The 144,179-nt window shown below is 30.8% G+C and overlaps 3 protein-coding genes across 3 annotated transcripts; all 3 read left to right on the top strand.

Moving 5' to 3' along the window:
- Positions 1 to 36,513: 36,513 nt before the first annotated feature.
- On the top strand, positions 36,514 to 68,310 carry LOC129976057 (retinaldehyde-binding protein 1-like). The gene is made up of 6 exons (XM_056089411.1): positions 36,514 to 36,680; positions 58,501 to 58,705; positions 59,357 to 59,596; positions 61,342 to 61,529; positions 64,444 to 64,554; positions 67,132 to 68,310. The coding sequence occupies exons 2-6, from the start codon at positions 58,558 to 58,560 to the stop codon at positions 67,336 to 67,338; spliced, it is 894 nt and encodes a 297-aa protein (XP_055945386.1). The 5' UTR covers positions 36,514 to 36,680; positions 58,501 to 58,557; the 3' UTR covers positions 67,339 to 68,310.
- A 5,739-nt stretch (positions 68,311 to 74,049) lies between these two features.
- On the top strand, positions 74,050 to 94,187 carry LOC129975793 (proteasomal ATPase-associated factor 1-like). Its single transcript, XM_056089013.1, has 11 exons — positions 74,050 to 74,172; positions 79,303 to 79,343; positions 80,329 to 80,432; positions 81,493 to 81,582; positions 84,716 to 84,808; positions 87,452 to 87,602; positions 87,686 to 87,874; positions 89,373 to 89,464; positions 91,515 to 91,627; positions 93,744 to 93,826; positions 93,942 to 94,187. Exons 1-11 carry the CDS (start codon positions 74,093 to 74,095, stop codon positions 94,097 to 94,099), a joined length of 1,194 nt encoding a protein of 397 aa, XP_055944988.1. The 5' UTR covers positions 74,050 to 74,092; the 3' UTR covers positions 94,100 to 94,187.
- A 5,692-nt stretch (positions 94,188 to 99,879) lies between these two features.
- Positions 99,880 to 128,520, top strand: LOC129976172 (retinaldehyde-binding protein 1-like). Its single transcript, XM_056089605.1, has 6 exons — positions 99,880 to 100,024; positions 105,821 to 105,994; positions 111,347 to 111,586; positions 117,743 to 117,930; positions 125,303 to 125,413; positions 128,192 to 128,520. The coding sequence occupies exons 2-6, from the start codon at positions 105,841 to 105,843 to the stop codon at positions 128,366 to 128,368; spliced, it is 870 nt and encodes a 289-aa protein (XP_055945580.1). The 5' UTR covers positions 99,880 to 100,024; positions 105,821 to 105,840; the 3' UTR covers positions 128,369 to 128,520.
- The last annotated feature ends 15,659 nt before the right edge of the window (positions 128,521 to 144,179 follow it).

Here is a 144,179-nt window from a genome sequence, read left to right as displayed (position 1 = left end):
ATTAGGAAATCAAATTGTAATTTTAGTTGGCGATAAATCGATAAATGTGAAACTTTCTGCATTATTTTCTAATAACCCTAAAAGCGAAAAATTGATGCCTCAAAAGTGATAAATCGTCAATTTGTTGCCTATGCATTTTGAGGCTTCAAAAATTTGTTGCCTATGCATTTTGAGGCTTCAACAATTTGTTGCCTACGCATTTTAAGGCTTCAAAAACCTCTAACCAAAACAACATCATGTTCTCACATGATAAAAAGAACACAAATGTAATAAACACCCGAAGATAGATTTCTTTCGATAGACCGAAAGATGGCGTAACCTCTGCTAAGCAGCTCGCCAATGTCCATTATGTTTGAAATATTTATCTCTCATGATTTTCTTCAAAACATTTGTATATGTATTTATTAAACTGAATTGTTTACTACTTCGGATAGGACAGCTACGGATATAAAAGAATAGTATTTCGTGAAATTGGGATCAAAAAGGTTTCTAGTTTGCGAGAATCAAATACTTTCTCGTTTACCTAGTAAGGAAAAAGAATAATAACCGTCAAAAATCTGAAACTCGTGATTTGGACCTTTTAGGACATTTACCTTTTTGGACATTTTAGACCATTATGACTTCGAAGAACACACTTTACATCACATGTCTGTGAAAAAATAAAAACGCCCTGAGCAAGACGGTTTAAATAAGGTCTTATATAAGTAATAATAAATAAGGTTAAAATAAGGTTAATAATAATAATAATAAGGTTAAATAACGTTAAGGTCTTCATACCAAATTGCATGTATTAACACATTTTCCATTCAGGGGAAGTCTGTCAGTTTGTATTTCGAATGTATGTTATACGATAACTACCAAACAAGGAGAGCTTGATGCATAAAATTCAGTACACTGATTTAACATCTATAGTATGGGCACCTTTCAAATATTGAACCAAATCCAACAAAGGGTTGACCATCTGTCGGTATGCACTTTCAGAAAAATGTAAATGCTATACTCAAAAACGCAGAGGCAAATATATTAAATTTGGTATTTGATTTCGTGATTTCAAGTGTCGTTTTGTGTCAAATTTTGTTCCAATCAGTTTGGAAAACTTATCTAAAGCACAAATTCATTTTTCGGATACTTTTAACCGCATGCCAGGGATTAATCGCCAAAAGACTAGCCTAAGATTACACGATGGATTTAATTAAAACAATAAATTCACGTCTAAGATTCGTATTTTGTAAGTATTGTACACAAATGCCATGCAAGGCGTTCTCTGGGATAAAACCTTTATTAGAGTGTATGCGAGAAGGGTTTTGGGAGACCACTTCCGCTGTTTTTGTTTGTTATAGGCATATCAAACGCATGACTGTTGAGAGTTGGAAAAGTGTTATTTCTGGGAAAAGGTGTACCATTATAAATAATGGACAGTAAACAAGTTTTATGAAAACTTCAGAACTGCTCAAATGCTTAGAGAAGAATTTTAGCAATACGATCTGAAAAAGCTTTCAGATGTGTACAGCAAAGTTTCCGCATATATTCGAGTGAGAAAAAGATACGATAATCTATAAGATGAATTTAGACTAAAAACAGTGCTTTTCTCATTACAGATTCGATTTTGGTTATGGTTTAGAAATTGAAAAAAAAAAAGAAAGAAACGATAGCGAAAAGACAATATAACACATCTCTCTTCATTTCCTTTGGAGAACAGTATAATTAAAGTAAAGACCAAAGACATGAGATATTTCGTTACAACCCATTTCGGCAGAAATTGACCAAAACTTTTGAAAGATTGGCTCATTAAGAATGAGATGCATATTAGATGGTTTTTCAGAAGGTGAATATTCACAATCAAGAGTTTGAGGTACGCAGTGGCGTAGATGTGAATTGTGGTTTGATGTAACCACGATTAAGTTTACAAGAGAAATTTTTCCTAACTTTTTTTTTAACGGAAGTTTGAAAATAAACTGAAAAAATAATTTCCTTAGTGCTAGTGTTTTATAGTGTTAGTGATAGTGTTTTTTCAGAACATAGTATATATTCCCCAATTTCATATAAAACTTAAATATATCTGGTAAGGTGGGATTTTTTTTTCTCTATAATTGATCATAAAAATTTTCCGTCAATTTCTTTTAGTATAATAGAGTTAAATCTTTAGATTGAAAGAAAACAAGACCAAGAAGCAAATTATTTGGGAAATTATAAGTTTTTTTTTTCTGTGTCTTTTGAAAATTTTTGTGAATGGATGTATTCGATTTCGATTAACAGATCTTCATTTAATAATTCATACTACAGTAGAAATGCTGTACCTCTTCTGTACAGTGAATTATATTTGAAGCAATATTTCTTTAAACCAGCGAGAGTGGTCTCCCGAAACATTTCTCGCTTATTTTCTAATAACGGAATGCTTTACATGGCATTGGCGTACAATAATTACAAAATAATAACTTTTGGCGTGAATATAGCATTTTTGTTGAACCTGTCGTGTCATGCTTGGCGAGTTATTTGGCGATTAATCCCTGGGATACCGTTAATAAAATCTGAAAATCGAATTTGTGTTTCAGACGCGTCTTTACCAACTAATTGAAATAAAATTGTAACACAAAATTATCCTAACTTAACATTAAATTAATGCAAAATACACTTGCAGTTATAACCAAACTAAATTTAATATATTTAAATCATTGCGTTATTAATTAATTAATGAATTAAGTTATTGCGTTATTAATAAATTAATGCAAAATACACTTGCAGTTATAACGAAACTAAATTTAATATATTTAAATCATTGCGTTTTTAAGTTATTGCGTTATTAATTAATTAATGAATTAAGTTATTGAGTTATTAATTAATTAATGAATTAAGTTATTGAGTTATTAATTAATTAATGAATTAAGTTATTGAGTTATTAATAAATTAATGCAAAATTCACTTGCAGTTATAACCAAACTAAATTTAATATATTTAAATCATTGCGTTTTTAAGTTATTGCGTTCACATGTTTCTGAATGTATGAATCGAAAGCTGGTCACCTTTGTTGGATTTAACATAAAATATGTTAAGTGTCTACGCTACAGATGTTAAACCTGTGTATGGAATTTTATCAATTCAGCTCTCTTCGTTTTATAATTATGGTGTTGACTTATATTCTAACAGACGGACTTCCTCAGCATAGATATTTCTCAAAATGTGAAGGAAATCTATAAATTTGGTGTAAAAACAGTGTACCAAATTTCATCCGTCTAGCTCAAAGCGTTTTTTTTTTTTTAGTTATCCTTGTTACAGACATACGTTTTCTAAAAATGTATTTTTCGAACTCATGAGGTTTAAAACATTAAGATTCCATAAAATCTCGAGTTTGAAATTTTTCACTGTTACAATACTTTCTCTGGACTACGTATACGAAAAAGTAAAAACAGCAAATGAACAAGAAGTAACAATTTCTTAGTATTCAACCTTCAGTTCTATTTTCATCATCTAAACATCTAAAATTAAAAAGTAAATACAAACACAAATATAAAATCACATAAAAATTATTCTGAAAATTTAGGTACAATAATGTAAGAGTAAACAGAAATAATTCATCAAGGTATAAAAGAAATAGAAAAGGATATCAAGGTTAATGGAGTATCAATTTGATATTCGAATACTACTTACTGAATTATATAAAGACAAATCAGGTTTTTAAAAATAAAAGCCATTATTAATTTGATATCTAAATGCTACTTACTGAATTATATAAAAAAAGATCAAATAAAAACCAAAAAGTGGTTTTGAAAAAAAAAAAAAAAAGAAAGAAAGAAAAAAAAAAGAAAAGGAAAGGAAAGATATTGCTAATACGAAGAATTACAATCTTTTTCATGAACCTATTTAACATTTAAATCGTGTCAGAGCTAGGTTATAGCTGCAAAAAATATAACTGTTTGTAAAGTAATATATTGAAAATGTAGAAGTATCTTAATTTAGGATCATATAATGAAAAAATAAACCTCATATGTTAGAAAAAAACATTTCATTTTTGGAATCAGTTCTGGAAATCATTAAAAAACACACAATTAACGTTGAAATAATTATTTAAGTTAATTTTTTTAGACTGTACGTAGATGAATATAGATGCTAATTTTTCTTCATGCAGAAAGCGGGACAGGAAATTAAATCATCTTCGATTATTTTGAATGGCATAATTTCCAACGATATCAAAAGATAGTGGCGCCATCTAGTAAGTTGACGATAAATCTTCTCCTAAAATCTATTTTTTGTGAATCATATTAATATTCTCATTAAATGAAAATATTACATACATTTTTAATGTTTGCATATATCAGAGTGTTGCCACTCTCATTCAAGGAAATTATTATTACTTTCTAGAATTTTTCTTAAAAATAATTTATTCTTTATTTTAGCTTAATTTCTTTTAAATAATTTCATTTAAAAATAGTTTGAAGCGAGCTCATAAATACTTTATTACAATACATTTAGATAAATTTGGTTACTTTAGCATTCAAAACGGGTGTTTCAAAATTTTCTCTCATTTAATGTTGGCTATATTAATAATTCCGAGCACATTTTATTCGAATCTGAAACTATTGTCATCATATAAAAAGTTATATTCTGATATTATATTTTTATATATTTAATTTTAAAAACAGTTTACGATAATTCTTTAATAGCTCCCTCTGTGAATATTCTTGTTTTATTGGTTAAATTAAAAAGATCTTAAGCAATTTTCGTTAGTTCCAAAAAGTGTAATGATTTGTGTGTAATGGCTGTTACAAATCCTTTTCCTGACAGAGGTCTAGATCTATCAAAAACAACAACAACAAAAAGTCTTGGCCAGATTACCCCTTTACCCAAGAAACATCTGTAAACACATGCATGTAAACACATTATAACGGATATAAGTGTCTATTAGATTCTTTCAATAATTAATGTTATACTTTCTCAAATGCGTAATTAAAAAAAATCATAATCAGCAAAAAATACAAACTCGAATTTTGATGAATTTCCCTTTTTCATACATCTCTGAGTTCGGGATACGTAACTTATGGCTTTATTTCTAACCGGCTGTGGACATGCTGGTTCAAAAACGCTTTGGGCTAGACGAATGAAATTTGGCATATAGTCTTTAAGGGAAATTTATGGATTCCTATCAAATTTTATCTAAATCCCAATAGAGGAAGACTTTCCGGCTGTTCGAGTACGAGTGAACTCAATAACTACAAAATGTAAAAAAAACAAGATAAATTTAAAAAAAAAGCTTTAAATAATAAACTCCACAGGTTTAGCATCTAAAGTGCAGATACGGATCAAATTTGAAACCAAATTAGCAAAGGGATTGAAAACTCCATGAAAATTATTTACTTGCAGGTTTCCAAATTTTTAATTGGTGCAACTCTGTTTTAAATAGTATTGTTACGGATTTTCTTCACCAGACCTCAGTAGAACACAACGACATTTATTTACACATAGAGACCAACACAAAGAAGACGAATACTCAGACGTCAAATATTTACAACCGGGACGAACACAGGACAGTACACAGTAGCACACAACAGCAGACGGTAGCCCACAAGTAGTAATCGGCCACAGCACACGAAGAGGCCAGACAGAATCCAGCAGGGGAGGGGATCCTCGGAGCTTCGATCTACCATCTCTCCAAACCGGCTGAACTTCTCACTGTCTCCTTGCTTTAGCTGCCTACTCACTACTTCTCACAACTGGCTACTACACAAAAGATACGACGCTGCTTTCCCAGTAGACAACAGATTTCGGCACACAGCAGTTCAGCACTCTCTACACCCAACGTTGGCACTCCGCTGTTTCTTCGCTATCCTCTCGAAGACTCGTTACTTGTCGGGGACTCCGACTATGATGACGACTATGATTCACGACGACTCACAGCTTGAGAGTGCCGGCCTTTTATAATACCCGGGAGGCGGGGCTCGAAGCTTCTAGACCAATCAGGGTATCTCGGTTCCTAATGGACGGATCGACAAAATTCTCGAAGTTTCGAGCATTTATCGATCCATTTTGTAGCCAAATTCATCGCCAAGTTTGCCAAATGATTGCCAAGTTTGTTGCCAAGCTCTGGGATCACTGGCTCAGCATCCAATACAGATGACTGTAAATGGTTTTTCAAGCCTTAGAAATATTATTCTAATGACTGATTATAGAACAATTTTGAAAAATCCTAACTAGAGTAAAACTAAACCAAAAAAATGTCGTATTACTTTGAAGTAAGTATTTCTTGGAATGAAACAGCGAATTCTGTCACAAAAACGATCCAAAAGTGGAATTCGTATTTTGAAATTATTGCAGGTGTAGATATTATTACATATTACAGGAAGGTCTCATTACAAAATATATGCCAAAATAATCAAAATAGCGAGTACTATGAAATTCTAACGGAATATTCCTTCCATTTAACAATTCATGTTTAACAATTACGCTCCAATCGCAGAACCATATTTTACACATCTGACCGTAGTATATCTGCCAAAATATCAAGAACATGTCGCTGCATGTTGTCCTTCACATATGGCTTTTCACAGTAGATTTTGTCCTTCAGGAAATATCACAACCAAAAGTTACGGGGGTTATATCAGCTGAAGAAGGAAGAAGTCGCTTCTTTTTACTATCTCGCATATGCAGTATAGTCATATCACTGACTCTCCGACCCGTCCGAAGGCACACGGATAAATAATACTGAATGACCGGACCGCCGAAACAGCAACACTGGAGGGAGCTGTGGCTGAGTCCTAAGGGTCATCACCGGCCACGATACAACCCTTCCCGAAGGAAGTACGTCCCGTCATGGATGGGAGGGGCCAAATCACCCACCTTTTTGTGTACCCTCCAGGGTGGCGAGATCCAATCACCATACCGAAAGCCTCTCATCCTCATTTCGAGGCGCCCCGGGGGTCGTATACGTAGTATGGAGGAAGTGTAATAATTTTCAAAAAAATTTGGACTCGAGATCTTGACGAATCTTTACGTTTTAGATCTTCTTGATTTCGAAAACCACAATTTTGGAAAATGTCCAACTGCCTGTGACAATGAAAATTCAAAAAAGATTTGAGCTGGATGGTTGAAATATAGTATACTGTCTTTACACTAAACTTGCAGATATGTATCAAATTTTGAGTAAAATCTGTTGAGAGGAAGTGTTCGTCTGTCCATTTGCTCGAATATGAGCTAATGCTATAATTACAAAATGAAGTTAGCCAGCTAGACAAAATTCTGTATACAGATTTAACATATAGAGAGTGGACACCTGTCAAATTTTGAGCCAAATCCAATGAGTGGTTGATCATCTGTCGGTCTGTACTTTCAGAAACATGTAAAAGCGATAATTCAAAAACACAAGGTCTTAACTTTATCAAATTTGGTACATAATTTTGTCACTACAACAGTAGCTCTGCATGGAAGTTTTGTTTCAATCGGTTGAGAAAAACACGTCTAAAACACAAATTCGATTTTAGGGATACTATTAACACATGCCAGGGATTAATCGTTAAATAACCAGGCTAAGATAACAGGATAGATTCAGTAAAAATACTAAATGTAAGTCAAATACGTAACTATTGTACACGAATGACATGTAAGGCTAGTATGCGAGAACGTTTTTTGGAGACCACTCACGCTGGTTTCAAATTCCTTTTTGCGAAATAAAGTTCCGGGGCCTTCATAATAAAACTTGACCTTGTTTAATGAGAGAGAGCTAGTTTATTTAAAACTTTGAAATCGGCATATTTTTCATAGATTAAAATGACTTAAAAATTAATTCATTGTGTTTCAAAAATAAATATAAATAAGATTTATTCTTTAATTAGTTTTAATCAAAATCTCTTTAGAACAACAAGCATCTGCATTTCCCAATCAGAAACTCTACAAGTTATCACACAATAATGAATTTATTTTATAAAATTCATTTCGACCTTTCAATTTGTGGTTGCGTGACCATGAACTTTTGTTAGACATTTAAAGGACGAAGCTGGAACTCACGATTCAGTTCTCCCTTTCTTACAACCTCTGTCAGGATTGATTGGCAGACACAGAAAGACATTTAATTATATTTGTAGAAACTAGCATTTAATTTTTTTTTTTGAGTATTTTTACTTTTTATATTCAGGAAATTTTATTACATCTGAACTGACAAGAATTAAAAGCCCCAGGACAATATCGGTTAATTCTTCACAAATTTATCTTTCTTGTATATAGAGAAAATATTATAACCATCAAAAAATTCGTACTCAAGGTTTTGATGTATCTCCACGTTCCAGACCTTCCTGGGTCCGAAAAACACATCTTTTGGCATTATGTCTGTCTGTCTGCGAACGCGATGACCCAGAAACGCTTTTAGCTAAAGTGTTAAAATTTGGTACATTGTCTTGATACCAAATTTGTAAATTATTTTTAATCAAATTTTGTGCGAAATCAATTTAGAGGAAGTCTGCTGTGCTGAAAACTTATAAGCCAGTTAACGAGCAATTGCTTTTGTTTCGTGGTCATGTTACTAGACAGCGAACCACAAGGCCCCAGGTTCTATCCTCGCCCATGACATATCGCTACATTGGTGACCTTGGACGGTGATCCTTCAACCTTCGTACAGCTGTCGTGGCGCCATCTACCCACAGAAAACCAAAGTCGTCAGATTCCCTTGACGCAGCAAACCAAAGTCGTCAGACTCACTTGATGCAGCAACAGTATCAGCAACCACTCACCCACACACGCTGGCCATAACACTTGGCGTTATTCAAATGGGTACAGGCGCATTAGAATCAACAGCTAATACATCACCACTCAACAGCCATATCGTTCGTCTCATCTCCGACTCACTGGAGAGAGAGTCTGTGGTGAAAGCTCATTCACAGCTACGCTGCACGAGTATTTGCTTTTGTATCGTGGCCATGTTACCGGACAGCGAGCCACAAGGTCCCAGGTTCTATCCTCACGCATCGCAATCTGCCACACTGTCTATCCAGCTATTCAGTTACAACCGAATTCGATAACTGCAAAATGTATAAATCTGGATAAATAATATTTGGCACACCACTTTAATTTCTAAAATCTAGAAATTCATGATTCCAATTCCAAATCAATTTTTTCGAAACCGAATTATCAAATTTTGAACCAAATCTGTCAAAAGGTTGGCTACCTGTCGGTCTGTTCTTTCCTTTGCATGTAAATGATATAACTCAGGAACTCAAGGGCTCAAGTCATTAAAATTTGATATGTAAACATACGACTACAGCTGTAATTCAGGGTCAAATTTTGGTTTTAATCGGTCTGTAAAAACTTGTACAAAATGCACATTCGGTACCATCAATTCAATAAAACTACTAGAATCACGTTAAAGATCAATATTCCGTAACAATGCCGCCAATGTCACGCAATGCATTCGCTGCCTTACCCAAAGTCTATATTTTTATATGGGGAAAGAGCGATAAATCCTTTATTGCTGAGTTAGCGAGAAAGCTTTGCTCAGTCAACCGACTGACTCTCCGACCTGCCACGAAGGCACACGGATTTAACCATAAGGCTGAATGACCGGACCGCAACACTGGCGAGAACTATGGTTGAGTCCTAAGGGCCATCACCATCCACGGTACAACCCTCCCCAAAAGAAATACTTCCCGTCATCGATGAGAGGATTTAGATCCCCCACCTATTTGTGTACCCTCCAGGGTGGCGAGATCCAACAACTATGCCGGATGCACCTCATCCTCATTTCGAGGTGAATCCTCATTTCAAAGCAAATCCCCGGGGGATTTGCTTTGTTAAGGGCACTCCCGCTGATTATAATAAAACCTCTTTTTTTTATATAAAAACGCCACATCTTTTTAATGTTTTAAAATAAATGCACAGCCCACACTATTTCTCTTACATTAGACAAAAATGTAACGAATTTTTCAAATGAATTTTATAAGTTTGGTTTTCCAAGAATGATTTAAAATCCTTTTTCTTCTTTGAACAATGCGCTAATTCGCGATTTACAGTTCAATGAAGGAAATAAAAAAAAATCTACAAAATTCCTGAAATTCTAAAATTATTTTAAAGGAACTGTTGCTACTTTCTTGTAAATTTTAGCATATTATGTAAATTTTCTTATGAAAGTGAAAAGTATTTATTGATTTTATTTCCGAACCAAACAAATTCATTATTTTAAACTCAAATTCGAAAAAAACCAGTGGGAGTAGTAGCACCATGACTTTTTCCTATACTCTCTAATAAAGAAATTACGTCCCCAACCCCCGCATAAGATTATGGACTTAGGATAAAACCACGAAAGCATTGCGTGACATTGGCGAAAAATTACTGCGAAATACAGATATTTGGCGTGAATCTAGACTTTTTATTGAACTTCTCCTGCGAATTTGTATTTGTTACGTTTTTTCCCGACACGATCGAAATCGAAATTTGACACGTAACTACAAGATCACATACAGTATTTCATTAATGTAACCCTATTTGCATGCATGCAATAGTACCAATCGACAGGTGTTTAATATTTAATAGGAATTTTAACACCTTAAACCACTACTCTCCCTGGTTTTTTCCGAATTTGCATTTAACACCTTTTAATTTTTAAATTTTTAAATATTCAACCTGTATATTACATTTTATTTCTTTATATTTTGTTATCGTGTTCTTCGACAGAACAATCTTCCTGTGAATGGATTCCATCTCTAAACTTGGAATAAATCTGCAAATTTTTGTATAAAGACTGTGGTGTTTGGCTGCCATTGGCGACGTCTGAGGAGAAGATTGGCGAGGTTCGCAGCCGCCATTGGGGTTATTTTTTTTTTTAAAAGATATGATTGAGAAGAGTTTGTGTGGCGGAGGGGAAGTGGATGGTTGTGTTTTGATATGATTTTAACGTCATTGGCGATGTCCGCAGCCGCCATTGGGGTTATTGTTTTTTTGAAAGATATGATTGAGAACAGTTTGCGTGGCGAAGGGGAAGTGTATCGTTGTATTTTGATTAGATTTTAAATAGATATTTCTTGAAAGAAGTCTTGATTGGTACGTTTTTTTTTTTTTTTTTTGAGTAATGAGTTTTTATATACGCTCTTGTCATTACAATCGTATATCAAATTTCATTCGTTTAGCTCACATCATTTTTGAATTATCTTATTCACAGAGAGGCAGACATTGTGCCAAAAATTTCGTATGCGAGAAATTAAAAAAAAAAGTACTAAAAAAACTAAAAGGGATTCGAAACTATCCCTAAGCGCTTCAGTATGATAAGGTTTTCAGTTTGATCCGTTTATCTTTATTTTATTTTCCAATTCTATTATTTATTTAACTGCAGCGACATCTTTCACATAAAAATGTGTATTTTATCGCCGAAATATACGAATATATAATCCAATTACTGAAAATTAAAAACATTTTTGTAAACTATATTTAAGGATATTCTTTAAAATCTATTAAAATTGTTACTAGAAATGTCCAGAAAAAACTGGTATCATTGAATTTCTTTAAAAAAAATTAAATGTTGTTGTGCAAAGTTGATTTTTAAGCAAGAACACTCACCGACGTTATTGAATAAAAAGATTAAAGTTTTGACTAGTGTTAAATTAAAAAATTAAAACAAAATTTAAAAATTTTTAGTGAACACCTATTATAGAAGAAGTTAATCTATACTTATATAAAGCTCAATGTATGTATGTGTGTGTGTTGGCGCTCTACAGACCAGACCGTTTGACCTACAGCTACCAAATTTGGTACATGTATACCTTGGAGGTCGGGAATGTTCATCTGGGGTCTCTTTTTTTTGAAATTTTAATTATTAATTAAAAACTAACTTTCCCGCCAAAAAAATCTTCATTTCTCCACTTCCAAATGTGATAGGCTTCAGCATTTTTTCCCAGACTAATAAGGCTAGGCTTAACATTTTTCGACCGATTATTTCAAACGATTCTGTTTATTTTCTTAATGCATTTAAAACTGAACATTGTTATTGGATGCATTTAAAATTAAACATTGTTATTTGACGCATTTTAAATTAAACATTGTTAATTAATCAATCTTTCAGATTCATTCTGAAGTACTTTTGAATTAAAATAAAACAGAATAAAGGAAATTAAAAATTTCTAATCTGCATAGCATTATCCCAACTGACGTTGAAAAATTCACGCATTTGCGTTACCATAACTGGCGTTGAAAATTTACGCATGCGCATTCTGTTCTGATTGTTGACAACTATTTTCAACATATGCGGACTGGATTTAAATTATTTTTAGGTTAGTTGAATGCTTTTGTAATTAAATTGTATTTATGTTAGTTTAAGTACATCGTTTTTTAAGTAATTTGTTTAACCTGTTTTTGACCGATTATTTTAAACGATTCTGTTTATTTTCTTAGTGTTTGATTAATTTAAAATTAAACATTGTTAATGAATCGATCTGCTCAAGATGAATCTGAAAAAATTTTGTTGACGAATTCTTGAGGTATTACATATGTTAAGAAATATATTCTTTAGTGCCCATAAGGTTTAAATGCTCAGTGACTCTGTTTACAGTAATCATATTATAAAAAAAATGCTTTGTTTAGTAAAAAATATTATTATATTAATTACAGATTAATCATTTACACTTTAATTTAAAGAATAAATTCTACGGGTGCTAACAGAAACTTAGAGAGATACATATTACGTTATGACTGAAGGCCTTTATAATATTATGTGAATTATATGACTATCAAAATTTGAAGTTCTAAAATATTTTGATGCAGAAGCTATTAAAGTAGGAATTACATAAAATATTTAATTATTAAATTTTAACTAGGATTAAGATTAGCGAACCGGCTGGTCCTCAAAGGCGGCTAGTACACAATAAATATCGTAACATTAAATCTGGTTTGTAATCATTTCGAACATTTTTTCATGACACATATCTCATGACGATACTGATCTATACGTAGTATAAAATGAAGTCTCTTGAAAGCGTCTGTATGTTTGAAAGAGAAAAACTCGAGAAATGCTTAACTGATATTGGTGATATTAGGGCATCACCAATATCAGGCATTTATTGGGGAAAGTTTTAGCATATTGAAGTCATATCAAAACAAAGAAAAAGGAGTTTTATAATTGCGATTTTAATTGTCGCATGCATGAAGCAGCACTATCTATGTTTTGAACTTATCCGTGCATGTGTGAAAAATCTCAAAATGTATATTCGCAAATAACAAGAGCTGTGGTATACACTTCTTTGTTTATGTTTGATTTTAAACGGCGATTCAAAACTCAAAACAGCCAATAAAGTTTACAAAGAAATATTATGAAATAAGATGAATTTTATTTTTTCATTGTTGTTTGTTGTTGTTTCTTATGGCATTTGCCATGGACAAGCCCGCTGTTACGAAGACAGCGATTTAAGCCGGTGGGGGAGCGCCTCTTGTTTTTAAAGTAGCGCCAACTAGGGCCAAGAGTACGACTTTGTTATTCACGCATCACTCATTCGCTTTCACAACCCCTTTTTACAGGGAGGGTACAGTCACACATCTCACAGATGGAACAACCATGCCCAAACCGGGACTCGAACCCAGGACGCTTAGATCACGGGGAAGACGCCCTACCCCTGCCAAGAGGCCGGCTTATTTTTTCGTACCAGATTGTACAGAGTTGATAAAAAGTGGGAAACAATTTAAATTTTTAAACGGCTTTTCTATTGTATATTTTTAGTGAATTATTTTGTCTAAGAACATATCTTATTTTTACCTTTTTAACAGTCTAAATATTTCTGAGTGTTTTGTAGCAATTGTTTTGTATTTTTTTTTAATGATTTCTAAGTATCTTTTTTTATGTTTGTTTGATGTTGCGTGACATGCCCACGTCATATCGGATGGAGGCTAGACTTAAATTTAAAGCTAATTTTTCCTCTTGGGTGTTATGCCACGGGCCAAGCTGTGCGGGTATTAATAGTAGATAATATACCAGTTTATAATTATCATCACGTTAAAAACAGGTTTTTTACTGAAAGTCAGTGCAGGAAAAATTCTACCTAACCAAAATAAGGAAGTCACGTTTCATCATTTGTCTGTGGTTTTCACCATTTACAATGCCCTATCAAATTTATATAAACACCGCTTTATAAGAGATTCCTCTGATAAACGGGATAATTGTAACTATCATTCGGAAAGAAGTAGAAAAATCACATATTCCTTTCAACAAGTTTAATTTATGCTTAACAAAATTAATTTATTTATCGTTACTTCAAATCAACATATAGATCATATCAGCATTCTGAGACTACCTATTTTCGACGATTCCATCTCCTCAAGGGATGAAACGCGGAAGGCTGAACGAATTTCCAGAATTAATCTTTGACCTTGAATTTTCCCCATTAGATATTTAATCCGAAGTTTACTTTATTGTTAAATGTAAACATCTCCTCCTTTCATCTTTCCTCTAACCTCCAATTAAACCCGCGTGTGCAAAAACGCGGAGGATTTTAGAATCCGTTGTCAAAAATTAAATAGTGTTTTGAAGATATTTTGAATTTAAATAAGATTTCCAACATTGGCAGTCTATGCTAACTACAGTGTAAAATGCGTGTGTATTTGATGGCATTCCAAAGACCAGGCCATTTCATGTAAAACTACCGAACATAGTTGAGGGCTTTAAAATATGCACCTCACAGTGGATTTTTTCGAAATTTTAATTAATTAAAATTTAAGTGAGATTTTATAGTTTTTCATGATCAATTCCGAAAACATTGCAGCAAAAAAATTATTTTTGTATCAGTTATAGGTTTAGTTTAGTTTAGTTTAGCTATGTTAAATCTCCATTTAACATTTTTAAAGCAACACTAGGGCTATTTTGGAGCGGACCTCGTCATTTTGAACCGCGGGCAGATGACGAGGACGATACCTGAGCTGGCCTCCCCCTCTCCAAACTTCCACACCACATCAGCTGGAAGACGTTTGGCCTCGACGGATTTAACGTGCACCAAAACCCGCTTACACGCATAGCAGTTATAGGATTCAGAACATTGTCTTTTTAATGATATCAATATATCTATCGTATAGTTTTGTCTTGAATTTTAAGTTTTTTTAAAAAAATTGTACAGTTTTCAGTCTGTGACAGCTTAGTATGCTATAAAATAGAATTTGGTCATTTGGGCATTTTAAATTGCCATTAAAGAATTCATGATGTAATCCCGTCACATACAGCTGTAATGAAGAATCAATTAATCTCTTGTAGAATTTAACTTTTATTTTAGTATCTATTTATTTAAATCTATAATAAGAAAGAAAAAAAACTCAGTTTGCCATCCCTAACCACTGGTTCGATTTAGCCAAATTTTATTTCATATGAAAGCATTTGATACGTCACTGATGGTTTCTTACATCCACCAACTTTCCTTTTCCAGATAAAATGCAAAATAAAATCATTACACACACATCCAGCTTCAATAATTAGACCGATATCTCTAATTTTATTCAACAGCTAATTTCACTACATTGCGAAAAAAGGGGGCTAATCAGAATGTTTTTTTAACTCTGAAGTATAGTTAAAATAAGGCTTTCGTACAAGCTGCATTATGCACTCGTTGGCGAGTTTCCATCAATTTCTTTTTGAAAATCTTAGATCACGCCAATCCAACAATTGCTCAACAAACTTACTACGCACAGTGCAATAGCAAATACAAATTCCTTTATGCTACCACTAAATGAGCACTAGTACTCAAACTACCTTAATGCTCTTGTCTCCTCGAAACAAAGGGGTGGGGGCACCTCGAAACGAAGATGAGAAGCTTCCGGCATGGTGGTTGGTTCTCACCCCCCTGGAGGGTACACGAAAAGGTGGGGGTCTGGCTCCTCCCATTGATGACAGGACGTACTTCCTTGGGAAGAGTTGTACCGTGGCCGAGTATGGCCCTTAGGACTCAACCACAGTTCCCACCAATGTTGCTGTTGCGGCGGTCTGGTCATTCAGTATTATTTATCCGTGTGCCTTCGGGCGGATAGGGGAGTCAGTGATATGACTATACTGCATATACGAGATAGTAAAAAGAAGTGACTTCCGTGACATTTATAATTTCTCTATTACCACCTTTATCAATTAGGAAGAAGTTTTGTTCATTAACCCATTTGTTGTTGTACAAACAACTCCAACAGCGTATAATTGTTCTATGTGTATGTTAGAAAACGCGAAATATATATATATTTCTAAATCATAGTGTTTTATATTGAACTCATAAGCGTTTTTAACCCAAATAATTACTGCTTTAAGGAATCCGGATAAAAAACACTTTTAATATGAGCTTTTGACGTATATTTGTAAGAATTTATTTGAGATCCCCTCCCCCTTTCTGTCTGTATATAATTGTCTATGGAAGATATATGCAGTTGCTAGGTTCATTGCATTTTTTTTAAAGAATTAAATTTTAACTTAAAAGATTAACAATATCAAGATATGACTTAACAGTCTTGTCTTTTCATCAGGTATTTTAGGTATTTTTATTCACTTTCATGCTCAATCATTTCACCCTATCACAACTACTTATATATACGCCCACGTACCATCGTCACCTCACTTAGTCCCATAACTAAATCTAAATCGGATTAAGCTGTTTTCCCCAGGTCTCTCCCATCAGGTTCCACAATTAATAGAAATGCACTTGCACTGGCACTCAATAAAACGATCTACTTTCAGTCAGTCAATTTGCATGATAAGATACGATTCCTCAAAATTGCTATCACCAGTAAATGAATCGTATTAATGCCGTGAGCGAGCGGTTGACCACCGAATATGGCATGACTGATTTTGATATGCTGATCTCTAAATTATCTAATTTAATGAAAAAAGACTTCAGTAGCTAAATATACACAGCACAGTGATTGAATCACGAACTTCGTGTCAGGGGGGTATAGGTCCCAAGATCTTATTCTTCAGAGATTCATTATTCAGAATATTCATAATAAAGGTCTCTGTCAACAAGTGCAAACATTCATTAAATGAGCATGAAACTCTCTACCTGACGTAACGGAAGGTTTGGTTGGTTGATTTGAGTTTTTTGGCACAAGGGCCCTTTTTGGCCATACTGCCCCATCCACATGGAAAAACGAGCATTGTTGATTTTTAAAACATTGTATAAAATCATATATTTATGTATGAGTTAACAAAAAAAAAAAAAACCCAGCTAAAATATGAATGAAACCAGAACTATGATCTTTGCTTTAAAACGACAGGTAAAAAATGGAATTTGTTAGGTTAAATATATGGTAAAATGTGTGTAACAATTAATTTTAAAATGTTCGGATGGTAATTCTTTCCCAGCAATTCTGGGAGTGTTACATTTGATGAATGAAAAAAAATGGTGGCGATGGGTGTCAAAAGCTGGACATTCAATCAAAACGTGATGAACTGTCAATTTAGTGTGGCATGTAGAGCACATAGGTGCCCTATCACCGAAAAGTAGATACTTGTGGGTAACACGAGTATGCCCAATACGCAGACGGAAGGTTTGGATAAACAATTAGTGAATCAAAAATGTATTCAAAATATGACCACAAAATGGTTGGTGGAGACATGTTTTTCTTAATGTTTGATGCTCTGTTCCCTTCGATATGAACCGTAACTTTTTATATTATCTCATCAAAAAAATGGTTTTCTTATTTTTTTTTAGAATAAATGAAGAATGTGCATTTTTTTCAAAGTTCATTATCAATTTCTAAGACTTCTTTAGCAGTAATAGATTCTGTTTAAAATCTGTTTTATGCCCGACATTTCTGTATAATATCTAATTAGAATCAGCTATTTTTAAAAAATTTATTTAATAGAGCATAATATATTATAGTTAGAATCAGCTATTTTTTAAAATTTAACTAATAATACATGATATCGTGAACTCAAAGTCTGTTGCAAGTCACGATTTTGTTAAAATTTTCTCCTCGAATGTTTACAATTTTTTTTGGGAATTTACTGCACGATATACATTGTATTTGAAATACGGTGTGTATCTGCAATATGCTTTTTAATGACCACAGTTTAAACTAATTTTCTAATAAAAATTCTCTGAATGTTTTTTTTCGCCCTTTCATTAAGTCATGCTTTTATATTCTGATGAGTTTATTCGGGTATTGAAAACTGTGAATAGAGCAGCTTTAATAATGGACAACCTGTATACTCGATGTTTTGATGTTCACTAGATGTTTTTATTCAGTATCCTGTCCAACTTTAGAAACTGCGATACTGTCCCCAAATGTTATTCTTGGCAGCTGACCCTCTTTAATTTCAAAAATATGAAGTCCATTCTGAAATGCCCCTCACATGGCTTCAAAAAGAGGAGAGCAAACCAAATCATTCAACTCAAATCAGTGAATACGGTGGGAAAAGAGCTCCAAATAAATCAAATTGATGAATACTGTGTTTTATCAAAACTATTAAAATTATTTTAACATTCAAGTTATTGTTTCATTTTCAACTATGTAGAATTAATTTGGTTTTCAAAATCGATGAAAAAATGTTTTCCTCACTTTCATCTCTGTTATAATTTCTTTTGGATTCATTTCAGCATTTCATCGATAAAAATCGACAGCTCTTGATATAAATATATTTTCGGAACACACTTTTTAACTCCAGAAACGGTTAATCACTTTAGGTAACATCACGGAACATTTTATGTCATATCACAGTCAGAAAACAATCATGACTACGCATACATTCATTATCTAATTACCTGTTTTACACTTTGTTGTGACGTCATGCTCTTTATTTTTTCCGCCAAGATGAACAATGGGTTGCGAAATATGATAATCTCATTTGATATGAATTAGGTGCGAATGGTGTGAGATTGATGGAGAAATAATGAATCTTTGTTTTACATGTAGATTAATCCACATTTTAATTAATTATTATTTTTTATTTAATTATTAGTTATTTAATTAATTAATTATTTAATTAATTATTATTTATTTATTTAATTAATTATAATCTGTTAGTCTGCTATATGCTATGAATTAGGTGCGAATGGTGTGAGATTGATGGAGAAATAATGAATCTTTGTTTTACATGTAGATTAATCCACATTTTAATTAATTATTATTTTTTATTTAATTATTATTTATCTATTTAATTAATTATTTAATTAATTATTATTTATTTATTTAATTAATTATTTAATTAATTATTAATTATTTATTTAATTAATTATTTAATTAATTATTATTTATTTATTTAATTATTATTTATTTATTTAATTATTATTTATTTAATTAATTATAATCTGTTAGTCTGCTATATGCTATGAATTAGGTGCGAATGGTGTGAGATTGATGGAGAAATAATGAATCTTTGTTTTACATGTAGATTAATCCACATTTTAATTAATTATTATTTTTTATTTAATTATTAGTTATTTAATTAATTAATTATTTAATTAATTATTATTTATTTATTTAATTATTATTTATTTATTTAATTATTATTTATTTATTTAATTATTATTTATTTAATTAATTATAATCTGTTAGTCTGCTATATGCTATGAATTAGGTGCGAATGGTGTGAGATTGATGGAGAAATAATGAATCTTTGTTTTACATGTAGATTAATCCACATTTTAATTAATTATTATTTTTTTATTTAATTATTAGTTATTTAATTAATTATTATTTATTTATTTAATTATTAGTTATTTAATTAATTATTATGTAATTATTTAATTATTAATTAATTAATTAATTAATTAAGTATTTATTTATTATTTATTTAATTACTTAATATTTATTTAATTAATTATAATCTGTTAGTCTGCTATATGCTATGAATTAGGTGCGAATGGTGTGAGATTGATGGAGAAATAATGAATCTTAGTTTTACATGTAGATTAATCCACATTTTAATTAATTATTATTTTTTATTTAATTATTATTTATTTATTTAATTAATTATTTAATTAATTATTATTTATTTAATTAATTATTATTTATTTATTTAATTATTATTTATTTAATTAATTATTATTTATTTAATTAATTATAATCTGTTAGTCTGCTATATGCTATGAATTAGGTGCGAATGGTGTGAGATTGATGGAGAAATAATGAATCTTTGTTTTACATGTAGATTAATCCACATTTTAATTAATTATTATTTATTTATTTAATTATTAGTTATTTAATTAATTATTATTTATTTATTTAATTATTAGTTATTTAATTAATTATTATTTATTTATTTAATTATTAGTTATTTAATTAATTATTATGTATTTATTTAATTAATTATTAATTGATTAATTAATTAAGTATTTATTTATTTTTTATTTAATTACTTAATATTTATTTAATTAATTATTAATTGATTAATTAATTAAGTATTTATTTATTATTTATTTAATTACTTAATATTTATTTAATTAATTATAATCTGTTAGTCTGCTATATGCTATGAATTAGGTGCGAATGGTGTGAGATTGATGGAGAAATAATGAATATTTTTTTACATGTAGATTAATCCACATTTTAATTAATTATTATTTATTTAATAAATTATTATTTATTTAATAAATTATTATTTATTTGATTAATTATTATCTGTTAGTCTGCTATATGCTATGAATTAGGTGCGAATGGTGTGAGATTGATGGAGAAATATTGAATATTTCTTTTACATGTACATTAATCCATATTTTAATTAATTATTATTTATTTAATTATTATTTATTTAATTAATTAATATTTATTTAATTAATTATTATTTATTTAATTAATTATTATTTATTTAATTAATTATTATCTGTTAGTCTGCTATATGCTATGAATTAGGTGCGAATGGTGTGAGATTGATGGAGAAATAATGAATCTTTGTTTTACATGTACATTAATCCACATTTTAATTAATTATTTTTTATTTAATTAATTATTAACTGTTAGTCTGCTATATTTATAAAATTAATCTAGTCATATCAACTAGTTTTAATGAACTGTATCTTATCATAACAAGATTATTATTTAAAATTATATTTGCACAACAAACATTGGATTGGTTAATGATGGTTAAAATTATTAAAAAAAATGACGAAATTGTTCCATTGTCGAGACGGAACACTATAAAATTTTATTTTGAAATATATCTTTAAAATGGTTGGCGATAAATGTAGAAACCCATTGATGACGCAACTAGGGATCAGGGTCTTTTATTTATGTTATACAATAATAGATATTCGCTTTGGTTTTTCCCCATAGAGTATGCAGAGATGCCTATAAAATTTTTCACAAAAATACAAGATGGTGGGGCCAGATGACTATTTATGACATATTTCGAAATCATAAGCTTTCATGCGAAATAAAAATTTACGAAACAATATTGCCGCATTGAAAAATGACAGTCAAACCTCCATGGCCGAATGGTCATGGCACTGGTCTCATAATCAAGAGACCGTAAGTTCGAATCCCGCTAGAGACAATGCGATTCACAGTATATGTAAATATTTAATTCCTTGATTTTATGTTTTCCTTTATTTCATGTTCCGGAAGATTCTGGACATTTCTTTAGTTTAAAGCAGAAGATTTGTCAGTCACTGTATTCTCAGTTCTCAGTTCAGTTAATATATTGGTTTAGCTCTACTTCTGTGTGTCATTGAGTTCAGCACTAGAGTGTCTACGTGACAATATTAGTGGTTGGAGATGTGGGAATTTTTATTTGGTTTTCCTAATTATTTAAAATTCTAGATAGTATTTTCTTTGAAAAATATTCAAGGGAATGCAAGATATTTTAATATGCATTGACGAACTACCTACTTGCAGATCAAGCAATATTTAGGAAGATTTCTTGTTTGAGCAATTATTGTTATATGAGAAAAGGGCAATTTCAAACGACAATTCCTTTGAACACTTACAATGTCACTTCTTCTTCAACTTCAAAGCCATTGTGTCAATCATCTGGCATACGATTTGTGATCTTCTATTTATGCAATTCTGTTGCTGTGCGATGCAAATATGTATTTCTTTAAAGCTGCATACTTTATGCTTTAATTCTTAATTCTCTGACAAAAAAATTGGTTGTAGCTGTCGTCCTTTGTATTTGCCCCTATGTCCTGTTGTAAAAAATATAACTAGTTCCTGCAAGTTTTTTTATAGATGCATTCCAACAGAAGATACAGGTTAAGAATGACTTTTCAATCTCTAACTTTGATGGCTTAATGACCTTGATGGAAAACCCCGAGGAGCTTCAATTATATTTATTCTCGAAGTTCCAACCTTTATTAGAGGCGGGAATAACTTTGGGGATTTCCTTATATCTCCAGGCTAAAGGATTCAAATTTCGCTTTCCGTCTTGGCAACAGGAATTTTGTCTCTCTCTTACATACAGTAAGAAGAAAGCAATTTCTTTTTTATTTAAAGGACATGGTTTGAAATTAAAAAACGAGGATAATTAAATTAAAAAATGTTTTAAAAAGAAAAAAGAGTTTTAAGGTTTCGATGCTTTTGAATCCAGAAAATAAGTTTTTAAAATTATTCCTGCATTTGGGAAGGCGATATCTTAAAACTTAATGTATTTTTGATATATTCTACAATATCATATATATTTTATATATTGTATAGTGTGACATATATTTTATCAATAGAATTACAGATATACATCAAAGTCATTCAAAGAATTGACAATCTGTCTATCTGTCATTTCTTGATCAAATTGTAATGCATTTTGACTTAATTTTGGGGTTAAAATTGTAGACCTCCGTATAATTTTGTGCCCTTAACCGGGCAGACTTTCTTATGATCTCTTATTTAATTAAATGACATGGTAAAGGCTCGTTATATTTAAAGGACATGGTTAAAAAAAAAGAATAATGAAGGTTAAAAATGTTTTAGAAAGGAAAGGAGTTTTAAAGTTCCGATGCTCTTGAATCCGGAAAATACATTTTAAAAATTTATTCTTTCATTTGGAAGCCGATGTCTTAAAATCTGATATATTTTTGATATATAAATTACTATAATTTTATATATATTTGACATTTTGTATAATTTGATATATATTTGATATATTTTTATCAATATCATTGCAGATTTGCAATCAAATTTGCATTGATCAAAATTATTCAAAGGATTTTCTGTCTACCTGTCATGTCTATTCGAAACTTAATGCATTTTGACTTAATTTAGACATTAAAATTGCAGATATGCGCATATTTTTTTTAATTTGTAAACGAGGTGACTCTCGAATTATCTCTTTACTTTTTTATAAAATGACTCAAATACTTATTAATATTTTACTTTACTATTAATTATTTTAACTATGATTTTGTTAAATACTTTAAATTTTGTATAAAACGACTAAACACAATGACTGAAAAACACAACAAACCTCTCAAACGAAATTTAGCTTTTATTTTTTTAAGACCTGTATGAAATATGTTGTTGTTTCTTATAGCACTTCCCATAGACAAGCCCACTGACGCAGTCAGCAATTTTAAGCCGAGAGAGTGTCTCTTTTTTTAGCAGCGCCATCTAGGGCCTAGAGCCTCCGCTACTCATGCGTCACGTCTTAGCTACTCATGCGTCAAATTCACTTACACAATCTCTTTTTACAGGGGGACACATTCACACATTTCACAGATAGAATACAGATGAAGAACAATCATGTCCGAAACGGGACTCGAACAGATCCCGAGGAAGAAGCGCTACCCCTATGCCAGGACGCCGGCTGAAATCTGTCGATCTTTGAAAATTTTGGACTCATTCAGTAAACGGAAATAGGTCAGATACATGAAAAACTTGGAAGAAAAGTTTTCAGTCACTGTTGTTTAGGCGACAAATGTCTTCAACAGTAATGACGTGATTAAAGTGATACATGGAAGAGATGCTTTATTCAAACTTTCATCTAAATCGGATGAGCATCGTAACTCTGATTCTATTAAATACCATCTGTCCTTTCTTGTGCGTGCAAATACTATAACTCAAAAACGGAAAAGCATGAAACATTACAGAGTTCGGCACTAAAATTTTAAATCTGAGTATAATTTTGTGTCCTTAACCGGGTAGAGTTTCTGATGATGTCTTTACACGTTGTAATGTGACAATGACTCAGAAACACAACAAACCAAGTAAACTAAATTTATTTTGCAGTCTTGTGATGAATTCTGTAAATACAGGGTGGTTGTAGTTACACTTCCCGTATAAACAATATCATACAACTCAAACGGGTGAACGGATTGCAACGAAATTTGGTATATAGATAATACACGAGATGCTCTCATGTAATTTCGAAAATAATATTTTTAGTTTCAAAATGTCCACCAGAGGGCGCCCTTTTCAGAAAAACATTCATTTTAACACCATAAACGACCAAAACGTAATACAGAAACAATATTAACAATTATTGACTTGTTTCTGATCACCTTGTCATCGAGCCACATTAAGTAAAGTTAAGGAAAAAATAACAGTACGCTGTTTGAGGGGAAAAAACTGCGAAACACGAACATATTAAGACGAAATTACACAAGAGGAGCAGTTGCTAATCGTGTCCAGGATGATGTAGGGAAAGGTGCTCCATTTGATCACCCTCATTCACCTGCAACATTTCAAGTCGATGGACAGTGTGTTCAACAGCAGACCGTAACTGATCCGTTGTGAAGCTTCGCACATGAAGCGTACGGAGTTTTTTAAGTCATTCAACATCGCAACAAGATACCGTCATTATTACAGCAGGAACCATCGACATAAAACATGACAACGATTGCAAACGTTTCTTACCCTAACCTGTTTTGCATAAAGCTTCCTCTTCTTTGCAAGCATATAAATTTCGACATTTTTGTCCTAGAATTGACACCGATTTTTACCGATTTTACATTTTATTACTCATAATTCTTGTTATGGATTGTTAAAATAGTTTCTGTATTCCGTTTTGGTCCTTTATTGCGTTAAAAGTAATATTTTTCTGGAAAAGGCACCCTTTGGTGAATATTTTGTAATGAATATTTGGAGGTGAATATTTTTTTTCCCGAAATTTTGTGAGCGCATCTCGTGTATAGCCTATATACCAAATTTCGATGCAAACTGTTCATTTGTTTGCGTTGTAGGATGTTATTTATAGGGGAAGTTTAATTATAACTACCCTGTATATACGAAATTTCGACCTCATTCGGTTCACGGGGAAAAGGGCAGCATATTTATTGATTCTTTTTCCAGTATTTCAAAGCAAAAAATAAAATGCGCCGTATCCTATAGATACATGAAAAGCTCGGTAGAAGAGTCTTCTTTTACTACTGTATAGAAAACAAATTCATCTAAAGTAATGATGCCAATGAAGTGATATATGGAAGAGATGCTTTATTCTAATTGTTACCTAGAACGGGTCAGCATCCTAACCCTAGTTCTATTAAATAATAGACACATAATCGACCATTAAATACCAACCGACTAAGCAACCGAAATTAGAGGCCATTTAGTTCATCGGGGTTACTGATTGCTAAAAAGTTCTATTAAATATTTTTTATAACTACGTCTTAACGCATTCCTCAGCTTAATATTTTAAAGTGATAATAGACATTTAACTCTAATTCGTTATGAATCCCTGCATTGATCTGTTCATTGTGTTAAGAATTTCCTTAATTCTCTGTCTACCTCATTATTCACCAAATTACATCGCAGAAAAGAGCAGCAATTATTATTAAGGGGTGCAGTTTAAAAAAACCACTGTTCAGTTATATGCAGCCATGCCGGTTTTCGAAAATTACTCGACATGGAAAAGTGAGCCTTCATATCTCTACTAACAATAACCAGCTGGAGTTGTCTTCCCTAACCTTTCACACATGCTCTTTAATAAACTTGTCATGTCAGAGAATGCCTTACATGGCATTGGCGTAAAATTAATAAGAAATATAAACCTTTGGTGTGAATTTAGCATTTTTACTGAAATGTCATCCAGTCAGGCTGTCGTATTATCCTTGGAGAGTTATTTGGCATTTAATCTCTGGCATGCAACAAATAGTATCCAAAAATCGAATTTGTGTTTTAGATATATTTTTCTCAATCGATTGAAATAAAAATTTGACACAAAAACTGCATTTGTAGTCCAAAAAATCCCATACCAAATTTGATATACTTAAAATCATTGTGTTTTTGAATTATCGCGTTTACATATTTCTGAAAGTAAAGACTGACAGACAGTCAACTTTTGTTTTATTTAGCTCAAAATCTGACAGGTGTCGACACTATAAATGTTAGATATGCATATCTAATTTTATCTATCTAGCTCTCTTCGCTTTGTAATCATTGTGTTAAATTATATTCGAACATCCGAACAGAGGACTTGCTGAACAGTTGGATATGCTTTATTATAGTATGAATCTCGCGGCGAGAAAGGAAATTCAATGCTACTCTCCTATACCATTCTTTCTTGAGGATGATTTCTGGCCTTCCCATATTCCATCACAGAGTTATTTTCTATTTTCTTCAGAGGCGTAGTAAACTGGAGATTCCAACGAGCCACAACAACAAAATAGAAAGTTGCTCAGATGAAATCTGTGGAAATATGATGAGGATGGACTGTGCAAAGTGAAGAACAGGACATCAGCTCCATTTCAATTAACTTCGTGGAAAGATTTCGAGCAATATTTTGAATTCTAACCTGTCTGTTTCACCTTCTTCCCATTCTTTTTTTTTTTTTGTTACCATCTCAGCTTTTCAGACGATACTTTGGGAGCTTCAACATATTTTGAACTTGATTCGAACTAGCAGCTGATTTGGCTAGATTGTCCACCGTTTCATTCCCAACATAACCTGCATGGACCTTCGTCTCTAAAAATTTGAATTTGAGGATTTCCAAAAAGAAAGAAGAACGTGTCTCTTACTATTTGACTATTGGATTTTGGTCGAACTAGTATGGACAGTAATCGGTTCTGTCCATCGGTTCTTCGGTATGGACAGTAATCGGTTCTGATGAAAGGAGTGAGGTTGAAAATTGATTTGTTCTACAGAGAGCAAGTAGTTCATTTTGAAAGATATATTTCATTCCAACAGATTGATTTCTACTCTTGGGAAACACATGCACCCACTTTCCTTTCTTGGTAGAGACAGAGATTTGGATCGTAAAATAGGCAACTTAACAATGTAAATGAGTTAATTGTATCATTTTTATGATAAAGTGTTTCTTATACCTGTATTGTTGTTGCGACTTATGGCACTTTACAAGCCCGCTGACATCTGTCAGCTATTTAAACCGAGTGAGCGTCTCTTGTTTGTTCAGTAGTGCCAACTAGGACCAAGAGTACGACTTAGCTACTTCATGGGTCACATTCGCTTGCCCAACCCCATTTTACAAGGGAGCACATTTACACATAGAACACAGAAGAAGAACAACCATGCCCGAACTGGGACGCTAAGATCACGGGGAAGACGCGCTACCCCTACGCCAGGACGCCGGGGTTTCTTATACCTGCAGTTATCGAGCAAGTTCTTTACATTTAGATATTATTAATCAAAACAGAAAGACTAAGAGTTTTTAAGGTGTTTTAAAACATCGATATATGTTACCGTATCCTCAAACAGAAAATTTGCTTGCCAGCAAATAAAGCGAGGCGAAACCCTTGTCCAATCAGATGATTAGTTTCGTGCAGACTCCGTTCCCTTGCGAACATTTAGAACAGAGACATCTCGTTCCGAAAGGGATACAAATATTCATTTTCTTAAGTCGTCGCGTTTTTGAGTTATCGCGTTTAGATGCAAAATTTGTCACAAAACTATAGTTACAGTCACAAGATAACTTACCGAATTTCTTTGATTTAATGATGATTGATGATTTTAATGATAATAATTTAGGGTTAGTAAAAATAGAGCGTTACAAGATAGAACTGCGTGCTTTCTTTGTTGAACAACATTTCAAAAATACTGAAAGTCTGGTTGCCACATTTCAAAAATTTGAGAATTGACCTCCTATTTTCATTAAAATATTTTTTAAAAAATCCTTTACGTTGTGAAATATTTTTCAGAAGTCCTATTCAAATCATTCTGAAGTTTTAAAGGACGAAATACATTAATGAACTTTAGAGTGAATATTAAAAAATTCAAAAATATAATGCAGAATATGTAGAAGGCAGGCACGCAGTGAGATCAAGTTGTAATAAAATATTCATTTCAGAATCACTCAAAATCCCGATTTCTAATTCTTTGCATCATGAATCAGCACTCTCATCTTTACATCTTTGCCATTAATTGCTTTATTCATATTTCAAACCTTTCTTCCTCTGATAAATAACGTTTTCTTTCTATAACAGATCGAATTCAAGGCATTCCGAAAAAATAAATAAAAAAAACGTATCTAAATGCTACTATAAATGCAAAAGAACTGACGATAAAACTCAAACTCAAACAGATCCTGCAAAGTTGTAAAAATAAAATAAAACATAATAATAAATGAAATTCGAAGTGGGACCAGAAATATGAAAATGTTTTCTATCGCGTGGAAAGTTAAAGAATCCAGGTTTGTTTATTTACATTACTGTTAACCCCCCTTAACAGCTGAATAAAATATCTAAGTGAAGCAGAATATGAGCTAAATGAAGGACAGGATACTGAAACTATGTTCATTCCAAAATTGCTTAGGTCACACATAGAGCTAAATGAAGGTCAGGATACTGAAACTATGTTCATTCCAAAATTGCTTAGGGCACACATAGAGCTAAATGAAGGTCAAGATACTGAAACAATGTGCATTCCAAAATTGCTTAGGTCACACAGGGAGCTAAATGAAGGTCAGGATACTGAAACTATGTTCATTCCAAAATTGCTTAGGTCACACAGGGAGCTAAATGAAGGTCAGGATACTGAAACAATGTTCATTCCAAAATTGCTTAGGTCACACAGGGAGCTAAATGAAGGTCAGGATGCTGAAACTATGTTCATTCCTAAATTACTTAGGGCACACATAGAGCTAAATGAAGGTCAGGATACTGAAACAATGTTCATTCCAAAATTACTTAGGGCACACATAGAGCTAAATGAAGGTCAGGATACTGAAACTATGTTCATTCCAAAATTGCTTAGGTCACACATAGAGCTAAATGAAGATCAGGATACTTAAACTATGTTCATTCCAAAATTACTTAGGGCACACATAGAGCTAAATGAAGGTCAGGATACTGAAACTATGTTCATTCCAAAATTACTTAGGGCACACATAGAGCTAAATGAAGATCAGGATACTGAAACTATGTTCATTTCAAAATTACTTAGGGTACACAAGGAGCCAAGTAGTGGCCGGTAAAAATCGTTCCAGCTTAAAATGAACATACCCATCATCCATCCTCTGAGATCAATTTCCAGCGATGCACGGTGGTACGCCCGGCTGTGAGTAACGTTCGTAGGTGATGCACATACAACACGCCCGTCGCGAAAGGGTTAAGCCAGGTTGACTCTAAATGAATCGAACAATTATATTTTTAGTAGCATTATGATGCCATGGAACTAGTCTCTATTAGAAATGTTCATGCATATAATGAACAGAGCATGTGTAAGACAATTTAATGCTTAAAAAATAGTATGATAACGGACTGCACTTGATGTCAAACATAGGAGATGTAACTGAAATTAATGTGACTAATGTCTCCGGGGAAGCAGCTGTCCACAAAAGCGTAAAATTTATTGCAAAATAAAAAGTAAAAAAAATAATAATTAATCATCAAAACTTGGTCGTTAACAATGAGAAAAAGTCAGGAAATACCAGTAGCAACAATGAAAATAATTTGATTGCCACTTCAAAAATTAAGTATATTTTATAAAATACACTTAAAATATTTTTTTATAAATTGATTGAAATTCCATTGGACTCCATTTTTACTAACACTAAATTATTAGCTGTCAAATGGTTTTTTTAAATAGGGTTACCAACGCTTTACTGCACGAATGGTGGCAAATTCAAATATTGCGTTAATTTTGGCACCCTTTACAAATTGGTAAGAAATTGTTTGATAAAATTTGATACGCAGCTGTAGCATCTAAAGCATAAACCCGAACACATTTTTGAGCAAAATCTGTTAGTGTGTTGACCATCTGTAGGTTTGTACATACGCATGCATATGAATGCAGGGGCCGATGTGGCCTGGTGGTAAGGTCTCGGTTTCGGAACCGAAGGGTTTCAGGTTCGTAATCCGATTCCACCGAAGAACCGTCGTGTAAGGGGGTCTGTTGCACATTAAATCTGTCATGACCCAACGCCCTCCCGCTGGTCTGGTGTGGTGTGGAGAGGAGGGTGCCAGCTCAGATGTCGTCCTCGTCATCTGACCGCGGTTCAAAATTACGAGGTTCGTCCCAAAATAGCTCTAGTGTTACTTCAAATGGGACGTTAATATAACCAAACCAAAACCAAAGCATATAAATGCAATAACTCATTAAAATAAAATCTTAAATAAAAATAAAATCGGTAACTTATCTTGTAATTGTAAGTATAGTTTTGTTTCAAAATTTGCATAACTCAAAATTTAACGACTTTTATAAACGAATATTTGTATGTAATCATGTTATAAAAATTATATTCGATTTGAATAATTTTAATTTCAAACAATTGAAAAAACTTGTCCGAAAAGCATAAAAGATTTTCTTCAATGTATGAAGGAGTACAAAACGTAGGTGAGGGATTCTGAAAATAAATCCTATCCATGGCCTTACCCTACATCTACTTATGAGAAAAATCTTCGGGGGAACTATTACTGATAGTTTCAGATGGAGCCCAAAGTATTTCAATACAAAAAATTTCCGATGTTGTATAAGAATGGAAACACAGAAAGGTACGATAAGGAAACGTAATACGAAATTAATGTTCAAAACATAAGTTATCAACCTTCGAATTTATTGCCTTAATTTCGCGCGTATGATCGTTTAGCAGAAGAAGAAAACTGCACCAACATTGTTTTGTCTTGTTGGAAAATTACATATAATTCCCTTTTTTGAGAAAGTTCTTGTTTTTAATTTTATGAATTAGTTTCCAGCTGTTTTTCATGATTCTCTTTTGGTCAATAAAAATGTCTTATTGCTCAAATTAAAGTTAATTCGCGCTCGTCGTCACGATCCATTCACGCCAAATGCATCGTGACATATTAAATCTGGATTCAACTGTGTGATTTTTGAAGGGAAACAGGAAGTGACATCAAAACATTTTGTATGGCATACACTGTTTAATGCCAGATGATATTATAACAATAGATGACGTCGGGTGATATTCAACGCTTTGATGTGACCTATTGATACTGTCATTGTACTGAAAGTGAAATAAAAAAAATTAAGAATAATTTTCTTACATAAGAGAGTAAATGATTATAGTAGCTTTGAAAACAAAGAAATCAATTTGAATGCGGTTTTTAGTACTACGTATTTGGATTCTTACTGATAGCCGCAGCTTAATGGAACACTTTAACAATTAGACCTATGTTGGAGATAAAGCAAGTTTGTCGATTCTTCAGAAGTTGAAGCTGATTTTACTCCAACACGATATTCGTTTCCATTGGATCCCATCTCATGTGGATCTACTTGGTAACGAAATAGCAGACAGGCTTGCAAAGAAAGGAAGCAGCCTAGCGACCTCATCTTCTGCTGAACTCACATACTTAGTACTGTTCTCTCAAGCAAAATTCATAAATAAGAAGAATTGGATGGTACCCCCTACTCATGATTGGTATATGGCCAATAAGCCGGGCCAATCCTTAATTCTTCCTTGTGATAGAAAAACCAACACTTGCCTCTGCGCCTTGCCAGTGGCCACCTTAAATGTCTTTTCTTTTCTCAGGGTGAAAAATCTTACCCTCTTTGCCCGAAATGCTGCCAACATCAAGCCTCTGTTGAACATATTCTAGACTGTTTAGGACTTCTTTGGAGAGAAATTTATTCTTCTCCCTTCCTCGTTTTTGACTTTCTTCTCATCAACGGATTTTTGTATTTGGTCTGACTAAGTCAGGCCATGGAGAGTAGCATATGTATACTATGCTTAGCATATTAGCTATATGTATACTATGCTTAGCATATCTATTAGCATATATATTATATATACTATACTTATATTATGCTTATGTATACTATGCTTATGTATACTATACTTATACTATGCTTATGTATACTATACTTATACTATGCTTATATGTATACTATTAGCATATGTATAATACTATGTATAATATTCCTCAAGGAATCATCAAGGGTTCTATTATCTTAAAAATTCAATTATTTATATACAAATATTTAAAATAAATGGAATAATTTTAACAATTGACCATAAACATCTTTTGAATTGTTCAGCAAACGCACTCTCTATATTAACACGAAAGATCGAGAGTATTTCTTAGACACGCTGTTATAAAATACAAAATTTTAGAGGTTATTTATTAAGATTAGATTGTAATTCAGGAGAACGAAGACTTTTCCAGAGTACGGGAAACTTCTAATTTCTTCAAGGTGTTGCATTCCACCCTATGGAGTAGGTGAAGTGTGCTAAAAAAAATTCATTAAAGTATTTATTACAACTTAATAATAAACATTGAATATGTACTTACCTGCATAGCTATAAACATAATAATAACAGCATGATACAAACTTAATAATAATAGACACAAACACAATAGCATCAAATGATGCATTTAATATCAAACAATTCAAAATACGTTAAAAAAATCATTTTCATCTAAAGTTCTTGCAGTTACAGTTAAGACTGAATTTGCATACTGTTCGCCAATCTTGAATATCTCCATATATATTTGCTAACTGCTTAATCTCGCATTGGATTCTAAGTAGTCATCAGTGAGACGGTTAACAATATGTTGTCTTAATTATATTCATTGTTTAAAATGCAGATTCGCACTGATAGATATGCATTTTTTTTAAAATTTGGCTACTTTATTACGTTTATGAGATTCAAAAAGCTTATCTTAGGTTCTGAACTGCGTGCTTTTAAAATTGTGTCATTTTGAAGGAGAAAATTTTCATTTTTCTCAAGAGATGCAGGCAATATATAATTTGAAATAAATATGTTTCGTTAAGTATGTGAGTCTTAGTAAAGGCGGTCACCCCAAAAAAGGCCTTGCTGGGGGCCACCGGTTCGAGATCGTCTTAATGTTCTCTGTTCTCCTCTGTTATAATTGGATAAAATTGATGTAATTGGGCTTTTGTTATTTGATAACATTTCTTAACTCCACCAAACCTAGCTATATTTTTCCTTTTAAATATTTTAGTTTTAGCTTGCTTTGTGGAAAATTAAGTTTGTATTCGCTCAATGTATTTTTTAATAGTGTTGCCAGCTTTAGTAGATATTTCTTTCTAAATAGATTTCTTTATTGTTTGTCGAATAAATAACGTAATTACAGCTGCATGATTTTCAATTCAATTATTCTTTTTAATTAACTAAGGAAGGAAAGCACGTTAAAACATACTTCAACAGTCCTGCTCCCCCCAGAGTTCTATTAGTGTCTTGAATTCCAATAATTTATAGAAAGAAGCTTGAGGAATAACCAAAAGCATGTTTTCGTAGTGGCCTGCGGTAGAAAGATATTAAACGAATTTATTCTCTAGTGCATCTTTCACATGCGCGCATTACTGGAAGGCTAAAAAATATTATATTTTAAGAAATAACCAATACACACCAAAAAATCAATTATTTGTGACCAAAATATTTAAAATAAATGGAATAATTTTGACTATAAAATCATAATTGTCTTTTGACTGGAAAAAAACAGTCTGTATTAAGGAAAAAGGGATGAAGAATATGTTATTAATTTTAACCCTTTAAACGGCCATTTTTTTCTAGTCATATTATGTTAAAATATTTTTAGGCTTGAAATTAGAAAAAGAAAAGGGATTCATTTAGCTTATTAGATAAATTTAATTTGATTCATTAATTAATTTGGTTAATTAATAATTAAATAACAAATCAAGACACATCATTTTGTCTGAAATAAAGAACTGAAACATCTAAGTTTCTGACTTACTAAAAAAATTTGTCAGAACTTTGGCCAACCTACATAATTTCATACAAAGATTGATAAATTTGGTGGGAAGCATACTTCCCACGGCCCTAGAAAGGGTTAAATATAAAAGCGTTGTATACAATAGAAACGCTTTTTTGAAAAACTAATTTTTGAAAACTATTTTTATTTGCCAGTGTAATTTTTTCTTTCATTATTAGAATTGCAAAGATTCTACCTATAGGCATTTATATTTGTTTGTTACATTCGTTGATTCATAAAAAAAAAATTACTTCTGACCATCTGACGATCCACTCAATTGGCAAGTTTAATTCCGGATTCAGATTATTTCGATGGAGAATTAAGAAAAATTTCAGCCAGCAACGAAATTTAATTTTTTTATGTTTTCCCCCGCTTTATTTTTAGAGTAAAAAAATAATAAAATAAAACCCCCGGCAAGTGATTTCCTCAAAGCTTTCTCGCATGTACTCTAATAAAGATGTTTGTCATCTCAGAGAAGACCTTGCATAATATCAGCTTGCAATAGTTGCGAAATACTAAGCTTTGGCGAGAATTTATCATTTTTCTGAATTTATCGTGACATTTTTGGAGAATTATCTGGAGATTAATCTCTGGTATATGGTTAATAGTATCCGGATATAGAATGTGTGCTTTAGACGAGTTTTCTCAACCGATTTTTTCTGGGAAACTCGACTTAAAACAATTGTGTGTATTTATTTATGGGGTAATAAACAAGTCCATGTATTAACTAAAAATAATGCATCTTATTATTTTTCCAAGTGCAAAGGGTTAACATTTTTTAATTGTAGCTCTGATAGCTTGGATATAAATAAAAATATATAATATTAGCTGTCTTTGGCGACTAACTGGTTCATCATAATTATTGGTTGTTAAAAATTCCAAATAAATATTTTGCGCAGGTATATCTTAACGGATCCTGCAGAAAAGCACTTTAAATCTTTAAATTTTGATCGGCAGATACCTCAGATATGAGAATGCGAAGCTTCCAGAATGGTGGTTGGTTCTCGTCACCTGGGTAGATATAGAATTGTTGTGGAGTAGACTATCCTCTACTGATGACTGGGCGTACCTCCCAAGGAAGTATTTTTCCGTGGCCGATGATTGCCCTGAGGACTTAACATCAATTTCCGCCAATGCATTCGTGACGATCTGGTCATTCAAATTTATCCGTGTGCTTAGGGAGGGTGGGAGTAGTCAGAATGTGTTAGAACTGTTCTTTATATAATATATAAAGACTAATATATATTATGTAAAGAACAATATAAATAATCTTATCACTTTCTAATTTAGAGGCCTTATATCGTTCTGTTCTCTGTACTTTGTAATTATTTGTACATATCTTTATGTGTTCTGTTATTTTGTAGAAAAATAAATAGAAACATTGAAAACAATGAGTCCATTAAAAAATGTTCCATGTTATGATTCTGGAGTTAAAGCTTTATTGTACGCACCGAAAATTTACTAAAAGTTACCTTATACTGAAATCTACTGAACGTGGGAAAAAATAAATCGAATCTACATATTTTGTTTGATTAAAAATAAAAAAGGAAAAGAAAAAAACCAGAATTAAATATTAGCATAATAACAATGAAAACGATTTTAGCTTCACTTCAACGATAAAATATATTGCTATAGAGTACGTTTAAAATGTGTTTTTTTTAAATGCAATGAAATTAAGTAAAAATTATACGGTAAAAAAGGGTATTATTGAAACGAAATTCTTACAATTTTAAGAGGATTTAAAAATTATTTTCGTGCTATAGTATTTTCAGAAGCTGTTGCTGATAAATACTGAAATTCAATTAATTTTAATAAATTAAAAAATTTTAAAAAATCACTCCGAGGTGCGAATTTTTGCTTATTTAAAATATTTCTATTCCAAAGCTTCTGTTGATAGCTTTAGAATACACTGTCAGTCCTTTAGAATGCCAATAGACAAAAACACATACATTTTCATCTTTCTTATCAGTAGAGATAGAAAATTTTCATTGACAAAGTGGAAATTTGCATGTTAATAAATGTTGTAATTAAAAATATATGCAATAATTTTCCTTCTTTTAAATACCAATATAATCGAAAAAAATTTAAATGTAAATAATATTATTTTACAAAGAGAATGCAAAAATGTCCTTAAGCATGTAGCATTTTTTTTCTTATGTATATTGAATTAATAATCGGGAGGGGGAAAAAACTGATTATATCTAATTGGCTACAGAAAGCAATTTTAAATTCAAAAGGATAATAACAAAAAGGTCACAAACATAAACAACAATATCTAGTTATACTTTGACTACATTTGATAACATCTAACTCAGCATCTCTAACTACTTTTTTGCAACAGGACTCTCATCATTTAATAAACAGGTAAAAATTTATGACAGTCATTTTCAATTGAATTACAATAATTTTAAAATATTATAAAAACATATAACTCTCTAATCTCATTGTGTTTTATATCTAAACATATATCAATTGAACTGTTTTTTCCCTACAAGAAATTGGGCATTGCATTTCTCTTCCACAATTAGGAATAACCTGTTTCCTTTCCAGAAACTGCTTCGAGCGTGTTTAAAACCTCTAAAACAACGACGACCTTCAACTGTACAGAACATTAGCGTTTACCCATTTCCCACTGTTTGCTACGCAATGTATTTGAATGTTTTCCTTCTCTTCGATTCCAAACAAGAAGGGGTTCATTTTAGTCCTGGGGCTAATGAATGTTGAGTCCTGAAGAGCTAAAGAAGACGCTAATTGGTAAGATGTCGTTAAAACAAATTTATAACTGTTTTCCTTCCTTATTTAAAAAAAAAAAAACAATTTGTTTCGCGTTACTATATTTTTATACTAAAATAAATCTTTTCATATTGATTATATTATATATATTATATCGATTTTTTTGACCTACACGCTGAAATTATTAATGAAATTTTTGATGGTTCATTTTTTAAAAACTTTTATGTTAGGCCAGAATACTTTCATCTATTTCGAGATAAAATTATTCATTATAGAGTAATTTTCCACTATAATGTTATCGAAAATATAACGTAAGCATCAAACAATTTTAATGATTTATTGCTCAGACGATAATTCTTCGTTGCTTCTATGATGCCATGCCATTCATAAGAAATTAAAATCAAAATGAAAAATATCAGCCTTAAATGCAAACGATAAATAATTTTCTGTCAAATTTTTCTCCCAAAGTACAAAATAATAATAAAATTTTTAATTTAAGAGCAAAGCTAATGTGAAATAAAATAAATTTTATGAGATAATATTAGGTTATAGGCACATTACTGAATATTTATAGAAAATTATTCAAGATATAATGATGATTTAATACATAAACTTATTGAAGAGAAAAATATAATAAAATAAAATGACTTTGTACGGCAAAAAAATCGTCCTTTAATTGTCGTGTAACGGAATGTCAACGGAATTTTAAATTAATTCCGCTCAAGTCAATATACCGTGAAAACACTTCGGTTTAATAGATTCCGAAAATGAATTGATTTGTTTTTTTATGAGTTTATATGCATTGATTCAAATTAATAATAACATTTAAAGCCTTAATTTTATCTTTCATGTCTATTATTAATATTTTCTAAATTCAGAAAGTGATATGGATTCAAACACATCATTTGTTATCAATTTTTATAATCTGTATTGTTTTACAACCATTACTGCAATTTTTCTAACTGAAAAAGAACAATTTTTCGTTTCATTACCCGACACAAAAGTATTGAAAAATTCTCTGATTAACAAAAATTACATTCGAATTATCTTAAGAGCAAAACTGTTCAAATTATACTTGTTTCCTTTTTAAGAATTCAGTAACATATTTTATAAAGATGGTTATTGATTGAGTGTTTTTTTTTTTGTCTGAAGAATTTGCATAAATATTCCTTATTTCATTCTTCATTAATGTGTTATTTTTAGTTAATATCTTTTCAATATTATTCATTGTTTGTTTGTTTAGCATGGTTTTGTTGACAAATGAGTGTCAAGCTCCATTAGGAAATATTGTTTGCATTTATGTAATTTTAAAATAATTTATGTAAGCAAATACATTTTGATGAATTTCTTTGTTGATAGAGATATTGACTGAAAACGATTTATGATACATTTACAACTTAATGCATATAAAATTTTAGAATTTTAATTCAGAAATTTGAACTGTTTAATAAGAAGGTTGTTGATATAATCACTCTTCTTTTTTATTTTAAAAACAATGTAAAAAGCTTTCGATATGATTTTTTTTAAATAAGTTCGTCGGTTATTTGGAATTTTATTTAATGATGAAATTGTTTCCATTTCTAATAATATTCTTAATAAACTTTCTGCACAAGTAGAATTTTAAGACTTTTTTTAGATTTTGTTAAATTCATTTATCTATCGTAAGTTATTATTTCTTTCACGGTGTCGCTCCCCATCATTTTCTTTTCGTTTAATAACTTTAGTTTGTTGTTGTTGGACATGCATGCACATATCACACAGAAATTGCGAAGTTGAATTGCTGATATTTTTTATCGCATTCCTTTTGATTAAGTTAATTTATTAAAAGAAACTTTAAAATTTTTATTAAACCTCTCTTTAAAATTTTTATTAACATCTAACACCATTTAAACACCTCTTTATTTGTTTAATTATAGGTATTTAAAAAAATTTCGATGTTTTTTTCAAGCGATGGTTTGGTAGATATTCCATTATTGCGATACTTTCATAATGTTCCAATTCCTTTCTAATTCTGAGTTTTTATTTTCTTGTTTATGAAATATGCAAAGATAGCTTGTTGGCTGACAGCGTACACAAAAAGTAAATAATTAAAATTTTTATCATAATTTTAATTATTTACTTTTTGAGCATTTTTATGTGCAGAAGAGAATCTACGGGTAATAGATGCAACAAAAATTGAAATAATAATAATTTATATATATAATTTTGTAAAACTGCGTTTGTATTTTTTTGTTAATGTAATTGTATATTTTGTTAATATAATTTTGTATTTTTTGTTAATATAATTTTGTATTTTTTGTTAATATAATTTTGTATTTTTTGTTAATATAATTTTGTATTCTTTGTTAATATAATTTTTTTAAACAGCGGGATTGGTCCCCCTGAAACTTTCTCGCACGATACCTAATAACAGGCTCCCCTCTTCCCTTTGTGAAGTTTTGAAAAAACCCTGAGCGTCATGAGTTCTTTGATTTCTTTTCAGAGTCCCACACATGAGCGTTTAGCCATTCTCAGCATAACGAGAAAAAAAGCAAATATGCAGGCATTTTAGATGTGGGGAGGGGTTGTCGGTCTATTGATATCGACACGGGCATAAAAGCTGGCGTCCTGGCATAGGGGTAGCGCATCTTCCTCCTGATCTGGGCGTCCCGAGTTCCAATCCCAGTTTGGGCATGGTTGTTCTTCATCTGTGTTCTATCTGTGAGGTGTGTGAATGTGCCCCCCTGTTAAAAGGGGTTATGCAAACGAATGTGTGAGTTTCATCTTCATATGAGCTAGAAGTCAGATTTCTACCCTCGGGTGCTTAGGGGTCTTTACCCTCAGAAGCTACTGCACCCCCTTTCAGTGGTAACGCGGACACGACATCATTACAGAAATAACAAGATTATGTATAAATTTTAATGCCATATTATGTTCTTCTAAGTCGCTGTATTTTCTGTATATCGAGTTTATATGCATGCGAGAGTACAGGCACACAGGGGTCAACGCTTTTATGGATTTGATTCTTCCCTTGATGCAAATCTTCATTTTAGATTCTATATCAGAGTACCAAATTTTATTTATCTCCCTTTTACATTTTATTATTATCATGTTCACTTGTGCTCGGATCTCTACAAATTTTACGTAACGATTGCATACTTAATTTTATCTACCTCATTAAAATCGTTTTCATATCATCATGCTCACAGATAAACAAAATTTCAAAAAAAAAAATTCAGTTTAGGCTATTTCCTATATGAGAAATTAAAAAAATATATCGCTTAACTTCAAAAACATTTAGAAAAATCTGTTATTCAAGGTTTTTTTTTTCTGACGTATTAATAAACTTTTGTGTTTACGAATTATAAATATGTGTGTGTGTGCGTACGTGCGTGCGTGCGCGCGCGTGTGTGTGTGTGTGTATGTATGTGTGTATGTATATGTATGCATGTGTGTGTGTGTGTGTGTGTGTGTGTGTGTTATGTAAAAATTTTTTAAATAATTCTCTAAAAACTTAACATTTTTTTAAGAAATTCTCTGAAAACTTTAACGAAAATTTAACATACTTGTTCCCAAGTCTATTTAAGAAAAGTTGATAGAAAGAAGATTTTTAAAATTATTTTTTTAAACCAGTGGCGGTGATTTCTCCGAAGAGTTCCTCGCGTACTCTCGAATAGAGGTCTTATCCCTTGTCTTCCGCATAAAATTGGGGACCCTTGGGTAAAACCAGAAATATTTTGCCTCTCATTGTGAACCGTAATTATGAAATAGAGATCTTTTCCTGAATCTACCATTTTTATTAAACCTATAACGAAAATATGTGTTTTGCATATAAATTTTTTGTCGACCAATCGACACAAAAATTTGAGACGAAATTGCAGTTATAATTGTAACGTATTGCACTTCACTGATTTAAATAATTGAGCTTATTAGTTACTAGCCGACTTTGGCGACCAGCCGGTTCGTCAATCTTAATGCTAGTTAAAATTTTAATTATTAAATATTTTTTGTTACTCCTATTTTTATAGCTTCTTCATCAAAATACTTTAAAGCTTCAAATTTTGATAGTCATATAATTTATTCATAATATTATAAAGGCCTTCAGCCATAACGTAATATGTGTCTCTCTAATTTTCTGTTAGCAACTGTAGAATTTATGCTTTAAATTAAAGTGCAAATGGTTAAATTGCAATTAATACAAGAACATTTTTTACTGACACGAAGCATTTTTTTAAATATGAGTACTGAAAACAGAGTCGCTGAGTATTCAAACTTATGGGCACTCAAAAATATCTTTCTTAATTTATGTAATATCTCAAGAAGTTTCTACAAAATTTTCTCAGATTCATCATAATTGTTGAGATAATCGGCCGAAAATATGTTAAGCCTATCCTCGTTAGCATGAGAAAAATATTGAAGCCTTACTCATTTGGCGGTGGGGAAATGAAAAGATTTTTTTGGCGGGAAAGTTAGTTTTTAATTAATAATTAAAATTCTAATTAAAAATTCCAAAAAAGTGACCCCAGATGCACATTCCCGATCTCCAAGGTATGCATGTGCCAAATTTGGTAGCTGTAGGTAGAACGATCTGGCCTGTAGAGCGCCAACACACACACACACACATTGAGCTTTATATAAGTACTAGCCGCCTTTGGCGACCAGCCGGTTAGCCAATCTTAATGTTCGTTTAAATTTTATTAATTAAATAGATTGAACCGGAGATTAACCCCCTTCTTCGCCAAGTTGCGATAACGCGCCAAAGCTGGCAATCTTTATTATGCACTATAATTGAACATCTGCTCCTTTGCTTTCGAACATTTAGCAAGGCCATTGTTGGCGATTTTTAAAAATTGAGCAAAGCAGGGGGTTAAACTCCGATCTTACCATTAAATATTTTACGCAATTCTAACTTTAATAGATTCTTCAGCAAAATATTTTAAAACTTCAAATTTTGATAGTCATATAATTCACTCATAATATTATAAAGGCCTTCAGTCATAACGTGATATGTATCTCTCTCATTTTCTGTTACCCCTCGTAGAATTTATGCTTTAAATTAAAGTGTAAATGATTAATCTGCAATTAATAAATTAATATTTTTTACTGAAACAAAGCATTTTTTTAATAATATGATTACTGATAATAGAGTCATTGAGCGTTTAAACTTTATGGGCACTAAAGAATATCTTTCTTAATTTATGTAATATCTCAAGAATTTGTCAACAAAATTTTCTCAAATTTATCATGAACAGATCCATTCATTAACAGTGTTTAATTTTAAATGCATCAAACACTAAGAAAATAAAATGAATCGTTTAAAATAATCGGTCGAAAACAGGTTTAAAAAACTACTTAAAAACGATGTACTTAAAACTATAAGCATATACAAAAAATATATATAACTAACATAAATACAATTTAATTACAAACGCATGCAACTAACCTAAAAATAATTTAAATCATTGAAAACAGGTTAAAAAAAACTACTTAAAAAACGATGTACTTAAAACTATAAGCGTATACAAAAAATATATAACATAAATATAATTTACTTAAAAAAGCATACAACTAACCTAAAAGTAATTTAAATCGTCCGTTGATAATGGTTGCCATGCCAACAATCAGAACACAGTGCGCATGCGTGAATTTTCTTCGCCTTTTACAGTAACGCAAATGCGTGAATTTTTCTACGCCAGTTGGGGTAACACTATGCAGATTATACATTTTTAATTTCCTTTATTCTGTGTTATTTTAATTCAAAAGTACTTCAGAATGAATCTGAAACATGGATTCATTAACAATGTTTCATTTTAAATGCATCAAACATTAAGAAATTAAACAAAATCGTTTGAAATAATCCGCCGAAAAATGTTAACCCTAGCCTTATTACTGTTTGGAGAAAAAAATACTGAAGCCTTTCTCGTTTGGCGCTGGGGATAATGGAAGATTTTTTTGGCGGAAAAGTTGGCGGTGGGGAAAATGGAAGATTTTTTTGGCGGGAAAGTTAGTTTTTAATTAATAATTAAAATTCTAATTAAAATTTCAAAAACAGGGACCCCAGGTGCACATGCCCGACCTCCAAGGTATACATGTACCAAATTTGATAGCAGTATGTCAAATGACCTGGCCTGTAGAGCGCCAACACACACACACATTGAGCTTTATTATAAGTATAGATGGATAGATTACGTTTACATGCATAAGAATGTAAAAACCGACAATCTCTTAACCGTTTGATGGATTTGGTTCAAAATTTGATAAGCATATATACACGACTATATTTTAGATGCTAAACCTATGCGACAAATTTTATCTATATAGTTTTTTGCGTTTTGTAATTGCCAAGTTCATTTGTACTCAAATAGCAAGATAGACTTCCTATGATTGCAGCATCTATACTGCCATATTTTATTAGCGTAGCTTTTTGCATTTGTAGTTATTGAATTCAGTTGTACTCATACAGCATGACAGTTAGACTTCCCATGATTCGATTTCGCTCGAAATTTGATTTAAAAAAATTACAAATTTGGTCGCAATTCCATATACCGAATTTTGCTGTATAGCATAAAGTGTTTTTGAGTCGTCGCGCTCATAGATAGAAATCATAATTTCAAAACATGTGTTTTTTGGATTCATGGAGTTCTAAAATTGTTGATATCGACATTTTAGATCTCCATGAATCCAAAAAACACATTTTTTGGAATTATGAATGTCGAAATTCCTTAAAATTTCGAGTTCTAATATTTTTAACAATTACAGTTCTTTCTCTATATTTCGTAAACAAGAAAATAGAAAGATAAAATTTAGTATTTTTTTTATTCGTTTTATTTAAAGAAAATCCAGGGAAGAAATAGAGATGTATCATATAAATATGATTTAGGGAAAGGCTTATAAACTTTTGTGAACCCAGAAGAAGTCGCGTCTCAAAAGATTTCAAAACATTAAAAATAAAAACTTAATGTAATAAACCATTAAAATAATAGACTGTTTATTTTTCCGTCAACGTGTAAAAATAATTAAGAAAATAGCAGCATTAAAAGACATTTCATCTAACCGCTTAAGGTTTTTCATTTTTCTTATTTTCTAATTAAATTATGCTTTTTGTGGGGGGGGGGAGAGAATGCATTTCTTACCAATTAAATGAATTATCGACAGAACTCTTGACGTGTATGTTGATTATGAGCAATTTTTTCAGTTGGTTGCAAAACTTTTTTTTGCCCTTGTTATTTTTGGAAGTTATGATAAAAATGTCAAAGTTCAGCCATTTTTTAATTAATTAAAATTCTAATTTAAACTTCAACAAAAGTTGCTTTGAGGTGCACATTCTTACCCTCTAAAGTCTATATGAGCCAACTTTGGTAATTTTTGGTCAAACGGCTTGGCACAAGGAGCACCCCATACAATCACACACACATTCATCTTTATTATTAATCTATATATTAAAGATTAAAAATTCGATTAGTATGATTCGAATTCAGATTCTTTTTTTCAAACGAAATATAACGGGATTTATCAAAAAAATATCTCTTGAAGAGATCTGAAAAAATATAGCTTGGAGAAGTTATATTTAGTACGAAGTTTTTGAACTAATGTTTGACATAATGGATTCGTAAAATTGTCGGATGGGTGTTAACAATGTAATAAATGTTTTCAAAACCAAAGCATGCGTCTACTCAAATCCATGTCATCATTAGATAGACTACATTTTTTTTAAAAATATAGCCTTAAACGGGGTAACCTGTAATTTATTTCAGGAAATTTATCAGGAAGAAGGCTATTGTATAATATACAGGGTGGTTATAATTAAACTTCCCCTATAAACAGCATCACTAAACGCAAACGGGTGAACGGATTGCAACGAAATGTGGTATATGGACTATACACGATATATACACGAGTATATATCATGGTATATACACGAGATATATACACGGGATGTATATGTATATACAGGTATGTATTTGGTATACACGAGATGTATTTGGTATATACACGAGATGCGCTCACGGAATTTCGAAAGAAATTTTTTAGCTCCAAAATGTCCGCCAGAGAGCATTTTTTCCGAAAAATATTAATTTTAACACAATAAACGAACAAAATGAAATACAGAAACAATATTAAAATTTAGTGATTAATTTCTGATCTCCTTGTTATCGAACCATATTAAGTAAAGGTAAGGAAAAAATAACAATACGCTGTTTGATTAAAAAAAAAAAAATTCGGTTTGCAGAAACAAGAACTGATAAGAACGAAATTGCACAAGAGAAGCAATTGTTAATCGTGTCCAGGATGATGTAAGGAAAGATGCTCCGTGTGACCACCCTCATTCAACTAAAAAATTTTAAGTCGATGGACAGTGTGTGTTCAACAGCAGATCGGAACTGCTCCGCACGTAAATCATTATAGAATTCTTTTTGTCATTCAATGTCGCAACAAGATTCCGTCATCATCAAAGCCGGAAACATCGACAGAAAACATGACAACGGTTGCAAACATTTCTTGCCCTTTCTTGCCCTTTTCTTGCCCTTCTGCTTTGCATAAAGCTTCCTCTTCTTCTCAAGCAAGCAAATCTCGACATTTTTTTCCCGGTGTAGCATTTTATTACTGGATTGTTAATATTGTTTCTGTATTCCGATTTGGGCGTTTAAAGTATAAAGACAATGTTTTTCCGGGAAATACGCCCTCTGGCAGACATTTTTGAAATAAATAATTTACCATATTTAACCATTCCAAAAATATACCAAATTTCGTTGCAATCCGTTCACCCGTTTGCGTTGTAGGATGCTGTTAATAGGCGAAGTTTAATTATAACCACCCTGTACAATGGTTTTTTAAATGATTGCCTTGATGACAAACAGCTATTAACATCCTTGTAAACAATAATAGGGAAACATATTTAAACAAATTGCAGAAGGAAGCTTTAAGCTTTCTCTCTTTATTCACTAATGTCTTCGTGTGACTACATAGCACGTAATTGTGTTACTATAAATTATTCAAACGGTTGTGCATTTCTCTATCATACGAATTATTTTATAGGTAAATGCCTCACTCGGTAAATAAATACACAACTCTGTCATTTCGTCGATTGTTTGTTTCCTGTTGCAGACAAAGAAAGCATAACACAGTGTGTTCGGCATATTCCCATGAAATGAAAATACATCAGAATCTATAGCCATAGCCATATGCGGAAATACACAATTCGAATGCTTTACGCATTTAAATAAATTTTCCTAATAACTTTAAATTCTACATGACCATCTCATAAGTCATAAGCGTTTCTGCTCATATTCTTGATTTACCTTCTGGTGGTGCTTTTTTTTATGCGCTTGATTTGCTTCGTATTTTCACCTTGTATTTGTAACATTCACTTATTTTTCACTTTATATAATGGGGCAGATATATGATTTGAGATATTAGTACATTCTTTGATATTGTTGTGCAATATATTGTCTTCCATCCTTTCGACATTGTAATATTATTTTTATGCTTATGTTTTTTACTGCTTTCTATATGTACTTTCCAACTTAGTCTCTTGAACAGAGAATTCGCTTGCTAACTATTGAATTTAAATATTTTATTTTAGTCAAATGTACTATAATGTATATCCTTATTTACCACCCATATTTTGGCAATGACTGTAAGTCTTTCAATAAATAAATAATGGTCAAGGTCAATCAAGGTCTAACACCTTTTCGGGTAGGCGGGTCATCGTGGGGTAGACCAAAACCAAATGATGGAAGTAGTATCATATTCTGGCGATCACTGTAAGCCTTTCCATAAATAAATAATTGTTCTCTACCCGGCGACCTTCAAGGTCTTACGCCCTTTCAGGTAGACGGGTCATCGTGGGGTAGACCAAGACCAAATGATGGAAGTAGTATCAAATTCTGGCGAAGACTGTAAGCCTTTCCATATATAAATAATAGTTCTGTTTCCGGCAACCTTCAAGGTCTTATACCCTTTCGGGTAGGTGGGTCGTCGTGGGGTAGACCAAGACCAAATGATGGAAGTAGTATCATATTCTGGCGATGACTGTACGCCTATCCATAAATAAATAATGGGTCTGTATCCGACAACCTCCAAGGTCTTATACCCTTTCGGGTAGGTGGGTCGTCCTGGGGTAGACCAAGACCAAATGATGGAAGTAGTATCATATTCTGGCGATGACTGTAAGCCTTTCCATATATAAATAATAGTTCTGTTTCCGGCAACCTTCAAGGTCTTATACCCTTTCGGGTAGGAAGGTCGTCGTGGGGTAGACCAAGACCAAATGATGGAAGTAGTATCATATTCTGGCGAAGACTGTAAGCCTTTCCATAAATAAATAATAGTTCTGTTTCCGGCAACCTTCAAGGTCTTATACCCTTTCGGGTAGGAAGGTCGTCGTGGGGTAGACCAAGACCAAATGATGGAAGTAGTATCATATTCTGGCGAAGACTGTAAGCCTTTCCATAAATAAATAATAGTTCTGTATCCGGCAACCTTCAAGGTCTTATACCCTTTCGGGTAGGAAGGTCGTCGTGGGGTAGACCAAGACCAAATGATGGAAGTAGTATCATATTCTGGCGATGACTGTACGCCTTTTCATATATAAATAATAGTTCTGTTTCCGGCAACCTTCAAGGTCTTATACCCTTTCGGGTAGGAAGGTCGTCGTGGGGTAGACCAAGACCAAATGATGGAAGTAGTATCATATTCTGGCGAAGACTGTAAGCCTTTCCATAAATAAATAATAGTTCTGTTTCCGGCAACCTTCAAGGTCTTATACCCTTTCGGGTAGGAAGGTCGTCGTGGGGTAGACCAAGACCAAATGATGGAAGTAGTGGAAGAAATAATACATATTAGTGCGCGGGCATTAATGGCAGCAAAAATGCTTTATAATGTCTGGTGCATGAAATTGATTACCTCTTCGATGTTATTTATGCGACCAAAATTAGCCATGTGAAACGAACTGTTAGTTACGATTAAGTATGCAAATATTAAACCTTCTTTCTGATTTGTGTTCAGATTCTTCCTTTCTATAATTGTTTACAAAGGCTCAGTAGTCATCCCTAATCTATCATATTGAACTATCTTGTATTTCAAATAGTTTCATTTTCTTCATCCTCATCTCGCCTCTTCAATATTAAATTAGTGATAAAATATTTAATTGGTTTTAGTATGCCCCCCGAGTTTGTCGCCAATATGGCAACCCAACGAAACGATCTTAGCAACCCTAATGTTTTGTTTATTACTTTTTACAGTGGTTGAGTTGTACGTGCATTGTAACTATTTTATGAACATTGTTAAATTAAATTAATAAAAAAGTATTAAAAATATTAATTAAGTTCTGTATTGTAATTAAAAGTTTTGTTAATACTAATGTTACTGCAATGTTATTTTTAATCTGAATACGAATAGGAAATGTTTATTCTTTTGCAATTTTTAACTGTCGGTATGGTTTTTAAAACATCGTCTGAATTCTTACTTTAAAAATCTTCTGCAATGGAATTTCTAGCAATTCTCGTATTTTTTTTTTTTTTTTTTTTTTGTGCTTTGACGGTTACTTTGATAATTTGTTATATTGGCAATTGTGCAAGAATGGATGTCAGGTGAATGGGATGGCAGGAAGTATTTTGAATTTGCAAAATGCATGAAGGAAGAGTGGAATATATATATATATATATTTTACGAGGAATTGATGAAGTTGTAAAGAATTCTTGTTTGTATGTACTGTTCCTGTTATCCATACAGTCCTTATGTTCAATGTGCTAGCGAAGCTACTAGGTTCCCGCTCCCGCTGCTAGCGAAGCCGTAGGGTTTTTTAAAAGTCCGTGCCTTCTTCAGATGCCGAAGGCATCGCATGCTTTAAATTTTGCTCTCTACACAACAGACCGGTGCAGCAGGTTTGAAAAACTTATTTATTTCAAAATTGGTAAGATAAGCAGCGATAGTGATCCCAAAGGTTAAAAAAAGAATTAAAATAAAAATCTCAGATAAAATAATACTGATCAGTAAAGATCATAAATTTAATGCAGAAAGTGGTAACCGTAACTTTTTTGCAGAAGTATTTGTTCATTTTGTCCACCATCTTTATAGGCGACTTGGCATTCTTGACGCAGCAAGGGCACACTACTAGTAAACTACCCTTTTACTCTTTAATTGAAGATAAACATAACCAAAATTCCTGGCGCACCTACAGATCGCCATATTTGGCTTGCTATTATTATTTTGGTCGTGGTATTAGTATTCACATCCAAATAAAATATGAAATATATTTTTAATCAATACTTTTATTTATTTGGAACACTTGTTAATTGATAGGTTCTAGTGTAGATTTGGGTGCCCCTTCAATTGGCGACAAATTTCAGCGATGAAGCACTACTTCTGGTTACCATAATGTTTTGTTTTCATTGACGTTACTATTGAGTTACCAACCGAAAATCAAACTTGGTGCCGATCTTGGTGTCCAAAAAATCGCTAAAAATTCAAGGGACACCCAATTGTAAACTTTCACCAATTGATGTAAATAGAATATGTGTGGTTCTTTATTAGACAGATTATTTCGTTTATAAATGATAATCTTATGTTGAAATTAAAATATTAGAAAATAAATAAAGCAAACTTGATCTTTTTTCATACTTGATATAGAAACGGTTCTATGAACCGTAAACGTCCTTTACAGCAGGGTTATTTATCATTTCCAGAGATAAGATTATCTCCCCTTCATTCAAGAAGTTTATTTTCATAATTTGATAAAGAAATAAAAAAAATAGAACAACAAGATTAGCTAAAAATGAAATAAGAAGAGTTTTCGCAATAATCGACGTGTTTTGATTTGTTACGTAAACAGGATATCAAAAATACGATCAGAAGGCTTGATTTTTGAAAGGGGTAAGTTTTTAATATATTTCATTTGCTTGATAATTTTGGAATTGCTTTTCTTGTTTTAATATAAATAAAAGTCATTGTGACAATGTGTGTATGTATGCTTGTTCCGCGTCTCTTCTTGCTTCAGCTTGGCGAAGTTCAGCCGAATTTGGCACAGTTATTACATAAGACAAGAGCAACAATACTGTCAACTCTTTAAAGTAAAAAAAATATTCTAGTAATTAAAAATTACTTAGCATTTTGCCTCTTTTTCCTGCTACAAACTATTTCACCATTATTTTAATTTTTTTTATTATAATACATGTTTTTTGACAATGCATTTATTGATTTTAAGGTAGCATTTTAACGATGGTTAAAAGCAAATCTATGTTAGTCACTCAAACGAGAACAAAAAAAAAAAAAAAAAAAAAAGCTAACAAATCAAAATGCTCAATGGCTATAAAGTTTGTTTTCATGGGAGGGTTGTTTTTTTTTGTCGTTAATGAAAAATTAACTATTAAACCAAATTGTTTCAAAATGTTGTTTAAAAGCGCGGTACGACCGGAGTTTAACCCCCTGCTTCGAGCAATTTCCAAAAATCTCCAATTCGCCAACAACGGTCTTGCGCCGTGTTTTGCGAAATGATCAAAAGCGAGGGAGCAGATGTCCAATCATAGCGCATAATAAAGGCAAAATATAATAGGTTTGCCAGTCTAGAGAAAATGGAGCTTTGGCGCGTTATCGCAACTTGGCGAGAAGGGGGTTAAACTCCGGTGTACCCAAATTAGACATCGGTAATTTTTAAAAAATTTCTGTTTTATTTGATATCCTAATTTTAATTTTTAAAAACATTTTAGACGATAAAAAGATTTTGTACATTGTAATATTTTATACAGAAATTTGGTTAATATTATGCATGAAAGTATTTTAATCACGACCAACTTCAGACATATAATACGATCTTTGTTTATAAAATATGCGAGGAAAACCGTTCAATTTTTACTTTCTTATTTACGTAATATAGAGAAGCATTGTTATCGTCAAAAAGCTCAAATTTGAATTTTAGACAAATTTCCACGTTTAGATCTTCATGAATTCACAAATCAAATTTTTAATCTTATGTCTGCCTGCATGTACTTATGTCTGTAAACCAAGAATTCGAAATTCGAGATTTTGACGAATCCCCACGTTTTAGAATCTTTCTGAATTCGCTAATAACATTTATAACCTCGTGTCTGTCAGTGTCGTATGTCAGTGAACAGGATATCTAAAAAACGCTTTGAACTAAAAGACTAAATTTTATTATATGGAATTATCACCAAATTTGTAGATATTTATCAAGTATTAAACAAAATCCAATCACAGGAAGTCTTTATCCAGCTGTTCGAGTAAAAGTGAACTCGAAACCTGCAAATCGCTAAAAGGAAGATAGATAAAATTTGGTATGTAGGTTTATCACTTGAAACAAAGATACATACCAAATTTTGAATTCCGTCAAACGGTTGTGGCGGAATGTGATGTGCGAGAACAGAACCTGGGACCTTGTGGTTCGCAGCCCAGTAACATGACCACAATGCAAAAGCGATTGCTCGGTTAGCGTAGCTCTTAACTGGTTTATAAGCTTTCAACACAGACTCTCCCTCCGGTGAGTCGGAGGTGAGACGAACGATAAGGCTGTTGAGTGGTGATGTATTAGCTTTTGATTCTAATGCGCCTGTACCCATTTGAGTAGCGCCAAGCGTTATGGCGAGAGTGTGTGGGTGAGTGGTTATTGATGCTGTTGCTGCGTCAAGTGAGCCCGTCAACTTTGGGTTACTGCTGCCTTTTTGGGTTGCTGTATCAAGTGAGTCTGACGACTTTGGTTGTAGGTAGATGGCGCCACAACAGTTGTACGAAGGTTGAAGGTTCATCGTCTGAGGTCACCAATGTGGCGAATTGTTATGAACGAGGATAGAACCTGGGACCTTGTGGTTCGCAGCCAACTAACATGATCACAATAAAAAAGCAATTGCTCGAGTAGCGTAGCTGTTAACGGGCTTATACACTTTCACCACACGGTTGATAGTCTGTCGATCTGAATTTTCACCTACATGTAATCATTATAATTTAAATCGATGAAATTCCGTATGTTATGTTGTGATTGCAAATGTTTACAATTACATTTAGTTTTGTGATAAATTTTAATGTCAATTAGCTGTCAGAAAATGCGTTTCAAATACATATTCTCGCGTAAATGAAACATGCTAGGTTTATGTCAAAGATCCATATTTCGTAACTATCGTTCACCAGTGCTATGCGAGGCAATCGCAGTCTTACCCAAAGTTCCCAATATAATGCAAGAAAAAAAGGGGGAAAGACCTTTACTGGAGACTATAAGAGAAAATTTCATGGAAACCATCCCATCTTTTTTTTACTGTATAATTTTATCCTGTATTAAAAAAAAAATCAACACTTGAGTTTTTATTTCAAACCATTTTGTAAATTTCGTGACCCACATTTGCTGTATGTAATTTACAAGTTTTATCAAATTGATGATAATGAGAGGTTCAAAGAATATATTCGATTTTCTAAACGATACACCCCCCTGGGGGGCACCTCGAAATGAGGATGAGATGCTTCCAGCATGGTGGTTGGATCTCGCCACCCTGGAGGGTATATTTATAGGTGGGGGATCTGATTCCTCCCATCGATGTCGGGACGTACTTCCTTCGGGGAGGGTTGTACCGTGGCCGGTGACGGCCCTTAGGACTCAACCACTGTTGTTGGGCTCAACCACAGCAACTCATGTTGCTGTTGCGGCGGTCAGGTCATTCAGTTTTTTTGGTTTAAATCCGTGTGCCTTCATGGCGGGTGGGAGAGTTAGATGGCTGACTTTCTAAACGATACAGTTTAGCTTAAGACAAAAAGCCCCGTAATTTGTAAAACACCCGGAAGAAGCTAAATGACCGCACCGCCTCGACTTCAGCAATGACGCGAACTGTGGTTGAGTTCTAAGTGTGCTTGAATCCCAACCCTTCCCGTTTGAAGTACCTTCCGTCATAAAGGGGAAGTAGTCGACTCCAACCTTTTCTGCATCCACCAGGGTAGCGAGAACCAACCACCATACTGGAAAGTTCTTTTCCTCACGTTTGAGGTGCCCCCCCCAGTGGGATGTAATTTGTAAGTCAATTGTAATACGAGAAAATCGAGCATGGAACGTATCTACTGACTAAATTTATTATCTCAATTTTTACACCAATCAAATTTAAATTTACAATATGTATTTTAGCCGCCTTAAGCGACCAGTTTATTATCCTAGGTTATAGACTTTTTATACTGTTATTAGTATAGGATGTATTTCTTTAAAAAAAACATTTCACCTTATAATTACATATGACTGAAACACACGAATTTAATTAAAACAATTCATTGCCATTTTCTAAGTGCAATTTAAATAAAAATCCTGCTACATATTGAATGAGTGGCAAAAGCACATGTTTTGATGATGAAGAGTTTGAAAACCATTATAGCATTAAAAAATATTGTTTCAGGTAGTATAACAAATTGAATTAAAAATATTATTGCAGTTAAATAAAAAAAAATTGTACGAAAATGAAGTTTATATCATTAAAAAGGCCTCTTTTTGAATTTAAAAAAAAAATGCATAAAGCTTTTTTTATAAGATAATTATTTTGGAAGATATGAGTATCAGTTTCAATGGGCAAATTATTATTGCGGCTAAACTTAAGATTAATATACGGTGACAAAATTGAAAAAAATTTAGAACGATTTCTCGCCAAATATAATCGAGCAAAATTTTAATTGCAACTTTGAAAACCCTTTGTAACTTTTGGTACACACGTAGGATTGCAGACTTTTAGAGAGTTTTTGGACGATTGGCATGACTTTGATGTGTTTGGCGAGAAACTGTACATTAATCTTAATTCTTACCACGATTAATTATCTGGCAGCAGCCTTTCAGGGGTGGTGATGCCACAGGGGCATCACATATTTAAAAAAAAAAATGTAAATATCTTCGTTAAAAAAAAAACTAAATATAGAAAATGCAGCTTATATCTTCTAGATTCAGCAATAGATGGCAGCACTCAAAAAAATTAATTTAAGGAGGTAAAAAAAATACTGAGAATGGCGCCATGTTTAAAAACTGTGCATTTTAACCTTTCCAAATAAAATAAAACCATAATTATAAGGAAAAAAAATTACCAGAAATCGAAGTTAACTAATCACTTATTTTGATAATAACTTTATCAAAACTCTTATATCAAGTTGATATATTGTATAGAAAGAGATATAATGTGATGCCCTGAGAGCATCACCGGCCCACTAGGCGACTGAGAGCCGTGGGAAAAAATCTAACAGTATATGTATGGGGTGTAACATGATATGATTACCAGCTGTGTATTCTTACAGTGGGAAAGAATTCACAACTGATAACTATAGGGGATAAAATAGATTAGCTTTATTTATTGGTGTTTCTCAGCAGTTTCTATTCTGCCTTTCTGTACACCAGTAGTTGAATACTTTTGCTCCTCGAATGGCTCGAAAATATTTGAGCACAGACGAAGCTTTAGCTCTTTTTTCTGAATTGCCTTCAGACAGTGAATCAGTTGTTTCTGATGGAAGTACATCTGATGAGGATTATGTTCAACCTCCAGATTTATCTTCCAAGTGATGAAGAGATATTGGAAATTGAAGATACCGATGATACTATTTTATCAAATGAGTGCAGACCTGGTCCTTCTCAGCCCATTGAAGTGACTTGGGTACCAAAGGGCAACTCAAAGACTGTTTTGCCAGATTTCTCTGCGGAAGCAGGTCCATCAGGAGACATTCTAGCAATACTAGAAAAAAAATCCAATTTCTCTTTTCTTGGCATTATTTACAAAAATTCTCATGGAAGAAATAGTTTTCCAAACAGTTCCTCTAACTTTAGAAGAACTGATGAGATTTTTGGATATAAACTTGCTAATGGCTAAGAATGCCGAGCTATCGAGATTATTGGTCGTCTTTTGAAGATCTACATGATGGATATATTTCGAAGCAGATGTCTGTGAAAAGATTTTCCTGGACTCTGAGCCACCTGCATTTGAATGATAACACGGTTCAACCAAAACATGGTGAAGAAAATTTCGACAAATTATATAAGGTGCGACCTTTTCTGTCAACTTTGGGCAAAAACTTTCAAGCTGCTATAAAACCTGGACAAAATCAAGCTATTGATGAGTCCATGATAAAATTTAAAGGTAGGAGCTCGATCAAACAATACATGCCGAAAAAATAAAGAGAGGATGGATGAGGTATGAAGAAAATGGATACGCTTCCCAGTTTGAGATTTATACTGGAAAAATTTATCAGACCGTACAGAAGAACTTAGGCGAAAGTGTTTTGAAGTCACTGAGAAAATCTCTCAAATTTCTGGATACACAAAATGTCTTTGCTTGCGGCCCGGTTAATATCAACCGAAAAAATCTTCCAAAAAATTTGTTTCTCCCGTTTCTCTCATCCATTGACTTTTAACATACTTGAACTACATGATAATCTCACTTGCAAGGGGTTCAAAGTTCTTTTCTGCTGGGTTCCTTCTCACGTTGGTATACGGGGAAATGAATTAGCAGACAATCTAGCGAAATCTGCTACCAGTATATTAAAATCTCCTATTCCATTAAAAGATATAAAAAACCACGTTAAATCCAGTTTACATTTCAAATGGCAAATCCAGTGGGATCTTACAGAGGCAAATAAACTTAAAACGATAAAACATCTAATCGATTGTTGGCCTTGTTTGCCTAGTAGAAAATACCATTCTTACCAGATTAATAATTGGCCATACACGGCTCACACATAAACATTTGCTGTTGGGGGAACCCGCACCCCGATCTACAGCATGTCAGTGTCCTATGACGGTTCTTCACATTTTAATAGAATGTCCACAATTTAACAATGAACGAATTCGCTACTTTCACTCTCCTCAAATTAAATGAAAAGATATTCTTCATAAAGTACCCCATCCCCACCTTTTTACCTTTTTAAAAATGATTGGCTTTTACTTTTCGATTTGATTCTTAAATAACTATTAGATTCTGTTTTACCATGCTCTTACGTTTTGTAGATTTTACAGGTTGACAAGTTCAGGAAAATGATGCAATTTAGAAAGAAATTTTTAAACCTTTAAAATAGGATTAATCTTATCGTGTGTTTGGCGCAGTTTAATCAAAAATGGTTCTTGCGCCAATAAACTCCATCAACCAACCAACCAACCAAAAAATTTGTCCGATGACAAAATTATAAAAAGAGGAGAACTTGATTGGGCAGTAAGTAACGACAATATTGTTTGTCTAAAAGACAAGAGGTGCGTGAATATATTAACCACTCTTGAAAATCCAGTTCAAATAAATGCTGTCGATAGAAACGAAAGAGATGGATCAAAAATCTCTTTGTCTTGCCCTAAAGCCATTTTGGATTACAATAAGCATATGGGATTTGTAGATCATTTTGATCATTTGAAATCCCTATATGAAATTGACAGAAAAAGTAGAAAATGGTGGCACCGTATCTTTTTTCATTTTCTTGATGCAACTGTTGTTAATTCATTCATTTTGTACAAGATGGTTAACAATGGGAGCACTGAATTCAAAACAATGAAAGATTTTCGACGTGAAATCGTCAGAAGCCTTATGGTTATGAGTGCGAAGCCAACTTTAATGAAAAGACCCTCTACTTCAGAAGTCAGAGCTATAAAAAAGCACAAGCCCTACATTCCGGAAGAAGTGAAGTATAAAAATGTAAACCACTTGCCTGTGAAGAGCAAGCGCAGAAGATGTGCATACTGTAGCACCCGTGCAAACCGCACCAAACAAGCACAATGTGTGAAACTTGCAATGTTGGATTGTGCATGCAGACAAAAGATATTATACTCTGTTTCACCCTAACTTGGCAGTAGTGTATATTCTAGGCATACCGAATCGCAGTCGTCGTCAGGGGAACAGGGTTACTTTAAAGTACAATGTTACTAGAAATGCAGATCGCTGGCAAAACTTTATCACGCAAATTTTTCGCCAAATAGTAAATATTTATTTACTTTATCATATTATCACTTTATCGGAGAATTAATTGTTTCCTTATTTTCATTATTTTTTCAATATTATTGACACATTATTTTAATAAATCATTAAAGTTATTTCCTTTCGTTTCACCGTTTCTAAAAAGAAAACAATATATTTTTCAATATTCTGTAAAACGTAGTTCTGCTAATGTTTTTCGAAAAGATATCTGTATCATCGTTCACGTCTTTTAAAACTTTATCTAATGTTGGGATCTCATTTCTGCGAAAAAAATGCATGGATTTTTCGTCAAATACAGAATAATGTAAAATCATCATATTTTACAAGACCTGAATGTTTATCTACTGAGCCTGGTCGCTTCTTTCTAGGGGTACTTAAAGGATGCCTTTATTTCTTTTTTCAAAAGGAAAACTGTTCATTGCGAAACATCTGTAAGATGCGAAACTTTATCAACGATTTGATTGATAGAATCTTAAGGGTTTTCTCGGAGTCGAGAATAAACATTTAATATGTTTTTACATGTTGCACTTTTTGTTGGTTTCACTCGTCTTGAAGGTGTGCACAGCGTAGTCGGTGAAAACACTTTCTCTTTTTCAAACATTTTAGAAGTTAATAGAAATGACGAATCGAATAAATATTCACTGAACAAAACTAATAACTACTAATGCAATTAATAGTATCAAAAATATCAGCTGCTAAAAAAGCGAGAATAAAAAAGTACGAAAGATGATAATGGTTGCGAACTGAATGAAGTTGAGTTGGGGGAGATGTAAAAGAAAAGCGCGCCAAATATTGACCTTGAAGACCGGTTCTAGCCAAAGTGGGATTCATTATGTCAATCTTTTAGTTTTATTCGTTCGCTTTATTTACAAAATACTTAACATATAAGCACTTCTAACTTGAGAATAATTTTAAATACATATTGATAAAAAAGGATTTCTGTAATTTATAATATTATTTGATAAATTTCTGCGCATTTTAACTATTTTAAAGTCAGAATTGATGGGGAACTCTTTCCCAACGCGGAGCGTCACATTTTCTACCTTTTACAATACTGCCAAGTTAGGGTGAAACAGAGTATAGCTGTTTTGTAAAATTTCATAAAAAGTAATTTAAAAGAGTTACTTCTCAAGGACTTTCTTCAATAATTTGATTTATATTTAGTGTTTTATTTCCTATACATATTTCTAGTTATTTATTCTAAAATTAATTAAAAAATTTTCACATTCTTTTTTAAATAAATTTTGTGTAGCTTAACTTATAGTGCTTACTTTTTCATTAAAACTCTCAGTACCTAAATTAATATACATTTCTGAAGAATCTAAAAAATTAAGATATATATAAATTAAAATATATATATTTAGAAAATATATATTTTAAACCTGTTTTTTAAAAAATTCCTTCATAAAAATTAAAGTTTAATAATATGTAACGAAAAATATGCGATTTTGAAAACCGTAATAACGCCTAACTGAATGTTTTTCCTGGAGACATCTTCGCTCGACAAAAATGCCTTGGAAGGGCGGTGATGCCGCCATGGCATCACCTAGAAAACCCCCTAGGAGGTAAGTGAAATTTTTTTCAACATCAAAATATATGCTTAGTGGCCCAATAGATCACAATTATAATGTTATCTAGTTAAAATTTGAATATTTTTATTTAGTGCCCCTATATTTGCGCTTGATTGAACTTTTTGTTTGAAGCCTATTTCTTGACTTCTTTTGCATCTTCTTTCTTCTAACTGAATGTGCTCTGTGGTGGCATGGCGAAGTAATCAAGTGAAGCGTTTAATTGAGTACAGCTGTAAAAATGTTCGATTACTGATGCAATCTGAAATTTGTAGGATATTTTATTTATATTTAACTATTGCCATTCGACAATTAGTAATAAAATCGATTTTTGTGCCACGTACATTAGCGTTATATATATATTTATATATATATTGCTTACAGGAATTCTGTGATGACTCTAAACCTAAGCTGAAAACTCCTATTTATAAACAGTAAAGCATGTCGCTGCAAGGAAGGGAAGCATGCTTCTTGCCTCTCGTTCTCGATGAGTTGCCAGACAGTTTGAAAGAGAAAGCGAAGATAGAGCTCTGTGAAACAGAAGAAGCAGTAAGAGATGGATTACAAAAGATGAAAAAATTAATTAAAGGTAAAAATTAATTTTTACAATATTAACTTGGATTTTTTTTAGCATTTAAAGAATTTTCGATTGCAGTGAAATTCATTATTTCACTGCTTGTTAATACCAGTTCTATTGAGGTAGCGACAAGTCTAAAGGAAGTAATATTTCAAAATTTGTTTAAAATAACAGCTACCTTTTATTCTTTATTTGTTTGGGATGAAATGAGTTTTATATTTTTAGCTAATGAAATGAACTTTTTAATGAGTTTCATAAAGCCTGTATTCATTTTTTTACACAATAGTATTTATAAGCGGAATTCGTAGTACTTAATCCTTTTTTGAGCTGTTGAAATATGTTCTGTTGCCTGGTATATACAAAATATACTTGTTTTGTTTCGGATTGACTGGAGCGAGAATAGAACCTGGGACCTTGTGATTCGCAGCCGAGTATCATGACCACAATACAAAAGCAACTGCCCGTGTAGCGTAGCTGTTAACTGGCTTATAAGCTTTCACCACAGTTTATCATATTTTGTCCATGACAACAGAACATATTTCAATCGATCCTTTTACTGAAGTTGAATATTTTGTCTTGTATTCCATTTTCTCTAAAATTTATGCATATTTTTTCATAAAAACTGTTTCTCACGTTTCCCTAATTATTATTTTTTTTTTTTAGAAAAAAGCGTCCTAACATGTACTGATGATAATTTCCTCATGATGTTCCTCCGCTCCAAGAAATTTAACGTTTCGAAAGCATTCGAGCAGCTAAAAAGCTATTCATACCAGAGACACGTTTGGATGAATTACTATGGATTCATTTTCGCCGATAAAGTTATGCCAGCTATATACAACAATATCTGCGGAATCTTGCCCAAGAGAGATCAGGAAGGAAGGGCAATTATCTTCTTTAGAGCATGTAAGGGACATTTCTTTATTTCTTCGAAAATAAATCATCTCCTTGCTATCCTTCCTCTGATATAACCCTTTAGTGATATGATTCTCTAATTTTTTATCTGGAAAACTTCGACGCACACCGTTGTATCCGTTGGTTTTACATAGCGTGTGCAACCAACAGTTGGTTGTATATAGCATATACAACATTAACAGTATAGCGAAAGATGATGCTTTATTTCAAGAGTATTCCAGAAACTGTGGAGAGAAGGTAACAGAAATACATCCAAGATAAATTCAATTAGAGTATCAATAGCACAATCAGACTATGGCGGATTGATATGAGCGAGGATAGAACCTGGGACCTAGTGTTTCGCAGCCCAGCAACATGACCACGATACAAAAGCAATTGCCCGTGTAGCGTAGCTGTTAACTGGCTTATAAGCTTTCACCACAGAATCTCCCTCCAGTGAATCGGAGGTGAGACGAACGATATAGCTGTTGAATGGTGATGCATTGGCTGTTGAGTCTAATGCGCCTGAGCCCATTTGAGTAGCGCCAAGCGTTATAGCGAGCGTTTGTAGGTGAGTGGTTGCTGTTGCGCCAAGTGAGTCTGACGACTTTGTGTTGCTGCGTCAAGTGAGTCTGACGACTTTGGTTTGCTGTGGGTAGATGGCGCCACAACAGCTGTACGAAGGTTGAAAGTTCATCGTCCGAGGTCACCAATGTAGTGGTTTGCGATGGTTCGCAGCCCTGTAACTTGACCACGATACAAAAGCAATTGCCCGTGTAGAGTAGCTGTTAACTGGCTTATAAGCTTTCACCACAAGACACTCTATCTGATTGTGTTGTGTCAGCGCTTACAATATGGCAGCAAAATCTGTTCAGTGAAAGTCTATAAACGTATATCCGGCTATCCGAATATACATTAACAGACTGTGGCGTGTGCAAAACGAAGAGAGCTAGATACATAAAATCCGATGCACATATTTAACATTCATCGTGTAGACACCTTTCACATTTTCCGTCATTTTGACGAATTTCCACATTTTAGATCTCCCTGGGTTCGACATGTCCGTCTGTCTGTGACAAGAATAACTTAAATACGCATTGAGCTGGACTGTTGAAATTTTGTACACTGTCTTTACACCAAATTTGTAGATTTCCATCAAATTTAGAGTGAAATCTGTTCAGGGGAAATCCATCTGTGCGGGTATTCGAATATATTTTTGCACGATAATTACAGAAAGACGAGAGCTAGGTAACTAAGATTCGGTACGCAGAATTAATATCTATAATGCAGACATTTATCAGATTTGAACTAAATCCAACAAACGGTAGATTGACTGTCGGTTTGTACTTTCAGAAACATCTAAATGCGATAACGCCAAAATGCAATAACTTAAATATATCACATTTGGCATAGAATTTTGCGTTTGTTGGGAAAGTGTAATTATGTGTCAAATTTTTGCTGCAATCAGAAGTGTAAAACGCGTCCGAAACCCAAATTTGATTTTGGGATGCTATTAACCGTATACCAGGGATCAATTACCAAAAAATTTGCCAAGGATGGCAGGATAGATTCAGAAAAAATACTAAATATAAGATAAAGGTTGATACTTTGTAACTATTGTACGCCAAGGTGCAAGGTGTTCTCTAAGATAATACCTTTATTAGAAAGTCTGCGAGAAAGTCTTGGGGAAACCACTTCCGCTGGTTTTACTGCTCCGTCCGTGTGTTTTCTTATCTTTCTTCCATTTATTTTCTCAGGTAAATATTCTCCAGATATCTGTGAACCAGATAATGTCTTACGGGCCTTGCAACTTCTTATTCATTTTGCGCTGAAGTTCCCGGCTACACAAGTGAGCGGTGTTGCTCTAATATCTGATGCCAAAGTTGAATCTCTCCATACATTGCAACTGGCGTTCCGGTACGTGAAGGTTTCTCTGCCAAGTTTGGTAAGTAATTCCATAATTCTATTGAAACGAAATGTGCTCTATGTGTTTTTTCGTGATTTGAAACTAAAAATAAATATTTGTTAATCATTTTATATATTAAATATTTGTAGAGAATCGTTTGTTTTTATGTATTGCCACATTTCAAAACAGATCTTCTGATTCAGTGCCAGCAAAATTGGAGAAAATATAATTTGAATGCAAGGGATATGCAGCTCATAATGATATTTAAAAACTTCTATCAAAAAGTATCTGACTATCTAGTCAAAACTATAAACTATCTAGTTAAAAAAAGTAAGACAAGATTTTGACTCACTTCCAGAATAACTTTCCAAAATGTAATTATTTAAACTAAATTTTAGAAAAATAAAAAAATTAAAATAACTTTAAAATGTAAAGTTTTTTCTTAGTGGTATAATATTTTCTTCAAGCAAGAAAATTTTCGCTGAACTTTGATAAGTTTTTTTTTTTTTTTTTTTTTTTTTTTTTTGCATGACGTAGGGGAAATCTTCACTAAATCACCAAATTCTTTCTAATTATATTTAATTATAATAACTACTCAGATGTTGAACTATTTACAGATAACAGTAGATCGCTCTTTCAATTCTCTTCTGTTCTTTTCGACAGAACTATTTACAGATAACAGTAGATCGCTCTTTCAATTCTCTTCTGTTCTTTTCGAACCGTTTTGTCGAAAAACCTCTTATCATCCCCATTTTTCGAGCATCTTACTTAAAAACCTCTTATAGTCTGGTCCCCAAATTCAAGATCACTCTTTTCGGAATGAATTATAGAGAAAACCTGACTCGGAATTCCTGTATTGATCCCATATATTTCAAAGCCAGATTTCATTGTTGCAATGAATTCAAAGTGTCGTCATTGTTACATCAATGCTCTTGCACACTAAAAAAAACTACAAGCAAATGAAAATTGTTACATCAAATATTTAATCGCGTGTTTTTCTTATTTTGTTGAAAACAAAAGGACAAACATACTGTTTGTTATCCTCACAGGTTACAAGAGAAAGTCATATTAAATTACCATAAAAGGCATGCAGTTTGAAAAATATTACCCGTACATTCAAAATGTAAGGTCCCCGTAATATCATGGTATTCTTCTCTGTTAGGAAGGTTCATGTACCAATAAACGAAACAGGTGTAAGGATTTTAAAATAACAAGATATTAATGCATGCTCTTAATCTGATGCATAGAAATGCTTTATTGAAGGAATCATGAACACCATTCTGTGTGAGTGATTTAATTGAAACGAAGCACACCCAATATTCGGAAAAACCAATTAGTCACCAAGGTAGCCTTTTTTTTTTTTTTTTTTTTTTGTGATCGATCGATTATTTGGCTAGTCGGGGGAAAAAATCATATCTTATTAATTTTTTTCCTGCCGTGTTGTTTAATTAAAAATGATGCCCGGCGCAGTGGAAACCGCTTAATATGATCGCGGTAATGTTATCGTTCGTTATATGCTATCGAAAGTCCCTTTACCGAAAAGATGAATTCAAATATATACAAAAATATTCGTTTAATGTAATCACTACATCGTTCAGTGTTGTAAGTTTTCAAGTAAAGAATGAATCGATTATTCATTTTCAAGCATTTTAACGTTTGATATTCGTGAAATTTCTTTGTCGTTTTCTACTTAGGAAATAAATATATAGATGTCATTTTTCCTATGGCTTGTGATTAAAATTCTTTTATCTGTATTAGAGAGGTCTGGATCGGTTTAAAAGGGGTAGTTGCGCTGCCGAGTTCGGGAGGAAATCTGAACTTCCATGAACCGCTAATACCTGCAATTGAATTATGAAAACAAAATGAATTGAATAAGAATTGATTGAGTATTAAAAACAAAATTGAAATTATTAAAAAGTATGAAAGTTTATAAGTCAATACAACGCTGTGATGCAATTGAAATCATAGTATCTGCTTTGTAATTTTTTTTTAATTATTAGCTTTTTGTGAGTAAAACCCAAATAATAAATTATGAGAATTTGGACGAGAAAGAATATTTTTAAAAAAATTCTTCCAACAAATGCTGAACGGATACAAATTCATAATACTTGCAGCAATATTTATTTTAAAATAAAAAAAAAAACAATATATCGAAAATTTAAGAGATAATATAAGTACAAACAAAGAAGGAGTAATGGACGATTAGAAATAATTAAAGAATTTTATTATCATGTGAGAACACGATGTTGTTTTGGTTAGGGGGTTTTGAAGCTCGAAATCGCGTAAGCAATGAATAAAGCATAAATGGCAATTTTCATCCTCATCTTTTAATCACATATATTTTTTTACCCGCTTTTACCAGCATTGCTTTATTATTACGTATGCTTCTTTGACAGCAGATGCGTTTTTAAAAGGAAGGTTGACGTAGAACTATGACATCATAGCTGTTATTTCATATATATATATATATATATATATATATATATATATATATATATATATATATATATATATATATATATATATATATATATATATATATATATACAGAGAGAGAGAGAGGGATAGAAATCGATAGAGAAGTCTCGTGATTGTTTCAAACCGGTTTAAACTAGTTAATGACTTAGATTAATTAAGACAAAAAAATTACTTAAAAAATAATAATGTTCTCACATGATAACTTGAAATTTTTATATCGTAGATTTCATTTTAATTTTTTTTAATAGTTGTTTTTGAAATAAGTTATAGATAACCCCCAAGTAAGTGTGTTTTTTTTTAATATTTTTCTCGGATGCTATAAAAATGTGATTGATTTTACACAAATCTCTCATTTTTATCAGTCGTTTAATCATATAAAAATTCTTAAATCCCAAAGATATCTCATTCAGCAGTATATCTATTGTATTATATTTCTCCTTCAGCGATTAATTAAAATGTTCTATTACATTTCTAGCATGCACTTCCTGCGAGGTTTCAAAGCGTTAACATCATCAATACGAATGTGTTCGTACGTACATGTTTTGCCATCGTTCGCCATCTAATCCCTTCCAAATTGGTCGGTAGAGTAAGTATTTAGATTTACATAATAATTTTTCGTATATAAATTAGATCTTTTGGCATTGTTTTCTATTTATTTCACCGAAGAATATAACAGAAAATTGAAAATATTGGAATCGCCAGAAAATTTGTACTTTGAGATTTTGGCAAATCATTACATTTCAGGACTGCTTGAATAAGAAATTTTTTTAGGGCCATGTCAAATTGTCAGCGAATATGATAGATCAAAAACGCATTGAGCCGAATCAATGAAATTTGATATGTAATTTTAATACCATATTCGTTGATTTCTATCACAATTTGGACGAGATCCTTTGAAGAGAAATCTGTCTATATATTTGTCCATGTGCATGTGAAGACTGTATCTCAAGAGCTGTATAAATGAAATTTGGAAATTTTAGCCAGAATCTAAATGTGTAAGTCATATCACTGACTCTACGATTCGCCCGAAAGCACACGGATGAAATTAACGAATGACCGGACCGCCGCTACAGAAAAATTGGTGAGAACTGTGGTTGAGTCCTAAAAGCCATCACCGGCCACGGTACAAACCTTCCCCAACGAAGTACGTCCCGTCAACGATGAAAGGAGCCAGATCCCCACCTTTTCGTGTACCCTCCAGGGTGGCGAGAACTAACCACCATGCCGGAAGCTTCTCATCCTCATTTCGAGGTGCCCCCCGATGGTAATCTAAATGTATATTAATTTTTGTAACAAATATATATTAATTTGTGTCAATCAAAGAAGAAGCATTTGTTGCTGCATATATTTTGCGCGTATGTGAGCGCAATTACTCAAAAGCACAACCTAGGGACCTAGCGGCCAAAACTGTAGAACTGTGTAAAATCTTGGATGCTGTCGGTGTAAAAGAGAGAGTTTGACATCCGCACTCAGTTTTTATCATAATATTACGGAGTACAAAGTGCGTCATACTGCCTAGATTGAGGAAAAGTACTCACACTTTCGAATGTTCTGACTTACGAGATTTTACTACCATCGCGGGCTTTGACACGACGGACTGCACTGTATCAGGCCACATAAGTTAATACATTATATCGATTAAAAAATGATTATTTACATATGCACGATTAAGATTAAGATTTAAGATACATTCGAAGCTCCTAAAATACATTCACATCAGTCACTCGCTGTCTCTTGTGCAACTTTTTCTCTTTCTTACTTCTTTTTTGGTCATGAGACCGGAACAGCTGTGTGGAAGTTATTGGCATGATAGCTCTTTCCTTTCTTTACTCACCCACTGCGGGGCACGGTGGTCTGATCGCAAAGTCTTGGTTCCTCTTTCTTACTTTTCCCCTTTTGGCCATGAGACCGGAACAGCTGTGTGGAGGTTATTAGCACGATAGCTATCTTCCTTTCTATAGGCACCCACTGCGGGCCTCGGTAGCCTGGTGGCAAAATCTCGGCTTCTCTTTCTTACTTCTTCTTTTTTTGGCCATGAGGCCGAAACAGCTATGTGTATTATTGCCACCTTCCTTTCTTTACTCATCCACTGTGGGCCACGGTCGCCTGGTGGCAAATTCTCGTCTTCGAGGCCCGAAGATTTCAGGTTCGAGACCCTATTTCACCAAAGAATTGTCTGTAAGCGGATTTGGTACACATTGAATCCGAAGAGACCAATTGTCCTCCTACTGTGGGGGGTGTGGAAGCTGGGAATTGAGGTACCAGTTCAGATGTTCTCATCCTCTGACCAAGGTTCAAAATTATGGGGTCCATCCCGAAAAAGACCTAGTTCTGCTTTAAAACGAGACATTAATACAACTAAATTAAACTAATCTACTGCCTCTATATGATCAAGGAAGGCTGAAGTGAGTAGATCAAAGAAAGAAAACGATAGCTCCTTTAAATATCCGTATAAACAGGGGGATAAATATGCGAAGGTAATAACAAGCGTCGAAAAATACGAAGCCGGGCTAGGATTATTACACTCGTGATAGATCCCTCCGGGGAACACCTCGAAATGAAGATGAGAAGCTTCCGGTATGGTAATTGACTCTCGCAACTCTGGAGGATACACGGGAAAGGGGGGAGGTCTGGTTCCTCCCATCGATGACGGGGCGCACTTTCTTAGGAAAGAGTTATACCGTGGCCAGTGATAGCCCTTAGTATTCCGCCAGTGTTGCTGTAGCGGCGGTTCGGTCTTTCAGTTATTTTATCCGTGTGTCTTCGGGCGGGTCGGAGAGTCAGTGATATGACTTATACTCGGAATAATAGTATCTTGCATCAATCCTTCCAGGAAGTCACCTCAAGAAACGAAAAAGAGACATTGTAGCTTAAAAAGGCAGGGTATCGGATTAATTTTTTTTTGGGGGGGGGGGAGAATGCAGAAGAGCAGTGATTTGGTCGATAAACGCTCCTATCGTCGATGATGGGACTTATTTCTGAAGGCGTTCCGTTATAGTTGCTCTTAATTAAGTCTAAATTGAGTAGGTCTTAGTTCACGTAATTGTTAAAATTTGGATGAAATCTGTACAAAGAAAGTCTATCTGTCTGACATTGTTTGTTTCATTGATGTACACTGTAAAATTAAAAATTGCATTTTTCTCTCCCTCTTATTATATTTTAGGTGACGTTTCATGGCAGTAATGAAAATGCTCTATTGGAGGATTTCGATGCATCCTTATTGCCGACAGAGTTTGGTGGAACTATGGGATCTCTCGAAAATGTCCCCAAGGACTACTATATTAAGAAAGTGGAAGAATTTATACCTATCCTGCATGCATCAAATCATTATTTTAAGAGAAAAGATACTGTTCCTTTTCCGGATAGTTGAAAAATTATAAACTTTATTCATTATTATTATTTTTTCTTTATTTTTTATTGTTGTTGTTTTTGTTTCCATTCATTCCTATTGAAGAAATGGTATTTACTGCATAGAAATCTGTTATTCTTTCAAGCTGTTTTCGAAATTAAACTGAAATGTCCTTGAATCATTGAATTCAAATTTATTCTGCGTTTGACACTGCTATGCTAAGTAATTTATTGTTAATCATTTTTATTCAACTTCTATTCATTTGTATAAATGTCATATTAATAGAAATGGAAGTTTGTAACCGATTTTCTTGTCATTTTCTGATTATATCAAATTCTATACAATTTTATGTTTCCCATTAGTGTAATTCGTTAATCGTTTTAGATATTATTTATGAATTGTAACGGCTTACTTTCAATTGGATTTTAGTGTCTTACAAGTGACGCCATCTAGTAGTACGTTTGAGGAACTACTAGAACTACTGTGATATAACCATTGCAATAATAAAATAATTAGTTTATACGATGCAAATCTTTAATTATTCGTCATTATCTCCTGTTATCATATTCATAAATTTTCTTCCTCAATCATTATTTTTCCATTTCTTTAAAGGAAAAAAAAACTAAAATAGCATAAGAAGTAGCATCTTTACCCACCTAATTAATCCTAATTGAAGTGATGATGAAGAGAAGATTTAAGAATACAGCAAAGTTAATTCATCTTTTTTTAAAGACGCAACATACATCACTAGAAAACATTTTTATAAATTTTACTTTGCTTAAAATACCTGCTAATATTCATTGAAAACTTCTGTCGAAGAAATATCATTTTCCCATACATTTTAGTTCCCCCCCCCTCGCCCCCCACATACAATTTGCAATCTGACATTTTTTGATTTCAATGCAGTTTCATAATGCAATATTTATGTATATTTATTTGTTATATTTATACGAAACTTCATTAAAATCAAATAAAAAAAATTCTTCCAAAAAAGGATAGCGTCTTTATTTACAAATTTTTTTCCACATTAGATACAAAACAACTATGATCCAAAAACATCTCAACACTTGTGAAACATTTTTAATTGTCTACTAGCCGTCTTTGAAGACCAATTTGTTAGATTTTATTGTTAAATTATTAATATAAGATGCATTTCTTTTAAAAAAACATTTCGTCTTATAATTTGATGCGACTAAAACACATGAATTCAATTAAAAGAATTTACAAAGTGCATATATTATGAAATAAAAGCAGAAATAAAAATTCTACTACGGATTTAATGATTGGTAAAAGCATGTGCGTAATCTTTTGATGGAGAGTTTGACTTCCATCACAGCGTTTAAAAACATTGTTTCAGATAATATATCAAATTGAATTTAAAATATTATTAAAGTTAAAGGAAAAATTGTACAAAAATGGAATTTGTATCATTAAAACGGTCTTTTTTTTGTCTCTTAAGACAATGCAAAAAGCTTTTATTTATAAGATAATTGTTTTGGAAGATATGAGAATCAATTTCCAAAGGCAAGTCGTAACGATTACGGCTAGAATTAAAATTAATATACTCTGCCAAAATTGAAAAAAAATTTTGAAGCGATTTCTAGCCAAATATAATCGTGACAATTTTTTATTGCAACTTTAATAACAGTTTGTTAGCATTTCTGGTATACAACCAGGATTGCAGACTTTTAGAGAGTTTTTGTACGATTGAAACGATTTTGACTTGCTTGGCGAGAAACCGTATATTAATCTTAAGTCTTATCACAATGTGGCACTTAATATAACTTTTTGTTTGAAGCCTATTTGACTGAATGTACTTTTTTGAAGAATATTTCTAATAGTATTTTGCAGCTTCATTAATTAACTGAGTGAAGCATTTGATTCAGTACAGAAGTAAAATATTTATTGGAAGAAGTAGTCTGAAATATGTATGATGTTTTGTTTATATTTGACTATTGCTATTCTACAATTAGTAATAAGCTCGATTTCTATGCCACGTACATTAGTGTTTTATATATAGAGAGATACTTCTAATCAGATGTAATATTTCAGTTGAAAATAGTATAGAATAGAAAACCGCATTTGTTCGTCATATAATCCCGTGAAAATTAAGCTAAATTCTTGATAAAGGAGATTTTAAAAAATCGCTTCTGTCAGATGAAGTTCTAAAAATATTTTAGTAAAAGAAATGTGTTTATTTCTCATTTATGTAAAATAATACACATTTTTCAACTGCTGGTGGCCTGGCCTAGGGGTAGCCCGTCTTCTACGTAATCTGGGTGTCCTGGTTCGAACATGGTTGTTCTCTACCCTGTGTTCTACCTATCAGGTTGTGTGAAAGAGCCCCCACACCACCCTGAAAACAGGGGCTGTGCAAGCGAATGTTTGTATTATCTTTATATGAAATAGAAATCAGACTTCTGCACTCTGGTGCTCGGGGGCCTTTACCCTCTAAAGCTACTGCACACTCGGCTTAAATTGCTGAAAACTCGTCAGCGGGCTTGTGAAGTGCCATAAATAACATCAACAACATTTTTCCACTACATAATGTAAACTACTTATGTAAATACGTGAATTTTCTTGAGAATGGAAATTTAAATTAGCTCTTCAAATTTTGATAAAATGGCGAAAGATCTGGAACTACCCAAAAATGTCTCCAAAATTAACCTCTTTAGAATTGTAAAAAGGATTATTTTACACTTCCCCATATGAACTGTACAATGTGGAAAAATTTCTATAAAATTTGCAATTTCGAAATTTAGTTGAACTTTAAGGACTTTTTAAAGTTCCCTTTGAAAAACTAATTCTGTAATTATGTCTGTCTATTCTAAGCAATAAAAAAAAACGCGTTACAATCTTGGAAAGTTAATTTTAATTTATAATGTTTAAATCAAAGGATCTATATCTAATTCTGAATGAAATCTAAGAAAAGATAGATTATCTATTTTTCAATCCTTAGGTGGGGTATGGTCGGGATTAGTTCCCCTTCCTAATCCTAGATGGCAGCACATTGTTGTTGTCTTAAAAGTTGTGCAGGAAATTTTTTTTTTTCTTGGCAGTCAAGAAAAGGTAGACGTTCACGGGAGTGTGAGTGATGAGTAGCACGTGAGGAATAGAGAGCAAATTTATTTTAACGATCATTTAGAAACACAGCGAGTTTCTTGTGAAATTAGTAGTTTATGAAGAAAATAATTTTTATTGTCTTGAAGAAATATTCGTGACCATGATATGTAATTGTTTATCAAAAATTGGATAAAAATAAGTGAATGGCTCGATGTGAATAAATGGATGACTCGTCAAGAAAACTGTTTCCTGATTTTTCTTGCTTAGAATCTTCTGTTTTTTGCAAACTGAAGCACAGGGTATGTGCTCACTAACAATGCAGAAATACTTCGTTAGGGAAATATCCCCTATATTCGTCAGGTATAAAAATGATACCTACACTGATAAAATTAATAAAATTGTTTATCATCTTCAGAATGGTCCGTAAATGTTATAAACAGTGGCAAAAATCATAATTTTTATTTAATTTTTAAAATTTTTTGTATATTTGTTTATTATAGTATTATCAGTGAAGTATTCAACTTAGTAAGAATAATAAAATATATTTTAACGAAAACCATCTAGAACTTCTTGCGGTATATTTTCGCCATACCCTATTAGCTTAAGATATTGTACGATATATCCCCGATATTGCTCGATATTCTTAATAAAACTCAATATCATGAAGATATAGTAGCAATTTTTGGTGGGCATTTTGGGCTAATAGAGTAGTAAAAAAAATTAATTACATGAAATTATTTCAACACGCAATTTTTAATTCTTAATCCTCATCATTATATTCACGCTTCACTTTGTTAATAAATTATGATAATTCTATGTATATAGACTTAATAAAAAGTTGTTTAGATGTAAAAATATATCTACTTTATTTGTTTGGTAAAACGCAGTTCAAAACTAAGCACTAAAACTTGAATATGATTTGCTAGCAAAGATCGAAACTCAAGAATTAAAAGATCTTTAAAAAAAAAAACACTTTTAACCTATTATTAGATATCTATCATTTAATCCAAAAGACTTTGCAAGTGTCACACATACAAAAAAAAAAAAAGCTTTATTTATTATTTTTTTTTTTTTTTTCGATATTTCAACTGCCATAAAATCGTAGGATTCATCGAAAAATTTGCTTTCAGAATTTCTGGCAAATTGTCATATTTTAAATAATGAACAACAGTAAACAAAATGCAGCACAGATTTAACAAAACTGTGGTGAAAGCTTATAAGCCAGTTAACAACTACACAAGCAGTTGCTTTTGTATTGTGGTCATGTTACTCGGCTGCGAACCACAAGGTCCCAGGTTTTATCCTCGCTCAATTCAATCCGCCACATTGGTGACCTGGACGATGAACCTACAACCTTCGTACAGCTGTTGTGACGCCATCTACCCGCAGCGACCTAAAAGTCGCCTGACTCACTTGACGCAGCGACACAAAGCCGTTAGACTCACTTGGCGCAACAGCAATCGCTCACCCACACACGCTACACCAAAACAAACAAACAAAAAACTTGAGAATGCTGATACCATTGTTGATGAATATTAAAGCCAGAAAATATTTCATAGGACAGATGGAAAAGGTTTAAATCCGTTGAAGGAAATCCTAACTTTTCTGAAATTCATTTCACATATTCTCTCTATTCTTTCTCATACCGAAAATTAGTGTTAACCATGAACTGGTTAACTGAGACTTTTGGTCAAATTTTAAAGGTGAATGAGTCAGTTGCAAAGAGAAAAAACAATCAGAATTTACAGTTCACTATTATTTGAAATATTCCAACCGAGAAAAGTGTTGTACAATTGATAAGAATTGTTGAATTTATTAAATAAGAATTTTTTTAAAGCTTAAACTAAGTATATTTTTAAGCTTAAACTTTATATTTTTAAGTTAAGCTTTAAGCTTAACTTATATATTTTTAAAGCTTAAACTAAGTATAATATATAAATTTATTTAACAGGAAGTTTGAGGCATACATTGATATCAGTATATCTTGACAAATTCCACTCTCCTAACTATAAAAAACTATTTAGCTGGGATTTCTCTCTATGTTTGTGACAAGGTCTTAAAATTAAAAGTGAAACGTTGATAAAAAAAAAAAAAGGCAAAAAGTTAATTGAATTCAATTCACAAATGATCCTATTATTGGTAAAATATCTTCGTTCTTCCCTAAATCAGATTTCGAAAAACCCCTCTAATAAAAAAAATAACACAAAGCACTGTGCAAGAAAAGTATGAAATATGCAGTTGCTTTAATAGCTAAAGTGTTTTCTTAAATATTGTTTATCTTTGTTTCTTTCTGTATTTTTGCCATTCGATTTTCCCTAACAAATGATATTCTACTTTTAGAGCTTAGTCGCTACTTCGCTTTGTTACCATAAGCGAAAAAAATAAATAAAGTTGATTCATTTTTAGACCCACTTAATAGTTTGATGTGCATATACATCGGACTATTTTAAGTCATTGTCTCGGTGACTCTTTAAAGTTATCGATTTCAATTTTCGAAAATCAATTTTCTCATTTTTTACGAAATACACGTCAGAGAGCAAACGATATCAGTCAATTTTACTAATTTTTTTCCTGCTTTATTTCTTACCAATAAGCAATATACCGTGATAAATAACAAGAAAGAAAAGAAATTGACTTTTTTTCCGATCTATCCTATTATGTATTTCTAAACTGACCAGCAATAATGAATACATCAATTTTAAATGGAGTTCATACTCGTAGAAACGCAAAATACCAGGATTCCATGGTATTAAGCGACCTCAACTCAAGGTCATATACATTTGATTACGGACTTGACTTGATTATATAAGAGAATATCATAAGAAAATGAAGTACCTTTATGTTTTTTAATAATATAATAAATATTTTCTAAGAAACACACTCTAAATATTTTGGAAGAAGCCCACTAGTTTGAAACAAATTTGGCATTATATTTTTTAAGGCCAACTTTTTTTTTCCAGCATTTTGTGAAATATTTTTTTATTCAAAGAGCATACTAATGATTAAATTGAACGCTTTTTATGCAAAATGTCCTGCTGCCATCTATCATAGAGAAAGCAAATTACTTTTGCAAAAACAAAATGATAAAAAAAAAGCATATTATCTTTGAACTTTTAAAATCGAGCCATGATTCTAGCTTTTATGATAAACTATTATATTATCTAACCAGTAATCTGAAATAATTTATTATTCATTTTGCTTCCACATTATATGATAAAAAGAATAATAAAATACAGCATAAAATATAATCATGGTAACGCACATTTGGCGAGGATAGCTTTACTGCAATTATAAATAACATAATGAAAATGTTACTAATCATCTCAGAACTTCTTTTTGAAATTGATCCTGAAAGGAATTTACAAAACTGGATTCAAAAAGAACCCCCCCAAAAAAAATCGTTTTAATGAATGAATATTTAAAGTTATTGATTTATCTAATCCTTTCCCGTTGAAACTAGATGTTAGATACTTAAAAATGCATCCAATCTCTTGATAGAACAAGGGATATTAAAAAAGCATCAATCATTCTTGCTCTATAGAATTTTCAATTCTGTTTATCAACTTTCTCAAAATAACTTATCTACCTCACTTTGCTGAGACGGTGGCTTTCTTAAAAATCACTTTTTTACATCAAAGTGTTTTGGCAACACATTCAGCAAGGTATTAATTCTAGAATAGTTTGTTTTTGTTTATGGAATTTGATAGAAAGAATGGATGTAGATTCTGTCACTCCAACAATTGTTAAGAGACCTTTGCTTTCAATACAGTGCGATTGGGATGAGGCTTTAAGGTAATATTTATGTATCATAGTCGTATGAATTCTTGAGCATTTTTTTGATTTATATTAAAATGCTCTTTTAATTGAAACATCGTTTGTTATACAATCATGTCTTCTATTGAAAAATATTTTAATCTTCGTTTGAAAACTCATAACAATGAAGAAATTAGAGAATTTTTGGAATATTCAACAAATTTGGAAATATTTATTAGAAAAGAACGCAAGTTATTATCACAACAACTTATTGATATTAATGAATCCGTTTTATATTACCTTTGTTTACAAAATTCAAATTTTGACAGAACTGAAGAAAATGAAAACATACTGAAAGCTGCAAAAACAATGGCATTATCGAAAATTCGTGATTATAAAGAGCAGAGATACATGATACTATTTGCCTTGGAAAAAGACGAAAAAAAGCTTACAACAAATATTGATAAAATTCTAATGAAATATGGATTGAAATAAATTATTGATGCTGTGTAGTGATTGATCAAATTGTAAATACGGCATTTCATGTCTTTCTGGAAAATATCAAAATGATACATGTAATTTTGTTCCTACTTGTGTGTATTTCATTGGGAAAAGGTGTAACTGTAGACTATATAAAAGCTATTGCATTGTCATTCTTTGCTTACTGTTCTGTATTTTTACTTGTTTATTTTCTAAAGGTTAATGTTATATATTATTCAAAATTTAATTCTTGTAAAAATAAAATTCAAAATTTTTCCTCTTATTTTATACATGTAGTTATATTATAAATTATTATCAATCAACAACAGTGTCCAATGGATTGAATAAATTTATCATAATTTTTAATTTAAAGAAAAAATAAATATTTTCTTTTAGTATTCATTTTGTTTTTCCTAATAACTGAAAACATCATTACATCCTCATGCAGATGCAGAGCATTACACAGAATCTTAATATTATTCATAAAGTTTATTAAAATCGGTAAATCCTATTCAACTGAAATCCTATTAACTAATTTGTAGTTAAGTGAATATCATAATTAAGTTCTTTTGTAAGTTGAAAACCTTTTGAATATTTCTATATATCATTGGTAGACTTTTGGCTTTAGTGCATGGCTTTGATGAATTTTGGTCATTAATGAACACAGGTAATAGACTAAAATGATATCTTTGGTAATTAATCATGAATTGAAAAAAAAAATTTAAAATCTGTTAATCACAAATTTCAAGTTATTCAAGAAAAATTTTGAGAAAAAAAATTGAATGTTTAAATCATCATTCCTTCCATGAAATGCATTAATAAATTGAAAAAAAAAAAATTGTTTTGAAAAAAAAAAAAAAAAAAAAAAAGGATTGAATTTTACACTATGATCCTTCTACAAAGATATTTTTAATTAAATCCTGAGATAGTTTTAATTCAGAAACTAATCTAAAATGTTTGAGATTTGAAATATTTTCTCATATTTATGGTCCTAAGAAAAAATTCCTACAGTTAATGAGTTCCTACAAATCATACCTTTTGCTTTTCTGCCTGTGCATTTTAAAGGAAGGAAGGAATGAGGTTTGTTTTCCAGCGTATGCTCCTGAACGGATTCTTATTTTAAAGTTTCAAAAACACCAAACCAAAAACAACATCATGTTCTCACATGATGATTCACAACTATTTCATTATCTTTGCAGTTATTAACTGGCATACAATTAAAGTACAAGTATTCATAATTCTTGTGAGAAAGTGAAATAGTTGCTTAGAACAAAAATATTTAGGCCAGATTTGAATTGCTTTCAATATTTACGAAAGATGCTGGTTTATCTATATAAAATTAATTGAAGCAATTAATATTTGTTTTATGATTGCAAGGATAGTGAAATTATGTTTTATATTAACTGTGTAGTGTAAAAATAATTCTGAAATTGCTTCAACCATTTGAAAAGCAGTCTTTAGTCAGTAACAAACTGTTATGAATTTTTAAAAACTTGTTGTAATGACAGTATGTGATTAAAATTTTAAAAAAAATTATGAATTTTTATTCATATGGATTAGCTGAAACTTTCGAATAATATGGAATAGCCGGATGAAGCTGAAATTTTTGCCAAAATATGTTTTAAAAAGAAAGAAAAAGTGTAAAAGAACTTAACAGTTAATTGATAGAAGAAATTAAACAAAATTAATATAATTACTCAATTAGCCATTATTTTAAAGTACATTATTTTGTAATATTTCTAAAAATTAAAGTTACATAGAATGAAATCAACTGTAAGGAAGCTTATAAATTTGATTGTTTTAGTATTTGCGTTACATTAAAAATGAATGCATTTGTGTATGTATGTATGTTAAGAAATTTAATTGTAAATTACTGTATTGCTTATTTAGATGAGCACAATTTGGCCCAACTTAAAATTAATTCATCAACAAGGTTTTTTTATGCCAATCTGCCTCTTTTGTTTATAAATTCTAGGAATTTATAAAAAAAGCTTGTACTTTTTATTTCTTATACCTGTATAAGGGAGCTAGAAGAAGAGAAGCAAAAACCTGAGAAATTGTGTACTTCATTTTTTATTTGCTGGTTTGAATCAAATTGACCATGCATGTATTAGTGTTTCATATTAATTTAATGTGACTTTGACATCGTGGAAACATGAGCAATAAAAACTTAAAAATCTTCTTACATGTATTCGTATTCGTAATGAAAATAAAAAGGCAGATTTGTCTGATATTGATGAAATTTTACTGGTATTATGAACTTGGATCATGATGCAGATTCTGAAGAATTCTGAGTGCCCTGGAAAATGTGATTGAAAGTATCTCTCATTTTGTAAAAAAATATTACAAATCTTTATATCAAATGCATTTTCTTATTATTTGCAAACATTGTCTTGAAATGTATTTAAATAATTCTTTATGTAAAAAATTTTTGCTTCTTTTTTTAAAAAAATGTTAAATGTAAACTTTAAAATATTGATTTTCTTATAAATTCAATTTTTTTAAAACAGAAAAAAAAATATTGAAAAAAGAAAGGAATGCAGAAAATATACTGAAGAAGAGGGAAGTTCAATTTTCATTTTCCTTATTAAAAATTGCATTTGTGCCTGAAATATAACATATTGGAACAGAAATAATATCCTTATACTCTAACCATATTTTATTTTTGTCCAAAATGGCCAATTAAATAAAAAGTAAGTGTGTGACAATTTGGGTCAAAGTGATTCTGCATATAAACTGATGATCCAAAATTGTGTGTGTATGCTAAAAGGTTTATTCACTAAAATTAAAATTTTTAAGGATGTGTTTTTTTTTTTTTTTTTTTTTTTTTGCCAAATATAATTGTTTCAATTTTTTTTAATTGCAACCTCAACAGCCAGTTTTTACCATTTCTTGTATCCATCCAAATTGGTGGACTTCTGGTATAATTTTCTTATGCTTGGTAGGAAATTAAACATTAAGTCTTGCCCATTTTTCTTTATTCAATTGAAGCTCTTCTGACATACTATCTGATCAAGAAGACAAATAATCGTATGAAGAATCATAAGAGAATTTATTTAATGATGAATATTTTTTTATTGTATTTGTTCTATTGCTAGCATATTTCATCTATGTTAGTAGGACATATACATGCAATAGATTTTCGAAATTCACCATTCTTCTTCTTCTTACTATTGCATGAAAGATTATGAAAATACATAATTTATGTGAACAAATTTCATATCTCTGAAGAAAAACATAAATTTCATGTTTTATTGAAAAATTTCTTTATAAAAAAAAAGGAGTTGCAGAGCAAATCTTGTATTTAACCTCTGCTTTCCTGGATACTAATGTGTGTGTGCGAACCAAAAAAAAATGTGTTTAAACAAGGGATTTATACTTTAACTTGCTGTTTTGCAATAGATTTCATGCTTGAAATATAATTTCCTTCCCTTTTACACTAGTCGATTTTCAGAGTTAATGTGGGTTATGTTCAATTGTGTATAAAGAGTAAGAAAAGCTATGAAAGGACTTTTTTTTTTTGTAATTGATTATGTATATGCAGGTGCTGATATATAATATATTCAGTATTTGCATTTATAATATTATGTTTAATATGTATATTTAGAATTCAACTGTTTTTGTAAATTTTAGAGCCACTATATGGCATTCTGGGGGGGGGGGGTCTCCCTCTTTTTTTTGTATGTATTGAAGTTGTTTATTGGATAATGCATTAATGCAAATAAGTATCCATCTATAAAAAAAGTACTGGAATTATTAATTAAAGGAAACTTAACATTTTAAGTATAATATGAAAAATTTTTAAAAAAATGATTTTCAAGTTGAATTGCAAAAGAGAGCAAACTGCACTTTCGGTGTGAAGACTTAACATGTTGTAGTAATGGTATGGGCATATCCCTAAGAGATGTCTACAAAAAAAACTACAAAATTTCCCATTGTGCTAGTTTGGTTGAGTTTTATATTAATGTAATATTACCATTTGATGATGTTGAAACATATTTTCATGTTGAGAAATACCTTTCAATTAATAGAAGTAAACATGCTGGTGTAAGAAAGAATTAAAATATTTAAGTAGATTTTTTGGTTTGCAAAAGTGTTTCATTATATTTCTTTTATGTTGTCGAAAATTGTAGCTTATAAAAACAATACTTGCTTTTAAATACTGTACTTTATCTCAATTATTTTTTATTGAAAAATATTGGTAAATAAACCAGATATAACTTAATGCATCTGAAATTTCCAATGCAAAAAAGTAATTTTTTTTCTTTTTGAAAATTATATGATTTTTAAAAAATTTAACTGATAACAAAATAATCATTAATTTAAGGTTGGAATGAATATTTGTAAAAATCTGTTTAAGTTGATCATAAACAGACCAAATACAGCAGCTTGCTTGGAAGGTTTAAATGACCCTCTATGGATTTTGCAATTGTTTTATGTAATATGATATAAAAAGCTATATTTAATGTGAAATATAGCTTTTGGAAATATGGTTTAGGTTTATTTCATTGATTATTATTAAAGAATTGTTAAAAATATTTTGTTATCTATTGAGTTTTATAATACCTTACGTTGATATATCCTTCCCCTTCCCTTTGCTTGCTCTTAAAAAAGAATCTTTAATTCTCATTAAAGTAAATAATTATATAAATCCATCCTACATTTTTTCTTTTCTTTTTTATTGCTCAGGGAAAAAGATGGTACTGCCTGGATTTCTTGCAAAGAATATGGTAAGTGTCAATTCCCTAGTTAATAAGCATTGTTTATTGATAGATATATTTTTCCTTTTTTAAAGCATGATAAATGTTTAATTTTTTTAATTATTTTTTTATTTATTTAATTCTGTCAACTGATTTTTTTATTGTCTTGCTAATTATTATAATAAAAGACTTTATAATTTTTCTATATAATGTCGTATTCTTATAAAGTCTTTTCTGTATATAGTCATATATATATTTCTATATATTTTTATATATTTAGTTTATTGTCATATTGAGAATTCAGCTTATTATTCATAACATTGTTATTATGTAGCATGTAATGCTCATTAAAAAAAAATTACTCAATTTAATCTTCTTATTTAATATTTTTTTTAATATTTTAAACTTGCTTCTTTTAATATTTTAAACTTATTGCAATAAACTGAGATACTTTTAAGCTATCCAGCACTCATTATTGAATTTCAAAAAGTATGTACATTTAAAGAAAAAAAATCGATTGTGTTCATTTAATTGTTATAAGTAACAATCATTGAAAATAAATTAAAACAAAATTAAAATAAGCTCAAGTTATCAATAAATGTAAGAACCATATTCAAGTTCCAAAGTCAGTTCAGTTTGGGTTAAAAATTTTCATCTACTATTGTATCATTATTTCCATTTTCACTAATTTCTTATGTGAAAATAATATGTGATCAATAATAATTATTGATTAATTCTAAGGATTTCTCAAACAAGTATATTTTTTAAGCAATTTTTATTTTTATTTTCTATAGTAACATAGCTCATTAAAAAAATTCTCTAAGGCATGACGAAAAATCATTCTTCATTTGCATGTCATTATTTGAGATACAATCTATTTTAATATCTTTGGATTAAATCAGGTTTCTTGATGATGCCATTCAATACCTAATATTTTCAATTGATTTATTCTACTTGCATTAATTATCACATCTGAACTATTTTAAATGCTCTTTCATTTATATTTCTTTTTTAGGTAAAAATAGTATCCATGGAAAATTAACATCTGTCAAGTCATCAGAAAATGAACTGCATACTATTGAAGCTTCTGACCGTTTTAAAGTAGAAAATGTTACACCTGTATGTTTCTTTTTTATTGTATAAAACCTTTTTTACATTTTTAAATTCGAATTCTTCGTTACAAATTTTTAAATGTGTATTTTGAAAACAAATCGTATTTGGATTAACACTTTTGGTACACTCTGTATTTTTGTTTAATTTGGATGGATTATTTAGAAATTTCATACAAAAAGTTATAAAAGCAGATTGACTGCACTTAGTTTTCCATATTGTGTTATATGCATTTTTTAACACAACATTTCCATTTTCTTTTAACATGTTTCTTTATTATTTATGAAATGTCACGGCTTACTTTTCTTTGAATGTTATTTAAATGTATGGATTCTTGATTTTGATTTTCTTACAAATAGTATGATATTCTATTAGCCATAATTTATTTTTAGCCAATTAACTGCAGAATTTATTTTTTAAGGTCCTTTAAATTCTTCTTTTTAAAGTCAAGTGATGATGCATATGCAATACAAATGATTGCATAGTAAATTTTGCCAAAAATCATAACAAAGTGATTAAGATTTCATATTTATTAGATAAAAAAATTACCCATCGACTGCACCTAAAAGTAGATTTGGATCGAAATGTATGCACATCGAATGCACTTAAAAGGTTAATTGATTTTGATTCTTTTGAGGACAAACAAATTGTTTTATTTTGTTTAAAGGATATAATTGGGTATATAAATTGATGAAGGGGGAAATTAGAACTCAGGTTGTATTTGTTATGGGATCCTAAATATGCATTATTTCTAATAAATTATCAAATGATTACTATTTAGCTTAAAAGAGGGGGGGGGGCTGGTAGAGCTATACAAAATACAATTTCACACGAAGCCCCACTCTTGAATAATTAAATAGAGAATTAATTACATGATGACTTGATATCTATGGGTCAAAAATTTAATGATCTTAAAGCATGTTTAATATTTTCAGATTTTTTAACGCTTGTGTTATGCTTGTTCAAGTTTATAATTCTTACATATAAAAACAATCTTTTTAAACAATAAGTTTTTAAGCTATCATGAAAGATTAACAAACTTTATTGATATATATGATTTTTTTTATAGGTTTCTCTGTGCCTTTCTCATGAAGATCCAAATTGTAGATGTGAATTTTTTGCTCCAAATAAAATTTTTTCACGAATTCATCAGAAAAGTGTAAGTGATATGCTTTTAAATTCAAAGATATAATAAGCAGAAAATTTGCATTTTAGTGGTCAAAACACTTTACTAAAATGTTTACAAAAACTATTAAAAATATTTTGGAAAAGAAGCTACTTGTTTATTTTAGAGTTAAAAATAGATCAAATGCATACTCAGTTATGCTAAATTCTATAACTTTAAGCTCTGAATTAAGCTATATTGCAAACTTAATGGATTGATTTGCATACTATTATTGCATACTTGCATGGCAAAAAATAATATGCTAATCAGCTATATGGTGGCACTCGCAGATATTTTTATTGAGAGTTTAATAAGTAAATGAGAGATAGATTTAAAATGAGAAATAATTATTTTGATAGATATACTAAATAGATTTTGAATTATTTGTTCTTTTATTTGATAAGTTTAGATTGTTGCAATTTTTTTTATTATCCAAATTTAATGAAAATAATTAGAGTTTATTTTTTATGCAGTTTATTGAGGATTACACCTGTAATGCTAAATTTCGTAACTTGTGATTGGAAATATTTTTTTACATTAATATAAATTATTTTATGCTAATGTATTATTAAATTATATTTGATGCTCATATTTCAATTTGTTTTGCTGTTTACTATTGATAGTATTAAACTTTTTACCTTATCAAAACAAAATTGTTTTTATTTTTTTGATAAAAATTTAAAATGGAAACATTTATTTTGAAAAAAGAGACCATTATTACCCTTCTTTATAATGATTTTGTAAAAAGGTCTATCTATTTATTTTGTTGAATACTATTTTGTCATTCTTTTTATTATGATTTCTATAATTTCTCTTGAATGAATGTTTATAAAGTATGTAAGTTTATGCATATCTTACAGCTGCAAGAATTATTTTAAGAAATTATCATCTACATAATTATGTGCAGTCATGGACAAAAGTGTCAGTAGATATCTGTTCATAATTTACATTTATTTTTTACAGCTTATTGAAATACTGATAAAATTATTAGTACATTTTGAATGAGTCATTTTTACATGTATTTTTTTTCATAACAAAAAGTATTTATGTGGTTGAAGTTTCATTTTGAAAAATTGGTTTGTAAAAATAAAATTCTTGCTACAGTTGAAATTCCTATTTACTTTTAAAATTAATATAAAATCGTATGGTAGAAATCTGATGTTAAAGTTTAATTAATTTAAATATTATATATTTAAATAGAAATATTTTTTGTAAAGCTCCATTTTTGTAATATTGAGTTTTGATTGACTTTTCATAAGTTTTTAGGATGCTATTGCTTTATTAAAGCATCCAGATAGAAAATAATATTGATTTATATAAAGAAAAGATACCAGCTATTGCAAAACCTTCTTTTGAATTGATTTTAAAAATATTTTTTCTTGAAAAATATATTCTAATAAAATGATGTCATCATATTGTCACAACAATTATATAATTATTGCGCTTTTTGGAATCAAATTTTGACTCTTAATATAATAAGCTTTTAATTGGAAATATTTATTTGATTCCTATTCTGAAGAGCCTGAAACCTTCCCTGTTGCATAATATGATATAATTAAGAATATTATTATCCTGCATTTTCAAAAGAAATTTTTTAAAAAAATTAACAAACTTATGAAACAAAAAAGTATTGATTGTCAAAAATGTTGATTTCGAGATTTTGTCAAATCTTATTGCTTCAGACATCTCTGAGTCTCAAAAGTACATTTACATAATGCTGCTTGGCTCTCTGAGAACAAAAATGGGTCTAGCTAGATGGATGAAATTTTGTTTCTCAACTTATGACCAAATGTTGAATTTCTATCACATTTTGAACAAAATCCATTCTGAGGAAATCTGTCTGTCCAGCTGCCACTATATAAGTTAACAATATCTAAAAAATGAATAGAGCTGCCTGAATAATAATTTTAAGTGCACAGTTTTAATATCTAAAGTACAGATGTGTATTAAATTAGAACCAAATCCATCTCGAAGTTGGCCATCCATTGCTCTTTTCTTTTACATGTATAAGAATGCAGTAATTCAAAAACACAACAACTTAGGTAGATGGAAGTTGGTTCACAGTTTTATATCTAAAGTATAGATCTGTATCAAATTTTGAACTGCATCTGTCTAAGGGTTGACTATCTGTCAATCTGTACTTTTATAAGCATATAAATGTGATAATTCAAAATGTTGGTGTTTTAAAGGTATGAAATTTGCTATATAGTTTTTTAACTTCAATTTAATTCTTTTTAAAATATTGATTTAAATCAACCAAAAATACATATTCATTATTCTCATATTTGTGCATTAACCACATTCCATTGTTTGATTGTGAAAAAAAGAATGGCCAGATCACACAAGTTTAGACTCTATCACAACTATTGTTCATCAGTTGCATGCAGTTAATAATACACAAGCATTTATTACCTCATAAATATATTTATTAGAATATATTTATGAGGTAAGAATGTTTTAGACAGACCAGTCCTACCAGTTACATCTTATCACTATTCTAATGTGCTATTTTGTGTATATAAGTTTTGGGAATTTCACCTTTTTAAAATTATCTTTGCTAATATTTGCCACTTTAAATCTTGTTCTTATCATCTAACTACAAGTCAGAATTTCTGGCAACCTGGATTAGGGGTAGCTCATCTTCCCCTTGCTATGGACATCGTAGATTCGAATCCTGGTATGGGCATGGTTATTCTTCACCCTGTGTTTTGTCTGTGAGATGTGTGAATGACCCCCCACCCCACCCCCTGTTAAAAGAGGTTGCGCAAGCGGGTGTGTGAGTGTCATCTTCATTTGAGCTGGAAGTCAAACTTCTGCCCTTGGGTGCTCGGGGGTTTTTACCCTCAGAAGCTACCACATCCCCTTTCTGTGCTAATGTAGACACAACATCATCATCACAAGTCAGAATTATGACCCATTCTCACAATTAACCATCATTTTTTTTAATATGAAGCTGTTATTATCCATTTTAAAATATAGTCACACTCTATAATATTTATATCTTAATTGTTACTATTATAATTTTTTATTTTGTTTTTTCCTAACATGGTTACACATTTAGATAATTTTTATCCTTTAAATTGATATTAAGAATTATATTACAATAATATTCATATATTCTTTTTAGGTTGTAAGTTTAGATGTTACTGCGGAGCTTGGTGTCTCTGTGTGTTCAGAAAATAAACTCTTAATCTGGAATGCAGCAACTGGAACTGTGCTTGTAAGTAAATAAATAAAAACAATCGAATCAAAATGTAGAAATTTTTACATAATTTTTTTTCAAACTTGTGTTACATATGTGTTTAATCTCAGTATCATTATATGCAAATAATTATAAATCATAGTTTCATCAATTAATTAGATTTATTAGTTTGAAGCAATTTTTGACATAACAGAGGATTTACCTATGACATATGGAACAGAATTTCTACATTTTAAATATTCCATAATACTTTTACAGAATTTAAAACAAAGATCTAGAATTATGTACAGCATAAATAAAAAAAAGCAGAATTTGAACTAAGATGAGTTCTTAGATTTGTCTGCTCAGACCATAACTCAAACCCAAACAGATTAACAAGTCCATGCTCTACTAATTGAAGCATAGAGACTATTATTAAGATTTCTCTTTGTGGCCATTTTCTCTGTAATGCATCATGGTCATTAAAAAAAATCCATTGGTTGTCATTGATGATACCATTTATAGTTAAAAGCCTAAGCTTTGGTTGTATTGCTTGCACTTAAGAGATAGAAGCGTCTTCAAACCTACAGCACTAAATATTGATAAAATAAGTTTTTTTTTTTTATTGTTATATATGTTTTTAAAAATGGATAATAAAATAGTTCCTCTTCTAACATATATTGCTTTGTGAATTTTGGAAAGTCATCAGTGTTAAAACTGCGCAAAAACTTTAATTGTTTATTTAAATTCTGTCCTTTACGATGACTTTGTGAGTGCTTTAGTGGAAGGAAACCATAAAATAACAACTATTTCAAACTGTGGAGAAGCCGAATATTGAAAATTTGGCTGTGTTTCACTAGTTTAAAAGGACTTGAATATGTTTCCAAATACATATCCTGAATAAGCTTAATTGTATGAATTTGTCCCTTTTTTATTACAATATTCGGCTCAAAAGAACACTTAAAAAAACAAGTGAAAGTTCAGGACCTGTCACAAAGGGCTTCACTTTCTAAAATTGTTGTTTTATATTTAATGGTACATCATTTCAATCGTTCATTTCAAATTATTCTAAAGTAGTGGAACAATCACATCTCCGGCAAGTAATGTGTATTACTTACTAAACTCGATGGTATCATTTGAGAAAAACATCCAGTCCTTGTAAACAGAAAAGGTATTATCTTCTTTCATATGTTGCACAACAAATGCTGGAGGGAAAAAAAACCCTGCAAGAGTTAAATGTGTAATTCTTCAATATTCGGCACATTTACCTGATTTTATGCCGTATAATTATCACTTTTTTTATTACTGTAGAATAGTTTAAGTAGCACAAATTTAAAAATCGATGAGGATGTTCAAAAACACACCATTATCCTTTTTCAAGGAATACCAAGATCATTCATAAAAAATAGAATTGGCAAGCTTTAGATTGGTAAAAATCTATCATGCTGAATGATAGAGATTATATTCTTCATTAATAAAGCTACATTGTTTAAATTTTGTTGGTTTAAAGGTTCTCAATAGATTGGGTACAAACTTATGCAATCGTTTTATAATATAAATTTTAAAATTCTTTGCCTGAAATTTTTTTTCAATAAAATCAAATTGTTGTATTTATTTTTAAAGCATAGTTCTAGAAAAATCTTGTACACCTTATTAAGGCTTAGCATACAATTTTATTATTAAAGATAAGTGCACTTGAAATAAGTATTTATTTTTATATTCCATTTAATATGTTTAGTCTTACTTAATATGCTTTTGTATACTTAACTAAGCAGATAAGATGAGAACAGGAGGTGATTGTGAAATATTTTAGTAGAATTAAAGTGTATTTAAAGATGTACTTAGAATTGTAATTATTAGAGATCTGCATGTTGGATTTGTTGCAAATTGAGAATGAGCCATTGACATTTTTTCTAAGTCTGTCTCTATCTTGTCAAATTGTAATGGATTTTACCTTGTAATTCTGTAGATTGCAACAAGTGGTTTTGCTGCTGTAATTTATAGTAAAATAGATAGCATATTTGATTGCTATTTCTAAAGCTTTTTTTTCTTTGTTTTTAAATTATGTAATATGATTAATAACATTTTTCAATATTGCTCCAGTATATTACTATTATTGTGTGTAGTGTGTATTGGTATTTTAAAATATAATTTAATTCTTAGTTAATTTCCTAATTTTTATCTTATTTTAGCCCATATTCTTTCTAAACTGTTCTCTTATTTTCAGATCCAATTCCCACATTTTTATTTAATTACTTTTAATACACACTCTAGAAAACTGATAAATTAAAATTTCAAAAGTTTCTTCTATTCAGTCACACAACTACTAAAATATGTTTACATATATAATACGAACATTTCGATTTGCAATGGTTTCACTCTTTTCATTTTTTTCTACTTATGGATAATAGTATATAAAGGCTAAATAATGCACTTTAAACAATTTTGCAATCTCCTATAAATTTAATCATCATAAATAAAATCTCAAATTATTTTGTGCAGTTTAAAGTAAAATACATACACCTCCATTTCGTCTTTGAAGAACCCAAGAATGATGTCAAGGGTTTCTGTTCACCAGCAGCCCTCCTATCTTTTTCTATACTACTGCTTATTTATAACAAAATTGATTTTATTTTCTTAAAATTATATGATTTTGCTGATTTCATTCATATAATATTTCAGAGAAATTTAGAAGGTCATATATGGGATGTCTATCACTGTTCTTTTTTCCCTTCTGGAATGGTAGTATTATCTGCTGGTGCTGATATGCAGATAAAAATATGGGCTGCTGATACTGGACAGTGTCCAAGAACGTTAACTGGCCATACAGAGGGCAAGTAGAACATAAAATCAGTGATACTGTCAATTTTTATGTATTAATCAATAATTATGCTAACATTAATTACTATAATTTAGCTGTGACAGATGCAGCAGTTGTTGACCGTGGAAAGAATATAGTCTCAGTTTCAAAAGATGGTTCTGCTCGATTGTGGGATTGTGGTTCTGGTTCTTGTTTACATGTTCTTTCAAAAGAAAATGGTAATATCAACTGCTGCGCTATTTCTCCCGTTGATATTGATGTAGGAGTTCCTGAAAATCCTCCAAGTGAGTCATTTAGTTTTCTTATCATCAATAATTCGTTTTTTTTTTTTTTTTTTTTTTTTTTTTTTTTTAACAAGCAGTCATTTATAAAAAAAATTAATTTTTTTTCCATGATTATAAGACAGATCTTTCATATATGATGAGTGATGCATTTTATATATGAAGCTTATTGAAAGTGATGACCTGGAAAAAAAGCAAGGCCTTATTCAAAGTTGATTTGTAGAACTTTAAAACAAATTTCATAAATAATAATTTCTTACAGTGCACAGATTGATCTAATAAGGACTGATTTAAAGAATATATAACAGAACAGAATATATAACTTAACAGAATAATAACAATAAGAATATATAACAATTTTAAATAGCCAAATTTCTTTTGTAAATTTAATATTTAATCATACAGATTGTTAAAAAATAAAATAAAAATATTTGCTTAGTAAATTTATTAAATACAATTTGTTAAATTAGTTTTTCAAATAAGATTACAATATATGATTTATTTAAGATAATTTTTGACATTTACATGTATCATTATGAGGTTTATTTATTTATTTTTAGTTAAATTGAATGAGATGAATAAAAATGAGTAAGGATATAAGTTGTTCTTTCTTAATGATAGTTCTCAAACAATTTTATATTATTTTCAATATAGAGAAAGGTCTTTAAGCAGATGTGGTTGTAATTGGCATGGCCATTATAATTTTAAAAAAGAAAAACAAAATTTTGATACAATTTAGATAAAATATTTTTAAATAAATGTTTTAATATTTTTATTATTAATTTGAAAGGGAAAATTCAACAATGAATTTTGAGTTCATTAATTACTGCACATTTGCGTTTAAGTCTTCGTAACAAGAACATTGCCTGCATTTTATTTCTAAAAAATGTAAAAAAATTTTTCTTCACTGAAAAAAATATTATTTTTGATGAAGATCTTTGTAAGTGTAGTAAGAACTAAAAGTATTCAACTTTCTTCTGATTGGTGAGCTTGAAATATATGCAGATTAATTCAAATGTATTTTAGTGTCAAATTTTTGATTCATTCAGCAATGTTGCCACTAGGTCTTTGAAGATTCATGTGTGTGATTGCACTGTTTGCAACTAGTCCTGCTTACAGATGTATTTCTTGCTGATATTTATGTAATTAAACTTTATTTTTTTACAATGTTTAAATATGTCATCTCAGATTATTGAATGAACAAGTGTAAGTTACTTGTTTATTTAACTATGCTATCTGAACAGGAATTACTTTCAATCCCTATTTTCTATCATTATTCTCTGGAATGTATTGACATAGAAGAATACAACAATAATTTATATGATATTCTGATGATTCATTTTGCAATGAATCACTAATTGTAAATAGTAATAATTTTTGAAGTAAATGTGTTAAATTATATGAAAATGCTAGTACTTTTAGTAGTTGATAATTTCTCAAACATAAAAAAATATTTTGTTCTAAATAATGTCTGTTTTCTTCTCTTGTTCACTCAGCGTAGATGAAAAAGAAGTAGGCACAGAGGGTAAACTTCTCTTGTTAGGATCTGAGAGTGGCTTCCTGAAAGGTGTAGGATTACAAAGTCATCAACAGGTATTAATTTATTTATATTATTTTGTTGATTATGTAATGTTATTTGATTGTTTTATATATAATGTGGTTATGTTATAGAAATCCTATTATGATTTTAGTGTTGCTATTCTATAAATAAATCTAATTTTTTTATATATATTGGAATTTTGTTAGATGGTAATTATGTTTTTATAAAAATCATGTTTATCAATTTAAGTAAGGTTTTATAATGTGTAGTCATTTTTTTGTATGTGTTCATATTTTAAGAAATGCTATAAAATGAAATTCTTATCCTCTCATTAATAGATAAATGCATATAAAATTATATGTTATGGTGAAAAATATTTCAATTTGCTATGAATACAGATTATTTATTAATAATAAAATCAATATTATAATGGAATACAAATAGTGAAATATAATATATGGAAATATATATTAAGAATATGATTCATTTTATATATATATATATTCTAGCGGAACTGCTCCTTGAGTATTTTGTAGCAGTTTTATATGGGAATTTCCTCTTCTAGTCACCCATCCTATAATTAGAAAGGTTAACTTACAAAAAAAGAGAAATAAAACAAAACAAAAAAAACAACGAGAATAATAGCTACAACTTCAGTTTCATTATAAAATTTTAAAATGGTACAAAATCTTGGAAGTTAAACTTTGTGATCAAATGATATCTTATGGTTTTTAATGCAGATCATTATTTTGTTAGAAGTTAAATAAAAAAAGCAAAATATCTATGAGTTCCTTAAAAATGTTTTCTCTGATGAAACTTTAGGTTATGACATTTATAATAATTATCAAACAATTTATAATAATAAAAATTTGTATTTACTGTCTTATGTATATAATTATTAATGAATAATCATCATTAGTGAGTCAAATATGAAAACTTTTCTGTAGTAATAGAATGTTTCAATGCATAAAAATTTGTTTATAAATTCTGTAAATCAAAGAAAAGTTTCAATAAACTATATCTTCAATGTTGCGAAACAACGAAGATCGCCTGGTAAAATATCATCCCACTAGAAATCCGACATGTCTCAGATTTTTCATTGATAAATAGTTCTTTTCTTTCCTGATTTCCAACATTTGACAAAAAAAAAAAAAAAAAAAAAAAAAAAAAAAATTCTAAAACTGGTTCAGAATTTTTTTTTTTTTTTTTTTTTTCTCTTTCCTAGAGGAAGTTTTATAGGTAGAGGAAATTTAAGATGTTCTACATTCTTGGATTAATTCTCGAGGAAAAAATAATTTTCAGTAGTTTAAAAATTATATATTTCTTCTTCATTGTCTTTCCAGTATATAAATTAAATTACTGTAATGAAAAAGAAAAATTAAATAAATAAAGTCCTCATATATTGTAGAAAGAGAAATAATAGAGATTCATAATTTTTCAAAAACATTTTCTCTGAAAAAAATATTTTTCAGTTTTCTAATGGGAATATATTTTTATAATAATTGAAAAATTGCTTTTTCTTAGTGATTCAAAATTCCTTAAAATTCAGAAATAAAGATTATGTTTATATATGTTTGCATACCAATTTATTATATGTTTTACATTAAAATTAATCATTGAGATTATATTGTTACACAGGGAGTTGTGTCTGGAGCATTATCATATTTTGCCTTGTTTTTAGCAAATTTTGAATAATTTAAAAATGCATTAATAAAATATTTAACAGTTTTTTCTTGAAGAGAGAGAGAAAAGATTGATTAAGCAGTATATTTAACTAAGCAGTTAATTTCCATTTAAAAATTTAAATAGAAAATAATGTTTTGATTATTTTTCCACGCTATCATGAAAGACTTTAAAATTGTTACAGATTTATTTAACCTTAATTAAAAATTAAAAAATTGTGCAATGTACCAATAAACATATTACATTTCTCCCAAATTCCTATTTTTAAATCTAATTTTTTTTTTCAGATTACTTTATTTATGTTTATGAATTGATAAATTACTATAGATGAAATTCTTGTCAAATTTACTTAATGTATACTCTTAACGCTAGAAATGTGGAGTGTTTCCCAAGAATTTTCTCAGTTATGTTATTTTACAGATATTTAAGCACCAGTGTGAGTCAGCTGTCAACTGCTGTTGTTTTATTTCTTCTACTTCAGTTGCTTTTGGTACTCAGGATGGCAAAGTGTGGCTTTTTGATCTGCGAGCACGGTAATGTTTTATTTATGATTATAGTTTAAAAATTTTCGACTTTTGAATGAAATCAAAGCAATAGAAGTGTTAATAGAGCTATAGATATATATTTAGGAAGGGGGGAAATATTTTATTTTATTTTAGAAATTATAAATTTTTGTAATGATTTTACCTGACATAAATGAAATTCTTAAGCTTGAAATTAAACCGTTTTGATGTAGGCTTATAAGAAAGTTTAATTGTAGTGTTTTGTGTGAAAATGAAAATATTAAATCCTGTATTTTTAAGAAAAATGGTAAACATAATAATGATTATATTTTCTGATTAACTCTTTTAAGTTATTATTAGTAATTGTCTTAAAATGTAAATTCATCTTTTAATTTTCTATAAAAATTTTGAATAAAATTTTCCTATAAATTTTTTTTAAAAAAGAAAAGAATGGTTTTGGTGTAAACTCATTTTTTAAAAGTTTTCTGTCATGAACATTTAATTTTTGTTTTCAATGTAGTGAATAAGATTACAGAAAAAGTAATATGCATCAAATTTATATCAAGTGATTGCTTGATTGTTGAATTACATTTTAGCAGGAATAACATTATTAAAGATTTTCACATTGTGAAACTTCTATTATGAAGACTTATAAAGTAACAGCCGTAAATAAAATATGGCTTTTAATCTGGGACTTTTAATTATTATTTAATTGTCCTAATTAACTAGCATGTAAAATTTCGAGTTTTTAAAGATTTTTTATAACTTTTATTTTTTCAAATAGCTATTTACTTAAGTTGGAATATTAATTTAAAAAAAAGGAGATGTTGCTAATAACCTGAAATAAAAAATTTCCCTGTGAATATAAAATCTTTTGTTGATCAATTTTTAAATTGCGACCATTTTTTTAATTCCCTTTTTAAAAGTGAGTGCTAACATGACTAATAAATTCAAATAATGATATTTTAAATGTATGTTTTTTTTTTTTTTTTTTTTTTTTTTTTTTAATAAAATGTACCTATCTTTCTCTCTCTATGTATATATTTAACAACTTCAGCTTATCCATGTTCTAAACATAATTTTCTAAACACTTGAACTCCGGCTTAACTTCCGAGTTGTGCTGGCTCTTACTTATTTTTTCCATGGTATCTCTAACTTGTGATAAAAACAAATATGCTTTCTCTGCAACATTCCATTGTAAAAATATAAAAGCTTAAAATATTCTCACACACTCTCTTTTTCCCACTATTTGTCTTCCTTTTTGAACTGCATCTCCTACTGGCCATTATTACCACAATAATAGCAGAAAATTTAATTCTTCCTGCAAAAGCATGAAGATTAAAAGATGGTGTGATGATTAAAAGAACATGCTTCTTTTTCCTTCACACACACACACACACGCACATATATATATATATATATATATATATATATATATATATATATATATATATATATATATATATATATATATATATATATATATTGAGGATTAAATTATCTGCCCAATATGTAGATGAACTTTTTATTGTCATGTTGTTCTGTCTTGCTGAAACTTACTTAATTTACTTGTTTAATTTAAATTCATTGTAAAAGTTTAATTTAATTAAGTTTAAAAGATACAGTTATGCAGTTTAATTCTTTATACAGTTTACTTTTTCATCGATTTTAAATCCTAACTGAAAAAAAAAACTATAAAAAAGTAGTTACCATAGTATTTATTTGATAATTCTTGCTGTACATTTAAAAGTTTTCAATCTGAAATGAGATAATGATTGAAATGAGATGAGATGAATTTGTCTATGATAAGAAGAATTAAAAATATTATTTGTAAATGTATCAAAAATTAGGAGACGATAATAATGTTCAATCAAAAAATAATATATTAATTAAATCTGTGAATTAGAATTTTAATTATTTATTAATTAAAAAGCTTTGAATTGCTTTTATTTAAACTATCAAATTAGGGAACAACTGAACGTTGGTTAAATTAGATAAAAAAATACTTTGAATGTTTCTTTATTCAAAGCAAATTGAAATTTATTTATTAAAATAACATTCCCTTTTAAATTAAAAAAAAATTCCAAAAGGAATTCTGTGGTGTATTAGATCATTTTTCTGTATTAATTATAAATGTTTGTTTCAGACAACCTGTTACTATTTGGGAAGAATCAACTTCTCCTGTTTTATGCTTAATTCCTATTAAAAATGGAGTATTTTGTGGAAGAGGTAATACATAAATTTTAGATTATATTATTTTGATTTTTTTTTTTTTTTACTATTCACAAATATTGCAGCTTGTTTATTCATATTTTTATTTACATGAAAATTGTTTTCTTTCTAGGTGATGGCACTTGTAGTTATATTGCTTTTCTTAGTGACAAATGTATACAGTTAACTGGTCCTGGCTTTGATCCCGTGTACTGTATGGCTTATAATGGGACTTCAATTTATACTGGTTCGAGAGATGGTCTTATTCGAAAATATGATATTAAGTTCTAACAATATATTATTGTTATTATTTTTTATTTGCTGCATGTGTAAATTGTTATGTCACTGCCAAAAATAAAGATTGCATTTTTGCCTCTTATGTTAATTTTTTAATTTTCTTTCTCCACAATGTATTTTATTCAAATTCACATAATAATTAAGTACCAGGAAAACCAAGTTTGGCTCAGCATTTTTTTTATCATGTTTATTTTGGAAAAAACATACATATACAAATCACATGCTGATTACATATAAATATTTTGAATCTTACCTGCATATGAACTGGTCATTTAGTGATTTTTCTTTTATTTAATCTACTTAGTTTAGCATGTCATTCAAAATAATCTGCTATATTAACAGTATTCTTTTTACAGTTTATCTATCCTTACTTATATTTTTGAATTTACATTCAGTTTTACTGTGGTGGAATGTTGAGATGGCACTATGCGGCATTGTCAGCATGAGAGCAGATAAAAAAAGACTAATAGTTAATTATAAAAAAAAAAAAATGTTATAATCATTTTTGAGATACATGAAATAAAAAAATTTATATATATATACATACAAGAATTGCTTGTTTAAAATTATATTATTTTTACCGAAGCTCAGATGTAACTCCATCTCTTAAACTGTATTTTTTTTTTTTTTTTTTTTTTTTTTTTTTTGTAAAATCACTTTTTTTTTTTTTCCAGAAAGACACTTATATATATAAACTTAGGAAACACAACCTTATCTAGATATAAAATTTCATCCAAATCATTAAAAACATTTCCGAGATGTTCACATAATCAAAGATGGAATGAAAGCAATGTCATATTTCTTCTCATTCCAATTATGTAAAATCTTGAATTATATTTTGATTTGCAATGTTTTACTGAAAATTAAGTTTCATGTATATGGAGTTCTTTCACATTTATTCTGGCATATTCAATCAAATGATGCAAAATAGAATAAAATTTAACCATTCTCTCCCGACTTCCAAAGTCGGATATTTTATATTAATTTATTCTCTGTGTATTGATTTTTTGAGTTACAAATACGACCAATTTATTTTATTAAATATTTAATTAAGGGATCGAATTGCATTATCTTAAACATATAAAAATTTAATCTCTAATTCATTTTAAACAAAATGAAAGAAAAATTGCCAAACTTTTTAAATATAATATAAATACTCTATAAAAAATTTGTATGGGTGGTTTCAATGCAAATCAAGCAGCTAATTGCAAAACATATTGAACTACACTTTCTGCAAGGAAAGTTGAAAACATGGGAAAAAAATATTAAGAATAATATTCTGAGAATTTAACCCTTTATTAACTGACATTTTAAAAAATATATGAGTAACTTTTTTTAAATACGTAATTTAAATATAAATGATCATTCTATAGCACAATTTTCATTTTGAGTTATCGCCAAGTTAATCAATTACATGGGAAATAATTTGGTACTTCAAAGACTAGATTTTATAGAAGTTCTATTTTTGCAATAATAATTTTATAGTATTATTTGTTAATATTTGAAATGTTAATAACTGGAATTTTTTTTTTAATAATCATATACAACAATTTTTTTTAATAATCATATGCATAATATGAAACAATATATAAAATAGAGAAAAAAAAATTATAATTTACCAAAATGCAAAACTGTTAAGTATTATATATATGCAAATACATGTACAATTTTCAGTCTTTTAGGCATCCATCTTATCTTTACATCATCTTATATGCTTGTTTTTAGCAAACTTCCAAAGGGAAATAAGCTTCTACTGCCATCCTGTAATTGAAGGAATAAATTTCATAGAAGTGGACTTCAAAGTCCCAGTGGATCTCAAAGTTTTTAAATTCATATACAGTAAAAAATTGACCTGGTTTATAAGTACTGTCAGTAAATAAAGGCTGGTTAGTTAGACAATATTTGTTTTTATTTGAATAAATTCCAATAAGAGCCCATTGTGTGTGTGTGTAAACACATAATTTTCGAGTAGTTCCGGGGCCGAAGAGAGATGACGCTTTCGAATTTTAAACTTCGCCTTATTCCATCAAGGAGGCATAATTCATGTACTAGCAAACAGCGACGAGGTACATCACTTCACAGAACGACACAAGAGCGAACAAAATATTTATCCCCAGTATTATATATTGTGAGATTCTGATAGGGATTTCTTTACACCTGTTGATTTAGATAAGGGAATTATAGGGATCTTTTAAAAGAATGTGTTAGATCGACAAATTTTTATTCCTTTACTCGGAGTGTGGGAACTCGTCGATCTCGGTAATTTTACAGAGCTCCTATTGCATTAATTAAATAAAAAAAAAAGGTTGAATTGGATCAAGAAATAAGAAAACATTTTAGAATGAAGTTAATATGGGCTAAAAAAGAAAAAAATTAGGATTAAATTTAGATTTAGAGATGTCATTACATTACATTTTATATATATATATATATATATATATATATACAGGGTGTCCCAAAAAAATGTATACACACTTTAAATAATTGTAAATTTAGGGTTTATTATAATTCGAATAATTTTCAACATGTAAAAGATTCTACAAATATCATTCTATTGTCTTGTTATCGCATGTTCTCAAACTGATGTCCGTTCTGCTCCAGACACTGCTGACAACGCGAAGCGATGGAAAAGCACACATGATGGAACAATTCCCTTGGGATATTCGTACATTCATGCTCAATGGTTGCCCTCAATTGAACAACTGCTGCAGGTTTATCGACGTCCTGAACAGTTGCATCAGTTTCAAACTTATCTCTAATTCGAGTGATGGTAACTCGTGTAGGTGGTTCTTTGTTAAATTCCCTCTTAAATTGTCTTTGCACTTCTACTGCATTTTCATACTTCCAGTAGCATTTTAGAATACATTTCCTTTCTTCAAATTCAAGTCTGTCTGACATCATTCGGTTCAATGGGTTCAGTATGTAAAGAAAGAAGAAATAACTTAGTTATCAGCTGCTAAAATGTATATACATTTTTTTTGAGACACCCTGTAGATATATGTATATAAAGTAAATTTGTATGTATGCATTTTCGAGCGTATATCAATACATATTAAAAGTCGAATATTTGATTATATTCTAACACATCTAAATCATCGTCGGCTTAGTTTGGCAAATACAGATAAATGGTTGTGGGTTAAAACAAAAGGGCACAGTATATATATTTGTAATCAGTTCGTAATTTGTGGTGAAAAAATACTTTCCATAAAAGGGATTTCTTTCCAAGAATTGCTTCGGAGAATAGCTACTGTAATTATAATCTGTATTAATATCGATATAGAATTAAATCTGTGTGCCGAATATCATTCAACCAGCTGCCTTTGTTTTGTAATTATTGTGTTAACTTATATCCAAACAGCTGGATTTCCTTTAAATGGATTTTGCTCAAAATTTGATAAATATCTACACATTTTGTGTAAAGAACTTATACCAAATTTCATCCCTCTAGTTCAAAGCGTTATCTTTGTGACAGATGGGAAGAAATTCATTAAAAAAAATTGTTTTTCGAATTTAGTGAGATCTAAAATGCGGAACTTCAGCGAATTTTTAAACAATTACAATACTTTGTCTATGCTAAGTGTACAAGGAAGTAAAATTAGCAAAATTGTATATATTGCGAAGTTAGGCTAAAGATCTACATTTTGTTAATGTTTATAGAAAATGGCCGTTGACGCGTTTATAAAATAAGAAGACTGTAAAAAAATGTGTGATAAAACATGGAATAATTTGGTAAAAGTTGAAAAAAATTAGCAAGTGAAATCAAATTTTATTCACTGATTTCAAGTTTAAAAAACAAATGAATAAATAAAATAAAGCCTTGAATATGGCATATGAAAGAGATGCTAAGGCAAAACAATTAAACAAATTGTAACATTTTTAAATGACAATATTTAAAAATAAATTACTGCATTCATATAATATAGGGTTCTAAGAAATAAAAAGAAATGTGAAAATGTCCCAGGGAAAAACTAATTTTACGTTGGTACAGGTGCGTTAGTGAGAGATGTTATGTTGTTGCTTGCGGCACTTGTCATAAACAAACCCGCTGACTAAGTCAACGATTTTAATCCGAGTTTTAGCGTCTCTTGTTTTAGTAGTGTCATCTAGGACCAAAAGTACGACTTAGCTACTCATGCGTCACAGCCCTTTTTACGGGGCGGACTTCATTCAAACATTTCACTCACTCATCCACAGATCGTAATTTAGACCTGAATCAGAGAACGATTACCCCTGATTCAGTACCCCCAGTGGTATTACTCTTGACGTGGTGGACTTTGTGACCACGACAGATTCATACGTGCACCAGCCACCATGTACACGGAGAGTCTTCGGCCGGCGGGGTTCAAATTCAAAATCCAAGGGGGCGAATCCAAAGCCCTACCAATCTGGCTATCCCAGCCAGCCAGAGATGTTATTAAATAGGTTTAATACTTCAACAGAGGAAAAAGGCATTATCCCAAATTGAGTTTAAATTAATTTGACTAAAATTGGAGGAATAATTGTACAGAAGCTAAATTTATGCAATTGAGAAGCTGATTTTTCAAATTTTAAGATGGTGTGAGAATACCTTTTCTGCATTTATGAGTTCCAAAGAAATGGGGGGGGGTGTTAAATCGTATTAACTCCATTTAACCTTCTTTAAGAGCTACAGAAATTTTTTAATTGCTGTTAATTAAATCTTTTATAATATGTGTGCCACATTTCGTTCGATTCCGTCAAAAACGGTAGAATTGTATAAAGTTATGCCGAGTTTACACTCGGTCAGTTATAAGATGGCCAGTAGGCTGCGCATGCGTAGAAAGACTGAAAAATGCTGTTCGGTCGATGGCAAGTAAATTGTTCCGATGGGACAACAACATGCCGCTATATTGCATTTTTTTTTTCTTACTGCGCATGCGTTTGTAGAATTTGGCGGCTTTTATGGCGTGGAAAAGTTATCACTTATCATATACTAATTCCGACATTCTTTGTTCTTTCTGATGCAATGTTGAAGGGTTTTTTTAAAAATTTTATTTGAAATTTTTTTTTCTATAGTTTTCCGAATTTAGGTATGTTGACTTTTTTATTTTTTATTTTACCATGTTTCTTTGTATAAATATCCATCATTTTTATACGATACGCAGTGCAAAAGAGCATTCAGGGACGCCAAAAAGACAATTTATAGCCAAGCATGGAATGCTTGGATCTATCTTATGGAATTGTGGCAAATATAAATCAGTCCCTTTCTACGCATGCGTTGCCTATTAGCCGTCTTATAACTGGCCGAGTGTAAACACAGCATTTAAATAAACATGTTATAACATTTGTGATAAGGAAATGGAATTTTACATGTTTTCTGCCTGTATTTTGAGTTATTAGTTAAAAATTTAATCTTAATTTATTACAAAAATCGGAATATCTTATATATCTTCCGATTATGGGGTCTGTTAAAATTTGGACAAAAAAATATTATCCGACTTTTTTTCTTTTTTTTTTAAATTTAAGAATTTGTTTAAGTCGAAAGTTATGCAAGCTTATCTATTTGTCATTTGTACCGAATATTGGGTAAATTAAGTATTTTTTTTAAAAAATTTCAATTAATACATTAGCTATTTTCTCTTCAACTTCATCGAAAGAAATTTCTGGTCTTTCTGCTATCTTCAGAAGAGTAACGTCCTAAAGAAATTATCAATTTTAAAACGATTTTATCAGCTGCAACATTGCTTATCTTTAAATCACAATAACTTTTTATCGCAAAGGTCTCCTGATTTATTTTTGTGTTGAATTAGCTTATTTTAGAGTAATGTTCCTTCTTGGCATCGCTTTTTCCTTTTTATTACAAGGTTTCGTTTCAATTGACTTGTTCCATGTTTCTAAAAAAGTATTGCAACCAGTTTTTACTCAATTCCTGATGGACTAGATGTCAGAAATCTCATACAGGTTTGTGTTTCCGATGGCAATACAATATTATCTATGAATTTAATTATTAATTAATTAATTAATTTTAATTATAATTTGATTTTGGAAATTCAATATTTAATATTAGCATATGAATTAAGATATTTGTATAAGAGATAATATAATATTTATAATATAATAAGAGAATATTATAATAAGAAATATTTATAATAAGAGAATAAATAGCTAATTATTAATTATAATAAAAAAATATTAAAAATGTAAAAGTTTTGTTGTATGTAATATGTTTTTAGTTGTATGCTTAAATGTAGAAAATAATTTTATTATCAAAATTTTAGGAAGTCAAAAGGAAATAATAAAAGATTGCGTAACTTCTCAGACAATCCAGATTTTAGTTTTTCTTGTTTTCTGAGTAATGTAACTTCATTCTAATTCCTCATGAATCTACAAGGAATCCTCTTTTCTTAACTTTTAGCAATTGAAGAAAATAGCACGTTTATTTCTATCTCTACTAATAATAAAGATTTGTATGTGTGTGTGTGTGTGTGTGTGCGTGCGTGTACGTGCGTTGATGCTCTACAGGTCAGCTCATTTAACTTAAGAATCCAGATATACTTTGAAAGATAGGACTGTGCATCGCGAGGGGCTTTTTTTTAAAAAAATTTTTTTTAATTAATTGAAATAATAAACTAAATTAGAATTTTTTGTCGTGATAAATTCCGAAAATTTGAAAATTCCAAATTTTGCATTATTACAAATCCAAATAAAATTATCATTTCTATGTTGCCAAATAAGTTACTGTAAAATACTTTAGTCTAATTAACTTTGAAGCATATTTTTAAGTATATTTCATAACAATAATTTCATTCTTGCAAGGGGCCATGGTGGCCTGGTGGTAAGGTCTCAGCTTCGGAACCGGAGGGTTTCAGGTTCGTGACCCGATGCCACCGAAGAACCGTCATGTAAGCGGGTCAGCACATTAAATCCGTAGGGACCAAACGTCCTCCCGTTGGTGTGGTGTGGTGTGGAGAAGGGGGTGCCAGTTCAGGTGTCGTCCTCACCATTTGACCGCAGTTCAAAATTACGAGGGCCATCCTAAAAATAGCCCTAATGTTTCTTTAAAACGAGACGCTAATATAACTGAACTAAACTTATTTTTGTAAATGAAACCACAGTCGTGTTCATTGTTTCATCAAATATTTGATCATGTGATTTTTTTTCTATGGTTGAAAGCTAAAGAAGGATTCTATTTAATACTTATGTAGTTTACAGGGCGAAAAAAAAATGTGAAGCTACAATACCATTAAATCTAGCGATGAATAGAACAGAGTTGCACTATGACGTCACAGAATTCACTCGAAACGTTCATATGTATAATGAATAGGATATGTGTAAGATAATTAAAATATCATAACTTTACTGCCTGAAAATTTGATGGAAACATGAACTAAACGTTTTTATTTAAACGATTTAAATTGAATTAAATATAACCAGTATCTTTGGCGAACCAAATAGTCTTCAAAGACAACTAGACTATTAATAATAAAAATGAATGTGTGTGTGTGAGTTGTCACTTTGTAGGCCTGTAGTTATCAAATTTGGTACATACATACCTTGACTGGTAAAAATATGCTCTTTGGAACGATTTTAAATTTTTTTATTTAATTAAAAATTAAGCGAAATTTTGACGTTTTACAGCGATAATTTACAAAAATATTACAGCACAAAAATAATTTCTGCATTATTTTAAAATTCAAAAATTTATTTTTTCAATAATATCCTTTTAAACAGCTGTGCGAATTTTTCCTAAACTTTGGCGATTATAAGAAAATTCTTAAATAATAATTAAATATTTTTTTGCCTAATTTCTTACAATAGATTACATTTTGTCCTGAAATTCGAGTCGTTTTTATTGTTTTATCTAATATTTCATAACGTTATTTTCTTCCATTGCTGAAAGTTAAAGAAGAAAGATTTTATTTAATTTCTGTGTAGTTTGCAAGACAAATGGAAAAAGAAATTTAGAATACCACGAAATTTAAAAGGTAGATGAACCGAATATTTATGTTCTTAAAAGCGCTATGATGTCATGGGACTGATCTCCATTAGAAAGGCTTGAGTATATAATAAGCAGAACTTAAGTGAGACAAATAAAATAGGGCTTTAATGTCAAACAGTTTGATGGAATCCTAGGCATGAAATTAAACGATTTACCTGAATTCAAATATAACTAATATTCATGGTGAATCAACAGGTCAACCTCAGGCGACTAGTTAATAAGAAAGATGAATGTGTGGGTTGGAGCTCGACAGGCCTGGCCGTTTCATCTACAGCTACCAAATATGGCAAATATACACTGGAGTTCGGGACAGTGCACTTGTCTGTGCAGTAAACTGAAATGTGGCGTTTTTCTGCTATAATTACTAAAAATATTATTGCATAAAAATAAATGTTACATCATTTCGAATTTTTTTTTAAAAAAATGTTTTTTTATTAATAAAATTTAATAATTGCGCAAATTGTTTGGAAATTCTAGTAGTTAAAAAAAATTATCTAATGTCCTACAATAACTGTTTTTCTTTATTTAATTAAAAATTTTATTACGTGATTTTCTTCCATTATTGAAAGCTAAAAAAGAAAGGATTCTGTTTAATATCTATGAATTTATAAGAGGGACAAGAAAATGAAGTTACAATTGTCGAATATAGAGGGGACATTTCCGTAACGAAGTATTTCTGCACTGTTCGTGTGCACATACCCTGTGTTCCTGTTTGCAAAAAATAGAAGATTCTACGCAAGGAAAATCAGGAAACAGTTTTCTTCACTAGTCGAGCCACCCCTTATTTTTAACAATTTCCGATAAGCCATTCCATATCACGGTTACGAATATTTCTTCAAGGCAATAAAAATTATTTTCTTCATAAACTACTAATTTCACAGAAACTCGCAGGGTTTCCGCGAGTTAAAATAAATAATCGTTAAAATAAATTTGCTATGCTTTTTCTTTCGAGCTCACACTCCGCGTGAACGTCTTCTTTCCTTGACTGCCAACCAAACAAGAAATCTTTTCTGCATAACTTTCAAGACAATGGGAATGCGCTTCCCTCTGAAGTTAGGAAAGGGAACTAATCCCGACTACAATACGATGAGATTTAGAAGGTATATAAAAAGCACAATTATGTTTTTAAGAGCGCCATGATATAATGTGGCTGGTTTCCATTATAAAAGCTCATATTCATAACGAACAGGACATATGTAAGACTATAAAAATTATATGGCTTTAACGTCTATGAGTATTTGGTACTTAGAAATAGTAAACTGAAGAATCATGGACATAAAGTTATGGGAAAGTGATTGATAACTAAATGGACTATACTAAATCAATATTTGTGCTACACCATTTCAATACTAGATGATTTTTTATAAATTTTATGAACATATATGCAAATTTATAAATATAAAAATAATATGTTTACAAATTTAATGGTATTGTAAAATTATGCTAACTATAACAGTAACCATCAAAGTGGAATAATATACCTAAGGAAAATTGAAGCGTATTGCTTCCACGAGAAAATTTTTTTAACTACTTTAAACAAAGAGTTCACAAAAGGTAATTTCAAATCCGCGTGAAGCCGGTGCTCTTTAACAGATGCCAAAGGGGGCATTAAGAACAAGGGGTCAAACTAAAATGAAATACAACCAATAAGCCAATAGCTCCTGCGATCCAGCTGACCGCCAAAAGCTATATATATATATATATATATATATAAAGTAAAACACATATTTTTGAGCACTCTCGCGGCCGAAGACAGAGAAAAAAGACACTTTAAAATTTTTTAAGTTTCGTTTTATTCCATCCCGGGAAGCATATTTAAGTACAAGCAAGACGCGAAGAGGCAAGTCTATCAACTGTGCGACACAAGAGCGTAAAATGCGAGAAAATTTTTTTCCCAGTCATTGTACCAGTACTATTTGATTCTGATAGGGATTTCTTACACGTGTCGGTTTAGATAAGGGAATTATAAGGATTATTTAAAAGAATGTGTTTAGATCGACAGATTTTTATCTCTTTACTCGGAGCGTGTGAACCGCTGATTTAAGCATTTTTACAGATCTACTGTTGCATGAATGAAATAAAAAAAGGTGTAATCGGATCAGGAAATAAGAGAACATTTTAGAATGGAGATAATATGGGTAAAATTAAGACTTATATATATATATATATATATATATATATATATATATATATATATATATATATATATATATATATCTAATATATAAAATTCTCGTGTCACAGTTTTCGTTGCCATACTCCTCCGTAACGGCTTGACCGATTTTGATGAAATTTTTTGTGCTTATCCGGTATCTATGAGAATCGGCCAACATCTATTTTTCATCCCCCTAAATGTTAGGGGTAGTCCATTATTAATTAAAAACTAACTTTCCCGCCAAAAAAATCTTTCATTTTTCCCAACGCCAACTTTTCCGCCAAAAAAATCTTCCATTTTCCCCATCGCCAAATAAGTAAGGCATCAGTTGTTTTTTTCTCCCAACAGTAATTAGGCTAGGGTTAACATTTTTCGACGGATTATTTCAAACGATTCTGTTTATTTTCTTAATGTTTTATGCATTTAAAATTAAACATTGTTAATTAATCCATGTTTCACATTCATTCTGAAGTACTTTTGAATTAAAATAACACAGAATAAAGGAAATTAAAAATGTCTAATCTGCATAGCGTTACCCCAACTGGCGTAGAAAAATTTACGCATTTGCGTTGACGTAACTGGCGAAGAAAATCCACGCATGCGCATTGTTCTGATTGTTGGCATGACAACCAACGGACGATTTAAATTATTTTTAGGTTAGTTGCATGCTTTTGTAAGTAAAATGTATTTATGTTAGTTATATATTTTTTGTATATGCTTATAGTTTTAAGTACATCGTTTTTTAAGTAGATTTTTTTAAACCTGTTTTCGACCGATTATTTTAAACGATTCATTTTATTTTCTTAGTGTTTGATGCATTTAAAATTAAACATTGTTAATGAATCGATCTGTTCATGATGAATCTGAGAAATTTTTGTTGACAAATTCTTGAGATATTACATAAATTAAGAAAGATATTCTTTAGTGACCATAAAGTTTAAACGCGCAGTGACTCTATTATCAGTAATCATATTATTAAAAAAAATGCTTTGTTTCAGTAAAAAATATTATATTAATTGCAGATTAATCATTTACACTGTAATTTAAAGCATAATTTCTACGAAGGGTAACAGAAAATTAGAGAGATATATATCACGCAATAACTGAAGGCCTTTATAATATTATGAGTGAATTATATGACTATCAAAATTTGAAGTTTTAAAATATTTTGCTGAAGAATCTATTAAAGTTGGAATTGCGTAAAATGTTTAATGGTACGACCGAAGTTTTATCCCCTGCTTGGCGAAATTTTTAAAAATCGCAAACAACGGCCTTGCGAAATGTTCAAAAGCAAAGAAGCAGATGTTCAATTATAGTGCATAATAAAGATTGCCAGCTTTGGTGCGTTATCGCAACTTGGCGAAGAAGGGGGTTAAACTCCGGTTAAACCTATTTAATTATTAAAATTTAAACGAACATTAAGATTGGCGAACCGGCTGGTCGTCAAAGGCGGCTAGTATATATCAGAAATACAAGATGTAATTTCTTATGCAATCAATCCAGAGGAAGTGAAAACAAATAAAGCAAATCTAAAATATCGTGCCATGATGTTTCAGAATAGGATTTCGAAATTAAAAAAAAAAAAAAATTAAATTCTTTTCAGGATAGATATTTCCTCTCAAAATGCCAGCTTCTCAACAAAATGAAAAAATACCATTTTTGCCCTTAGTATTGAGGGATTTTCCGACATCCTTAGCATTGAAGGCTGAAAAAGAGCTGAATGAAACCAGTGGAAACAAAAAAACATGTCTGAAGAAATTGAAGGAGCTAATTGCAGGTAAGATGTTTATTTTTCTTTCGCATTTCATGGGGGGGGGGCACCTCAGCTGTGGGAATGAGAAACTTCCGGTATGGCAGTTAGTTATCGGTTCTCTGGTAAGTATAGGAGTATCATGAAAGTCGATTTCGAATGAGAAAAGTAAAAAATTATATTTTTAAAAACATTTTTGTTCCATTATAAATTTTTATTTAAAAACTTTGAAACTAAGAACTTCAAGGGATGCTAGTTAAAATGATGTGGTTTTCAATAATTTCCAAGACATTATAATTTTGAAGTTTCTCATTTAACTGAAATATTGAATTTAGACTTTGAAAACCAGAGTATGACTGTCCGTTATTTTCCTTAAATTGCTCTTCCGGACTTTTTTTTAGAAATCTTGTTTTATGAATATCGATATTGCAGCATCTGATAAAAGTATTTATCTAACATAGGGCCGCTAAAACTTTTCTGATATCATCCGTTTTTTTTTTTTTTTTTTTACCTTCGTTTTTACTGGAATATGATGCCTAACTCAGTTTCGGAAAATTGTATCTACGTCTAACTTACATCTCAATGCCTTAAAAAATGAGGCAAAGAGCGCATGTTACGTCAGGGCGCCTGGGAGGCTCCTAAAGGAGTAATATTCGATTCTAAAGTCTGGAATGGACGTGTGAAATCTGACGCTGTTAACGTACATCGTTTTAAGAGAAAAAACGGAAGCAAACTTTTTTAGGCTTGGTTCTCCTGTGAGATGGGTTTCGCATTTCCATCTCACAGGTGAACCCTGCTCCTAATTAAAATGTCTTATCCTATTTCTGTAAATAATGTAAATATTGAAAAGTTTATATCTTGCCATAAAAAATTAATTTTTTGTTTAATTCGAATATAATTATTCCTTTTTTTTCTTTTTTTTTCAAAAAATTCACTTTATCCTAGACGCCGTCCTACAGTTATATATGTTAAAACATTGAATAGATGCAATTATATATTATGACATTAAAAGCTTTGTTTTCTTACAGTAAGACCTCTCTATTCATAATGTTCATGAAAACTCAAATAAAAAATAATCACTAAAATTGATTTGAAATAAAAATATATAGTGATCCAATAACAGAAAAAACTGTAAAATAGAAAAAATAATGCTGAAAGCAAATATTAGCAATAGTCTCCAATTTCTGAATCAGAATAAACCAATAAAAATTATAGACCTCCGTTCATTAACCTTTGATACAATCTAGCATAAAAGATGTAAATTAAAGGCGAAATTCACGGTACCCAAATTAATTTTTGTTTATTGATTTAATCAAGAATTGCCTGCTATCATGCAATTCTCTTCCTTGATGGCATTTATTTCCATGCAGTGGAATCTTCTCGATACATAATACAATACTCAAGTTAAAACTTATGATTAAAATGTGATTGAAGCAAGTTGTGAACTGCTAACAGATAAAAATGCATTGCCAATTATAATTTTTTTTTTTTTTAATTCTAAATAGAAGAAAAGAATTTGAAATTTTCCCTTGAAGTGAGAATACAATGAAAATTGTAGACCTCAGCTCATTGAACTTTGCTATAATCCATCATAAAAATGTTATTAAAACGTGAAGTTTATGATCCTGTAACAAATTATTATGTATGCTTAGATTTGTTTGAATACCTAAAAAAACAAATTAGTCTAGCATATGTTGAGAATTCACATTTTTAAATGCCATAGAATGTTACGGCGCTAGAAAATTCTATGTATAAAGGACTAAAAGGACTAAAAATATAGATTTTTGAACTTTTTCAGACGTACATTTATTGATTGAAATAACATAAAATATGATTATTTTCGTTATTTAAAGCGCTTTTATTTAAAATTGGAAGTAACCTTATCTCTAATGATTTAGCATGGATTATTGAACCACGTTTGAGTATATTGTTTAAATGCCATCAAAAACATAACTTGTAAAAAAAACCAAGTCTCGCAACTCAATTCTTCTGTCGTAAAAAGTTGTGAGATCCATGTAATAAATACCAAGTTGGTCCATTTATTCAGTCCCTACTTAAGGGTCCTTCTGTCTTAAGTTATTACGTAATTAGCTAACCTAACAACATCGTATGTTGACCATATCAATATTAAAAATCTTTTATGGTTTAAATAAATAGATTGACTTGGCAATCGCACTAAACAATCTAATTTAATATAATATGTTAATGTAATCTAATTTAATGTAAAGATACATTGTGTTTTCATGCGATGGCCAAGTCAATCTATTTATTTAAACCATAAAAGATTTTTAATATTGATATGGTCACCATAAGATGTTGTTAGGTTAGCTAATTACGTAATAACTTAAGACAGAAGGACCCTTAAGTAGGGACTGAATAAATGGACCGACTTGGTATTACATGGATCTCACAACTTTTTACGACAGAAGAATTGAGTTGCGAGACTTGGTTTTTTTTACAAGTTATGTTTTTGATGGCATCTCCTTTCTTTTTGTAGATAGTCCTTTTCTTATTTTTGTATGTAGTCTTCCCCTTTTTCTTTTCCGGTACTACTTCTTGAGATTGATGTGACAATTTTTGACAAGTCTGGACGGTAAATGCTTCTTAGTCTGTTGTATTCACAAATTGAGGATTCCTGCGCTTTAATACTTGCAAAGTCGACATTTATTAGATGTAAGCCGTCCAGACTTGTAACTCTCGGAAGTGCCACGTAAGCTTGACCGGATGTGAACGCTGCAGAACCAATATCCATCAGTGCATTATTTAGACTTAGACCGTGACTTTTGTGTATAGTTATAGCATAGGCTATACATATGGGAAACGGTTTGCGATGAACATAAGCTCTATTAATAATTTCAAATTTAGTTTTGACCGGACTAAGCTCGTAAACATGTTCTTTATTAAATGCAATGTATATTTTCTTAATTATTTTTGTATTTTCCGGAACAACCTTTACTCTTTGCACGATACCGATAGAACCATTAACTAAACCAAGACTCACGTCAACATTTCGCCTTAACATGACTTTTGCTCCTATTTTTATAATTATGTTCTCTTCCAGGCCTGCAGTCATAGAAGCATCGTCTTCATATTTTTTTATGCATTCACGAGCTCTTTTTGTTAGGTATCTGGGGAAATTTATGCTATCTACAGCTGTAAGTTTTATTTGGGGATGTAGAAGAGATTTAAGCATTGCAGTATTTAATTGTTGACACATGTTTTTTGTAGATAATAAGCAAACGATATCATCAGGAAGTTTCGAGAGGTGTTCAATTATTTCAATTAATCTGTTTTCATTTGAATTGGATTTGAGAGTTATTAATCTAGTCGAGAGTAAGTCGCGGTCTTTTTGTGTAGTCACACCTAATCTTATTCTATTTAGCATTTCAACAGAGTCAAAATCATTGAGCTGTCGCATGTTAATTGTAAGTTCATCGTATATGAACAGTTCGGTCCACAGATTCGGTACACTGAGGGAACCTAATAACTTGTTAGTTTCAGCAGTTGATAGTTTTTCAAAAGGTGACTTTTCTCTTACCGGCGGAAGCTGTAAGAGATCTCCGAAAACTACAAGATGTTTTTTTCCAAACTAGCCATTCTGATCGTCTCTTGTGTCGAATATTTCAGATAAGCGTAAGTAAATATATGTTAAACATTGGATATCATCGACACTTCGTCTATTATAAACAACACTACTTCTTTCAAATCTGATCTCAGAAGGAGCACTTCATCAGAAAGTTGTTTGTTCTTCGGTATTTGCTTGTGTTCTACAGGCAGTTGCAATAGTCTATGTATAGTCAATCTATTCTATGTATAGTCAGCTATTCCTGTTGGAGTACTAACAGCCATTTTTTTGTTTAAATACGTCTTAACCCAAATTTTCAGAGTTTTTATTAAAAAGCTCTTTCCAGTGCCACCAGTTCCACTCACAAAACAGCGTAAAACGTCAGCGTTATTATCGGTTGTGTCCATTTTATTTGTGATCATATCGAAGACTCTTTTTTGATCGACATTAAGTTTTGCGATCATACTTTGAAGATCAGTTTGCTTTCTTCTACCAGATTGATTTTCTGAAAGTCACCCATTGCGTTTGCAGCTTCCACAGCTTCAAATTGAATTATTTCAAATTAGATATTGTTAGAAACCTGTAATTTTGAGATTTAATTAATTTTTCCCAGCGAGAATAGTGTCATCATATGAAAGACAGTTTTACAGTAATTTGTATTGGATGCTGCCGGATGCCGAGCCAGTGATACGAGAGCTTGGTGACAAACTTGGCGACCATTTGGCGACTTGGTGAAGAATTTGCCGACAAAATGCATAATGCTCGAAACTTCGAAAAATTTATCGATCCGTCCATTATTACATGGATATTTTAGTTTTTCCTTGATTTATACACTAAACACTAATTGTATTCTAAATTTGAAGCTTCTATGTCTGCTAGAAGTGCCTTAGAGTTTTGATGATCTGTCAATCAGTCAGTCAGTCAGTCAGTCAGTGACAAAATTCACAAACTTTGACTAGTTATAATTCTTAAACTACTGGTTCAAATTTAATGAAATTTGAAATATACCGTGTTTATATAATGCCTTCTTGGTTACTGAAAATTCAGGCTTCTAGTTTTATCCACAGCGAAGTTATAGGGGGTTCAAAATGGCCTGAACTGCTTCGAGAAAAGGATAGTACGGCCGTGCCGCTTGTTTTTGCTCGACTTGGCGGGGGCACTGCCGTGCCCCCAGATATGCTTCTTTGTAAAAATTCATTATTTTAAAACTGTTAACAAAATTTAAATTTATTATGCAAGCAAATGGGTTTTTTTTTGTGAAAAAATATTAACAAAAAAATTTAATAAATGACTGAGTTTTTTGGAAATTGCAATTCCTTCCCCCGTAAAGAAGTTCCATTCCTAATCTGTAAGCTGCTTTGAGTATTATTGCGTATGCGTGAAAACTGAGACAACATGACCTCATCATTTTTGATCCCCATTATTTTTAAAAAATTGAAACTGAGGTATTCATTGTGGTTGGCATGTAAAGTAATTCCACTGATAATCCGTTTTAGTGTATTGCTTACTAAAATGTAAGCATCTTCTCCTACACCTTTCATCTCAAGCCTGTTTTAGTGAAATCATTGTCCCCTGGAGCATGCGCAAAGAGAGCACAGCTTCCGAATTTGGGAATAGACAGTATTTCTGGTTTTGAAACTAACGCTGTTATGCAAACATGGAGCGGGGGGTGTATGAAATCCTCTTTATTGTCTTTAAAAAATTTACATAGTATTTAATGCATTTATATGTTTATCGCAGCAAATAAATTGTTTTTTTTTTATCAAACTAATCTGCAACATTCATTTCCCTAGCCTATCTGTTTTTATTTCCAGCTGAATCCAAAACGTATTGCACGGATGACGATTTTTTAATAATGTTTCTGCGAGTGAGGAAATATAACGTGAAGAGGGCTTTCCAGACACTAAAGAATTACTCTAGTGTCCGCAGAGCGCAGAAAAATCACTTCGAATCCATAGAATTCGAAAAAGTGAAAAAGATGCTGGACTCTGGAGTCGTTGGATTGTTGCCAAACCGCGACCGAGAAGGAAGAGCCATCATGTTTTTTGATGCAAGTAAGTTTTAATTATCTCGACTATAATTTTTAAACTTTAATCTGCAATTCTAAGGATAGTGTGAGAAATGAGCGAAAGCTTTGGTGGAATTGTTAATTCTATGGATATCGAGGAGGCTGGGCAAAGGGTTTAGTTGGGATTGCTAAGTGTATGGATATCGAGAGAAATGTGCGAAGAGCTTAGTTAGAATTGTTAATTCTATGGATATTGAGAGAGAAGAGCTAAGAGCTGAGCTGGGATTTTTAATTCTATGGATAACGAGGTGGCTCGGAAAAGGGTTTAGTTGGGATGGCTAAGTGTATGGATATCGAGAGAGATGTGCGAAGAGCTTAGTTAGAATTGTTAATTCTATGGATATTGAGAGAGAAGTGCTAAGAGCTGAGCTGGGATTTTTAATTCTATTTATATCGAGGTGGCTCGGAAAAGGGTTTAGTTGGGATGGCTAAGTGTATGGATATCGAGAGAAATGTGCGAAGAGCTTAGTTAGAATTGTTAATTCTATGGATATTGAGAGAGAAGTGCTAAGAGCTGAGCTGGGATTTTTAATTCTATTTATATCGAGGTGGCTCGGAAAAGGGTTTAGTTGGGATGGCTAAGTGTATGGATATCGAGAGAAATGTGCGAAGAGCTTAGTTAGAATTGTTAATTCTATGGATATTGAGAGAGAAGTGCTAAGAGCTGAGCTGGGATTTTTAATTCTATGGATATCGAGGTGGCTCGGAAAAGGGTTTAGTTGGGATGGCTAAGTGTATGGATATCGAGAGAGATGTGCGAAGAGCTTAGTTAGAATTGTTAATTCTATGGATATTGAGAGAGAAGTGCTAAGAGCTGAGCTGGGATTTTTAATTCTATTTATATCGAGGTGGCTCGGAAAAGGGTTTAGTTGGGATGGCTAAGTGTATGGATATCGAGAGAGATGTGCGAAGAGCTTAGTTAGAATTGTTAATTCTATGGGTATTGAGAGAGAAGTGCTAAGAGCTGAGCTGGGATTTTTAATTCTATTTATATCGAGGTGGCTCGGAAAAGGGTTTAGTTGGGATGGCTAAGTGTATGGATATCGAGAGAAATGTGCGAAGAGCTTAGTTAGAATTGTTAATTCTATGGATATTGAGAGAGAAGTGCTAAGAGCTGAGCTGGGATTTTTAATTCTATGGATATCGAGGTGGCTCGGAAAAGGGTTTAGTTGAGATGGCTAAGTGTATGGATATCGAGAGAGATGTGCGAAGAGCTTAGTTAGAATTGTTAATTCTATGGGTATTGAGAGAGAAGTGCTAAGAGCTTAGCTGGGATTTTTAATTCTATGGATAACGAGGTGGCTCGGAAAAGGGTTTAGTTGGGATGGCTAAGTGTATGGATATCGAGAGAAATGTGCGAAGAGCTTAGTTAGAATTGTTAATTCTATGGGTATTGAGAGAGAAGTGCTAAGAGCTGAGCTGGGATTTTTAATTCTATGGATAACGAGGTGGCTCGGAAAAGGGTTTAGTTGGGATGGCTAAGTGTATGGATATCGAGAGAGATGTGCGAAGGGCTTAGTTAGAATTGTTAATTCTATGGGTATTGAGAGAGAAGTGCTAAGAGCTGAGCTGGGATTTTTAATTCTATGGATAACGAGGTGGCTCGGAAAAGGGTTTAGTTGGGATGGCTAAGTGTATGGATATCGAGAGAGATGTGCGAAGGGCTTAGTTAGAATTGTTAATTCTATGGGTATTGAGAGAGAAGGGCTAAGAGCTCAGCTGGAATTTTTAATTCTATGGATATTGAGAGAGAAGAGCTAAGACCTCAGCTGGAATTTTTAATTCTATGGATATCGAGGAGGCTCGGAAAAGTGTTTAGTTGGAATTGCTAAGTGTATGGATATCGAGAGAGATGTGCGAAGGGCTTAGTTAGAATTGTTAATTCTTTGGATATTGAGAGAGAAGGGCTAAGAGCTTAGCTGGGATTTTTAACTCTATGGATATCGAGGAGGCTGGGCAAAGGGCATAACTGAGACTGTTAATTCTTGATATGAATCCAGCGACATTTTTAGTTATTTTACAAAATGATATTTGACTAAAAGGACTTCCTAACGGTATACCAGATCCGATACTCGTCGGTTTTAACGGCGACCAAAAAGCGCCAAAAAGTGTTGCCAATTTGGCGATTTCAATCGTCAAATTATCAAATTATATAGCATGTGATTGGATCTATATTTATGCACGTATTATATATATATATATATATATATATATATATATATATATATATATATATATATATATATATATATATATATATATATATATATATGCACTTGGGTATATTTTTAGAATTTGGCGAGATATTTTTTGGCACTTTTTGGTCGCCGTTAAAACCTACACGTACCCCAGATTCCTTTACTTTGACAAACATAGAAGGGAACTAGTTTGTTTTTGTTCCAATGTCGAACATCTTTTACCAACTCACTGCAAAGGAAGAACTTCTTTCAAATTTATTCCACTGATTCTTGATTGATTTGATGGCGGTTGTTGAAAGAGGGATATTAAGGTTTTGAAATTTGGTTTCGATCATTGTAAATATTCTTTGCTCTTGATTAGCTTTCGTTTACGGTCAGTGGTGGATTTAGGCAATATGTGGACCTAGGCAATGTACCCAAAGAAGTCCTCCCCCCCCCCATTTTTAATAACTGGTCAACTCAGTTTCAAAATTGCATTTTTGACTTTGCTGCATTCAAATGTTTTATTCTTGTATTTTTTTTTTTTTTTTTTTTTTGTAAGTTTGTGAAAATACGAATGTTTTTGTTTATTTTATTTGAAATTATTAATTTGAAAATAAAGAATAAAGCTTTTGAAAACTTTGCTATAGTTATAAATTAATCATTTCATTGCTTATAAATATAAACATTCAATGATTTCTGAAGGATTATAAAGAAATAAGAAATTTGAAATAAATATGACATTAATAATCATTATTTTATAGTGCGGCGTACGATTGAAATGTTACATAACCAGTTAGTGAATTATTAATAATCCAAATTCTTTATAAAAAATTTATTTATACTATAATTAAAGATTTTAATAATTAAATTCATTCGCATGCCATAGTCTTCATATTTATAATTCAAAAATTTAGAATGTCTTGCAAATTTATTTATAGAACTAAAATTTTTTAATCGATCTCTCCTTTCAATCCAGCGATTTTTTCTTCCCCTTACTGATAATCAACCATTTTACTACCGTCTGAAATCGTAAAACAGCACTTTCAGAACTGGATTTTTTTTTTTCTTTTTCTTTTTGTGAATTCAGATAAATGGAAAAGTACTTATAAGTATTTCGATAACCCGAGATATTTTTTTGGACAAAATTAATTAGTTTTAAAAAATAAAAGCAAATAGAGATATGATTTTTTTTTTTCCTTATTAAATATTTTTTTTTTCTATGTAGCGTGAACTTAAATGAAATTCCAAGATATTATCCAACTTGAGAACCAAATAATAATAAATAAATAAATAAAATCTGTATTTAATGTTTTCAAATTCACTCTTGGCTTAACTGAATTGTTTTAATCTGGCTCGTTTATAAGTTTTCAATAGCTGTATGTTTGCCTCTATTAATCTTTCTTCCAGATTTACAGTCTTTTATTTAAGCGAGTTCGCAGATTGTACAGACTAAGTCTATGGCAAAGGATACCGACGTGCTCTGATTGGTTTAAGCCTTGGCATCTTTTTGGCAATGCTTTGCCAAAAAGATGCCATACCGAAATATATTTTTATAAAAATAAATAAAATATGTGAATTTATCCCCCCCCCCCCTATTTTTTACGGTTTACATGTAACATTAACCTGGAACACAAATACAGCAGAAAAGATTTAAAAAGAAAAGAAACCTAAATTCAAGAAATATAAAAATTACAATTTATTAAAAAAAATTTATGTGTGTTTCTTAATATTATTTTGATATAACTAAAAAAATTAGCTACGAAATCACATATTTCGTCAAAGCTTACATATTTACTCGTTTTGGGCATTAAGTAATCATTTCCCCATATGTAGTTGATGGGAAAGTAACAAACGTTCAGCAACAAGTTGCAATGACTGCATAAATTATCTAATAAAGGCACGAAAATCATAGAAAAATAAGAATCATTTAATTGCTGCATCATATGTTGAGTAATTACTTTCATATAGTTTTTATACTTCTGTGCATAAACAACATTAGTTAACTGTAATACTATTATTATTAGTAATATTTATTATTATTATTATTAATTAGTATTAGTAGTATTACTAGTAATATTTAGAGAAAACAATTACATTAATAAAAATTAAATCGTGTTGATATTCACTCATATCTTTCATAAAACTAATGAAAGGTACAAGGTTTGAGCCAAATAAGCAAAAACTACTCTATTATGAGTGCAAAACATTGCCAAAAAGATGCCAAGGTTTAAACCAATCAGAGCACGTCGGTATCCTTTGCCACATACTTAGTCTGTACAATTTGCAAACTCGCTTTATTTAACGTAAAGAATCAAAATTTGAATTTTCTTCTTCTCCTGAACCAGGTGCAAATATATTAAAAAGTACGTTTCCGACGGCAAACAACTTAAAGACATAAAAGAAAAACAAACAAAAAAAAAATGCTTTTTACTTTTTCATATACATAGTACAGAAAAAGTATAGAAGTAGTCAAAAAATTCGAACTCCAGGTTTGACGAATCTCTGGGTTTTAGACCACCCTCAGTTCAAAGAACACGTTTTTGGAAAATATCCGTCTGTCTGTCTGCGACAAATTTAACACAAAAACACTTTGAGCCAGATGGGTGAAATTTGGCATACGGTCTTCAAACCAAAGTTGCAGATTTTTATCAAATTTTGAGCAAAAGACGTTTAGAGGAAACATGTCTGTTCAGTTGTTCGAATATAAGTTAACACGATACCTACAAAACGAAGAGAGCTAGATAGATAAGATTTGGTATACAGATTTAGCATCTGTATTGAAGACATGTAACAAATTTTGAAACAAATCCAAAAAGGTTGATCATCTGTCCATTTGTACTTTCAAATATTAGCAAATACGATAGCTTAAAAACGTAATGACTTAATTATATTTTGTGTCAAATTTTTGTTTCAGTCGGTTGAAAAAAACGTGTCTAAAACATGACTCGGTTTTTGTATACTGTTAGTCGCATGTTGCCAAATAACTCGCCAATGATGACACGATAGATTCATTAAAAATGCTAAATTCACGCCAAAATTTAATAATTCGTAACTATTGTACGCCAAAGCCATGTAAAGCGGCGTTCCAACGATCTGTCCGCCTGCAGACGAAGCAAGCTTTCTCCTGTTTTCCCTCTCTTGCGGTTTTCTGGGGTTCTTTGATGTCTGTCCAGTTTACAGACAAATTGTACACCTCGTCTGCAGGCGGACAGGTCGTCGGAACGTGGCTTTTAGCGGTGTTCCGACGACCCGTGGGATTACGGATTTGGTCATAAATCTGCCAACTGATCAATTGTTGGATCCCCCACCCCCTGCCTGTGGTCGTTGGGCCGGTCGTTCCCACAAATTGTCGGAAAACTGAACAGACATCAAAGAACCTCGGAAAACCACAAGAAAGGAGAAAGAGGGTAAATGTGCCTGTCTCTAGACACCTACAGGTCATCGGAAAGGGGCGTAAGGCATTTTCTGACACGACAAGTTTATTAGAGAAAGTTTCTCCCCAAGGCGAGAAAGTTTTGGGAGACACTCCGGTTGGTTTGAATTTTTTCTCTATTAGAGTACAATCCAACTGAATCACTTCCATTGACATAAATCAATAAAGTTTCTTGGGACAACTGTAATTTTTCTTACTTTGGATCCAATTCTCCTGGCGGATTGCACCTTTTGAACAGAGGAAAAGAAATCGTAGTATTAATGAGCGCATTACCCATTCACCCGGAATTCTAATTGGTAATATTAACCGATTAGCGATCTTATCGTCTATGAAGGACTATACCCCCCCTCTTTTTTTTTTGAGGACTTACCACATGGAATACTTGTAAAGGGGTCTATTTTGCCTAGTCTTTTCTCTGCATCTGTATCCAACACTTCCTCAAATTACAGTCGGGCTTTCTTTATGGTTATTTTGTATTAAGAGTTTTGAGACTTGTTCAGTTTTTCACGACAGAATTGTTCTTTTTTAGGTAAATTCTCTTCGGCCACCTGCAGTTACGATGATGTCATGCCAGCGGTCCATGCCATCACCCATTTTGCCCTGAGCTTTCCTGCCACTCAAGTGAATGGCATATGCTTCCTCTCCAACTCATCCATTCCTTCCTTAGAAGTTTTCCAGCTATTCTGCATGTTTGCTAAGACATTAGGCCCGACAGTGGTAAGGCTGCAAAAAAAATTATTAACTTTCTTTCCTATATATTTGCTTTATAAACAACGTCAAAAATTAACGAATTAGTTTTACAGAATTAGTCCAGATTTTGCAAATGAGTAAATCATGTCACTAACTCTGAAAAATTTTGTTTCAGACTGTACAAAAGAGTTTGCGGATTTTTTTTTTTTTTTTGATTATTTTGTTTACATTTACTTTAAAATTTTAAACTGTTGTTTGCTGGATATTGAAATCCAATCTCCTGATGGCGTCCGCATTTAAATATGTTTTCCGGGTTTGCACTTAAAAAATTGTTTTATATAGATTAAATTGAAATCGATAAAAAAATATTTGATTGGTAGTTGGGAAAAGAAAAAGGGGTTATTTCGAAACTTGTATTGCCTACAGACTCCTATCGGATTTGATCCGATCCAGAAGGAAACTGCCAGAATTTGCCTTTTTGATTTAATTTTAGAACTTTATTTTGTTTTAATGATGGCAATAATTCATTACCATATTTTTGTACTAATCCCCTTTGGCGAAGAGCTGATTTATCGTTGATATTGATCATACTTCATTCCATTTAAATTGTGTAGATATATTTTCATACTTATATGATACCGCGAAATTGTCAGGCATTAAAACCAAGTTTCTTTAATTTCCCTGCATATATTCTATTCATTAAGTATAGGAATTTTCCTAATCGAGACTAATCCTATGACGTCATAATCCCATTAAAAGTGCAAAAACATATCCGATTTATTCATTTCGGGATATTGTCACGTAAGTTCTTTAGTGTGGAACTCAATGACACACAAAAGAAGTAGAGCTAAACCCATTTATTAACTCAATTCAGAACACAGTGACTGATAGAGATGCATAATCCACGATTTTTTGAATAACAAATAATATTGCTATTGTTATTTTTAAATATGCGTTCCAAATATCTGTGATTTCAACCATATTATTAATCAAAAATTATTATTTAATATTAAATATAAAATTTATTAATTGTAATTAATACTTAATTTACTAATTTAATTAACGTGTGAAGGAATTAATTTATCTGTTTCAGCTTACTTCTTAAATTTTATTTTTTTTCTCAAAACTATTTATTTATTAGAGTGAACCATTTTCTGGAAAAGATGAGTTAAAAATATATGTCATTTCTTTAAAATGTTTACTTTAGTGCTATATTCTACCAATAGATGGCGGCAGCAGTAAACAGAGTACATGTAATCAAAGTCAATCATGTCACGAGCAATTAAAAATGATCTGTATGGAATAGTGCATCATCAAATACGAATATCGGTCACTCCCGTAATGTGGAGCGGTGACTCCGCACTTTCCGGTGAAATCGCCGCTCCGGCAAATTTCAGTGATATCGTATCGGTTGTTAGTTTCTATCGTGATGCAAAACCTGTAATAGAAATATCACCAGTAAGATCGTATGAAGGATTTGAATCACACCCCTCTTTGAAAAGTATTGATCACTTGTATTTGTGACTTTTTGATATTGGTTACGTAATAACTGCTCTGAAAATATTCGTCATCCCTAGTGACTGACAGATCTTCTGCTTTTATACTAGCAGGGAAAGTTCCAGAATACTTTTCTAGAGACTGTAAGAAAAGTCCAGAACATTTATCTGATAAACTAAAGAAATGTCCAGAATCTTCTGGAACATGAAATAAAGGAAAACATAAAATCAAGGAATTAAATATTTACACAGACAGTGAATCACATTGTCTCTAGCGGGATTCGAACTTACGATCTCTTGATTATGAGACCAGTGCTAGGACCATTCGGCCATGGAGAGTCGACTGCCTTTTTTCAATGTGACAATATTGTAAATTCACTTTTTTTCATTCTTTTTTTTAAACAGTACATATTATTAACAAAATTCTTTTTCTTTAGTTTTCAATAATAAAAGGAAATCACCTATTCAATATTTGATTAAACGTTATCAGTGGTTTGAATTTCATGGCAACAATGCAGTCGCTTGATAGAAATTAGGCAAAATATTTTTAATCACCGGGAGTGGTTTCTCAAAAACTTTCTTGCATACTCTCTAATAAAGGTGTCATCCCAGTGAATGCATTGCAAGGCATTAGTGTACAATTGTTAAGAAATATTAACCTTTGCCTAGAATTTAGCATTTTCGCTGCACCTATTGTGTGATCTTTGGCAAGTGTTTTGGCGATTAAATTCTGGCACGTGGTCAAAAGTAGCCAAAAAAAAAAATCCAATTTGGATTTCTGACGCTTTGTTTGCAACAGATTGAAACAAAAAATGAACATAAAACTGCACTTGTAGACGCAAATTCACTTACCTAATTTTATACAATGAAGTCATTGGGTTTTTGAGTTATCACGTTTGCATGTTTATGAAAGTACAGACCGACAGACAGTTGCTGGATATCGCTCGAGATTTGGTAGGCGTTTATATTAACCCTTTCTAGGGCCGTGGGAAGTATTCTTCCCACCACATTTATCAATCTTTGTATGAAATTATGTAGGTTGGCATAAGTTCTGACACATTTTTTTAGAAAGACAGAAACTTAGATGCCTCAGTTCTTTATCTCAGACAAAATGACGTGTCTTGATTTGTTTCTTAATTATTAATTAACCAAATTAATTAATGAATCAAATTAAATTTATCTAATAAGCTAAATGAATCCCTTTTGTTATTCTAATTTGAAGCCTGAAAATATTTTAACATAATATGACTAGAAAAAAATGGCCCTTTAAAGGGTTAAAGATTTTAAATCTGTGCACAGAATTTCATATATCTAGCTCTCTTCTTTTTTTGGTTATCTTACTAACTCTAAATATCGTAGCGAATAACCGGACAAACAGACTTCCCCTGAAACAATTTTGCTCAAAATTTGATAGAAATATTAAATTCATTTTAACCTTGCATGCCAAATTTCAACCGTCTACCTCAAAAGCGTTTTTGAGTTATCTTTGTCACAGACAGACAGATGGACATTTTCCAAAAATAGGGTTTTCCGAATTCAGGTAAGTCCGAAACGAGGCGATTCGTCAAAATCTCGAGTTCGAATGTTTTGATGATTACTATACTTCGTTTACAAAAACGTAAAAATTTACCAAAATTCTGGAAAAATTGCCACAATTTTTAAATTCGTACAACTAAAAATACATTTTTTAAAAATTTTAAAATGATGTAACAATAATTTTTGTGAACATAATTTCTCTAGAGATAAAATTCAAATCAAAATGTCAAAAAATAATTCTGAGGGGCACATACCCAACTTCCAAAGTATATATAATTCCTGTTTAATAGCTCAAGGTCATCCCCAATATACACGCATACACCTTCAACTTTATTATTAGTTGATTTTATATATATACTAGCCGCCTTTGGCGACCAGTCGGTTCACCAATCTTAATGCTCGTTAAAATTTTAATAATTAAATATTTTATGTAACTCCTATTTTAATAGCTTCTTCATCAAAATATTTTAAAGCTACAAATTTTGATAGTCATAATTCATTCATAATATTATAGTGGCCTTCAACCATAAAATAATTTGTACCTCTAATTTTTTTAGCTCCCGCAGAATTTATGCTTTAAATTAAAGTGGAAATAATTAAATTGCAATTAATATTAGGAAATTTTTTTACTGAAATGAAGCATTTTTTTTTAAATATGAGTACTGAAAACAGAGTCGCTGAGTATTTAAACTAAACCTTATGGGCACTAAAGAATATCTTTTTTAATTTATGTAATATCTCAGGAAGTTTTCTACAAAATTTTTTCAGATTCATCATGAACAGATCAATTAATTAACAATGTTTAGTTTTAAATGCATGAAACTCTAAGAAAATAAACAGAATCGTTTAAAACAGTGATTCTCAACCTGTGGGGCACGCCCCCCTAGGGGGGGGGCGAGCACACTAGAAGGGGGGTGCGAGAATATCCAAGATAAAATATTATTTAAAAGGGAAAAAGAGAAAATATTATGACTGAAAGAGAAAATATGACTGAAAGGAAAGCACACATACACATAGAAAACAAAATACATTTCGACATATTTAATAACTTATTGAAGTAAAACAACTTACTTAATCAAAACAAACTAAATTAAAAACAAACTTAATAATTATTAGTGACTTCCTTGGGCCTGTCTTGCAGAGCAAAGTTATTCGAAGTAAGGCTTAATATTAGAAATAGCCAGTCTCAGTTCTCGAATATGTCGCCCAAATACCTCAATTTCATCACAAATAAACTATCGCGAAAATTCTCGGCCTCCTGTCTGTTTTCTTCTTCTAGGAAATTGCGATTTCTTCTCTTAAATCATAAACACGTTGCAAAAATTTTTCTCTAGATGACCGTCTTGCTTCGCAATAAAATAGTAACGCTGAATGTACTGAACCCATGTCTTCACAAAGTGCGGAAAAGATTCTCGATTTCAGGGGTCTCATTTTTATATAATTTACTACGGTTACAACTGTAGTTAACACAATATCCAAACCAGGACTCATTTCTTTCGAAGCCAAAATTTCTCTGTGGATCATGCAATGTGTGCACTGTGGCGATTTTTGTTTTAAAAGTGTTTGTATATCTTGAAATCTTTCGGACATTGAACGAGCACCATCGGTGCATATTCCGACGCAATTTTTCCATTCTATGTTTGAATCGTTCATAAAATCATTTAAAGTAGCAAATAATGCGAGTGCTGATGTTTTGAGTTCTATTGATTTGCAGAAAAGTAGTTCTACTACTGACATATTACCACAAATTCGAATGTGGCAATTAAATGAGCATCTTTATTACTATCTGTTGCTTCGTCAAGCTGTATTTAAAACAATTTGTCACGCAAATTGTTATGATTGTTATTGCTTGTTATATGATTTTAATTTTAATTCGAAGAATTCTCTGGGTTTGTTGACATACTCACTTTGTTTCCGAATGTCGTTTAAGTTTATTAGGTTTCATACTGTCTGCGGCCAACAATTTTGAGCAAATGATACACAGGGGCCCTTTTTCTTCATTTACTTCAGTATTGGTAAACCCAAAATTTAAGCATTCTTGAAATATTTCCTTGATTTTATTTTCGGAACCACGCTTGTCTGTGTACTTGTTCATGCTTGACTATCGTCTAATGCTTGCTTACTTCCGCTTAAACATTTATTCATGAATCTATTGCCGTGAATATTTTATATGGTGAATTGCAATTAACATGAAAACATATATAAAATATAAATTCACGATAGATTCGATAGTGATAAAAGGATCTACTCGAATGAGACTGGCTGGAATTGAAACTTGCGTATCGAATATTTTCCTTCTTCTTATGAGAAAACATTTACTCCGCGCATAAGGGAGACGGTCTCGGTCATGTGGATTTCATTGCACAAACATTCCTATTTTTTTCACTTTTGTTTTGTCATGCTTCTATTTTATTTCTTTTATTATTCGAAAAAATGTATTCTCCGTTTCTAAATTTAGATCACCCCGTCTAGGTTAAATTTCATTGACGGATTTTTCTACTTTCATGTTCTTTCAACGTTATCTCCCAGTTTGGATTTCATTTCAAATATAATATTTAAATTTTCTCCGCTTTCATTCGCTTCATCTGTTCACTGTCCGCTTGTCCAAAATGCAAGATGTGGTTTCTCGCCAACGTTGGCTCGCTTTTACTCTTGTTTTGGCAGTAAATTAAAAATAATTTAAAAACAGAATCCAAAATACTCAATATACATTATTGTTGTATACATTTTATTGTGAGGGAGGGCGATGAAAGTTATGATTGAAAACTGGGCCACGAATACTGAAAGGTTGAGAAACGCTGGTTTAAAATAATCGGTTGAAAACAGGTTAAGCCTTCAAAACGTCCGTATCCGTTGTCAACAATCAGAACATGATGCGCATGCGTGAATTTTCAACGCCAGTTACGGTAACGCAAATGCGTGAATTTTTCTACGCCAGTTGGGGTAACGCTATGCAGATTAGAAATTTTTTATTTCCTTTATTCTGTTTTATTTTAATTCAAAAGTACTTCAGAATGAATCTGAAAGATCGATTCATTAACAATTTTTTATTTTAAATGCATCAAACTTTAAGAAAATAAAGAGAATCATTTGAAATAATCGGCCGAAAAATGTTAGCCCTAGCCTCATTGCTGTTGGAAAAAAAAAATGAAGCCTTACTCATTTGGCGGTGAGGAAAATGAAAGGTTTTTTTTGGCGGGAAAGTTAGTTTTTTATTAATAATTAAAATTCTAATTAAAATTTCAAAAAAAGGGACCCCAGGTGCACATTCCCGACCTCCAAGGTTAGTTTTGCTAAACTACTCGTGACGATTGAGAGCGGAACAATTATATTATGTCTCGAACACCACTTACTTCTAATATGCCATTGATGCTCTTGTACATTTGTACATGAAGACTTTAGTTTCGTCGTATAATGAGAGACATATAATATACATTTCGAAGCGATTTCTTTTCCAGTTTAATGATTCGGTCCAAGATATTATTACGAATCTGCAATATTGTTAGCCTAGCCTCATTACTGTTGGAAAAAATACTGAAGCCTTACCTCATTTGGCGGTGCGAAAAATGAAAAGATTTTTGGTGGGAAAATTAGTTTTTAATTAATAGTTAAAATTCTAATTAAAAATTCAAAAAAAGGAACCTCAGGTGCACATTCCCGACCTTCAAGGTATACATGCACCAAATTTGGTAGCTGTAGGTCAAATGGTCTGGCCTGTAGACCACCAACACACACACACACACATTGAGCTTTATATATATATATATATATATATATATATATATATATATATATATATATATATATATATATATATATATATACCATGCAGGATCGGTTAAGTGAAAAGTACTCAACACCAATGCTTTGTTCACTTACGCATTTACAGACATTTTACTTTAACCCTTATCAAAATGAAAAGACAAGTGAAAGGATGTACATTTCAATTTATTGACACAAATCAAAACATATGTATTAAAAATATACAAAAGGAACTTTTGCCATGTTTAACACAAAATAAAATTCTAAAATTAAACCAAAAATGCAAATTGCAATAAAACTAAAAATAGAATTTTGTACTCTCCATTTTACAACATTGCAATTTAATATATGGCAGTTGGTAAGATTTTAAATCATATCATCAAGACAAGTCGGCGTAATTTGATCAATGAAACTTCAATAAATAATTCTCAAAATCTCTCACATCTTAAATTTCCTATTAGGTACTCTTTTTCATAATCAAAATATATTTATGTTAATTTGAAAAAGATAAAAAAAAAAGTAAAATAAACTTATTTAAAACTTTTGTGATGAAACTTTTTGACTGCTGTAACGCGTTTTGTAATAAAAGGCCTAAACTATTTCAGAATGATTTGCCAGCCAGAATCAAGAGAATTGATTGCGTAAATGTCAACATCGTATTCCGGTTGGCATTCAGCATATTACAAACGCTATTGCCTACAAAGATTTTGCGAAGAGTAAGTATGATCTTACATGATATTACATTTAATACTAATTTCATTACACTTATGTCTTATTACAAACTAGTCTCCTTTAGCGACCAGTTGGTTCACAAAGGTTAATAAACATTTTTATTAAATATTGTAACGATTCTGTAATGTTGCTTCCCTGCACGGTTAGTTCCATCGTAAGAGAGACCGTTTTACGATCAGTTCCATTAGATGCTGATCAGATGCCGGGTTAGTGACCGCCGGGCTTAGTGAGAATTTGGTGACTTTGGCGACAAAATGAATGATACCAGAATCTTCAAGAATTTTAACGATTGAGCCAATATGAGCTGAGGCATGCTTGAATGTTCCATAACCTTCTCTACCCTGTTCCAGAAACTAAAAGGCCAGCAGTACAAATCGAAGACAGTTGAGTAGTAGTATAGAGTCGTATAGCAAAGTAACGGCGAAATAGTTGGATCAGTCCAGCGAAGAGCAGGCGTTGAAACGATTGGTGAATTCAGCTGTGTGCCCCTTTCTGGAGTTTATTTTAGAAACAGCATTGAGTCGTGTGTGAGTAGGTAGTTAGATACAGCTAAAGCGAAGAGACAGTGGAGATTGCAGACGTTTAGTGAGACCTTAGAGAACAGCTGCGTAGATTCCTTCCTCCTACTGAGTTCTGTCTGGCCGCTTTGTCTGCTATGGTTGTTGTTATTACCGATTACTACTTGCGGGTATATTAGTCCTACTTGTTAATAAACATCGTCCTTTGGCTTTTGAAGCCTATTGATTGTGTTACACCATACACTCATTAAAAGCGAACCCAATGACTTTACGCACTTAATGGAGAAATTTCAGTAACAATAATTAGTGTAACATGATCTTAATGACTTTTTCTTCAAAATATTTTTTAAAATCCAAATGTTGATAGCAATGCAATTTATATTAAATTTAGCAGAGTCTTATACGGTTTCTGTTTATTGTGCTTTGCATTTCTTAAATATTTATTACATATCTTGATGCATCTAAATATATCATAGAGTTTTTAAAAATGAACGCACTTTAAATATTTTTCCCCCAACTGCTAGATTCTGAATTCAAACTTTAATTGCAAGTATGACAAAATTTCAAAGATTTGAGTAAAGACATTTCTTATACTTAAATCTACTGAACCTGGAAAAATAAACCGAATCATCATACCCAGATCATTAACAATGGAAAAGATGTTCAGAATGAAATAATAGTAACGACAATGATAATAATTTGATTTTCACCACAATAATGAAATGTATTGCAGCTTATATTCAAAATATCTTTTAAATAAATTTAAAATTATGTGAAAAAAATCATTAAAAAGTTTTTAAACTTTTAAAGTGAAATTAAAATAAGTTTCGTCATCAATATATAATATATACCAAGGGGGAGGGATCTATAAAAATTTAACATTGGGTGCCGAATATTCCAGAGCCGGCCCTTTATAAAAAATCGAATTCTAACGAGCATTTATCATATACTTCCCAAACCTGTAAATTGATAAAGGTTTTTTTAATCCTATATTTCTTATAAACGTATTATTTTTTTTACCTGTAGCGTGTTTTTATTTTATATTTATGCCTGTAATAACACAACAAAGTTACTTTTATGCTATAATAGTTTTGAGAATTATTGCCAGAAAATGTTAAAATTCAACATAAAGTTTAATTAATTGAATTTTAACTTAAATTCAAAAAAGCCGCGACGAGGCGTATATTTTTACTTCTCCTTCATGGTATATTATTTTATATATATTGTTACGAATCTGTGAGGTGGCTTCCCAGCATAGTCGGTTCCATAGGAGGTCCCAGAGCTTGGCGTCAAACTTGGCGACCATTTAACGACTTAGCGACGAATTTGGCGCCAAAATAGATTATACCCGAAACATCGAGAATTTTCCCGATCCGTCCAGTAGGAATGGAGACACGCTTCGAACGTTCTTGATTGGTTGAGAGGCTTCTAGCCCCGACTCCTGAGACCTATAAAAGGAGCTGCAGCTGCCGGGGAGTAGTCGTGAATTGAGGCGTCGTGAACCAGATCGGACAGTAGTCGGGATCGACGATGAAGAGTGGCCTTTTAGAGATAAGCGGAGCAGCGACGGAGTGAAGCTAGTGCTGAACTAAGCTGTGCGCTACTGTCTGTCTGTCTTGTTATATGCTGTTGTGTATGCTGTTGTTGCTGCACGTCTCGGCTGAAGATAATCGTCTTCTGTGCTATATATAGTTGTCATCTTTGTGCTGCCCTGTGTGACTTCGTATCAATAAACGTCGTTGTTTTATTTTCTACTGCCGCCTGGTGATTGAGCGTTCTTCACACCATATAACCCCCACTATCCAAACGAACCCCGGGAAATTTCGTAACATTTGGTGTCAGAAGTGGGATATTTCGTAACAATATATATATATATATATATATATATATATATATATATATGGTAAATTTGGCAGAAGTAGGTCAAGCGATCTGGCCTGTAGAGCGCCAACAGGCGAAAGATACATTTATTTTATATTATTATTGGGGATTAGTTAAGCAATGATGAATTTAAAAGCCTTTATTAAAAATGAACAGCATATTACAAATGTAATTAAAATTCCATTTAAGTGTGAGTTGTACTGTCACATCTTCACAATTTTATTATGTTTGTTTAATAAAAAAGACAAGTTTATAATAGAAAAAATTATTCTCCAGTTTTAGTTTATGTAATTACTAGCATTTGTTTGTTAACTGATCGAAGCACATCTTTGAAAATCATTTCATTTTCATTTTTTTCTCTAGGCTCATTTACATGGAGATCAGAAAGACGCGCTCATTAAGGTTTTTCCACCTGAAATTTTACCTGAAGAGTTCGGGGGTAAGATCAGCAGCTTGAGAGACACATACAAAGACTGGATAAATGATTTTGAGAAATTCGTCCCAACTTTTAAGTCTACCTGCGCATTTTATCAAAATTGACAAAAAAAAAACTGCATCATCTTCTAAATGAAGGAATGATTCACTTCGGGCATGCATTTTAGTTTTCAAATTCATTTCATTTCAATTTCATAATTTCAAAAACTATTTCGTATTTTGCTGTTTATGGCTGAAAATGTTTTTTTGAGGAATAAAACATCCTTTTTTTTTCTTTTAACTAAATAAACAACATTTGTTTTTAATAAAAATAAATTTCACTATTGAAAAGTGAAATAAGTATCAATATAAAACAAAAAGCAATTGCTTTCACTGAGTAGCATTATACACAGCGTTTGATTTAGTCTTGAGATTCTGTGAGATCACTGAACAAATACACTTGATAAATTGATATGCAATTTCTGATGCTCATAAGTCATTGTTTACAAGTAATAGATATACACTGTGAAGACAGGGGGCTTAGAAACGGATTCTGCACATGCCTGTTAGAAATTTCGGTTCTGATTTATTTTTAAGCCCTCGAGTTTGCTCGGCAGTATTCATATTACGTCAAAATCGAATCTTCATCATGAAGACTATCTACTAATAAGTAATTGGACATCTGTAGTAAAGGAGATAAACACAATTTATTTATATTCAATAGTTGCCAGAGCCTCCACCTGAAGCAATTATAGCCAAAACTCAAACTCATGGTCATGTGACTTAGCACTTTGGATTAGTAGTACCCATGGATTAGTAGTATTAAATCTCTCTATCTCTATTATATATATATATAATTGCAAATTCTTTTCTTTTGTTCCTGAGTTTGATTTGTTTCAATTCTACACACACCCCCTTCTCGACGGATTCAAATGAAATTTAGTACACGTATTCCTAGCACTTAGAAGGATTTACTGCTTATTAAAAATTTTTACGACCTTCTAAAGGCGGTGAAATGGAAATGAAATATTCTGGTCATAATTTCTGAAAACCCATTGAACAAGAATTATTTTTACACCTACTTAAAATATTTAAAAAACAGTATTTTAGTAGCATACATTTTATTTTTGTACGATTATTTCTTTAATTTTAATTAATTTTTCAAAATTAATTTAACGTATTTCATAACAGTGTCTTTTCTCCGTCGAAATACCGAACCGGTTTTCTGTTTAACAACATCTATCTCTCGCGCACCTTCGACAATGTTGAAATTCATAATAAGTATTTAATTTTAAAATCTAATCATTTTCAATATTAGGTAGAAATATATCAGTAATATTTTTTTTATAAAAATGAACTGACGTTAAATTTGTAATAATCAAAGATGTTCATTAAAATTTTGATTTAATTTATATTTCTTTTTACGTCAGTCTCTTGAAAGACTTATAAACGGTATTTTATTGTATTTTTTTTATTTTAAAACCACTGATTTTAAATTGATTTAAGATTTCTTCGTACAAAATAAAAAGTCACGAGAACACAATATGACTAAATATAATTCATATTCAATAACATAATTAGGGTGAAGCAGGTAGGGCACGTGCCCCAAGCATCAAATAATTAAAAAAATAATAATAATAATTATTATTTTTAAAAACATTGAGGAGGTAAGAAGCTGAATTAATTGCAATTAAAGGAAAAGTGTGTATTGATTTTTAAATTCGCATTCCCCAAATTCTTAAAATGAAAACATTTTTTTTTTTTTTTTCAATCCAGCATCCCGAGATAATTTATCTAAAAATTTGAAGAATTCCATTCAGTATTTAAGTTTTCTACATCAACTTTGACAATCCAGTCATAAACGTTGAGAAAAGAAAATATTTTTTAATAATAAACAAAGACATATATCGCCATAATATAAACAAATCGCTTTGTAATTGAAATATAAATTGAAAAATGAACAAGACATCAAACTTGATACAAATAACCTTATGACATAATTTTATTCTTTGGAAATTTCCCTGATTCAAAAACAACAAAAAAGTGATTAATTTTTTTTTAAAGCTAATAGATTACTTTGAAAGTGTACGAATTAAAATGAATCAAAAGAACTAGAAATAAATTTCGCCAAGAATAAAAGTGTTAAGAGCGGGAATCATATGTAATAAAAGTTTTGCTTGTATGAAAGATGGTATGGATAAAATAACATACTAGTAATCAGATATTAACACTACTTCTTGAGACTGGGTTGAATTTTACTTAGCTTTTAGTTCAAATTGCAGAATAAAGAAATGTTTTTTATGACAGAAACAACAGACGATTTTTAGTCATCATTAAAAAAAAAAAATACTTTAGAGCTGCATTTGAAAACGACTTTTTAATCAACAATTCAGTTCTGTCTTATAAACTAGTCCAGCATGATAATTTTTTAAAAATTTATTTAATATATCGTTTAATTGTTACGCAATATGTGTCAACGAATAATTAATCGATCAATTTCTATACAGTTACTGAAGTTTAAAACAAAACAAAACAAAAATTATAAAAAAAAAATCAAAATATTTTTCGATATTAAAGTTAAATGCCGAATTTTTATTTTTACAAAATACAGCATTTTAATTTTGTCATCTTCAATTGATTTCAAAGTATTTTTGAATTTTTTATTAATTTTCTATATTTTTCATCAAAGAACTTTATCCAATTTTCTATACTTACTTTTTTATATTTTCAATGATTGTGACATGGATTATTGCATTATCTTCATAAATTAAATTCAATAAATAAAAGAAATCAAATTCTTGAAACATATTTCTTTTATTACAATGCATGTTGAAGGTTTCCAGGAAATTGTGTTTCAATTATATTTTCAACTCAGTGTTAAAATAAAAAGAATTTAAAATCAATCACCGGTTTAAATTTTACATTACTAACTATTGCCTCTAATTTGATAAAGCAATTCCGTTTTTTCAGTTATTTTTAAACAAATATGCTCTTGAATTGGAGTTACACATGCTTTAATTTTACACATTTCCATTTTTAAAGTAGAAATTAAAGAGTTATCTCTTACATTTTATTAAAAAGATATTTTTTTTTTTTAATTCTGGTTTACGGCAAATATATGTCTATTTGAATTTCAGTTTCTAGCATTAAACTGATATCTTTCTTTCTGTTAAATTTCATAAATATATGTCATTACATTAGAGTTTTTTTTTGGGGAAAAAAAACCTTGGATTTTCATTTTAAATCATACATGAAGCATTTTTCAATAATTATCTTTTCTAGTATTTAATATTGTTCATAAAAAAAGCTCCAACCAAATTACAAAACAAATCATAAACATGCTTTTATCTATACTTATAATAAAGCTCAATGTGTGTGTGTGTTGGCGCTCTACAGGCCAGACCGTTTGACATACAGCTACCAAATTTGGTACATGTATACCTTGGAAGTTGGAAATGTGCACCTGGGGTTTCTTTTTTCGAATTTTTAATTAGAATTTTAATTATTAATTAAAAACTAACTTTCCCGCCAAAAAATATTCCATTTTCCCCACCGCCAACTTTTCCGCCAAAAAAATCTTCCATTATCCCCAGCGCCAAACGAGAAAGGCTTCAGTTTTTTTTTCTCCCAACAGTAATGAGGCTAGGGTTAAAATTTTTCGGCGGATTATTTCCATCGGTTCTGTTTATTTTCTTAATGTTTGATGCATTTAAAATTAAACATTGTTAATGAATCAATCTTTCAGATTCATTCTGAAGTACTTTTGAATTAAAATAAAACAGAATAAAGGAAATTAAAAATTTCTAATCCGCATAGCGTTACCCCAACTGGCGTAGAAAAATTCACGCATTTGCATTAACGTAACTTTCGAAGAAAATTCACGCATGCGCACTCTGTTCTGATTGTTGGCATGACAACCGACGGATGATTTAAATTATTTTTAGGTTAGTTGCATGCTTTTGTAAGTAAATTGTATTTATGTTAGTTATATATATTTTTTGTATATGCTTATAGTTTTAAGTACATCGTTTTTTAAGTAGTTTTTTTTAAAACCTGTTTTCAACCGTTTATTTTAAACGATTCGTTTTATTTTCTTAGTGTTTGATGCATTTAAATTTAAGCATTGTTAATTAATCGATCTGCTCATAATGAATCTAAGAAAATTTTGTTGACCAACTCTTGAGATATTACATAAATTAAAAAAGATATTCTTTAGTGCCCATAAAGTTTAAACGCTGAGTGACTCTATTTTCAGTAATCAGATTATAAAAAAATGCTTTGTTTCAGTAAAAAAATATTATTATATTAATTGAAGATAAATTCTTTCCACTTTAATTTAAAGCATAAATTCTACCGTTTTCAACCGTTTATTTTAAACGATTCGTTTTATTTTCTTAGTGTTTGATGCATTTAAATTTAAACATTGTTAATTAATCGATCTGCTCATAATGAATCTAAGAAAATTTTGTTGACCAACTCTTGAGATATTACATAAATTAAAAAAGATATTCTTTAGTGCCCATAAAGTTTAAACGCTGAGTGACTCTATTTTCAGTAATCAGATTATAAAAAAATGCTTTGTTTCAGTAAAAAAATATTATTATATTAATTGAAGATAAATTCTTTCCACTTTAATTTAAAGCATAAATTCTACGGGTGCTAACAGAAAATGAGAGAGATACATATTACGCTATGACTGAAGGCCTTTATAATATTATGAATGAATTATATGCTAATCAAAATTTGAAGTTTTAAAATATTTTGATGAAGAAGCTATTAAAGTAGAAATTGCATAAAATATTTAATTATTAAAATTTTAACGAACATTAAGATTGGCGAACCGGCTGGTCGCCAAAGGCGGCTAGTCATAAATAAAATAAAACATAGATAATGTAGGTAAATATTTATAAAAATTTGAAATTACAAATGGTTTATTTAATAAATTAATTGCATTAATTTCATAATTTCAAACCAATTTTAATTTAATTGATGAATTCATTTAATTTTTGCTATGCCAGAAGCAATAATTGGGACAAAAATAAATTGGAAAATCAGTAAATAAACACTTGCAACAATAACAACAACAAAAAAGCAATACTGTATAATAATGCATTATCATCGTTTTTTAGCAATTAAATTTTGATATGTAAACAAAATGGACTGTATGTTTTATAGCTTAATGGTTTAGGCTATATTTATGAAATTTATATTTAACTATTAAAAAGGTGCTCAACGGAAAGACTTCATCAAATTACGAAATTTAATTAAGATTAGTTATCTTTTTTATAGAGTATGAATTTAATTTAAATTCTAATAATAAGAAGAAAATAGATATTTGGAACTGGACATCTTTGAAACTAGATACATTACATTAACTGTAGTGCGCTAAACTAAATTCTAAAATTCTGTCAAAATAGAAGCAAAATATTACATACAAGTGTGTAAAAATGAATATTAAAATCTTTTTAGTTATAATTGAATAATGCTTGTATTAGAGAATAAAATAATTACTAATATACTAGCTGTAAAAACACATTTTCACTCATTCTAACACAGGGGCAAGCAAATTACTACGGATGTTTTTATACTGAAAATGAGGAAAATTAGCATCTTTTGAAATGCACAACTAAATGTATCTAGAATAAATTATATTCTATATGATAAGTATCTAGATCCTTCTTTTATATAAAAATGCATTATATATCAAATATAATACTAAAATATAAATTATCATAATAACAATCATAAGATATAATATATAAAAATTTTAAATTTATAGCTGGAAAATAAATTTGATATGAATATATATATATATATATATATATATATATATACAGTGGGCCACAAAATTGAATATACACCTTAGAAACTTAGAGACTTTTTGCAATTACAAATTAAATATTGCTTTAAGATAATTGAAATTTTTACCTTATATACTTTAGTCTGTGCTTTACCGTACCATACTAATAAAATTGTTACGTTTATTTATTTTTTACGAAAAAAAAAAAAAGATCTGAGACGAGAGGAAAAACAACACCACGAAAATAAGTATACACCTTTATTAATTTCCTTTTAACGTACAAATTAATATTTTGTTGCATTACCTTTTGTTTGAATTACAGCTTGTAATCTTCTGGGCATAGATTCTACTAGTGTTTTAGTGGTTTCAACAGAAATTTTAGCCCATTCTTCTCTCAGAACCTTCTTGAGAACTTCCTTGCTTATGATTTCGTGCTCATGTACAGCTTTCTCTAATTGCGACCACAAATTTTCGATGACGTTTAGGTCTGGAGACTGGGCTGGAGTGTGTAATTGCTTCCTGAAATGGTACAGCAAGTATAACTGCACAATCTTCACTGTATGCTTGGGGTCGTTGTCCTGCTGTAACATGAAGCTTGACCCAAGCCCCAACTTACTGGCACTTTTTTTCAAGTTATCATTTAAAATTGTCAAATATACATGTTTGTCCATAATACCATCAATAAAAGCAAGCTCTCCAACTTCTTCAGCCGACATACAACCCCAAACGAGGACAGATCCACCTCCGAACTTGATTGTCTTAATAGTGTTTTTAGGTGCCAGTGCTTTCCCAGCGTCTCTCCATATTTTAAATCGTCCATCGCTTCTGTAAATATTAAACTTACTTTCATCAGAAAATATTACAGTGTTACAGAAAGATATAGGCTTTAAACGATGTTCTTTGGTGAAAATCACTCTCTTTTGTCTATTCACATACTTGATGAGTGGCTTTCATATTGGTGTACGGCCATGAAACCCATACTAGTGAAGGGTACGTCGAATTGTTTCATCTGAGATCTTTTTCAGGATTGTAGAGGACATCGATAAAGTTAGTTTAGAGGCACTCACCCTCGGATCTTTCTTTACTGAGTGAATGATCTTCCTCTTCACTGTAGTACTCAGTATTTCTTTACGTCCTCTTCCAGGAATATTGGCTACAGATCCAGTTTTTTTATACTTCTGTAGTATTTTTTGGACACAACCATGAGTTACACCACTCAACGAAGCGATTTCTCGAAGAGATTTGCCCTATTTCAACCAATAAACGTTCAGATTCAGTAGTTTCTCTATGAGAGCTCATTTTACGATTTTTAATGAGAAAAAATACTATTTAAAAGCGTTGAAGTGCAATAGCACGTGTTATAAGCAGCAGCTACTCCTGAAACTCTTTAAAAAAAATTTGAAACTAAAAAAAAGTGGCGGCAAAATTTACAAATATAAGAAGTGTATACTCAATTTCGTGGCATGGTTTTCTATCTTTTCTTCGAATCGCTTAACTTTTTTCGTAATAAATAAGTTAACTATAGAATTGTGTTATTATAGGATGGTAAAGTAGAGGTTAAAGTATCTAGGATAAAAAAAAATTATCTATTATAATTCAATATTTAATTTGTAATTGGAAGAAGTCTAAAAGTTTTAGAGGTGTATACTCAATTTTATGGCTCACTGTATATATATATATATATATATATATATATATATATATATATATATATATATATATATATATATATATATATATATATATATATATATAAGGGATTTTCAACAATGAAATTCAAGTAACATTCTAATGGTTATTTCAATAACTGCATTTATTATGTGATTATATATTTGGTTATGATTCATGAAATAATAACATACAAAGATAGCTGCAGAGTCCTTTGCTTCTGAAATAAGGTTAGTTGTCATTTGCTTATGAGATGTATAGTTGAAAAATATTTATCATTAGAAGTTAAGAATAGTTCTAAATAGAACAAAGAAATATAATATTTGTAAACTACAGAATCATGGGAAAGATAGTTTATATTGTCACGTAGATACTTTACTGTGGAACTCAATGACACACACAAGAAGTAGAGCTAAACCGATTTATTAACTCAACTCATTACACAGTGACTGACAAATCTTCTGCTTTTATACTAGCAGGGAAAGTTCCAGAATACTTTTCTGGAGACAGTAAGAAAATCCAGAACACTTGTCTGGTAAACTAAAGAAATGTCCAGAATCTTCTGGAACATGAAATAAAGGGAAACATAAAATCAAGGAATTAAATATTTACACAGACTGTGAATCGCATTGTCTCCAGTGGGATTCGAACTCACAATCTCTTGATTATGAGATCGGTGCTATGACCATTCGGCCATGTAGACGTCGACTGCATCTTTTCAATGCGGCAATATTTATAAATAGAATGATAATACACTGTAGCCAAAAGTATTCGTACACTTAAACTATTCGCCTCACACATGTACAACAATTGAAATTGCATAATAACTAATAGAACTTTTTAAAAGGAATTAATTTCATTCAAATAGCTGTGAAAATTATTGTATTTTTGTGAGAAAAACCAAATATGATCACAATGAATTGCTTATTAGAGGAACAGTTTGAAACTCACCACTAATCTCGTACTTCAAATATATTCGTACGCCCACATTTCGCTTTGTAAACTAATAATATTGAGACAATTTTGGCGTCAAATGTCGTTTCTGGGACTAACCTGTTGCAGATTTCTTCTGTCTTTTACTGCGGAAGTAATTTTATTCTAGTGTTTACTAACGTTGGGTTTACACGCGGCCAGTTATAAGACAACCAGTAGGCAGCGCATGTTTAGAAAAGCTGAAAAATGCTGTTCGGTCCATGGCAAGTAATTGTCCCGAAGGGATAACAGCAGTTGCTGTCATTTCTCCCCCTTACTGCACATGCGTTTTGTAGAATTTGGCGGCGTTTTTTATTTTTTACTTTTTTTTTGTCGAGAAAAAAAATTGATTACTTATCATAGATTAATTCTACCATTTTCTGTTACTGATTCTTTTTGATGCGAGGTTGTGTGTTGTGTTTTTCATTTTATTTTCCATTTCTTGTCTATAGTTTTCCAATTTTAGATATGTTGACCTTTTTTTATTTTACCATGTTTCTTTGTGTAAATATCCGTCATTTTAAAACGATACACAGTGAAAAAGAAAAAAATATGGAACGCCCAAACGCCAATTTATAGCCAAACATGGAATGCCTGAATATATCTTAAGAAATTGTGGCAAACATAAATCACTCCTTTTCTGCGCATGCGCTGCCTACTGGCCGTCTTATAAACTTGCAGAGGGTAAATCCAGCATAAAGTAGCGTTCACAGGAGGCCAACTATTCCGTGCAGTAGAAGACCACGTCTACCTCAGGAACATCACGTGACCCCAACGGGACAATGGCAAATAGTTGCCTCATCATGACAACTATTTGCCATTGTCCCATTGCGGTCACGTGATATTCCTAAAGTAGGTGTGACCTTCAACTGCGTGCAATATTTTGCTTCGAGTGAAATCTGCTCAACTCAAGCTAATTAATGCATTACTCGTTGCTAATCGTACAGCTTTAAGTTGAGATGGTTTGAAAAAGGAAAAAAAAACCTATTTTTGCTGAAAAAAAAAAGTCGTAATGAGACATTAATAACTGTAATTCTCTACAAAAGATATCGCAGGTTTTCGAAGACCACGTTCTACAGTCCAGAATGAGATAGATCGACATTACCGACGTATTACTGTCAAAAGTATGCCACGAAATAGGCTCCCAAATATACACATCGGTAAGCACAGATGCTTACTCTTAACATTGGTTTAAAAAAAATCCGAAACTGAATATCGCAGTAGTTAAAGCAGAGTTCCTGAATTAAGAAATTTCGATCTTGGAAAATACTGTAAGCCACTTTTAATGATGCAGGGTTCCATAGTCGATTATCTAGATTTTGTGTGTGTGTGTGTCAGAAAACAGAAAAAGTGTTTGTTATTCACAAAACAACATGTTAATAAAAATCTTGACTTTTGGAACAGAATTATATTCTCAGATGATAGCAAATTCCATTAGATTAGATGTTAAACACATGATGCGGCGTAAACAGAGCTGCATGCTACGGTAAATCTGTTTAGTTTAATTATATGGACATCTCGCTTTAAAGCAACGCTAGGGATATTTTGGGACGGACCTTGAAATTTGAAACCTCGGTCTAATGACCAAGACGACAGCTGAGCTGGCATCCCTTCCCAAACTTCCACACCACACCAGCGGGAGGACGTGAGCCCCCCCCCCCCCACTTATTTTACGTACATCAGACCCGCTTACGCGACCATTCATTGGAGGAAAACCACTATCTCAGAAGCATGGGCATCGATTTCCCCACACATTAAAAAAAGTTAATAGCTTCAATGCCGAATCGAATGAAAGAATAATTAAAGCTAAAGAATATCCTACAAAGTATTAAAAAAAAATTATAATTTTTCTAAATTTAGAGCATTTATAGAATGTGAGAATAATGCTAACACAAAATTTTTGTCCCGTTCTTTTTTTACATTATTTTTCTGTAATAGTTCTATAGAAATCTTTTTTTTTTTTTTTTTTTTTTTTTTATAAAATTGCTAAAAAAAAAAAAAAAAAAAAATACAAGGCAAGATATTTGTATTTTTTTGGCATAATGCAATAGATAAAGTATTATAAAACGGTAACTTCGTTAAAATTCAGTGTACAAATATTTTTGATTGCCACTATATAACGCACAAGAGTAATTATGTGGTATGGTATATGAATTCTTTTTGCGCACTATTTGGCATAAAGTTTCGTAGCTTGTGAAATGGGAGGATTATATTGCAATAAAAAGTGGAGGAAGGGACAGAGGTATTGTTTCATTACTTGCCCTGGGAGCCATTTTATATAAGTACGCCTCTGCTCACATTCCATAAAAAATAATCAACCACACAAATGAAAGATGATTCAGGAAGCTGAAAGAAAATTTATTGAACATAATTATAATTTTTAAACATTTCTTTCACATAGATGTACATACGTAAATAATACAGAAATATAAATCATTTTCATAAGAAATATGAACAATGATAGTTTCATTAAAGAAAACATACTATAAATATCAAAAGTAATACAACTCTGGCACAACTATAAATTTGTTCCTGTACAAAAATCAAATATATACACATAAATTAATAAATCTAAAAACATTAGACAGATACAACTACACCCAATACCAACACATTGTTTAAATACAAAATTTAGCAGCACAATTAAAATAGTACTGCAAAGTCAGCCAAAAAAGACACCAGCTATTAATATGTGACATCTTATTATAAAGAAAGATCAAAACATCCCCAATTCATTCCTAAAAATAGAGGTGAAAGATTAAAAATAAATATAGGTTACTTTTCACACAAAACAAAACCCCATGTAAATCATCATTTGACAATGAATGATGACATTACAGTTACCATTAGTGATGACTCCACAAGATGAAAACATTGCATACATATTAGAATACAACTTTTAACAATGAGTGATTATTTTTATGCTGTCACTAATTTTAACATTTGCAATGCTTAAAAAAAAAAAAAAAAACATCTTTTAAATTTCTGAAACTACCAATAAGTTCTTGTTGGAACAGAAGCTACACAAAGCTATTTAAGTATGAACTCATAATTTTGAACAGCGGATAGACGTTGAGGATAACTTTTGAATAAGTTCTCGACTCTCCAAATTTTCAAACCTCACAAGAGAAAGGTTGTTTAAAATTTAAATATTTCATGTACATGCTTGTCCATACCATTTTTTTGGTAAAACTGGATCCTATATCAGAAATCCTATCAAAGGACCTAAATACTAATAAACATGCAAAAACATCCTAGGCAAAAAAAAAAAAAAAAAAAAAAAAAAAAAATCCCCGCTTTAAAGTCATTAAGAAATATAAATGTTGCTCAGAACATATTCCCCAACTTCCATCATATTCAGCTTTAAAAAGTGACACAGATGAACTAACATTATTTCCAATAAGACACCCAGTGCTATACACCCCCTTTCCTTGGGGAAGATTGGGTTGAATTACCCCTATTCTGGGACATATCTCCAACAGTATATTACAGTATATTAATGAGAAATTAAAAATTAAGTAATGATTTCTCAATTCTCCGAAGGGTAGATTAATACTTTGGAGTTAAATATCATGATGTTGCATATCTCCTATGGAGAGAAATTTCACATTCCTCTTCCATTCTTAGCTCCATGTTATTGTTGTCACAATAAAAAAATCCAATGAAAAATCAATGGACAAATAATTATGGTATAGTAATGAAGTGGGTTGTGTTACACCGATTGCAATGAGGGAACATATTTTCACTATCGCTATGAGAATGAGATATTGTCGAATAAGCTGTGGGCCTCACTTCTTATAAAGTTTTGAAGACAGATTCTCTCCATTTCGATATTAATGCATATCTCTATGGATGTGATTTTAAGACTTAATTTCAACTTCTGTTCTCTCAGAACAATTGTTACTATGAGAAAATTGATGAAAAGTCAGTGTACAAATAGTGAGGTAAAATAATCATTTGAGATTAAGTTACCTCCATTCAGATGGTGGGATATATTTCAACCATGAGTATGCGGATGAGAATAAGTAGTGGCTCTCGCTGTTCCTAGAAATATAGCAATGCTCTGGAGTCTACCTCCATTTAGTGGAAAGTGATTTTGGATCCTGCCTTTAATTTCAATTATCATACTCTTGTAAATTACTGACTAACATTGAATTAAAATTCTATATGCAGAGCAGGAGGTTATTGGCATACAAACTCCAAAAAATTACTATGCTATTATGCTTTTTTTACTAGACTGAACACCAAAAGGATCTTTTTTGATTGACCATGCTAGCTGCATTAGAAATAAAAAAAAAGTTTGTTGGCGCCACAGAGGGTTTTTGTTTCACCCCTGTATACACAATGTATATGATTAGTGCCGTACATGCTTCAGACACAATGAGCAAAAATGTACATTCAAAATTACATTCACTATTATTTGAGCAAAAAATGTAAAGTCAGAAATACAGTCAAGAGCTAATGTTTCACATTTACTAACGATGCAAAATGTAACATTTGGCATGCATATAAATATTCAGACAAATAATCGTGCAGCGCTAAAAAAATGTACATATATATATAAAATTGCCATAAGAAAAATCAACTTAATTTCTAGAATATTATATCATATAAAAGCTTCACTATAACTCAAAAAGAAAGAAAAAATTATATTTTTTTGTTAATGTAATTAAAATATTTATGCTAATCCAACAATTCCTTTTATTTTAATAAAATTTGTATGCTGAGAATTTTTAACAAAAATTTCAACACCAGTTGTTTTTGAAGAATTAACATTAACATCGCAAAAATTATAAATAATCTTTCACAAAACAACTGATACATCTTTAACAATATGCATAAAATTTTATCTGCAAAAATATTTAATAAAAACAATGAAATGCATATGTAAAAGTACCATTTACAGAAATAATAATAATTATTATATACTAATAACTATAATTAATATAATAATGCTAATAATTTTCCAATTTAGTTATTTTAACTGGATTGACGAAACACGGATAAACTTTAAGAAGTCATCTGAACTAATTCAGAGAAGAAATACAATTATAGGATTTTCCAAAAAAAAAAAAAAAAAAAAAAAAGAATAGAAAAGTCAAAAATGAGAAGATTTATGTTATTCAGTCTCCTCAAATTATCAATTTCAGTAGTATAAAAAAGTGTTATAAATCTTTCTACAAACTTTTAGAATTATAAATCTGTTCTTAAATAAATCCTATGAGTTCAAGAAAGGATAATGGAAAGTTCAAGATATTATTATCACAGCAATTATTTTTCAGAACCTCAGTTCTATCCAGCAAGTAAGATTTTTTTTTAACAATATGGGTAAATTCTCATTAAAATATAACTATTATTATCTAAAGTACTTTTTAAAACTATTTTATCAATAAAATCTAAAAGGTTAAGTCAGTTAATAGACATAATGTCAGAAACAACTCTACATTTTACTTTACTAATGTAATCTGTATTACAAAATAAATAAGAAATATCTGGATCAAAACTAAATACTAAAAATTTTACTCAGTAAAATTTTAAAGACTTATATGGCAAAATTTTCTTGAATTTAATTTCACACTTCAAGAACAAAATTTAAAATTAATTTTGTAAATATTTGTTAAAATTTATTTAAGAGTTTTTTTTTAATACAGTGTTAATAGATTTAAAATTATTAGCTTAAAACTCATATGAAATCAAAACTGCAATGGAAGTTTTGCTTTTGAGATTCAGGTGTATTTTTTAGATTTATCGAAAAAATCTCCAAAATTTCTTAATAGAATTTTTACAAAATTAAATAATTAAAAAAAATTTAAAAAGTCTGACTCTCTATTTATCTAATATAATCAACATAATTCAATTATTATCAATATAACTGTTTATATATCATTAGTTTAATTATTAAAGTATTTTTTAATCATCATCTAATACAAAAGTTAATGTTATTATTTTATTTTCAATTTCATTAAATTACCATAAACATAATTTATCACCAATATGATGAAATTATTAATATAATTTTTATCCTTTATTATCAGAAAAATTCAAATCACAATTTCAATTATATTCCTTAAAATTCAGGGAAGTTTTGCCAGATAAATTTACATCTAGCATTCAGTTCATCAAGATGCTGTTCATCATGGATTTAATCACAAATTTATCCAAGTAAAATATCACATCTATAAATATGAGGAATTAAAAACTAACTTTAGACTATATTAAATATCTTCACTATTTCATAGGGATTTATCGAAATATACAATACTATAAAAACAAATGCTAGTTCAATTATAAATACATCTCAGATAAGTGGTCATTATTTGTAAGACAATTATTTTCAACAGATTTTACATGGATTAGAAAAATGATAACAAGTTAATTGACACAAAAAAAAAAAACTGTTAAATTGGCAGAAAAAACAACTATTATTTTAATTGCATCCATAGCACCATACTTTAAACAGATTTAAAACTCATTAGAAGTAATACATTTGATTTAACATGAAAATTTGACACAGGGGAAATATTACAACAATGTGCGGAACATTTAATTTCCATATATACTTATAAAACATAAAAATTTAAATCCAAATAGAAGTTTGAAAGTTAACAAAAGGAAGACAATATTTTAAACAGCATAGAAAACATTTACATCCACTTTCCAAATAGTGCAAAATGTTTACATTTTATCTAATATAATTTAAACAATTAATACACATGAAACACTGTGGTCTATCTATTTATAAATTTAATTTCTAAAATATGTACAGCAACATCTAAACACATTTTATATTTTACATTACACAACAGTAGTAAATGACAAAGAACAAAGTCTTCTGAGTAATCAGTGATCATAAATTATTTTCATTAAAAATTAATCATTTGCTCCTTACTCAAAAATATAAGTTTTAAACAAATGCATGCATAAACAAGAATATCTTTAAACAACATTTTATTATCAATTTAGGTCAGTATCTATCGAAATTAAAAAGAAGGGGGGAAAAACTGATGAAACTAAATTTAAATAGTACCCTGCATTTATTTATTTCATAAGCTTGTAAGAAATCAGGTTAAATCCATTTTTTTCAAAATAAAAGAATATTATTTTATAAATATTTTCTCAGTTAAACTAAAACAGCAATAATAAAATTATTCCCCAAATAATAATAATAATAAAAAAACATAAATAGTTTTATATTTACTTGTATACATTAAATTGCCTTATATGCATTAGTCATTGGCAAGAATAAATTATTAATAATAATTTTTTTTTCCTTTCAGATTTTTAGAAATAATAAAAAATATGTCACATATTTATATAAATAATTTAATAACCATTTAAAAAAATTCTCATAAAATTTCATAAACAGAAATGATTTTCAATATTTCATTCATTTAAATAACGTGTAACTGGTTTAAATAAAATAAAATAAATTGTACTAATACAAAAATTTTAGTTATAAAATTTTTAACAAAAGCGAAAATGATTATCTATTTAATA

The sequence above is a fragment of the Argiope bruennichi genome, chromosome 7 (assembly GCF_947563725.1).
Source record: "Argiope bruennichi chromosome 7, qqArgBrue1.1, whole genome shotgun sequence".
Classification (NCBI taxonomy): domain Eukaryota; kingdom Metazoa; phylum Arthropoda; class Arachnida; order Araneae; family Araneidae; genus Argiope; species Argiope bruennichi.
The sequence above is the reverse complement of the archived record's forward strand: the minus strand, read 5'-3'. Positions and strand labels throughout refer to the sequence as shown.

Excerpts from the sequence above, each read along its gene's own strand:
- LOC129976057 (XM_056089411.1), top strand. The coding sequence starts at position 58,558 with ATGTCGCTGCAAGGAAGGGAAGCATGCTTCTTGCCTCTCGTTCTCGAT. Across the intron at positions 58,706-59,356 it reads GATGAAAAAATTAATTAAAG|AAAAAAGCGTCCTAACATGT; the intron begins GTAAAAATTAAT and ends TTTTTTTTTTAG. Across the intron at positions 59,597-61,341 it reads AATTATCTTCTTTAGAGCAT|GTAAATATTCTCCAGATATC; the intron begins GTAAGGGACATT and ends TTATTTTCTCAG.
- LOC129975793 (XM_056089013.1), top strand. The coding sequence starts at position 74,093 with ATGGATGTAGATTCTGTCACTCCAACAATTGTTAAGAGACCTTTGCTT. Across the intron at positions 80,433-81,492 it reads AAGTAGAAAATGTTACACCT|GTTTCTCTGTGCCTTTCTCA; the intron begins GTATGTTTCTTT and ends TTTTTTTTATAG. Across the intron at positions 93,827-93,941 it reads TGGAGTATTTTGTGGAAGAG|GTGATGGCACTTGTAGTTAT; the intron begins GTAATACATAAA and ends TTTTCTTTCTAG.
- LOC129976172 (XM_056089605.1), top strand. The coding sequence starts at position 105,841 with ATGCCAGCTTCTCAACAAAATGAAAAAATACCATTTTTGCCCTTAGTA. Across the intron at positions 117,931-125,302 it reads AGACATTAGGCCCGACAGTG|AATGATTTGCCAGCCAGAAT; the intron begins GTAAGGCTGCAA and ends AAACTATTTCAG. Across the intron at positions 125,414-128,191 it reads CTACAAAGATTTTGCGAAGA|GCTCATTTACATGGAGATCA; the intron begins GTAAGTATGATC and ends TTTTTTCTCTAG.